General features: G+C 41.5%; 4 protein-coding genes and 1 long non-coding RNA gene across 7 annotated transcripts; 3 read left to right on the top strand and 2 right to left on the bottom strand.

Moving 5' to 3' along the window:
• Positions 1 to 25,507: 25,507 nt before the first annotated feature.
• On the bottom strand, positions 25,508 to 43,356 carry LOC129186769 (uncharacterized). The gene is made up of 4 exons (XR_008572293.1): positions 43,180 to 43,356; positions 42,123 to 42,199; positions 29,713 to 29,851; positions 25,508 to 25,968 (listed from the first exon to the last, which is right to left on the bottom strand). It is a non-coding gene; the product is annotated as an uncharacterized LOC129186769 (long non-coding RNA).
• Positions 37,832 to 54,506, top strand: calcoco1a (calcium binding and coiled-coil domain 1a). The gene is made up of 15 exons (XM_054785350.1): positions 37,832 to 37,999; positions 38,821 to 38,982; positions 39,052 to 39,154; positions 44,111 to 44,310; positions 44,394 to 44,606; positions 45,274 to 45,422; positions 45,930 to 45,999; positions 46,079 to 46,234; positions 46,391 to 46,645; positions 46,738 to 46,863; positions 47,559 to 47,654; positions 48,477 to 48,564; positions 48,712 to 48,977; positions 49,157 to 49,251; positions 52,394 to 54,506. Exons 2-15 carry the CDS (start codon positions 38,851 to 38,853, stop codon positions 52,419 to 52,421), a joined length of 1,977 nt encoding a protein of 658 aa, XP_054641325.1. The 5' UTR covers positions 37,832 to 37,999; positions 38,821 to 38,850; the 3' UTR covers positions 52,422 to 54,506.
• An 8,961-nt stretch (positions 54,507 to 63,467) lies between these two features.
• Positions 63,468 to 116,593, bottom strand: rarga (retinoic acid receptor gamma a). 3 transcript variants are annotated; one of them, XM_054776185.1, is made up of 11 exons: positions 116,548 to 116,593; positions 116,332 to 116,422; positions 109,135 to 109,208; positions 97,179 to 97,547; positions 69,645 to 69,793; positions 69,241 to 69,382; positions 67,834 to 67,997; positions 67,307 to 67,483; positions 66,871 to 67,075; positions 66,569 to 66,727; positions 63,468 to 65,976 (listed from the first exon to the last, which is right to left on the bottom strand). In XM_054776185.1, the coding sequence occupies exons 4-11, from the start codon at positions 97,345 to 97,347 to the stop codon at positions 65,606 to 65,608; spliced, it is 1,536 nt and encodes a 511-aa protein (XP_054632160.1). In that variant the 5' UTR covers positions 97,348 to 97,547; positions 109,135 to 109,208; positions 116,332 to 116,422; positions 116,548 to 116,593; the 3' UTR covers positions 63,468 to 65,605. The 3 variants fall into 3 exon arrangements, with proteins under 3 accessions (XP_054632160.1, XP_054632171.1, XP_054632181.1); XM_054776196.1 differs by lacking the exons at positions 109,135 to 109,208; positions 116,548 to 116,593 and having other exon boundaries at positions 116,332 to 116,416; XM_054776206.1 differs by lacking the exons at positions 97,179 to 97,547; positions 109,135 to 109,208; positions 116,332 to 116,422; positions 116,548 to 116,593 and adding an exon at positions 83,084 to 83,820.
• Positions 116,594 to 124,545: 7,952 nt separating this feature from the next.
• nr1d4a (nuclear receptor subfamily 1, group D, member 4a) lies at positions 124,546 to 139,099 on the top strand. Its single transcript, XM_054796773.1, has 8 exons — positions 124,546 to 125,013; positions 133,691 to 134,002; positions 134,421 to 134,509; positions 134,587 to 134,731; positions 136,571 to 137,100; positions 137,188 to 137,373; positions 137,456 to 137,666; positions 137,748 to 139,099. Exons 1-8 carry the CDS (start codon positions 124,995 to 124,997, stop codon positions 137,942 to 137,944), a joined length of 1,689 nt encoding a protein of 562 aa, XP_054652748.1. The 5' UTR covers positions 124,546 to 124,994; the 3' UTR covers positions 137,945 to 139,099.
• A 2,855-nt stretch (positions 139,100 to 141,954) lies between these two features.
• mfsd5 (major facilitator superfamily domain containing 5) lies at positions 141,955 to 144,152 on the top strand. Its single transcript, XM_054783405.1, has 2 exons — positions 141,955 to 142,087; positions 142,351 to 144,152. The coding sequence occupies exon 2, from the start codon at positions 142,432 to 142,434 to the stop codon at positions 143,875 to 143,877; it is 1,446 nt and encodes a 481-aa protein (XP_054639380.1). The 5' UTR covers positions 141,955 to 142,087; positions 142,351 to 142,431; the 3' UTR covers positions 143,878 to 144,152.
• Positions 144,153 to 144,179: the final 27 nt, after the last annotated feature.

The following is a 144,179-nucleotide window of genomic DNA, read 5'->3' as shown; positions in this document are numbered from 1 at the left end:
AATTAATGAGCTCACATTCATGAAAAGAAAATATTCAGACAGTCGATGTCAATTGCACACAGTACAAAACATTACAGCAAATGAAATCTGCGGTGTGAATTATCTACTGTAAAGACCACCCTGGTGGCGTTCTGATGAGTGTTCCCACTACAGCAGCAGAAAGTGACCATGCTGATTTACACGATTATTTTGCCTGCCAGCAGGGATGAACCCCGGAGGTTCCTGCCTGCAACCAAGCTGGCAATTTCACATATACTGCACAAGGCAACTGGAGAAGAATTCTTCTTCTAGCTTTGGAACTTTGCTAAAATGTCAGGCTTTGTCTCACTCCTGCTGCTGGCACGTTACACAGATTAGTCTGTTTTATGTCCTTAAAGTATCACCGAAGCTGTTGCAGTGTCCCTTGAAGTGTGTATTAATGCAAAGTATGCTGCTTTTACCACGAAGACGGCATCATATCCCAGCTGCCAAAAAACAAAATTCCTATGAAAATTGGATAATAGCATACAGTACAAGCAAAGGAGGCTGAGGAAAATTAGAAAAAGAAGGCCTAATGTGTTTGAACATAAAAAATAACTCAGGCCAGGGTAGCAAACGTATGCCAATCATTCCCAAACCTGCAAAATGAGCCACAACTGACTGTAGTGCTTTTCTCACAAAAAAAAGTAAACTTTAGTGTGAAAATAAATTTTTTATGTTAAAAAAAAAAATGTCATTGTTTTTGGGGTGAATTTTATGAATAACCATTTTCAAATGAAAGCACCTTACTGGGGAAAAATACAGTCTATTAGCACAGCAAATGACACTATGATGGTGGAGTGTATAGCAGCAAGACTAACCATGACAGCGAGTTGCCACCGGGTTATTGCACATAAAACTCAAAGAAACACTCATGGTGCTGGCAAAATAAGAACTAAATGTAGTGCTTAATTTTTCATCAGACATCCGAGTAAATTCTCATGGGAACATGTTGCAGAGCAAGAAATCCTCCTTATATCAGATACACCCTTGGGCACGTCTATTTGATGGGGGGTCGCTCAGCTAACTCCCACAGAATACTAAAGCCCTGTCCATACGGGAATGCTCCTGAGATTTTTTTTTTTGGCGGGTAGGAAAAAATGTGCGCCTACAATATGCCGGATTACTAAATAGTTGGCATTCAGACGGGAACGGATCACTGAGTGAAAACGATGTAATAAACAAGGCACACCTGTGTGTGGTGCTGTGAACAGACATGCAGACGAAACCACGTGACACACCAAACCATAGAAAAAGAAAACGCATGCGCGTAAGTTTGTCATCTTCCGCTTTCCCAGGCTCATCTACACTTACGAGAAACTGAATTAATTCTATGAGTCGTTATGGAGTATAAGACCACAAAATATCAGGACAATATTGACTGGGGCCGCCATTTTCAGATTTTCCCACTTCGGAAGCTGTTTTGAAAAAAATACCATTTCAGGGCACCCAGAACACCGTTTCCATGTGAGGCTGAAACAATAAAATACTTCAAAATAAAATAAAATACATTTTGACCTGAAAATGTTTCAGAGTGGATAGCCCCGAATTCAACGTTTGACGTCAACATATACTAGTCTGTAGGTAGGCGGCTTAATGGAAGCTTGTATAGTGGATAGGTCATGGGTCATTCTCGGAGAGTTCTTTATCAGCATGTGCGGCTTGTTCAAGTTACGTGTGGTATTTGTTTTTGTAGTTCCAGTTTGTAATATACAGAACATCTTGTGATCGAACCTGGACACAACTCATTGATGTTACCTGGGTCATTGAGTGTTTTGGGTCTTTCAAGCATCAGACCCTCTCGCCCAGGCTACCCCGCTGGGTTTGATCAAATACAGTGAAAGCTACACAATGAAACAACTCACTGAGCTGGTTGAATTCTAATTTCGTGCACTTTCAAATTCCATGACTTGGATTCCGAATGATATAACATTTCAGCCGTATTGGACTTTGTGGGCAAGAAGGTCAAATGCAAGTTCAGAGACCAAGGAAATCACATGGCAAATAATTGGCAATGATGTCATGCACCTATACGGCATCCAATCAGTTTACACTGATGTCATCTCTATGCTGCTCACAGCCACTAGAGGACATATTTGCATAGATTTAATTCATTTGTCAAGATGGAGCAGGACCAGTGCAGTTTGGCCGCAAAATGTTTTGTAAAAGCTCAAAATTAGGATTAAAAAATGGTGTATGTGCTTCAATACAGCCACTCTATATCTTATACTGAAGTAGAAGGCTTAAAGGTTTAGGCGCGTAGTTCTGTTTAAGGGACGTGTATTCAACATGAGATGTGGAAAAATGGCTTACCGGACGTGACAAGCCTCATGGGAAAGAAACTGTCACCGAGCACAAGATATGGGTGTGCTGGGAGCTGGCATCCAAATGAGGTAATAGTACTGTGCCAGTCTGAGCTGCCAAGTCCAGAATTAATGCCATTAAAGGACAACATGGAAAGCACAATTTGTTTTGGGAGCATACTCAAGAAGGAAGATCGAGTCATTGATCAGTTTCCATTTACCACTGCACAATATTGCCTAGACGGGGCACCAAGAGAACTGAGAAGTACAGCCAATTTTCTAATGAATGGTGACCAAGGAACAGTTATCTTCTGGTAGATGACATCATGAATGACATCAGAAGGTAGTCATCTAACCTGGGTATTTTGTGTTGTTACAATAGCAGCAGCAAATATGCATTGTGAAGTCGCAGCTTTATTGATGTTTCATACACTCCTGATTAAAATTTTAAGACCAGTTGAAAAATTGCAAGAATGTACATTTTGCACTGTTGGATCTTAAAGGTATAGTTCAGATTTTTTGAAATGAAGTTGTATGACCATAGTCCATAGTCCGTCAAGTGCTTGTTCTTCAAATGCCGTATGAAATTTTATGCATGTTTTCCAGCGTGCAAAATGTATATCTCTCTCACAAATGGAAGGTAAGTTCCACACAGCAGACATGTTTGTTTTGGGTTTGGCACGCCTGCTTATTGTGAAAGAAAGTGGGCGGGGGACGATCGCTACAGGCTGTAGGCTGCAATAGTCTGAGCCGGAGGCGATCAGTTTGTGTGATCGGCGTTGAAAGGCTTTTATCGGCATATGCTGATCACATGCTTTTTCACGGAAATCGGCTGATATTGATCGGTGGCCCATCGCTCGGAGCATTCCTAGTCTGAAGCATTCATATGCACCGCTAACATTTCGTGATGGTTTTGACATTGACAGGTACATGTTTTGGTAAAATGTTTAAATAAGTGAAATAACAAAAGGCAAAAGATTTGTTTAGCCTCACTGAGTGCTAAGAAGATGACACTCGATAATGACAATTTCTTTGGTAGTATCCGGTACAATTTATAACCTGAGGACTGTTGATGCCTATTAGTCATGGTAGCGGCTGCAGTTCTTGTTTACAACCTAACACATGCCATTTCCTGTCCCCTGCTATTAAGATACACCATGCAAGTGACTTTTGTCAGGCAGATGTCAGCCTGACCACAGTTTAAAGTTGTGGAGATTATGAGGATGTATGGTAACACAAAAGCAGAGGAGCAGCAGCAGTCACAGCCCTTTGACTAGGCCTATAAATGCTATAAACGTATTCAATGCAGCATTCAATATACACAATGAAAGGATGACTTAGAACCACTTGGGTACATTTACATAGACAGCAAGATTCAAATATTACCCAATTAAAGCAATGGTATTTCAATTACCTTTATTTGGGCCGCACGCGGGCTAATGGTTAACATGTTGGCCTCACAGTCAGGAGATCAAGGGTTTGAATCTCCATTTGGGCATCTCTGTGTGGAGTTTGCACGTTCGCCCCGTGACTGCGTGGGTTTTCTCCGGGTACTATGGCTTCCTCCCACATACCAAAAATATGCATGTTAGGTGAATTGGAGACTCGGAATTGCCCAGCTATGATTGTGAGTGTGAGTGTGAATGGCTGTCCATATGTGATTGACTGGTGACTAGTCCAGGGTCTACCCCACCTCTCGCCCAAAGTCAAATGGGATAGGCTCTAGCTCACTCGTATAGAAAATGGAAGGATGGAATTTTCGGTCATTGTATGTCAAAGCATAAAACAGAATTGTGAGTCATACATAAAACTGGTACATTAAAAGAGGACAGTGTACAGTAATAGCATCCTTTAACTAGTGATAAATAATGGATAAGTAAAAGATAAACAATAAAATGAATGGTAAAAATTTTAAACTCTTCTCTGAAAAAAGTACAGTGAATAAGTGGTAGAAAATAAATATACTAACTAAAACCTAATTGGAATAACATATAGCATTTACACTTAACTGGAATATGATTAACTTGAAAACAGTGAAAGAGTTCATGAGGGAAAATATGTCTGTGGGTGTAATCCCATCCTGAGGTTATATGTAATACATAGTGCACCGCAACTTTAAATACCTTGTCATGTTTTTAGTCAGTAGTGTCATATACATACAGTATGTCACAAAAGTGTGTACAGCCCTCAGAATTCTGCAAATATTTCATTCCATCTTTTCATGGGACAACACTAAAGAAACGACACTTTGATACAATGTAAAGTGGTCAGTGTACAGCTTGGATAACAGTATAAAGTTACTGTTCCTTCAAAATAACTCAAAACAGTCATTAATGCCTGGCAAAATGAATGAAGTGAATAAACCCTTATTGGCTCAGTGTGTTAAATTTGGTGTTATCGCTTTCACACTGCCATACTGGTCACTCGAAGTTCAACATGGCACTTCATGGCAAGGACCTCTGTGAGAATGTGAAAAACACATTATTGCTCTAAATAAGGATGTTCTAGGCTATAAGAGGATTGCCAATGCACTGAAACTAAGCTGCAGCACTGTGGCCAATACCATACAATGCAGCCTTTTAGAGCTCAGATAATACTCTGCATTAGCACTCCGCACTCGGCGAAAATTGGTCAGCATGATTGTCGTCCAAGAAAGAAGCCTCTTCCAAAGATGATGCACAGAAAGCTTGTAAACAGCTGAACAGTTTGCTAAAGGCAATCAGACAAAAAGGCAGATGACTGGAACCATGTTCTGTGGTCTGATGAGACCAAGAGAAACTTATTTAGTTCAGATAGTGTCAAGCATGTGTGGCGGAAACCAGGTGAGGAGTACAAAGACAAGTGTGTGATGTCTACAGTTAGGCATGGTGGAGGGAGTGTCATCGTATTGGGCTGCATGAGTGCTGCCAGCACTGGGGAGCACAGTTCATCTAGGGAAACATGAATGGCAAAATGTACTGTGACATACTGAAAAAGAGCATGATGCTTTGGAAAGTGAGCCGTGGGGCAGTATTCAAACATAAGGACACCAAACAACTCCAGGATGACCACTGCTTGCTCAAGAAGCCGAGGGTAAAGATGGACCTAACATCCGTGGGGAATCCTCAAACGGAAGGTGCGAGCCAGTAGTATCCACTCTTCCTTCTGTCCCGTTGCAGTGGCTTGAGGCGTTGTGACGCTGAGATGAATGAGGCATTGTGTTACTCCGCCAGATAGTTTTTCGTGTTAGCTGCTACAATAACAATATCGCTGTAGCTTGGTTACTATACAGGTCAGTTATGTAAATGGAACACAGTTGGTCGAGGAAAAGGCTTCTTGAGACGTCATCTGTACTTCTGTGTAGAAGGTGTCGGACGTTGGCATTTTTTTAAAATGTTTTTTTGTGAGGGCTTTAGCATCAAAATAGGTACCTCCCATGGCATGCATTGTTAGCTGGCTTATACTAACTGGGGAAATAAATGTGTTCATGTTTCAAATAAGGATTGTGAATGATGACAACTCCAAAAATTAAGAGTGTTTTTCCTTTTCTTCTGCAATTGAGCTACTGTAATCATGGAATTTACCTTGTGGATCAATAAAGTCTGTCTAAGTCCAAGTGTAAGTTTTCGAGCATGAAGCGCATTTTTAAGGTCATGCCACAGCATCTCATTAGGATTCAGGTCAGGACTTTGACTAGGTCACCCCAAGGTCTTCATTTCTTCAGTCATTCAGAGGTGGTGTGTTTTGGATCATTGTCCTGCTGCAGAACCCAAGTTCGTTTTAGCTTGAGGTCACAAACAGATGGCCAGACATTCTCCTTCAGGATTTTTTGGGAGACATTTTTTGGTTCCATTTATCACAGCAGGTCTTCCAGGTCCTGAAGCAACAAAACAGCCCCAGACCATCACACTACCACCACCATATTTTACTGTTGGCATGATGTTCCTTTACTGAAATGTGCCGTTTCTTTTACGCCAGATGTAATGGGACACACACATTCAACTTTTGTCTAAGAGTAAACAGGTACCCTTAATAATAAAAAGTTTCATTTAAAAATTTTTATTTTGTGTTCACTTTTGTCATTGACCAATATTTAAATTTGTTTGATGATCTGAAACGTTTAAGTGTGACAAACACGCACAAAATAAGAAATCAAGAAGGGGGGAAAACACTTTTTCACACCTCTGTATGTGACACAGTAGACATGTAGGATCTGCCGCATGCCTATCGCTTTTTGTGAATGGCTTTGAAAGGCGTTTACCGGCATACGCCGATCACATTTTTTTACGGAAATCGGTCGATATTGATCGGTGGCCAGCATCTCTACTGTATTTAGAGGTGAAAACAACATGAAAACCAGACCCCTGTCTGGATTTCATCTAGAGACAAAAGGCAATTGTGAATCTCAGAGAAGCTGGAAAATCAATCAGAAACATTGCACAAGCATCGGTCACAGCCAGTGCAACCGTTGCAAATGTCCTGAAGAAGAAAGAAACCACTGTTGTACCAAGTAACTGATGAACAGGTAGACCAAGGAAAACATCAGCAGTTGATGACAGAAACATTGTGAGAGCTGTAAAGAAAGACCCTAAAACAGCTGTCAGTGACATTAGCAACAACCTGCAGAGGACAGGAGTGAAGGTATCACTATCTACTGCTTATATAAGACTTCTTGAACAAAAGTAAAATCGTACACCTGCAGATTCAAAGCACTCATTTTCAAGACGAATAGGAAGGCCAGGCTGGAATATGTCAAAAAGTACCTTTGTGTTTTGCCATGAGTTATTTGATGGTTTTGCGCAGGATCTTAGCTGTTCCCAGTATTGCGCTCTTCTGGACGGAGATGTCAGATGCTCCTGGTATCTGCTGGAGCCATCCACCCAGCTTGGGGTTATTGCAACTATTGCCCTGTCACTACTGGCATGACTATTGCCTTCACACCATGTATTTTCTCCGGCTCTTCAGTCAGCCATTTTTTTATTTCTGCAGCTTTTCGTGTTCATTTTAACGGATGTTGCTGTCAGTCTGGACTTCTACGTCTGTCACCACCGCTGTCTTCTGATGTTTACCCACCACCACTATGTCAGGCTGGTTAGCCATCACCACTTTGTCAGTCTGGATCTGGAAGTCCCACAGGATCTTCGCCGGTTGATCTCAACCACCTTTGGCGGTGTCTGCCATCTTGCTTCTGGGACCTCCAGTTCATATTTGGCACAGATCTTCCGGTGCACTATTCCTGCTACCTGGTTATGCCGCTCCATGTATGCCCTTCCCTGGCAGCGTCTGACACTCTGCTGTGATGTGCTGCACTGTCTCTGGGGTTCTTTGCACAGCCTGCGCAGGCACGTACACTCACACATACACACACGACAAACCTTCAGAGATTCTTTACAAACGTCTTCAATTATACGTATATATTTCTGAAGTTGTTAGTTGTAGGTGAAATGAAAATTCCATGGTTGTAATTGCTATATTATTGAGGTATAGCTATAATAAAATGAATCATTGATAATGTTTGGTCTTTTCTTCATTGATGATTTAATCTTGGATATTGGGGGTGAAAAAAGGACACAAAAACCTGACAGGAATATCATGATTTTATTGATTGACCTCTGATATGAACTGCAATTGCATTCCGTGATGTCAGCGATGTGCTGTTTGTAAAATACGCACACAATTTTTGCTACACAAATAACATTAACAAAGTACAAAAACTCTTGAAATCCAATAATTATCTTTCCTGCCACAACATGTATTAATTAGGATGGGATGCACCTTAAATGCCTTCTGTTTTGCTTCTAACGTGGGTTGTAAATCTCTTCGTGATAGACGATTTGATATGCAATCTAAACGATATATTTTAAAAACAGAATGGTTCGATACAATTCAATCCAGTGTGCAAACTATACGATTCACTTCAATACAATTCTACCGTTAATATGTGTTGATGTAAACACTAATCTTTAATTCTAAAACAAAGAAGCCAATTCCATAAACGTTGCATTCTTACATTATTATTATTTTCTAATGTGTAAAAGAGCACATCATATCCTCAAGCATGCTGTAAGGCACTAGCAAAAATAAAGTCAAAAGACAAACAGAATGACATGTCAAATGTATTTATATTTAGACAAGAACCAGTGGTGAATAAACATCTTTATGTTTGATGGGACCAATAAAATATATAAATAAAAAAAGTCTTAGCTTTCAGTCCAATCAATAAAAATAAATAAATTAATAGCACAAGCCCCTCAAATAATTACACATTTCTTCAAAAGTAGCAAAAATGTGTCTAAGCAAAGATAAGTAAATAGCTCTATTTTCCACTGGGGTGCAATGAAAATGCTGTGTTAGCTTGGAAAAGTAAACAATCCCATACTCAATAAATCATAACAATCGTAAGTGTGCAACATTTCAACCTGAGCATAGTGTAACCTACTCCAGGTACGTAAGGAAGGTGCAACATTTAAAAGTAAACAAATTACAAACCAAAAAATGTAAGCAGCGGCCCTAGAAAAACAGGCACCATAATCATCTCTATTGCCCTCATTGGTCAAGATTTGTTGCACTTCCATTGGACATCAGAGCTGGTCCGCATAGCTTACAAATTGCACATCTTTTGCTGAGTTTTCTGTCCTTGTAAAATCCAAAGACATTCCAAACTGTAGATTTTTGTTTTGCTGATGTGTTAAAAATGTTTTGCGGTGACTAGCGCCGCGCTGCAAATATTTACTATTAACTATTCTTGTCTCCAGTCATGGTAAGTTACGGCGCATGCGTGTTTTGATGGCAGCCGAGGCTTGTGCGTTGTTTAAGAGACGTACTGTCAACCGATTGCTTGTCTAGTGATACCTGGTGCATTTCTCCACAATGGACTAATCTAAGGATTTATGGCTGATTCTTTCAGAATTCAGGAGGCTTCTACAGACGCAGTCATATCTCTCGCTTGTCTAACCGGATATCCATTCAATTCGATTTATTGTTGACAACCCTACTTCTAACACACATCAGCTGCAAAGTAAGAAGCTAGGCTATAGCTATGTATTAAAGGGATAGTTCAGATATTTTGACATGAAGTTGAGACATCCCCATCAGCAGTGTACTACCTCAACAGTGACTCCCCCCCCCCACTTCGTCCAGTGGACGGACTTCTGGTCAGTTTTCAGTGCTGAGGAGAGTAGTTCTGTCTAGTTGGTGGGGGTCACTTAATTAAAGAGTTTTGTTTCTCAAAACAATATGCGTTCAAAAGAGGAAAACATTTGCATCACAAAACAGTTTTCCACAAAAAAGTCAGACCTCACAATCACTGTGTTATTTTCTCACCCTGTGTATCACTGCGGGCTGCCGCCTGCCTACTTATGTTTCATATTGTTTACATGCACGGATGATGACGATGATGATGATGTGACATGAGAGAGTTAAAGTGGGAGCTAGAGTGGTATTGTCACAAAAGAAAATATCTACAAAAATGATGCAGACTTGTAATTATCTGGGCTGTAACAACAAAAACGTGTTTGAAATGCTCTATATGTATATTCCATCATTGTCCTGTAACGGGCAACTTTGGCTTCTTGCCATATCGGCTACTAAGTGGGAACCAAAGTGGCCAGGGTGGAACAACTTCATGTGTGTAGTGCACACTTCAGCAGGACGTTTATGTTCCTACAGGCCCAGTACAAAGGAAGAAACATGCTTTGAAGAGTCCTGCTGTTCCAGCACCCCGGGTAAGAACTAGCTATACTAGCTAAGTAGTTGCCGCCTACCATCTTCTGTATTACCAGTAAAGATGCAACATACTGTAAATTAAGTGTATTCCTGTTCATATATTGTAGGTATCCCTTTGGGTTTGTGCTAAAAGGAATGTCGCCAACACTTGTTTCATAGTCAGACATGTTTACTTTCACTATCACAGCAGTAAACACTGTGGTGATGAAAAGGTGTGCGCAACAGCTGTTGGCAGAACGCAGCGATACAAAGGGAGAGAAAATAACGTTGACTCTAAGGTCTGACATTTTAGTGGAAAAAAGTTTTGTGATGCAAATGTGTTACTCTTTTGAACGCATATAGTTTTTCATGAACTTAACATTGTATGGTTATCTTGTTTTTTTTTTAGGGCTGTCAAAAATAACGCGTCAACAGTGGTAACTAATTTATTTCTTTAATTACGTTACATTTTTATGTGTAATTAACGCATGTGCACCAGAGCAAGCACGACTCTCTGTTGTGATGGCAGACGGATCCGTCTTCAGAAGCACAGTTAGGCACATAACTCAATGAAACACAATGGAGCGTTCTCACACAGTCTGAAACTCTTTTCTAACTTCATTCTGACCTGAACACATCAACAGCAGTACAATTCCAACACCATATACTGTATGTATCTCCAACTCACACGTCTGTTGACCGTTCATCCCGGGAACCACACTTCCTCATTGTCATTACAAGAATGCGAGATGCATTCAGGGACACTCCGAACATCACAAAAACGGCTGTATAATGTGTGTGCGTGTGTGTGAGAGTGTGTAAACAATCAGGAAGTTAAAGAAAAACATGAAGTGGATATTCTTATCACTCACTTTGTAACTCTTAATTCGGATGTACAATTTGCTACGTTTAAGTATGCTGGAAAATACACTGAAAACAAATAAATGTACCTTACATTATATGATGTCTTTGAACGCAACCCCTCATTACTCATAATAACACGGTTTAAAGTGGGATTCAAATGTTCTGCTACTATCAAAGAGATTGGCATAAGACAAATAGATTTGTAAATTTGTGTTTGGTTTGGTTTAGTTTATTTGAACATGAAGGTTACAATGGAATACATCTCATGAATCATCCTTTCACAGTTCCACATGTCCAAAAGGAGTAGGAAGAAGCAAAGCTTATTTAATCCTACCCCCCATCCATTCTACATCTTGTACAGTACATATTATTCACTTCCTTCATTCCATGTAATGTTTTTATATATTAATCAGAATAATACATACAGTAATAAATAACAGTAAGAAGACAAAATATATATGTAAATATATATACTGCTCAACAAAATGAAAGGAACACTTCGAAAACACATCAGATCTAAACTGGGGGAAAAATGATCTTGAATATCTTTCCTGATAATAAGTGGGTGATGTATTAGTAACAAAATGATGCCACATAATTTGATAGAAATGAAAATGATCACCCTATAGAGGGAGGAAATGAAAGACACCCCAAAAATGAAAGTGAAAAATGATGCAGCACACTGGTCCATTTAGCTAAAATGTCATTGTAGCAACTCAAAATGATTCTCAGTAGTTTGTGTGGCCCCCACGTGCTTGTACGCATGCCTGACAACGTCGGTGCATGCTCCTAATGAGACTACGGATGGTGTCCTCGGGGATCTCCTCCCAGATCTGGACCAGGACATCAATGAGCTCCTGGACAGTCTGAGGAGCAACCTGGAGGTGCCAGATGGACCTAAACATAATGTCCCAGAGGTGTTCTATTGGGTTTAGGTCAGGCGAACGTCGTGGCCAGTCAATGGTATCAATTCCTTCATCCTCCAGGAAGTACCTGCATACACTATACACATGAGGTTGGGCATTGTTGTGGACCAGGAGGAACCCAGGTCCCACTGCACCAGCGTAGGTTCTGACAATGGGTCCAAGGATTTCATCCCCATACCTAATAGCAGTCAGGGTGCCATTATCTAACCTGTAGAGGTCTGTGCGTCCTTCCAGGGATATGCCTCCCCAGACCATCACTGACCTACCACCAAACCGGTTATGCTGAATGATGTTGCAGGCAGCATAACGTACTCCACGACATCTCCAGACCCTTTTCACGTCTGTTGCATGTGCTCAGGTTGAACTTGCTCTCATCAGTGAAGAGCACAGGGCACCAGTGGTGTAGTTGCCAATTCTGGTGGTCTATGGCAAATGCCAATCGAGCTCTACGGTGCTGGGCAGTGAGCACAGGGCCCACTACAGGACGTCGGGCCCTCAGGCCACCCTCATGGAGCCTGTTTCTGATTGTTTGGTCAGAAACATTCACACCAGTGGCCTGCTGGAGGTCATTTTGTAGGGCTCTGACAGTGCTCATCCTGTTCCTCCTTGCACAAAGGAGCAGATACCGATCCTGCTGAGGGTTGAAGGACCTTCTACAGCCCTGTCCAGCTCTCCTGGAGTAACTACCTGTCTCCTGGAATCTCCTCCATGCGTCCAGGTACCGCAGCGATGCCCTGGTCCAGATCTGGGAGATCCCCCAGGACACCATCCGTAGTCTCATTAGGAGCATGCCCCGACGTTGTCAGGCATGCGTACAAGCACGTGGGGGCCACACAAACTACTGAGAATCATTTTGAGTTGCTACAATGACATTTTGGCAGAATGGACCAGTTTAGCCAGTTTTAGCTTGATTGACATATTCAGTTCATTTGGCGCTGTTAATACATACAAATGTATATCATCCTGTCCTGTCTTTTATCTTTCTCTTCATTCAATACAGTAAAAATGGGCATATTTCAGACATAGTTGATAATGGTGATTAATCGTGATTAATTAATTTTAAAGCTGTGATTAATCTGATTTTAAAAATGTAATCATTTGACAGCCCTAGATTTTATATGATGTGGCAGTGATTGAACACTGCAAATAAATAAGCAATGTTTCAAGACCTGTCCACATTGAAACGTGTCCTAGGATTTTTTTTTTTTTTTTGCTGGGTTGAAAAAAATGTGCGTCCACACTGAGCCGGATTAGTAAACAGTTGCATCCAGACGGGAACGGGTCACTGGTGTACTACATAAGGCACATCTACTTGTGGCGCTGTAAACAGACACAAAGACATAACCACGTCATGCCAAAACTGTAGAAGAAAGAACAAATACACATAAAGTCTGTCATCTCCCGCTTTCCAAGGCTCGTCTAGACTTATAACGGAGTGGAATTACTTCTGCGAGTCATTTTGGAGTATATGACAAAAAATAAGAGAATCGGAGAGTTTGCTGGGGTGACTCATGCCAGTCAAGTATTCAGATATTTTGTTGGCTTGTCACTTCTGGTCACGTAACGGCGTCGGACCGGTGATGTCATCATTTTCAGAAAGTAGCGGTAATTGTTGGACTAATAATATGCTATAGTCAACCACGAAATAGCGATTTATTAATTTTGAAAAACCGGGATGGAGTGAAGCCATGAAATTCGAACTGCAATGTGGCAAGGGACGAATGTACACACAGATGGTCATTGGTTTATGGCGTTCTGTGTTTTGCAGTTTTGTAGTAATGTACGCTCTCCCATAAATTAATTACTTAATTTGGTCGGTAAACATCTGACTCGCACTAGAATTAGTTACAGTGCGGCGCGGAAGAACACATTGTGTGGCTCGCGTGCAGCCATATTACTATCAACAGTGGTAATAACCATAATTAAGGATAAAGATTGTATTGTGAGGTCTACCTGGGCGTTGGAGGATAACGAGGAGGTGGCCGATTAACAATCTCTTCATTACAAAAGCAAAACAGGCTAGTGTCGGCAAACTCAACTCTATTCCTCCTCCCGCAGACACAAACACACGCACACGCACAGCCAGGACACATGCCACGGTTCAAAGACGCTCGGAAATCACAAAACACACAGCTGCCACGTGCCACCTCGCTGATCCTCTGAAAGCAACAGTAATAACTAGTGTTGTGGTCTTAATATTGACATGGAAAGGTTGCTATGCTTTGTCTTTTATTTTTTATTACTTTAATTTTATTCTTGTATTCGGTGTTTTATTACTATATTTAATGTCCATGTGTTCTGTGTACAATAAGGGACTCAGAGGTTAATTTAGGTACACTGTAATTTTGGTGTAAGATCTGACTTACACCAAAACTCAACTTACATCACAGTCTAGGAATCCACCTGGATTATTATTATTAGTCTTATTTTACTTGTAAAAGTGTCATACAATCTGTTGTACGTGCTGGAGTTCCTTTTTTAGGACTACTTTTAAACACAGATGCATACTAAGTGTTATAGCAGGGTATAATTGACTGACTCAAAAAACAGTATTTAATTTTACAGGACACCCAGAATGTACATAAAACACCCAGAATGTACATAAATAAAGGATGTGGGATTAGGGCTGTCGAATGATTAAAATTTATAAACAAATATGCCCATTTTTACTGTATTTTATTAAAAGAAAGCCAGATGACAAGACACTATTATATATATATATATATATACAGTATATGTAGATATGAATTAACAATTCCAAATGAACTAAAAATGTAAATTAAGCTACAATATACCACACGTCTGAAAATCTAAAGACACCACTTAAGTTAAATTCAGTTTTGAGTGCATATCTCGGGATTTCCGAGCACACTTAAATGCTGATAAGAATGTCTCTTATTGTTCTTTTTTGTCTTTCTGTTTATTTAGACCACACATGCATGTATAATAAAGATGCTGTGATGTTCAGAGTGTCCGTGAAAGCACCTTGAGAATGAGGAAGTGTTGTTCCCAGCACAAACAGAGACGCGTTTGCGAGTTAGAGATAAATACAGCATGGTGTTGGAATTGTAGTTCTGTTGATGTGTTCAGGTCAGAATGAAGTTCTAAAAGAGCGTCAGACTTTGTGTGACGCTACACTTGCCTCTGTCTGTTGTCATAACAGCAAGGTGTGGCTTGCTATGATGCGCATGTGTTAATTTAACATAATTAATGAAATAAGTTAAAGTGTTTTTCGACAGCCCTATGTGAAATTTACAATACAAACTCTGAACTATAAAACACTGAACATCAAGAGTACGTGAGTATCGCTCTTTCCAGACAACCTGTTTTGCAGAAACACCAAACACAGCAAAACGTGCAAATGGTAAAAATCACCAAAATGTCAGACAAAATATCACTATTCTGCAGAATTTTGTTGTTGAAAGTTTGCTTCGCTGTCCCCCTCATCACACTGGCTCACACTGCTCTGTGAACAGACCCCCACCCACTCTGCTTTTTATAAAAGCCACGTCACCCTGCAGCTGCTGTGAGGCAGTCCTGACCGATGATTACCGTTACAACCCATATATCGCTGGAAAGCGCAGAGTGTCTAGCTTCAGAAACCACTGGAATTATTTCAATAGTTCACAACTTACAATACTTTAAAAGTACAATTGCACATCCTATTGCCTGTGACAGCCTCTGCATCTAAGGTTTCAAAAATATAATTTGGAAACGTACAGCGGATCAAATTAAGCTCAATGGGCTGCACATGGCCATATATGGCCCGCGGGCTGTAGTTTGCCCATGTCTGCTCTCAGGTGCTCTGACTTGCTTTAAAAACTATTTTTCACAAAGGGAATAGTGGAAATAGAAACAATACATACACACATGGTAAAACTGTCACTAGGATGAAATTATTGACCATACTGGCAATTTTAAAATAACATAAAACTTTCATTCAAGTGTAAAATGAATTTAACTGGTTTAGCATGAAATGATCCAGAACAAAAAACAACAAACATAACTTGGATGACACACACCAGACGTGTTTAGAAAAGGTCAATGACATCACACTTTAACATCCTTAATGGTCATACAAGTGTAAATAACTAACCGCCTTATAATAAAAGTTAAATTGTTCACTTTAACAGTGATGACGCATGATAGAGGAAGATTACTGCATCACATTAAGAATAAAGGTAGCATAGTTCGCAGTGTTCATTCCATTCTTGTTATTAATGTCAACTTATTGTTGCGTTAGCCCTATTGTACTGAGCAGCCAGGACAGATGCATGTACTATTTGGTTGCTGTACTTTACCGCTATGATTCAATACATTCCATTTTTAGTCTGATGGTCATAATCACTCTTTCCATACTCTACTACACAAAAGCACATAATGGCAAAAAAAAGCAAAGCACTTAACTTAGGCCCTGTCCACACGGGGACGTTCTTGGTATTTTGTTTTTGGCGGGTTGAAAAGAAGTCGCGTCCACACTGTGCCGGATTAGTATATAGTTGCATCCATACGGGAACGCATCACTGAGTGAAAACAATGTAAATCACAAGGCACACCTACGTGTAGCGCTGTGAACACGCACGCAGACGGAACACTCCAAACCATAGAAGAGGAAAGAACGGATGTGCATAAATCCGTTGTATTTTGCTTACGAGAAGTGGAATAATCTCTGCGAGTCATTATGGAGTACAAGACAACAAAATAGGCAAGCACAGTCCACATACACAAACACAAACAATACCAACAGATTAAAAGGGTAATTCTTGCAGAAGGACATTTTGTGTGTCTTAAAAAAATGCTGTGTAAACTTATTTGGGACAACTGTTTGACTGGGCGTCTATAGAGATTGATCATCCGCGTAAAACACACATTAGAAAGTTCCTAGTTCTTGTACTCCAGCCTTTGAAACTTCCACAGTGTAGAATGTGACGTCTCAGTCCATTTTATGGCTGTAGAGCATACATGTTTTTTTTATGTCATCGTATGCACACGCACAAGGACACAAGTATTCAAAGAGAATATGCAGGCTAGCCATGCACACTCCTAGATGTGGTCAACTGCTGCACACAAAGAGTAATACTGTATGTCTAGGGATGTGGACAGTCACAGCATAATGTGGGATTCTAAATAAAGCGAGCAAACTGCAATTAAAAAAGCAAGGTGTTCAAAACTGTATGGAGTGTGTAAAAATGCAAAGTTTTGTTTTACAGTATAGGTTTCATATCTTCTCTGTGTTAAATGAGTCATCAACATTTTTTTTTGATCGTTTTTAAAATATTCTGCAGAACTACATAGATATGTGCTAAAAACATGACAATGAGATGCAATGTTGCAGGAAGCAAAGGCAAATTAAGCCTAGTCAAACGAGCCATACCTGTTTTCTCAGAAAGATCAATAATCTGACTTACTAGAGGACTGGTGGGAGTTACTAATCACAGTGAAGTCATTAAGTAACATCTGTCACAATTTTTGACACACATGCAATTTTTTATAGCAAAATGATGCTTCAAAATAAAAATCAGTTACATAATAATCAATAATTAATTTGCTGCCGCCTTATGGTACACCTCATTAACATTCAATTGCTGTGAACAATCACCAAAGTGATTTCAAGCTAGTCTAAGGACAGCAATGTGGATTTTTCCCACCTTGTTCTGTTTGAGCTAAAATGAGGTTTTCTGTAGACAGGAATGCACACAAACTTTACTTATTCCTGTGCAAATTTCAAATGTGTGCAAGACCATGACTTGGAACTTGAAATGTTCGTAAACTAAACATCCCCGACAAAAACTAATTTTCACAACTGTTTCCTCAAGCTACCACTGGAAACAACCCGGTTCACGTTGCACAGGAAATGTGAGAGCCGCACGGCTGAAGTGATCTTTTGTAATGTTATTTGGAGGACAATAAAAGCTCTGTAAAAAGGCATTCAGAGTGAGCCATGGTCTGGAGTTATTTATCAATCACAAATTATTGTATACGTCTCAAACAACGTGCTGGATAGTTGATAAAATGTGAGGATTTTACTTCAGTGGGCATTATTACAAACTAACGCATGGAGGTGTTTTTTCCAAATAGGTGGTAGGACATTTGTGTGGACGGTGAGTTAACAAGAAAATTTAATTTATCAATGGTGTTCATCTATATTATGGGAGTTTACATTGCATTTAAAAGACAAGCTTGACAAAAATCTGTATTTTTGAGAGTGGCGATGGTAAACAAACGTTAGGCAAACGCTAATAAAACTAAAGCAATCAAATGTTCCATTTATGTAAAAAGTAAATGCCAACACCAGTGCTGGCTGTGGCATGCTGTACTAAACTATGGGTATGTTTCAACAACGGTCCTATTAGTAAAATTGGAAAACATTTACTTTTTGTTATTGAAAAGTTTCTGGTACTGGACTGATGTTGAATATCCCAAACTAATCTAAAATAAATCAAATAATAAACTAGAACTATCCTTTTACTTTGACAGGTCTGTCTCCTGCCCTCAGTACACCTTGGCATAGTGTACAACAAACAGCAGCTATGAAGACATGCGGTCTGAACTAGGAGGAGGTGACTCGATCGATCTGATCAATACTAGCGTGGTAGGATCCATATTTTTCAGTTCTCTTCCATGTTTATTTTCACAAATCTGTGTTTTTGTAGTTTTGTTCATAGCTTCTGCACATTGTTGATGTTTTATTTATACTTTATATTGTTTACAATAAGTAAAAAAATAAGGAGGGCTTTGGGGGGAGGGCAAAGGGTCTGAATGAAAGCCAACAGTATTGTTGATGGTTATTTTGCTAGTTGATAGTTATTTTGCACTTGGCTTTATTTTGTTCAAATAATTGTATGTGATGAAAGGTAATAAGGGAAATGTTTTATTATTTTGTAGATAGTGTTACATTGTCTTATACTGTATTAGTATAAGTTAAACTCTTCACAAATAGTTACATATTTATATTTTTGCTGAAAATATTTGTGATGTTGTATTTTCGTTTTTTAAGCGATGAAGTCACAAAATCATTCTAGGATCTTGAAAACTTTCAAGTAAAAAAGTATCAATGTCAGTATTGGTATTGGCAATACTGGCCTTGTATTTACTTATCAGATTCATACCAAAATTTGCAGTATCGCCCAATCTGAGTCTAAATGGAATTATATTCCAGGTTTCGGGTCACATGATGTGGAGCCCTGCTCTTGGCTACTACTTCAGGTACATAATTAGGCGTATGGGTAAAATGAATTGCAAGAAGAAAAAATGGAAATGTGTGAAAGCATGAAGTACTTTTCAATTATATTTAAATGATTACAAATTGTGACAGCACACTGGTAATTGAGTGAAACTAGTTAAAAGCCACAATAATTTCTTTTTCAGTGGCAGTAGCTCTTCCTCTGCTTGTGTAAAGAATTTGGATTCTTCCTGTTCCTCTTGAATGCATTTTCCTCCCTTTGTTTTCCTGACTTGTGACGCCCTTCAGAGACAGAAACGGCTGTCTAAATTTCAGTTTAAAGCAGAAAGATTTACAAACTCTCAGACCAACAACATTTCCAATGAATCAATCTGCAAGTTGCTTGAATCAGACGGGCATGATGTTTCACATGGCTCTCAAAATGTAGCAGATTGATTTCCATAAAACTTTGCTGTGTTGCCCAGGCGATGCGTCCACATGTAATCCAATGGAACTATGACTATGTTGAGCTGTACAACCATGAGGCTGACATTTATAGTATTTGAGCAAAATGTCTCCACATTTATCACATCAATTGCAATTACATTTAGTTTAGACTTTTATATTTCCTTCACAATGGATAAAACTGATGTTTCAATGACAATTTAGTGGCATCACTATCGAGAATGTATGTATTCAATTTGGAAAAAATGACACAACAAAACAAGAAAAGCACTCAGTCAAGCGTAGACCTCCACCAAAGTAGAACAGTTATTGAAAACAAAAAAAGACAATCGTGAAGCGACGTTTGTCTGCCTACACTGAGGAGAGGCACTTACAGCAAATAGTAATGTGGACTCTGGGAAGAATGAGGCAGCAGTAAGACATCACATTAAACTAAGTTCATAATTACTACATTTTTGGAAAACATACTTTAAACTGCATAGAAAATATAGGATTTTGGTGGCAACCTTTCCCTAATAAATGTGACAATGGGACCTGCAATGTTTGACAAGTTTGCCCTACATTAAAAACAGCACTTCACACTGAATTAGATAAGAGTTCATGTGTGTCCTATATGGGGTGCTACATATTGTGTAATATATAACTTACTAGTAAGTTCTCTCAGCGGTTGTCTGGATACTTGTCCTCTGCTTGGACTATGATGTTCTTGCTTCTCTAAAAGTGTCCAGATCAAGTGGAAGTTTCTTTTTTAGAAAAAAAAAAATGTATACATCACTGCAGTTTTAATTTGTGAGGTTAATGGAAGACTTAAGTTCATCCTTCAGTGGGAGATCATATTATTGTTGCATTGTAAAAGATTTAGATTTCCTTTCTACACCTTTCTGTAGCCAATAATTTGGCAATTTAGCTATGACAGTGTGACTGTGGAATGTGAATGTCGGCATTTAGTTGAGCAAACCTCTGTGTCAAAGAATTCTCGGCATGACTGCACACTTTGTAAGTTATAAGCCTTTTTATTACGCTATCGTATGGTGGAAATGTTACTTTTAGATCAGTGAATTTTTCCTTGTACAACATTCTGCAGCAGCTTTCATTACGTTGTTGATATTTTGCTTTTTTTTTTTTTTTACTTAACATGTAAAATGGTTGAAAACATTTTGCCAGTGTTGGAACTACATTTGTGTAAAGAGTAAAAGTACTAAGCATGTAAATTCTGTTCTTTGGTCAAATAAGTATAACAAACAGAAAGAAACCTTTTGTCTGAAAGTTTCAGGACTGTACCGTTTGTTTTTATTTCTGTAATGTGGCATTGTATAATGTACTCACATTTAAGATTTGACTTTTTTGCGGTGGTCAGAGGTGCTTGAAATAATTTCATAACATTAAGAAACACACGGGACATTAAAACACACGATTAACCATATTGATGACATGAAACCCCGCAATTTTAAGTAGTCAACACAGTCATATAGGTGCAATAAGATTTATAGGAGAAGGCAAGGCACTTTAAAAAAATATGTTTAACCTCTGTCAAAGAAAACAATGAAACAGGCAGAATATACATACATAGTAATAGTGGATACATTTCATGAGGACAACAACTGGACGTTGGTACAAAAATTATTCCTTGAAACAATTTAGATAGAGCCTTTAAATAAATTCAAGCTCTACCATGTGTCTAAGAGTCTATGCTACTACACCAACTGCACACACACACACACACAAAACACTAAACACATTGCAGTGGGCAAAAGCTGCAGTGGGGACAGGCAAAATGAATGATTAATTTCTCTGGGTCATCTAGTTTATAGTAAGGTTAAAACAGATTAAACGTGAGTACAATAAATCCACAACATATCTCAGTTTAAAATAAGATAAGCATATAATAAGCATATAAAGTCTCGATTTTTCAAAATTAAATTGATAAAACGACCACCCTCGGGTCATTGAGAAGTGATGTGAAATATTTGCACAACTGACAAAACAGTTTGATTCATTAATCTGTTAAATGTTTAGTATCAAATGCATACATTTGCCTTACATGTAACGGAATAATTGGAAACATTGAGAAATATTTCACTTGCGAGTACGCTGGATGATGAGCACTTCAATATTCAATAAGAAAGTAACTGAAGCTAGACTGCTGCACATTTATTGCGGTGACCAGCAGAGATGACATCATTGGGATTTTATTACCTCCGCCAAGGATGTAGTAAAATCCGAGGTTACGTTTTCATTACCATTTGTTTGTTGTTTGTAACCTTTGTTCTCCACCTCTGACTGATATCAAAACATAGTTGTGTCTTCACTGCATGCTTAGGAAAACTTTTTCAATTGAGAAAAACACTTTTCACCAGAGCTAATCCATCCATACGACTGTTACAATTAAACATAAAACAAATACATTACTGTTTGTAATAAACCTTATTATTAGCTATAATCAGCTACTTTCTCAGACAAATCTGTCAACGTATGTGAGTGAGAGGAGCCTCAGCTACAAATGGTAGCTTTAGTTTCAAAAACCGACCAGTTTACAAAGTGCTGACAGGCTCTTATAATGATGCTAATGAACCCTGATCCAAGTTTTGTAGAAATCAACAGGGAGTTTGAACCTTCACTCTGCTCAGTCCGCCCACTTCTAATTAGTCATGCAACATCTAGGAGTGTATTTTTGGTGGACAGCTACGAGAGGAAACCTTCGATAAGACTGATCGGTTGATGTGCAAATAACAAAAAGTTGGCTACACGTGCATGTGTTTGCAATTCTATTAGCCGTGACTAAAACTATCGATACCACACTTGTGCTATATATAAAATAAATATAAAAACATATATTTTGCTATATTTTTCATTGAGGCCGAGCGTTTCAGTTTTATCACGTTGTGTTACTAGAACTCAAATACCAATAAATATTTGAAAAAAATCTTAACAGCCAATGACTGTCAGTTTTTGCATAAAAAAGTGAATCCAATCCCTTGTTTTAACTTTAATAGGAGAGCCGCTGTTTGTTTGCACTAAAATTTGGCAAGGGTCCTTCAAGCTGTCTAAAACTGAAAATGTCGCAAATCAAAATTACATCCTTGTGGTGCATCAGTTCTGCCGCCGCTTTTAGACGGTGAAGTAGTAACTCTCATTTCAGACAGTCTTTAATCCACATTTTGGTAGTTTTCCTGTTTTCCTTTAACTTCAGTGGGTTTTCCATGTCTACGTAAGCACACACCCATATCTGGAGTGGTAATGTGCTCCGTGAATAATTACTCAAGTATATCCATACATCATTGTCATAAAGGACTTGCAAAAGGAAAATAAAAATGTTTTAATATTTTTTATTGACCACAACACCATTTGCTGGTTGGTTGTGTATTGCCCAGCTTTGTGGACATATTTGGATAGATGGGTGGAGCTCAGAAAGAGAAAAAGCTCCACTGCTCATCATCCAATTGTGACTCAGTGAAGGTAAAGGGCTGCAACATGGCTGCATATAGCGTTCAAAAATGCTTCCACTATAAATATTCTGTGCACACTTCCTCTAAGCAGAAAGACTGCGCCACACAAACAGACCATGTTTTCATAGTTGCATTTGCAGTGGTAACTTTGTTATACCACTGCAACCATTTCAGAGCTACATGGAAACCATTAAGTACTCTCTAATCAAACAACCAGAGAGCTATTGCAATCATTTATTTCCAGGCAGAGTAGTTTACAATACCTGTACACTATCATCACAACTGCACCCACATATACTATGCTACAGATTATATGTGCTGGATTTAAATGAAACCTGAAAGTAATGATCATTTTCTTCTGTTGTTTATGCGCTATAATGCAGATTCCGCTTGTCCATCTCGTTTCTTGTCACGTCAGGCTGAGCTGAGGTACAGACATCTGGGCATTTATTGTGCTGGCAAACAATGGCTGCTGGCTGGAGCTTAGCATACTTTAGAACAACAAACAGGGGTTTGCTCAAATGGACAGATTTGCCAGCTCTAATTTTAGCTGAATTCTAAATCCAGCCAAAACATCCAGGCTGCTCTGAGTTGGGCCAGTGTATGATAGATGTGTTGTGCATAGATAATTTATTGTAATAGATTAGTTTGACATCTATTCCTGCCGTAAGCAAAATATTGAAAATGCACCACTTTGGAATTCAAAGGAGTTGTGTGTTTAATAGACAGTCCAGTGATTTATTGTGGATGTTAACCCATATATTTGCATCCCCTTGTCACTCACATTTTTCATTTTCTATGTTATTTGTTTTATCAACATTCTAAGGGTGACCTAACAGCTTGTTGAAAACTAAAAAAAAGTTTGTGGTATTTTGTCCATTAAAATGACATTTCATTCATAGAACAATGAAACGCACCACCTTTCTGCAACCTAAAAACACAGACAACACAATAAATGTATCAGGCTTTGACTAATTTGTAAATACATGTGTATGCTAGTTGAACGCTGAAGGGCAAAATCTCAGCTCCCTGGCATTTCACCAAATCACTTACATTGCATTCATTGCATTTCATTACATTCTAATTCCTGTACCACAAGGGAAATATCCGCGACAATCACGATAACTCAGTTTTGAGGCAATTCTTTTTCTTTGGTGCATGATTGAGTGGTCCGAAGAAACAAAGGCTTAAGGGCAAGCAATAAATCAATGAAGACCTTGTTTCCCCAGAGCTATTCAGCCACTTGGGGTGTAAAATGCTCAAAGGCAATGAGCACTTGAAAGTCTGGAGCTGTGGATGGATTCTGCCCAGCAATTATCCTGTCTGCATGCCTCCACAACACCACATACCAGATATGTTTGGGCCTCTTCTGCGACAGTCACAGTTATGGACAGACAGATGCTAATGGCACTTTTCAGAGCTGCAGATACACAGGGCCTCTGGCCATCACTCCTAAACACATGCCACACAGCCTGCACCACCCACACCACACAGACATGTTATTGATGACCACTGTCGGCTCTCCTCCTCGCTTGAGCTGGGGTGGCCGCCACGGGCAACAAAGCAGTAAAAACAACTTGTCAAGGTAACGCAACTTGCTCATCAGCAGTTCCCGTCAGTTGTCTTGTTACTCAAGACAGATATTCCATAAAGGTGTGTGCGTCCGCTGCCTCGATTTCTCGTTACCTACAGTTGAGTGGGGTCATCCAACACTTTGTGTTGACTTTTTGGGACTCTGACCAGTAAGAAGCAGGCTGACCAGCACCTGTCAGGAGGATTGATGTGTCCAGCTGGTAAGCAAGAGGTGGGTTAAGAGACATGGGAGCAGGGGCAGCGCATATTAAATCTGATGGACAAGACGAGAGGGGTTTGGGCCCCAGTTGAAGACCTGAAGGCGATCAAGAGATGAGGTAAGATGGACGGGTGGATGATTGCGAGAGAAGGTGACAAAAGCGGCTCTACCTTGGATATCTTCAAGGTGATTCAATATTACATAAACATTTCCAGGGGTTTACTACTGCAGAAAGGGATTGAGAGCTTAGGCAGAGCGAGAATTTCAAGGTGGAGAAGCTCTTTGCAGATGTCCAAATACACAGTAAATCACCGCAAAGACCTCAGGGCGCTCAAATGCTTTTTGACTGAATCTGTCTCCCAGCCAAGAGGCTCCAGAATGACTAAAACATTAACAGGAGTCTTCAGGGTAGCGGCATCCGTCCACCCATCCCCCACCAGCACCTACACAATCCCAAGGCTGTGCACACGAGGCCAAACCAAAATGGCCTCCTTTCAGTTGTTGTCCAAATGCGGCACAAATGTTTGAACCCAAGAGAATGCTTGAGTAGACCATAGGCTTGTGCACAAACTATTTAGCTGTGTGTCATAAGGTTGACCCTGGCATTTGAGTGGAGAGGTTTGTGTGTCGAGTTACAGGTGTTCTTTTTAACGCAGTCGCTCAAAAAAAAAAAAAAAAAAGTTTATGACATCTTCTATGGAGGGCTGAGGAAACAGAAACTTGGCTTGAAAAACACAATTTAAATGAAATTTGTGATAAGACAATACAAACAGTGGCATGCTTTACAACCATACTTGTATAATGAACATTGAAGAGAAAAAAATACAAAACTTTAAATTACACCATCAACAAATATACTTGAAGAATCAAAACATAAAGACAATATTACATTTCATTTTCTATATGAAAATATATAAATTAGCACTAAAGTAAAATACTAAATAATTTTTGAAAAAATGAAGCCACAGCCATAACTCAGCTTATAGAAGTCAGAGTTTTGTTGATTTAAAAAATGTTAAAGCATCAAATGAATATTCAGTAAGACGTTGCACCGTGCTGCACCGTCAAATGTGCTGTAAGAAATATCTATTTCTTATTACTCATAAATATCTTAGTAAGAAATTCATAACATGCTTTAAGTTTCACAGGAATAAATTACAATTCTACATTTAAAATTCATTGAACTGTAACTGGTGATGTAAATTTGGAGTGTGTTTTTGCATGCTGAACATTGTTTTATGGCCTTTTTACCCCTTATTTGCCAAAAGAAGACCATCTCCTCTCCATCCCTCACTTTGCCTCCTCTGACCTGTAAATGGAAAATAACACATGACTGAATGCTTGTGTGGTGAACATACAGTCGGGAAACCAGTAAATTATTATAATTAAAGGAGCCTTACAGAACTACCCAACACTTAAAATTATTCAGATATTTTTTTTTTATTTGCATTTTAACAGAATTATTTAAAATAATAGAAATGTACTGCATTCGTTGACAATTTCTAATAGGAGGAAAAAAGTGACATCTGCAGAGGTCTATGACGCGTTGCTGCCTCCATGCGTGTGCTCGACTGCCCCCTGGCATATGCACCTATTATTGCACCAACATGTCAACACAGATGACCACTCCCTTATCAAGCGAATACTAGCCTATACAAAAAAAGGCACCGTTGGCCTTAAACATTTATCATATTATTCCCATCATTTTCGTCATTACATCGTACAAATCTAGCTATGGGAATGCAAGAAAATAAAGTTTTGGACAAACAAATGACCTTTAGATACCAGTGTTTATAGATTTGCACAGTTTAGAATCTGCAACAATAAGCTGTGTAAATGCCCCTATAGGTTTTTCACTATTTTTCGGTTAAAAAAACAACCATTGAAAAACACAAAAAAAAGTCATAGAGATCAGAAACTGGCAATCTATACTATATATGCCCTCTTTTACATTTTTTTTAAATTTTCTATATATATATACCTTTTTACATTTCAGACTCTCTTTATACTGCTTATTATAATTGCACCGAGAAGAAAAATTTAATTTCGGTGCTCTGTGTGTCTCAGATACATGGTGAATTGACAAAGCCTTCTAATCTCTTGAATTTGAAGCTCTTGAATCCCTTGAAATATCCCCACATATCAGCTAGTCGTCTAGGTTGCTGTACAAAATGTCTTTTACTTTATGTTAACTTGTACTTAAACATATCACACACACCGAACAACATTATTATTTCCCATTATGATAACCAATGTAAGCGCTGTATCCAATCTGTTAGTCAGATAAGTATTCCCTATATTGTTGTGATTGTAGTTTGCAAACTGCACTCCTTACTGACTGACACTTGTTACCTTATTAAGCTGCAAGACAAGGTAAAAATATTACACATACACTACTTTATGATGCGGTACACCAATGCAAATCACAGCCGCAATAATAAACGTACATGCATACCTCTGACAACATCAACTGAGAATGATTATTTTTGTAAATGCAGAGTTTTATGGTTCATGTGTTGGATTTCATTAAATTGTGCAAGCAGTTATACTGTAATGATGTGGCCAGAATGTATGCAAAAGAAGTACAGTATTTAAAACAGTTTGTATAGACTTTGGGGTAACGGGAGGCACCAATAAAATAAAACAAATAACGCAAAGAAGATCATGGCAGGCTTTACATAACTTGAAAGGTAAAAAACTTTAAGCACAGCTGTGCAGTATATCGGTGTGTCAGGATATTTCACATAAAGCTTGCATGTTCACAGCTCCACTCGCTGTAACATGGTAAGGTTAGATGTGCTATTAAACTACCCTCTGTCACAAGCACATGCTATGTGACTTCACTGCAGAGTAGCTCTAAAATTGACACAGTGGAAATGGATACTGCATTACAGTACCACAATCAAACTAAAGGTGGCAGCACAGCCCCTGACAAGACTTCACTATGTGAAGTACAGGATGCCAGAGACCAACTCAAAAACCACCCCAGACCAAGTATTCCTACTAGAGGTGCTCCGCAGCTTCGTTAATGAGGCCAGTCTCGCATGTGCCAAGCTATTGATGGCTTTATAAACTCACTAGAACCATTGACACTCAATAGTCAATCAATGACTTCTCCATTTGAAGTGAGAAATACAGCAGTGGCTGTTTTCACAGCTCAAAACAAAGTTTTGTGCTCACTAACACCTGATAAGTGGACATAGAGACACATTTCTACAGGCCTGCTGTAGGACGATGTGCATTCATTTGCCAAATGATGCCACTAAACCTTGGCACTGAGGTGAAACAACACAAAGGATTAAAATTTAATTTAAAAAGGACTAGATTAAATGGTGGAACTACCAATTAGAATGAAGGCATTTTTCAGTTTAATAGGGGAGTCAGTATGACGCAACTATAACACAATAATGAACATACTGTTAAATTAATATGTCTACGACAGTGTCAATCAAAACTGACCATTATTGTATTTGCAAAGGCAGCTGTTTCCATACATATTTTGCATTGGATCACATTACATTGTGGTGGTGTACTCAATAAAGCAACAAGTAAGTATTTTGGTGTTTATGAAGGAATGCACAGGTTATTTTAAAAAGACATGATACTAAAAATAGATATTATAGGCATTTGAGGAGCAAAATTATAACATTGGCACAAGGATACCTGATAAAAGTCAGAAATAATGCATGCTCTGATATTTTTCCCAAGAACATTTTCTGCAATTAGAGTGAGACATGTCAATCCTGAGCTTTGCTCCTCCCAATGACAGGAGATAAATCCCACATAGGCTACAAAAAGCAGATCAATATAGAAAGCATGTAAACAAACCATGGTGGAAATGAAGTTGAGCTGGCTAGGAGGAGGAGTGAGTGTGCTTCAAATAAAGCACATGGCCAGGAATGAAAGGGAAAGGGGGGGGCAGAAATGAGGAGCAGCAGGAATGCAAATGAGGAGATGTAAGATGCACGGCCATGAAGGAGTGAAAAGGTGAAAAGGAGGAAGCTGAGGAGCATGCAACAGAGATGGGGGACAGCAAGAAATGGAGGGAGAGGAAACCGGTTGTGTATAAGTGATTTATGCTAGTTGTATAATTTTCTACAAAACTGGAACCCCCCCCCCCCCCCCCAAAAAAAAAAAAAAAACACCCCGCACACCCTGCTCCTACTCTTCCCCAATAGCTCTCCTTTTCCACCTCCATATTGCACCCTCCCACCAGGGTGTGCTCCTCCACTGTGACACCAAGAACAGTCCCTGGCCACTCTGGCAAGTGATTAAGATTCTGCCGTGATGTGACTGCAGCACTTCGCAAATGGAAGACTGGATATAATTTCCCTAAAATGCTGTTTTTTATCACCTATTTCCCCTTCATCAGCTTGCCGCACACGATTGATAGCTGATGGCACCTCTGACAACTTAACGATTTTATGGTTAGATTTATGGGCTATCTGCTCCTCTCCTTTTACAGCTGAAACTCTGTAAAAATGCTTATTTCTCGGATAAGGAGAGGGAGGGTGCGCGTCTATGTGTATGGAATGGTATCATACCCCGCAAAATGAGTGGATGAGAGAGATGTGCCCCTACACTGCATTGCAGCCAAGAAGAGGCTTTCTATGACTTCATAGCTATTTGAAAGCCTAAATTACGTCTGCATAGCACCATATATTCAATAACACTGCCTAGATAGTGGAACACCAAAGTATCATCAACTCTCACGCTGGATCGCAAAGCATTAAGCATCCTCTACTATATTGCAAACCATTCCGGATATCACATAATAATTTGTGGAATGTTTTTTTTATAACTTTGAAGCAAATTAGTGAAATGCAATAATATTGTAAGATTTTTTTTCTTTTCAGAGCCCATTAACAGTATAAGCACACTATATATCTAAAAGTGTGATTAATGCACCGTACACTATTGTAGATACATCATGGTAGACCATCTTGTTTCTCAAGCTCATTACAGGAGTAGTGTCAGTTCTAATGAGTAATTGTACACACAGTAAGTTAGTTTTGTGTGTGGTGGTGGTGGGGGGTGTTATCACTGGACTTACTTGGCTGCAGTAGAAGTGAAGGCACCCCAGGAACGCCTACCAACCAGGACAGATTTACAGCCAAGTACAGGCTCCCAGTTAGCCTTCTCCTCTTCTCCACTGATGAGCTTGGCAGATCACAGACGAACATCCCAGGGGACTAAAGTGTGACAGGAAAGTGGGGGAGAGGTGGAGGGAAGGAGAGAGAAAAAGAGGGAGAGAAAACCAGTCTGATGAGATCAGTGAATCAAAGACAGCCAGGAGGACACACCCTGGAATGGGGTAATACCACACGTTTTAATGGGGAGCGTCCATAATTCATTACAGTTACCAAGGATACAAGGAGCACCTTCGGCGGGAGGCTGCAGAAATCATCTCCACTACAGGTTGTTCGATTCAGGCCATGCCCGGTGGGTGGGGAGAAGCGGATTAATATTAAAACCTACAGTGAACTTGACCTCTGTAGTAAAGACCAATACTTGATTGAATCTAACCAGCATATTTTACATCTGCGTGCTTCCAAATCAATTTAGATTTTCAGATTTTTATAGTCGTTTTGTGATGTATTGGCTAATGATTAATTCACTACATTGGAAATCCATAGATTTTAGCAAGCTCAGGTTGAACTTCTTTCTGGGGTTTCTTTCATCTAGGCAGAGGTGAGCAAACTATTGGGATCAAGGGCCACATTTAATTATAGCAGAGGGACAGCACCTTCATGAAACTGAAAAATTAGCTTAATGCCTATGTAATATGTTAAATGTATGTAGTTGAACATATTAAAGGAAAACTGCACTGTTTTTGGAATTTTGCCCATCATCCACAATCCTCATGTAAAACACATATTTCTTTCCCTTTTCTGTGCGTTCTAACCAGAGAAAACGAGCTAGCAGCCAGCTAACACTGCACGTCATGGGAGGCACCTATTGAAGCCCTCTAAAAAACCTCTATCGTTTTATGCTGTGATCATGCATTCACAGGTACATTGATGATAATATGTAATACTTACAGTATCTTGCCGTATTTTGATTATTTAAAACATTACCAGAACTTCTTTCCTGGGCGCATTAATTTCACACAGCCCACTGATGGGAACTAACGCTACTTCCATTAACAACAGTAGCATTGAGTGAGTGTGAGTGCTATTAGTAATCATGGCAGACTTTGTGAGAGGCGCCGACTACGACGGCGACTACCATTGGACAAATGAGGAACCAGAACCTTATCTGTTTGAGCCTGAATATACAGAGTATTAGCTAGAGGTTTTAGAAGCTGAGCAGACAAGAAACCAAAGTGAAACATCGCAGCAGACGAGGGGTGAGAGGGTCAGAACCGGCATGACTTAGTAAATGTGGAGCTTGCCAAACCATGCCGACAGAAATTGACTGTTTCTGCTGCACTAGTGGCATACAGCGTTACCATCGATGGAAAGGCTTTGTGTATATGGCGAGGAGGACACTGGTCCAAGACATTGCATGACAATAAATGGTAATGCTAATAGTTTAATTTCCTTTGAACATGAATACAAGTTACAATGGAATACATCACATAGTTCAATTTGCAGTTCCACTGTCCAAAAGGAGTAGGAAAAAACAAAGTTTATTTAATCCTACCCCTCGTCCATTTTACACCAAATGCAGTACATTTATTCACTTCCTGTATTCCAATGTAGTCTTTACTATTTAATACATAAGAAAATTATACAATGGAAAATGATAAGGTAATGTAGCAATGTAGTAACATAATTGTCAAGGTTTTTCCTCAATCATAATAAATAATAATCACATAATTAGTATAATAGTAAATAAATAATAATCAGTTGAAATAGACATAACTGAACTTAGTTGCAATAATATGTAATAGGCGAGTACTGACAATGAACTCACAAGAATGAAGAGTGAGGAGTGTTTGTAAATTGATGTTTTGTCTCCGATTTTTTAAAATTGGAACTACTTTAGCTATTTTCATTTTGTTTGGAAATTTACCAGTCTGGAATAATAAGTTACTGATGTACGTCAGCGGTTCTACTATCTTGTTAATGACCTTATCAAAGGAAGAATTGTTAGCACTAACAAACCGTGCAGTGACAGGAACTTTTTTCCACCTACCCAAAATAAACTGGAAAAGACGCCTCAGACCAGCTGAACCAGACGGACAACTGTGCATCAAGTAAGTCACCATGATATTGACTGTGATACATGGAGAACGTAGTGATTGATATCACAGCTATATACACAGTCCATCTAGCCGTGTACGAACAAAACATGTAATGTGGGCTAATACTTTAGAGATAATTCAGTTGTCTATTCGTAGTTCATATGCTTGTTCTTGTTTCGCAGTCAGTACTTTTCAGCTTATTGTCACAATCTTCTACAATACACGTGCGTGGCATAATTTATAATCTAGCGTTAACTTTTCAAAACTAACAACGCAGTAGCAGCACCAGCACCTCTTGGGAGTGGCTGGTTGTGAGTGACATCTCAGCATCACTCACAACGCCTATAGCGAGGTGTTACACAGCCAGAAATATAATTCTTCTGTAGCTTGGTTAATATACAGGTCAGTTATGCAAATGGCACACTGTTGGTGTTTTTTGAGGGGTTTTTTTTAGGGCTTTAAAGTCCTGACGTGCATTGTTAGCTGGCTCATGATAACTTGTTTTCCCTCATTAGAACACACAGAAAAGGGAAAGAAATATGTGTTCATGTTTCACATAAGGATTGTGGATGATTGACAAAATTCCAAAAAAGTGCAGTTTTCCTTTAAAGAATCAATTGCACGGAATAACAGCAAAATGAACACAATTAACTTTAATGTACAATAAAATCAAATGCCTGACGGGACAGATTAAACAACACAATGGGACGCAAGTGGCCTATGGGCCACACTTTGCCGACCACCGTTCTTGGCCGCAAAAGATAATATGTGGTTGCTCAGGCATGCAAGAACAAGAACAATAAACAACAACCTTAACCTTAAAAGGAGTCATTGGCTCAACCTCTAATTTTATATGATGACACCATGTCAGAGCAGGCTAATTATCACCAACACGTCTTCTTTTAGATCGCATGCAGACATACATGTCACCAGTAAACTTCAGATACAATATCAACATTTTAGTTGGATATCTTCTACACTGCAAACACAGGATAACTGTACTACTATATTACTATATAATATATAATTACTATATAATATAATAATTGTTTCCCCATGGTACTCACTAGAATGCCAAATTACTGTGATTATTCTCTGTAATAGTTGTTGGATTCCCTATCTGGGGTTTTATTGGGGTACAGTGAATCATAGTTTGACTGTGGTTTTGAGAAGCAGACACAACGTTTCTTTTTTCCCCCTTTTTTTCTTTTAAGAGAGAACACATAGATTTGAAATTTTTGGGAGGTATTTCTGCTTTATATGGATGTTTACTGATTTCTGAGCTGCACATTTTCCAAGTAAGGCCAGATTATGCACTAGAGACCCAATAAGGCTTGAATGAGGTTATTACAAACTTAAAAAGCTTGTAGAATGTACCATAAGACTTCAGGACACTGAGCTTAATGATCACATTTCTTAGCACAGATCCAGCCCATTGGCATCATGCTGTAAAATCTGGGCAGATGTGGAATACTGATATCGTCATCTAAAGCTAAATGAATAATAGAATGTTTTTAATCAGTTGTGTCTTCTTAAGGCCACAAACTGGTTTAACTTTGAAAAATCATATTTAGTAGCAGTCACAAATATGTACTGTATAAGCAGCCCAGTAAATCAATTTAAACGTTTGATTTAAACACACATTTACAATAGCAACAGTGTGTACACGTGAGGAGGCACGTTCGTACGTCTCATCCTTCTCGCAGGCTCATCTTTAGGATGTTTCTGATTAGTGTGAATATTAATGCCACCGGAAAGTTGGGATGCAAGTACAAAAATGTAAAAAAGGAATTTGGAAGAGCTTTTTAAAGGGGGCCATTTAATCAGAATCATTATTTTTTTGCGGTTCTCTGAAGGCTCGTAACTGGCGGTCTATGAAGAGAGACATGCCGCAGTGGGGCTTAATTTAAAGCCAGAAAGGTCACTGCACTAAGAAAGGTCCTCTGCTCAGCCAAAAATATAAAACGGGGAGAAAAGACAAGCAGTTGGGGTAGGAGTGAGAGGGGGCTGAGAAAGAGGGCAGTAAGAAGAGAGATGAGAGCATGTCGATCAAGAGGGGGGCCCAGGCGGGAGAGAACATGTTCAAATAATTTGGAAAGACGGCGTTGGATGGATGGGAATGCGTGACGAAGAAGAGGAAAAGTGAGCCTGGATAATGAAGCAAATTGCAAATGAATTGGAACAGGCATAGGATCAAACAGATGCATGAGGTTTTTTGTTTACTCTAATGGTGTTTTTGCAAGTAATTTGTTATAATGGCCTACAATTTTAGAGAAAATACTGCATCCATCCAGTCTGTTCAACAATCTGTGTTGGCACAAACACAAGTTCCCCGAGCCTTTTGCTGAGTTGGGCGCTGCGTGCTCAGTACTGGACCAATGTTGTAATGGTCAGATGGGAGATTTGCTATGCCATATGCAACTCAGCACAATATCGCTATGACCCAATCAGTCTGTTTACAAGCACTGATGAGATTTGGCTGTCATGTGTCACGTGTTGGACTTGGCCTTGTTAACAATTGTAAACTGTTGGACTGTCTCCCCCCCACCAACTGCATTCTACCAACTAACATCCATGTCTTCAATCACTTGTTTATCTATCTATCAGTTCACTTTAGATGTCCACTGGGTTTTTGACTGCACAACATTACATAAAAACTCACAGGAGCCTCATGGCAGCGGCATGACAGCCTCTGATGTAAAGCCTCATGCTTTGCACAGATAAGGCGGGTTCAATTTTAATGTTGCTAGCACGCCGAGACGCACCAGGCTCACTTGTAAAACAGAATGCCCCAATCGCTTGTAAACGCGCCAACCCAGGAGGAGGAAAGGGATGGGGGTTGGGCCGGCTGAGGTGGGGCTGCATTAAAAAGGAGAAGAGGAATTCCATTTGCCCAACTCCCGCAATGCGTTCGGTGGATCAATTTCGTCTCTCAAATCCCCAATCCATTCCTCATCTCGTTTAAAAACTAATACCCAATTCCAATCACAAGTGCAGTAAAGCATATCTTGTAAAAGGTCATTGTATGACCTCTGAGTTCTCTTAACTAGCTTCTGGTTGCCCCACTTTCATTTGAAATACAGCAAAGCCTGGATTAAAATCTGCACTGACAATGGCACAAATAGAGGCACCCAAATTCATATGGAATCATCCATCCATCCATCCATTTTCTATGTCGCTTGTCCTCACTAGGGTCGTGGGGGTATGCTGGAGCCTATCCCAGCTGACTTCAGGCAAGAGGCAGAGTAGAGTCGCAAGTCATTTGGAATCATTTGGCATTTATTCTTATGTGAAGGGTCACGTCACAGAGTTGTCTCTACTGAGGAAATGGTAACAGGAATTCAACCAAAGCAGGGAATTTTGGGATAAGTATATGTGTGGTGGCCACAGGCAGAATGCCGGCATATATGTGGTGCATCCCCCGTGCACCCAGGCAAGGGAACTGATCAGATGGACGATCAAACACTAATCATTCCCTCACGGCCCATACCGAGTAAAGCTGTCATTAATTTTGCGGAATTACATCAAATCTGAGACATTCTTTATGTGGCCCACGGCCTGTAGACAGTTATACGACAGGGACTGCTGCGCTAAGCAGATGGGGCAGCTTGGCCGTGCATACTAAATACCTACGTCCCCCATTTCTCCATTTCCTCCCTCCCTCCACTGGTAGCTACTTGGAGGCACACTGCTGCTTCTCCTCGTCTTTGTTTTCTACTGCCTCTCCTTGAATATATGATCACACTGGTCTGACCTATTATGTCATTCAACTCACACCAATGGCCAATATTGAACAAAAAATTCTCAGCATTGTGTAAATGGCCTGATTGGGCGGGTGGGAGTGAACTAACGTGGGGTTGCTACAAAACAGTAATCAAGACAAAACAGTTCAATAGGATGAGGGAAAAGATTGCTGACTGATATAAATGTTAATGTTTTTCTCTTGGATGTTGACAAGTCTAATGGTTACACACAACAGAAGGTCATAATCTCATTTGAGGTTTCCTTGGCAACTGATTACAGCTGGAGGCAATGTGCAGTTTATGGCTAGTGACACATACCTGCGATTCCCTTTGAATGAGACATGTGGTAAGCTATATTCAGAATGACCACCTCAGGTAATGAAACTGCAGTAGCACTCAAGGGCAACGCCATTTTCTTATATTGAGAGGAATTCCAGGCCAGGTTGGAAATAAATACAATAAAAATAAGAAAATAAAATTAACAGACAAGAGGAATTAAATCGGTGCTGAATAGTGTTGCCACTGATAAACAGCATTTACACTTTTGTGCCAAAACTGTTTTTTTGTCCACCTAATGCTTAAAAGTGTGTGTGTGTGTGTGTGTGTGTTTACGACAGTCAAAGGAGGCATAACAGCAAGCTGCCAGAACAAGAGCACGCCGTTCTATGGACAATCAGTCTACAAATTACGATGAAGCCTCAACAATTCAATGACCACTCACACTTTCTTATCATTTAAAAGTCAAGGCAATTCTCCTGAACAGAAAACAGCATTACAGCTACAACATAGTAAAAATCAAGCAAACACACAAATACAATAAAGGAAGGCAACAACAGAGTCGGCTCATCATTGCAGTTGAAACTATTTAATTATCTCACTGCACAGAGTGGTACCACTAGCTCACATGGAGTCTGCACACTATTAATCCACTTAAAGACAATTTATGGGGACTAAACATCGACTGTCCATAGACATAAAATTACTTGAAGCATCCTTACAGCGTCTTGAGCAGACTAAATTAGTCAAACTGGGCTTACTAATTGAGGAGGAGTAAAAGTAGGCCTACTATGTGACTGGATTGACTGCTAGTTGAGCAGAGATAAATAAGCAGGCTATAAAATGGATGAGAACCAATAACTATGATTATAAATTACCAACATTATTTAAGATGAGGTTACTGATGCAGTGTTACATTAATTCTAAATGTAATTTCTCCTCATATGCGCTTGGTTTAAGCATTTCATGGTCCCAGGAACATCAGGATGGCTATGTTGGGATGTACAATATATTTAAACCCTCTGAAATATTTGTAAAGGAAATTACATTTAGGAGGAGGTTATGCAATTGAAAATATTGGTTGAGACAAAGTGCAGACAAAAAAAATGTAAAAATAATGCAGTCACCTATTAAGTTAATAACAGCTCTTTTCCTTTGCATTACTTTCACAGTACCTTGTTTTGGAGATACTGTAGGATACCCAATATCATACTGGTCAGATGGCTGGATATTTCCAAGCAGACATTAGAAATAAGAATTATTTTAATTAACCTAGTTCAGTCTCAGTTAAGCAACCTTTTATAAACACCTATAGTTTTAGACCTCACTTAAAACAGGCGAATTAATTGTTTTAAGTTTTTTATCTGTATGTAGAGGCCTCATTCATAAAGTATTGAGTTTTCAGAATGGTATACTGCCATCTGCTGTGCAGCTGCGGTATCGTTAAATGAAAGTGCTCTCGTGGGTCAAAGCTGTTAACCATCTTGTCAAGGCTGCTTAACAGGAAGATCAGATTACTGGTCATTGTAAACATGTTCTTTAAGAAAAATGTACGACTTAAATGATATTGATATTATCATAATATATATCACATCGTAATACTTTGAGCATAGTCTCCACACAATTGTTGACAGCAATATTTATTTCAAGATTTTGAAAAATTGGCACGGTTTGGAAAGCGAGAGGCTACTCTAAACTACCTAACCGTGCGTGGCCCAACCCGTCGATGTGATTATGGTTTAACTACATACACGAATAACGTTATTAAGTTGCCTGCTTAGCGTTTCAATACCTCACACTAAAACTAAGTTGACTTCCTACAGCAAAACAAGGCAAGGCGCTAACAAGCATCATATTACACTCCGCGAGACCACCACTTCTTAGCAGCGAGTATGGGCCTTGTAGTTCCAAGAGCAGATTGTAAACGTCCATCACCGGGATAATGAACTACATTTCCCACAATCACACAGCGGAAGAAACTTGTCACGCTTGTGCTGGGTTTTGTTTTTGTTTCTGGGGGTCGTGGGGCAACCCTGAGTAGCAGGACTTGACTGTCAGTGTTTCGTAATTTATTCTTGTAATTGGTGTACCAGATAAAGCGGTCCAGACTGACAAGTGAAGGCGGTTTAAAGGTGAGGACGATGTCCAGAGACGGAAGAGACAATAATTGCGCAGATGTGCTTGTGTCCAAAATGTTCGTTATTGTTACGCACGCACATTGACTAACAAAGTGGCGATGCTCGTCAAACAATTTGAAAAATAGCTAACGCTGGTCTTTGCGTCTGTGATATTTGAACTGGTATGGCGGTACTTTAAATGTTGTCCACATGAGCTAATGTTGTTGGGCCTCAACCTTGGTAATGTGAACCGACGTAGCTACTGTACGTACATCTGTCACCATCTAGAGCATGTTGAGCAGTATTCATTTTTTTTTTCTTCAGCTGCCGAATTTGTTATAATGTATAACGCCATTATACTAAGTGAATTGTTTTAAGATGAAATAAGTCATGGTCAAAATAGGCCCTAGTGTTGTCATATTGAGTGCAGATTGTATTATTGGGAGAAAGTAGCATGCAACACACAAAAACAACGTTTTTCTGTCAGGAACGTATGTTTGAAGCAGCGTGGGTGAATAATTCCTGAAGTGCACATGGACAGCGTGCCCCAAACCTTTTGTACCACTTGCACATGTGGTGGTGTACAATGGCGAAAGAGTCTGAAATAGCCCTGGTGACAAATATGTCATATGTCATGTAGCTGAAATACCCTGCTGTCACTGAGGTTTTAGTTGTGCTCCCAATGGAAGATATCTTCTTACACTGACTAAACGCACACATGCCTTCAGCTGTCACCTCTTGCCTTTTTAGAGCTCATTAACTGATTGTCAGTTTAGATTTTTTGTAACCTAAAAAAATGCACTGTACTACATTGTAAACCCTTTCCCTTCCTATAGGTACAAAGTAGTGCCTTTGTTTTTGTTGCCATGGAAACATCTGAGAAGGTGGAGTTTAGAAACGTGGGCTGCACTTACTTCCCTCAAAGCAGAGTGGATTGTCACTACACACTAAGCTCACTACACAACTGGGCCAGTAATGACTGGATAGGACTCTTTAAGGTACTGTTCACACATTCAGGGTATATGTGCAACATTACTTTGTGAGCATTATTGTTTTTTTGTCAACAGGTGGGATGGTCGTCAGTGAAGGACTACCACACGTTTGTTTGGGCACTAGCCCCGGCTGACGATGAGGAGGGCACAGAGGCCAACTGCTGTGTTCAGTTCCATGGTACTTGTGCTTCCTCTATTGAAAATCCCATAATTAGATGATCTTTACAAGTACAGAATGATTTGAAAAACAAAGCTTCTGCCAAGTGATAATTAGGTGGCTGCTCAAGATGAGAGCTACATTAAAAGTGTTACTGTACTACTACAATAAAATATACATTCACCAGACACCTCATTTGATCCATAAGCACAATCGAAACCTTTGAGAGCTGCACCAACAATTACATTCTGCCTTACAAAGACAATATTCACTTATGGTTGATACTGTTGTACTAATATATACTCTTAAAACAATACTTGTTACAGTGGCATAGATGCCGTGCCGTTTTACACTGCAAACAATATTACTTGCATTTTTCCCTGACAGTTTCATTCTAGCATCATCTTTGTAAATGCTGATTTTCACACCAACAGGCATTTTCTAATTTCAGGTTTCATTTTGTTGAAAAATAGTCCAATTTGTCATATTTACTGTTGAGAACAAATTGGACAATTTTCACATTGGAGGTGATTGTGTTTCTTACTGACTTCCATTATGAGCACTATTTTTCACCCATTGTAATTGGACAATAGAAACATTAATTTTGTAATTTCAGGGTTTAATTTTGTTTAAAATTTGTCCAATTTGTCATATTTACTGTTTGGCCAATTTTCACATTGTTGTTAATTGTTTCCTACCGGACTTTGTGATTGTGGTGAGTTCCGGTGGGGGGCGGGGCCTAATGACTTAATTGTCCGTGATGACCATGATGGTCATGAAACGTTCGCAAAAAGTCACCATCACCATGAAAAGCAAAGCAAATATGTTTAGAAGTACAAGCAACCTGCTCTGCTGTCGCTACTTGATGTGGTCTTTTTTTGCAGTTGGGAGGGAGGAGTGAGAGAGGAGCTTGCAGCTCCAAGTGTGCTCAGTGATGATAGAAAGTGAGTCTTACATGCTTTGCAGAGTCTGCATTAGCCTAGAGTTGTTGGTAGTTGCTTTTTTGAAAAGGAGTATCTATAGTTCTCAGATTACTCGCTAAATAGAGTATGGTGATAATGACTTTTTACAAATGTTTCATGACCATCTGGGTGGTCAGGGACCATTACGTCATCAAGCCCCGCCCCTCACCGCAATCCACCACAATCACAAAATCCGATAGGAAACACCTATCCCCTACAATGTGAAACTTGTCCAATACAGTAAATATGACAAATTGGACTATTTTTCAACAAAATGAAACCTTGAAATTAGAAAATGCATGTTAACTTTGTCTAATTACAATGCATTGAAAACTGGTGCATATAACAATAAATAAAGCATCAAAATCAATTGTAATACTAATCTTATGTATAGTTAAGCCTTATATTTCACATAGAGCCCCAGCCCACTAACATTTATCCATCCATCTTCTATGCCGCTTATCCTCGGGTATGCTGGAGCCTATCCCAGCTGACTTCGGGCGAGAGGCGCGGTATACCCTGGACTGATCGCCAGCCAATCGCAACCCACTAACATTTATTATATGGAAAATAACTCATTGTGTATGTATTTTTCTGAGCAAAAACAGTGACATCATTAAATCAAATGGGCATTTAGAGGGTTAAAATAATAAAAATCTTTACGGGTTTGGTATTTTTGATTAGTATTAGTAGTTTTTGGGAGTAGATTTTTTTTTTTTAGATTTGATTTTTCATGAAAAAAAACATTTTCGGAAAAATCATGCCATATGGAGTAACACAACCAAAAAAACCAAAAAACAAGCACAAATTTACCTGCTAGAACAAAAAAGTGCTTTGGGACCCGAGAGGGTTTTACTGCCATTCTCCATTTCCATCTACTTTTGAGTGTTTGTAGTACTACATGACATCACTTGTGGTTGCTCCATTTTAAATAGCATGCATATACTGTACTTCGACCTTTACATCTACACTATGTTTTAATTATCTCACATCTCAAACTTAGACAACAGGGACTTAAGTACACTGACATGGGGCAGTCATATTTACCATGGTACATTTTTTTTAAGTATTTAATGAATTGAACCTTTAAACAAAGCCTGTCATATGAAACATGTAGTATGCTGACTGACAAAAGTACAACAGCAAAGGCTCACTTTCATTGTTTGTTTTTAGTTTCCTACGCATTCACATTAAATGTAGTAAATTAAATCCCTCATCAGGGTGTAAAGATAATTTTGCCACTGGAATAATACACAGTGGAACTTTGGCTAGTGTCATTAATTCCATAATGTTCGACTCAACTTGATTCAGTCTGGCTGTGATGTCATCGCCACGCTTTGTACTGGATTTATACTGAGTGTTGGAGCACATCGAGTCTTAATGTTAAAGCAATGGGCGGTTATTTCCCGGTATGAAATTTGCTCTAATTTCTTTAATACTTGCGGTGGAGAAGTGAATGAGGTATCAAATTAAAGTTCAAGTCATGTTTTATCAGATGGAATTAATCACAGACTTGATTGAATTCAACCTGTTAATTCATTCATTGTTAATTCAACCTGAAGTGTTGGTTGCACTTTATTCAAATAAAGTATGTATGCATTTGCCATTAATTGTTGTTTACTTGGTTGTTTATATTCATAATTAATTTATACCTGATTCCCTTGCAAAAACAACCGAATCTAGGAAACTTCACCTGTACTGTCCAGTATCCAGGTATTTATTTCACAGTCAAACTGGTTAAATTTTTGGCTAAAAGTTACTGAGTCGTTTCAGATTGTGTTATTGTAAATGAACGTCCTTGAATCGTATCGGCAACATTATTTCAAACGAATCGTTACACATCTACCATTAATGGTGCAACCCCATGTTGTGGTGCAGTGAATTACAATACAGCTCATAAAAAAACTTTGGCGCATGATTTCCTCTCAGCTTTGCCATCCCCCTTCCTTTGGTGCATGTTTTTTTTTCTTGAAAGGGGTTCCAGTGAATTAAACTACCCTGTGTCCTAGAATGATAATTGTACTTACTTTACAGTTTGGATGGAGTCACTGTTGCAGGCCGGACTGGTTGCATTAGGACAGAAATACAAAAAAGTGATGCAGATCTGTAAAAGATGTAACAAAAATGAGGTGGTCCAGGTAGCTTTGTACATTTTAATATGACATGTGACTATAAATTGTGATTACGTAGAGAAAAAAAATAAGATGGCTTCCATGCATGTACGTTTTTTAAATATGTAAAATCAAGTCCGTGATTAACTGTCTGATAAAGCATGACTTGAAATTTAATTTGATACCTCATTCACTTTTCTATCCCAAATATTAAAGAAGTTAGAGCAAATGTTATACCAGAAAATAGTGCCTTTGGTCCCGATTGCTTTAACGTTGAGTCAAGACATAAGCTGTGATCGACCCACAGACCTTGGAAAGTACAACCGTACTACAAAATATATAATAACTTAGGCTGTGAAAATGTGTTTTAAACGTCAAGAGTAGCCTTTTAAATTTTTTTGATCATAAAAACGTCCAGGGAGGAAAATAAGAGTCATATTTTTCATGTTTGCCTCGCACTGCAGTACAGCAACATGCTGTGTATTTGTTTTCACCCCACACTAACCACAATACCTAGCTATCATCGATGACAGAAGTATAATAAAATGATCATTTGTAATTAACAATATTTAAGACAAAACACTAACATGAGAGTCAAAGATAACATTAACTTCTTGTAGTTGTTTAGCTTGCTAATAAAACATTCGACGTAATTTACATCGAGTGTGTTTTAGCAGGAGCTAACGTTAGCGTTAGTCAGTCAGCTTTGGCTAGCTTTTAGCTAGCACGTCTGTTTCTAATTCAGCCTTGCAAAGCTGGCGGAGCTAGTTGCTAGCTGAGCCTTAACTCTTATCTTACACGGTTATTTCACACATTTAACCATGGTAAAGCAAGCTCATTAGTAACAACGATAACACAAAAACAGGACAAGAAAGGCGGTGGTAATGTTTGTACGTAAGATTAATCTGAAAAGGAGTTGCAAGTTCGAGTGCAATAGAGCAGCGACCAAGAGACGCCATGACATTTGGCTCACCTGCGTTGTCGGCTTGGGTGCTGCCTCCGGTGGTCAAAACCAGAACTGGCGCCAATATTGCCCTATATATATAGTAGCTTATTTTTTTTAGTTTTTTTTTTTTTTAGTTTTTTTTTTTTAAAGTCACGAATAATGTACTTGAGTCTTATGTTATTTTAAAACCCAACACGCGTCATATCAGACTAGGTTTTTAGTGGTTTGCCATTTCAGCCTGGCAAAACATTGTCACGTGACCCGATTGTACAACAACAGTAGCATTGGCATCTCCCGTACGTTTTCACAACAATACTTTTTTAAATCCTTGCATGACGATCAAGTTTTACATTTTAAAAAATAGGTGGGTGTCAATCAAAACAAAGTTTTATCTTTGTAAATATTAATTTTTAGCAAAGATGGAAGGAAACGGATTGCATGTACTAGTGTCATTGTAATTGAGTGTTTTGCATGTATGTTTACTTTTAAAGTTGAGTAAAATAAAGTAAAGTAAAATTGTACTTGTACTTTTTACTTGCATGTTATATTTAAAGTGTTGCACTTTTCTACATTTTGCATTTATTACATTTTAAATATTATCCATTACTGAGTAGAAAAATATAAATAAAAGCAAAAAAAATCAATCTGGAAACAGTAGTGAATGATGGGTGTTATTAAGGAGTTGCTTTATTAAGGAGCACCTGTTTTGCAAATATGCTCTTTAAAGTATGATCAAATCATTACTCATCATTCATCAATCAAATGATTTTACTTTAGTAGATTTTTAGACCTGTACCTTTACTCACACTTCAGTAAAAGTTCAGCAAAGTAACTACTTCAATAAATTGTTTTAATTCTCTTTTCACCTTAGATTTTTAGGTACTGCTCTTAAAATGAATAAAGATTAAGCAAATTATTTTTATAATTAATGTTTTTTCTTTCCTCATCTCCTACATAGCTTCCTACCTTCCTAAGCCCAGTGCCCAAGAGTATGAATTTGTGTACATCAACACCAAAGGGGAAATTTGCTCTCGCAGCTCTAAATTCACATTCTGCGCACCAAAGCCTCTGGAGGATCTGGTGACCCTTGAGGAGGAGCCACATGAGGAGGAAGGCACAGATATGTTGCTTGTCATACCCAGGGCTGAATTGTTGCAGGTAACAATGACGGTTACATCGCTGAATAGCTTGACTTATAACAGTAAGGTTTTTGAGTCACAATTTATTTTGTGTCTCTTCAGAGCCGACTGCAGGAATGCCTGCAGGAGCGAACTGAGCTGCTGCAGATTCAGGAGGCGACAAGCAGGCAAAAGGAGAAAGAGAGGGCAGATTTCAACAGGGCACAGGAGGCCTGGGGCAGATTACGCAAAGACCTTGAGAACGACATCAGCAGGCTGCAGGAAGAGCTGAAGAGAAGCCAGGAGAGCATTGAGGAGATGGAGAGGAAGCAGGAGGTTCAGTACATTGCAGTACAGATATATAGAAAATAAACACTTATATGTACCCACATTAACTAAAAAGCTACCATTTAATGTAAAAATAGCAGTTTTTGTTTATAGTGTTGATGTACAGTGGTCTGCGATTGGCTGGCGACCAGTCCAGGGTGTACCCCGCCTCTCGCCCAAAGTCAGCTGGGATAGGCACCAGCATACCCCCGCGACCCTAATGAGGATAAAAGCAGCATAGAAAATGGATGGATGGATATACAGTGGTGTGAAGAAGTGTTTGCCCCCTTCCTGATGTCTTATTTTTTTGCGTGTTTGTCACACTTAAATTTTTCACATCATCAAACAAATTTAAATATTAGCCATTAGTGGGCCAAAACTCCTCCACAGCGCTCTAAGAGACTCACTGCAAGTTATTGCAAATGCTTGATTGCAGTTGTTGCTGCTGAGGGTGGCCCAACTGGTTATTAGGTTTAGGGGGTAATCACTTTTTGACACAGAGCCATGCAGGTTTAGATTTATTTTCTCCCTTAATAATAACAACTTTCATTTAAAAACTGCATTTTGTGTTCAGTTGTGTTGTCATTGACTAATATTTAAAATTTGTTTGATAATCTGAAACATTTAAGCGTGACAACCATGCAAAATGTCCCGCTAATGTTGCCGGTTCTCTTAGGAGGAAATGGCTTTGGGAAAATGTCTTACACAAGAGAAAAGTGCTTTATTGGAAGAGAAAGAGGCCAACCAAGTGCGAATTAGAGAGCTGGAGGAGGACATGAAAACTCTGATGCACAGAGCTGTGGAACGAGAGACAGAGCTGGAAAGGTTCGTCATGATTCTTCCTTTTCACTCTATTGGTTTTTTTTTTTCTTCACAAGAGTATCTTAAAGGGACTGTATCTTGGCTGTATTTTTCTGAATTACAAATTCAACTGAATAACAACTATCAGGCACTTGAATTTGTCCTGAATAAGATGACTCGTGTTCATGGCTGTCACTCGTGGCTGTCTCGTAGACACGTACATGTCCGTAGCGCATGCACACACAAAAAAGCAGTCTCTGAAAAGTGATCAATAATTTGCAATCATTCTGTTGTTATGATAGACATTTAATGGTAGTTAACATTAGTAGCAAAACTTTGCCAAATTGCTATCTTTAGCTGACAACAAACAACTAATACACGTGTGTGTGTCTTACGTGGGGTGTGTTTTACATGCTTGGAGCAGGAAGAGGATGAGATATAATGCTTGCAGCACATTTGAAAGTTAGCGCCTTCTAAGCAGCCGCGTAATGGTTGCAAACAGTCCCTTTAAGTTCTTTTAAATTTGTGCAGGATGAAGGAAAGAGCAAGAAAGGCCACAGCTCTGCAGAAAGAAGAGGAGAGTGACAGAAAGATACTGCAGGTGCCTATTTGCGCCATATAAAGACTGCTCACTTTTTCTATATATTTCTTACTATTTGTATCTGTGTCGTCTTTATTAGACCATGTTGGAACAGACTGAGAGCGACCTCCGAAGTTTGTCCAAGGAGTTCCAGGGCCTGAGGAACTCACTGGCCCAAAGAGACACCTGTGTGCTGCAGCTCCAGAACACCATCAACACCCTGACGCAGAAACTCACCACAGCCCACAGAAAAGAGGTCTGTGTAGAAATGAAAGTGGGGGCATTTGAAAGCATATAGAAAGAAAATAATTAATCAGTGGAAGACTAGTGTTTTAGTTGTGAGATGTATGTTTGTAGCAAATCTCTTTTGTATATCAAATTGGTAACTAAAGCAAGTGGTCTTTGTTGTCAGGCATTGAACGAGGCAACGCTCAAGGAGATGAAGAGCCTGCAGGAGCGTCTGGACGTGAGTGAGCGTACCATGGACGGCCTGAAGAACGATCTAAGCACCACTGTAGCCCAGAGAGATCGTGGGCAGGCCGAACTACATCAGGCCCGCCTTCAGGCCGCCCAACTTACCCTCCAGCTTGCAGATTCCAGTTTGGCACTGAGAGAGAGCAGAGCACAGTGGGCTCAGGAGAGGCAAAGTCTGCAGGGCATCACCATGGTACAGTGGGTGGACTCACTTTTGAAGATAATTTACATTGTAGTCACAGTTGTGTTGTTCGGTGTCACGTTTGCTGTGCGTCGCCTTGGCAGAAGGACCACGAGCATCTAGAGAAACTTACTGTCGAGATGCAGACGATGGAGGAGAGGCTGCAGGAGGAGAAGATGGAGAGAGTGAAGTTGGAAGTAGAGCTTGGGAGAGAAAAGGATTGTAACCGGGTGAGAAAGACCAATAAGTGATCATGTTGTCAATCGACCCTATTAACAAGAACACTCAGCACTCAACATTTGTCACCTGTGAAATTGATGAGTGAACAGCTTCCACAAGCTTAATCAGCAAGAGGTGAATAATTCCTTTTGGATCCAAGAAAAACAATTATAGTAATTCATAAATGCAAGATATAAGAATCTGAATTTTAATTATTGTCAATCTCCCATTAACCTAACATGTTTTTCATTTTGGGAGGAAACTAAAGTGGCTGGAGAAAACATACAAACTCCACACAGAGGTATTGGAGACACATTCAATCTTAGAGCCACCTGGCTGTGAGGCAAACATGCTAACCGCACCTCAACTGATGAATTTAATTTTGTTAACCGTCTGACCCTGCATACAGATAACAAAATGCCATTCAAATCAGATCACATTCAAAACAGATGTTTGGAGCCATTATTAAAGATAGGATTTTGGGGGGGAAGTCATTTTTTATGGGAACCTCATTGGAAAATACATACCCATCGTTAAAAAATGTAGGTCGATGGATGAAAAACCTCAGAGGTGGCACAAACAAATAAACCCATGCAATTGAGGCATTTGTACGAGGTAATGAATATGCAGGAGTTCACTTAGGCAGAACAAATATAGTGCTGAGAAACAAGTCTGACCTGCCCCGTTTTTATTATTACACCGGCAGATCCAGCTGAGTGAAACCTACAGGGAGCTCCAGGAGCTGAAGACCAGCTTGAGGGTTGCCCAGAAAGAGAAGGAGCACCTGCTTTCCGAGAAAAAAGTAACAAGTAGTCCAGTTGCCACAGTTGTTGAATATCGTTAATGCACCGTTTATGTTCTCTTTGTAATCAGCTGATAAGCTCCAGAGGCTACTTAACGGCTTGTATGGATTAACAAATAAATAGCAGTTGTTTTGCCTCTTCTTGAGACTAGTACTCCCATTAAACTGCTACTTCATTCAACTACAGTCATTATCAGTCTTAAATTTGGTCCAGGTAATAGTTCGTATCACTCTCAGGCTCCAAATAGCGACATTATTGCTATTAATCAACTATTCAGTTACTGAAGTGGAGCAATAACATACACAATCATACTGTTCTTGCAAATGTCCCAGTTGTTGGGCATCTTTGGTCCGTTGTTGTCTTTTTAGCTGTTATTGTGCAATATAAAACGTTTATGGAGTAATATAAATCAGTGTTTTTCAGGGCAGTCACTACTGCTGTTAAAGCGCCTGCACAGATTTGTTGTTGCCTAAGCGCTATCGCACTGGCCAACCGCTTGCACGGTGTCCATGGCCAATGTTTTTAAAATGAGTGTCCAGTTTATATAAACACTCATCATGTGCTACAATGGCAGTCAGTCTGTGGCGTATCATAAATCCCTCAAATAGAATAATGTTTGATGTATAGTAGTAGTTGTGAAGTGCGTGTTTACATAATAGCAAATGTGGCGTATGGGCATACTGAGTATGGTGTGTGTGTGTGTATGTGTGTCCACTTTATGTGGCAGACATATGGGGGTTATGAGAGCGCAAGCTACTGAAGCTGTGATTATGGAAGTCCCACCCCGCCGTGTGCAATGATGGCTGTATTTCCCACCGCAGGAGTTGATGGAGTACATCTGTCAGTTGGAGCAGAAGACTGAAACAGCAGCCAGTGCCAAGTGGAGCGCTTCCCCCACTGCTCCCACAGGTGAATGGAGCCACATTAATCTGCTCAACACCCTGCAGATGGGAACAGTAAAACTGTTAACTTTCATTCAACGACAACACTAAATAGCTTTCACCATGGCCTGCGTGTGGCTTGACTTGAGCAGTGCTTTGTGCTTGTGTCGTCTAGCCTGTACTAGACCTGATGACGCCTATTCGGACATGTCAGATGTGTCTGAGGATGACGACCCAGAGGCCCTGCAGCCTCTTCGTCCAACGAGACCTCTGGGAAACTACAGCCTGTGTGAGCAAGGACCGCCAAGCCTCTTTCTCCTCACTACTACTCCGTCATCTACCCGGGAGATGGAAAGGAGCACGGTGGTTATCAGCCAGCCGGCCCCTCTCTCCTCACCACGGCAGCCTGGGACCGACACGCTGGCACACAGCTCTGATTCAGTGAGACTTGATAGCTGAACCGTTTATTATATGTGACACTGGAAATGCCGTATACGGCCACACCTGCTAAATACACTGGTTTAACACGGCCAGGATCATTTGATATAGACAATCTTCAGGAGAAATTAGACTGCTGCTCTATAGGTCATCTCCATAATTAAACCTATTTATGTGTGTAGGAGGAAGAAACTGATTCACTTCAATGTGGAAGAAGGCACAGCTCTGGAGAGGAAATGGCACTTTTGCTTCCTGATCACGCAGACACAGTGCTAAGGTACAACTTATAACATACACACGCATCATATCAATAATATGTTGCAGCACAATGCATTAAAATGCCAAAACGTTGTTGGGTTGGGTTTTTTTGGTGGGTTGAAAAGAAATTGCGTCCACACAGTGTTCGATCAGTAAATATTCACATCCACACGTGAACGTTTTCAGGTCAGATCATGAGATGAAAATAGGTGAAAATAATGTAATACATAAAGTATACATACATGTGGCGCCGTAAACAGACACACTGACAGAACGACGTGACACAGTATACTGTAGAAGAAAGAATGCATGCGCACAAGTCTGTTGTCTAAAACAAGAATACACGTGTAATTGTGTATGCGTCTCTATTCCACATGTATTTGTTATTGATTATTTGTTATTAGATATAAAAGCACAGCAGCAGTGATATCAGTTCAAATATGAAGCCTTACCTTTTTGGTAGTGGTCTGAGGCATTGTGAGTGTGACGCTGATGTGCTGCAGGAGAGTGTGTGGTGAAGCTAGTAGCTAGCCAGTGTGTTCTGGCTAAGGTTATGTTGACATTGCAGGTCAATTCCGATTTTTTTGCTCATATGTGACGGTATCTGATTTTTTTCATGTCAGTGTGAACGACACAATTCAGATTTTTTCAAATAGTCATAAAACGATCAAAAACAGTCTCTTTGTTTTTACTTGGCTTTGGCAGTCAAAGTAAAATATCCACATTGATCAAAAAGTAAACATCCATATTGACCGACCACCCCCTTATATCTGCATGAAATTGTTTGGTTCTTCTTTAGTGCACAGACTGGTTAGGACCTAGAGATGAGGTGACCACAGCTGCCCAGTGGGGCCCAATGTGATTTTTTTCTCATGTGGCCCAGAATTCCTGGCCGTGCCCCTGTACACAAAACATACAACATACAAACATACAAAATACAATCATGAAAAGATTAAATACAAGAATTAAATGACACAGTATCAACAAAGAGAGAAGAAATCCTTATTTTTTCTCTGTGGTTGGCTTGCACACTGGAAGGGGCGTTGCAAGGGAGGGAGAGACAGGCTTATTGGGGGAGGAAACCTCAATAATGAGACCACTACGCTGCGGCTTACACCAAGCATGCGGCCAATGCATTTCATCATTTTTGAGCATTTTGTGTCGAATTTCACTTGACTTTTCATTTTCCTTTTTGTCACTCACAGCCATCAGAACTGTCTGCCTCATGCTTGGGAAACAAAGTTAAAGAGTTAATGAAAAATAACAAAAGTGACCCCGTCTTTCCTCAGTGTTTCAACATGCAACTATGTATTCTTCCGCTGTGTTTTTTTCCACGGCGTGCATGTAACTAGTTCTCTTTTTCTTTTTGTACTGTATTAATCATTTATGGGAGTGTGTCGCAACCACAAAACGTCACAAGACGAGGACTGGCTGGTTATAAAGTAAATATCCACCATAGAACAATCCAGAACCTGTCTCATAGGAATATATAGAAAACACATGAAAAAATATCACCAAATTAACCAATTAAGGGACAAAAAAGTCCTACAGATTGAAAGCAATGGCTTTGTTTATCAGCATGTATACATCAGTAAATGAATCAGAGCAGAGTGAGTGTAAAAAGATGAGGCTGAGGCTCAAAATACGATTGTGGAACCTATAATGTATCTAAAGTCTAGGTCACAACCGGTCGTACGAGATCCTACGGCCGGTCTATGTGCAAAAAATGCAAGAAACGCACGGAGGGTGCACATGTGACGTGCTGATTTTCGAGCCATAGACTGGGCACAGACTGGCCGCAGAGGTTCTTTGTCATGTCAAACTAATTCTAGAGACACTTAAAATTTTTTCAGGTTGCATTACAAACTTTTCGTACGTCTCTGCGCGTCATCCGTACGGCCAACGTGTGTGTTTCGTACGTTTTTCTGGTGACAGGTTTGGGCAAAATGGACATTTTTTCGTACGTCACACTTGTGGACTCCGTGGACTACCAAGAACAAAAAAAAAAAAACGCAGCGATTTGGGGAAGGCCAAAAATCGCACGGCCAAAAAAAAACGTACATCGGTTGTGACGTAGAATTAAAGAGAACAACATTGGTCTAGAAATAGTAATAATAAATAATAATAAATAAAATAATAATAAGTCTATATGTGTATTATGTGTACGTACTATAGGGTATAACAGGGTATAACATCCTTCACAATAGGCATTTAACATGTACCTTAATGTCTCCGATAATAGTGCAGTGATATCTGAAATTTTCAACACAACTTTTGAGCTTTTTTAATGTTCATAACAAGTAATAATCTCTCACCAGTCTTCACACAGTTGTCTTTGGAAGTATTTGTTGTGGTAACTTATACAACTGTTTAGATGTCAGCCTAGAAAATATACAGTTTACTGCCTTAGCTAGAGAAGCCTCAAGGTCATCCTGCATCGTCGCCAGCGAAGGTGAGAGCAACAAACGGAGCACAGTTGAGGATTTAAAGTGGGAGAATTTAGATTTGCATTATTGACGCCATATTAAAATGAACATTTCTTTTGAACAAGCCTACAAATACGCCGGCTGTCACGGTGTCTGATTTAAACATGAGCAATGCATCACACTTTATGAGCCCGCCACTTGATTTGTGTGTACAACCTTACTCTGCGAAGTAATTAGTGAACCCAACCAGCGGGGAGACGCAGCCGAGTAAAAAGTAACATATTTCTCATTGATATATAGTGAAGCAGAAGAATAAAGAATCCCAAAATGGTGGAATTAAGTGCCTCCACTAAATTGTACCTTACACATCTGGCCTCACAGAAAAAAATGACTTCTACAATGAATTCTGAGCTCACTAATGCACACAGACAAAACGCCAGCAATTATTTATGGTGACAGGGTGAGTATGGCCGGAAGATGAAAGTTTTGAATATGTGCTCGTAAAAGAAGTTGAAGCAGGGGGAGGGACGCGATGGGAGGACAAGGGGACAGCTAAGTTGACAGCAGGCCGTAGCAATGATTTACCTGCGGGGGTGTAGCGCCGTCACGGGCCAATTTTCAGCATCATTAAAGCCCTCGCTCTCCTTTCTCAGACACTCCCTCTGTCTAACCTTTTGCAACCATACTGTGCGTTTCTCTCACTTTTGCACTCTCTGTGCTTTCTCCCCCTCCCAGTGATCTGGCTGACACATCACTATGGTAACCGGCAGAGTGGATGTCCCGCACGTGAGATGATGGGATCCTTTTTCTTAGCGTGCTTCTACTTTTTCCCCACAGACTACATGTTGATATGCAATGTTCTTCTCCCCTTCTGAACTGTTGCTCTTTTGTTGTTCCTAGTAACAAAAAAGTCAACTCCATGTTTATGACAGACATAAGACGTTGGTCCAGTTGGACAGAGCGGGCGTTTAGGTTTGGGTTCACTGTCTGTAGCCGAATGATTCGTGTTGAATCATTGCGACGTCGAGAGCTTTACGGCGGATGTTATGTCGTTTTTATGACATTTGTGATTAGGAGTCGTGACAGGCACCATAATTATGATGTTTTGTGCAGGGCCGGGCCCCACTGAAAATCATGGCGAAGCTCCCTTGCAAGCATTAAATTCTCCCCATCTCAGCTTTGAATGCGATTCACGACAACATAAAGCATTGATACAGCGCCGTGCGAGAATTATTATTTTGCAGTAAGGCAGTGCTGTGATGTTATATTGCTCCTCCATTTACTTCTGGACTAAGATTTGAAATGCACTTTCCTCGACACGTTAGCAGTTGATGAGCGCGCAGTAAAAATTTAGAGATGCCGAAGCGCTCTCAGATGTTTTTTGCAATAGAACGCTTGTTGAGCAGATTGAAACGGACAGAAACTTTATATATTCATATTATTATTCTAACTTACATGCGTCTTAGTTTTCATTTTAGTTCAGATAGATTTTGACTACGAACATTTATTTGGGGCTCACAGGAATATTTTTCATACATATTTCGCCCCTCCGTTCACATTCACACCGCTCTAAATTTGTGCCTAAATAATTAAAGCGTTATATTATGAAAGAAAATCATCTTTATACGTAGGTGCTGACATTCATGACATGCTGTCAGTGTGATCCCTAAGGCTTGGGGCAAGATACCGCCTGGTTAAGAAATGCTGCCTACCTAACTTTTCATGAATACTGTATTCACTTTGTACATTTTGTATTTCTAATTAACTCCAGTTGGGCTGCATTTAAGCTCCATTCAGGTCAACTAAGACGGCTAAGAAACTTTTATGCATATGAGTTTGCTGAATTTGCACCCTGTTTTTACTAGAGAAGAGATTTTATGATGAAAACAATGAATTGGAATGGGCGGAATAGCGGATTCAATGATTGTTGAGAATTCAGTCAATTGTGTGGAATTGATTGTTGATTAATTGTCATAAAGTAGTTGAGCCAAAATTGAGTGCACTACTTTGCTGCCACCAACAGAGGCGCTGCTAAGTAGTGACAATGATTTTGCTTTGTAAAGCAGTACAGCATGACGACAGCTAAGGGAAGTCATGACTCCTCCAGGCAGCATTCATCTGCTTAATACGACTATGGCGTTCAAAACATGCAGAGAGAGATTTGCTCGTCCACTTGAAAATGGCTTTAAAAACAACAACTGCAATTAAACGATTTAATGATTTGAATTGAATTATTTTTGCCTGCAGTTGACCAAGGAATTATTGTCAAATGCCCATCCTGAATATGGCTACTTCATCTTTTCATCACAATATCTTAATCATTGCATATTGTGTGTCGTGTTTATGCATATACTGTGTCATTTGTTTTTCTTTAACTTTGGTAAGATTTTCTATTTACAGCATTTTATTTTAATGAAAGGGAAGACTCCTGGTTTATTGAGATGAAGCTGGAAGGGAAAATGGATTAATGCTGTGCAAAAGAAATGGATTTTAATGTTTAATCAGCTTCTGTGGGATTATTGAATTTGTCATAACTGGGGAGTTTGATCAGGTTTAATAGGCCAATCTCTCATTTTCAGTGTGTTTTTCTGGTGTTCACCCTTCACGTTGGAAATGGTTTTTAGAAGTACACTACATTTACCCTCTCTAGTCCTTGTTTGTGGTTGTAATACGACTTTTGAGGTCATTTTCCTCCGTCACATGCAATAAAGCTGCAGTTAGTTATGGTTTGTTTTTGAATGTTCTGTGTGTGATGTTTATCCCTGCGCCGTGTATTTTCTTTCTATCGGCCATGTAACAGGTTTTGGGCTGCGGTTCTTGTATAATAAAATGGTTTATGTATCCATTATTGGGTGTAATGTGTCTTATTCTGGCCAAAGATCATGGCAATATTTGGATCGTGGCCTGACATTTCACCGGCAATTAACTGTGCCATTTCTTTTGTCACTGCCACATTCCCGTCTGGATCATTGCCTGCATTCAAGGCGGGGGGGTTCTCCCTGGCTCGTCACCACCTCCTCCTGAGGGCCGACCTCCCCCTCATCATCATCTTCATCCTCGCGCCTCGCTGCTCCCCATGATGGCCACCTCCTTTTTTTTCTCTCACTTTTGAATTCCTCTTTAAGCCAACTCCCTCCGTCTTGAGTGTGGGGTGACGATAGCTAATTATAAAATCAATGATGCCGGGCTGCCTAGTTTACAGCCACCTCTAAAACCTTAACTGGGAAATCACTGTGGGATTGATGACTCCCTCACTCTTTATCTCTTTTAATTAGAAATGTAAAAGATATGAAAGAGCCAGAGGCCAGAACACATCTCCCGAGTTTTTTATGATCCCGCCTCCCCCTGCCCAAATCACCTCTTCCTTCTACCTGGGCCTTGTTTATTTCCTCTGCCTTCATTTTCCTCCCTGCTGGCACACCCTCCATCCTCACTCTCCTCATCCTCCGTCCGCTTCTCCATCACTTGTTCCATTACCCTTTCTTTAAGATGCCTCACACAGGCACACACACACACAGGGAAGGTGTTAAATTTATGGTCTTTGCACTTGCGAACGTTCCTCACCTTCCCCTCACCTCTCTCCTCTTTTCCCTTGACTGAGCTGCAACCCTCCGTGGATTCGGATGTGTAACAAATGAGGAGCACGTCCTTTCTGTCTGCTCTGACCCAAGCAGAAGCTGTAAAATGATGTCGCGCCGCACGTTATGACCCCCGCTGCCACATATGACTCATACATCTCTCTCGCTTGTACACAGCGTCAGGTCGCCTCACTTCTTTATCGCATCAAGCTGTGGTCACACGCTGACTTTATCAGGATCAACGGTCAAAGCCTTCCTCCTGCAGTACTTGGGTTCAATGAGCTTTATCAGCCAATCACTTGACCGATGCTGCTGGTGTTTGCTTTTGTTCTGCTACCAACACAGCATGAAGAGCCTCGATTTAAACGCACAAACCTCCAAAGTGGAACGCCACAAAAGTCATGCCATTTGGAGCTGACCCAGAATCAATCCACACAAAGCTGGAGCCTATCCCAGCTGATCAAATTATACACTGTGCTGGTCAATCGCATATAGACAAACAACCAGCATTCAACAACATTCACACAGCCCATGCTGGCTGCATGGAAGTGAACTACAATACTACATTATCAGTCCATTTTCTAGAAAAAATAGGCCTTAAAAAAACATTATACATTAAGAAAATGCTATGAGACTTAAGCTCAGTGTGCATCTGAAGGACTGCCACCACAAGGGTATTGCATTTTGCTTATTTATGCTAAGTGATAGCAGAGAGGAAATGTAATGACAACCATAAATCAGAAATCTTATTTTCTGCAACATACTGTTGAAAAGGGTCTGGCTGCTCAGTACAATGTGAGGAATAGATTAATGAAAAATTAACAAATTAACTTTACTCAACTGCTCTCTGACCAGAGAGCTGTCCTATCTGGTCTGACTGGTGTGTGTCCCGCCTAGTCTTTGATCATGAACTGATGAAGACTGCTCGGACACAAATAAACACATCTCATTTGACACTTTTTCCTCGTCAAAGAAAGAGGTTAAAACAGTCAGATAAACAAATAAACGTGGTAGGTGTATGTACAACAACAGTACCTTAATTCATTTATTGACAGGAAGCAAGATGATCAAAACGGAAACACGGTCATTGTCGGCAAATGGGTATATCACACATCAGAAAAGTGCACATAAAACAGGCGCGACATGGCGTGAAGAACACCCAACTTGCCAAAACCCTCAGTTAGCAGCCTAATTTGCGATACTAAATCCACAGTCGAGATATAAAATAAAGTTGGCGTAACAGCCTTACCCATTTGAAATGATACGCCATGTTGCTTGTCGCGTGATATGTAAGAAGCTGCTGATTATGAGCCAATAAGTCCGTCGATGCTGAAGATCGTCTCAGCGCTCGCCTAAACTCTTTTGGATTGTGCAACTGCAGCAGGTGATTTTATTAATGCGTAATAAGTACAGTCGTCCCTTGCCACATCGTGCTTCGAATTTTGCGGGTTCGCTCTACTACGGTTTTTCAAAATACAGCCATCCCTCGCTACACCGAGGTTCGAACATCACGCCCTCACTCTTTTGTGGTTTTTCACATAGTAATTAACTCATTCAATACCAAACACGTATTTATACGTTTTTATAATCCCGCACGTCCGATCCCAACAACGTGTTTATACGTCCTTTACGTTTTTTGCGCGAGAGGCAAAAAGAGGTGATGATGCAACCCTCCACTAATGCCTTTCATTTCAGAGCACTTTTAAGCCACAAAAACAGCCACGAGGTGACAGACGTGCATTTGATAAGAGCTCGGATCATGTTAATGGACAAATCACACATGACAGGAAGGAGGAAGCGAGAGAGCATGGAGGAGTGTAGCGAGCAGAAGGTTACGCGTTGTAGGGAAATTTCAACTCATGTACACGCACACACGTGCACACACATAGTTCCAAATGTGAAAATTGTAAATTGTTCATGGTGTTATATTTGTAAAGATTTTTTTTTAAGTGTGAAACAACCCCTTTTCAGTGTTGTTTACGTTGGTATAGTTCAGTGATTATCAGTTATTTTCTGTCATGCCCCACTGGGGGACAGAAAATGTTTATTTGTGTCAAAGTGAAAGTTATGCTTGAAATGTCTCTTTTCACAAAAAGTAGTTTTTCTCCCTTTTCTGGTTGGGAACTGATATTTTCCTGGAATGTACCAATGTTCTACTGCTGATTACTAAAGAACGGAAAAAGGTAGAAACAAACTTTTTTTCTGAAGAAAGACAGGAGTCTCATCTTTCTTTTGGTAGACCCAAGTTTACATAGCCATAGAACACAATATTCTGTGTGCCTTGAAAAATCAGTCAAAATTGGCTAAAATGGCCGATACTGAAGGTGTTGTCTTTTGAAAAATGGCTGGGATTGAATGAGTTAATAAATGAACGCTGTTTCGTGGTTGAATACGGCTGATTAGTAAAAAAAATATATATACATTAAAACAAATTGTACGTATTCTTGGCCTAAATTAAGCAGTTTCAAGCATAAAAATGGCAAAATGAACTAACTAAATGAACTAAAATGTAAATACAATGCAGAAGAAGCCTTGTGAATGAATGAATGACGAAGTGAATGTGGTATCTTACATTGGCCACTAGGTGTCGGGGTTCGGTGAGACAAGGACCAGACATGATTGCCAGAAAATGCAGGTTTAAATTATCAGGCACAATAGTAATAACATAATAATCATAATAATAATATGAGCTACTGCTGGGGCCACGACCCACGACAAGCTAAGATTCAACTCTGGACCTTCGACGTCGCTTCCTGTCCGCCACACATCTGTCCCCCTGCCACTAATGTCCGCTGGGGAATACGTTTACTGTGACACGTACACACGAGCAGGAGTTTTATTTACATCTTAAATGGCTTATTTACTGTTATTGTCAACTTATATGTTATATGTCAACTACATTGGGTAATACGAGTGGAAAGTCATTTAAAGCCGTCATAGTGGCTTTAAATGGCTCATGAGACAATAGCCACGGCAGGAAGTACGCTGTCCAGAAAAAAAAAAACAACACAGAACTGGTGAGTCTGTGTTATCTTATGTCTAATATGTCTTACTTTCTCTGATTATGTCTCCTACATTGGGTAATACAAATGTAAAGGTGACTATATGGGTGTTATTTCATGCCTAGAGGGCTCAAATTTTTTAAAAAACACATTTAGAAGATTGTAAACAGGTTTTCAATGTCATAACTACGAAAAGATTCCATTTATTAATATTGCATCCTACTTCACAGAAATTCACTTATTGCGGTCGAATATGGAACCAATTAAACGCGATAAATGAGGGCATACTTGTTGTATATTAAATAATAAATCAACAGTGTTTCTTATATATGTTTCTTATACACTCTAATCTTATGACCAGTTGAAAAATTGCTAGAATTTGCATTATGCACATTTGGATCTTAATGAGGATTTAAGTAGAGCTACAATATGCAAAAGCAAGAAGGGGGAGAGAGACAAAAAACATTTGGAACTTGTAATTTAAACAAACAAAAACAAAACTGAAATAGGTTGTTTATCAGCTGATCAAAAGTTTAAGACCACAAGCTATAAAAGCCAAAATCGGCTCAAAATGTTCATTTTCTGTCAGACATTCACACTGTCATACCCTCCTGATGGCTAAAGCTAAGAAGCTTTCTCTTTTTGAACGTGGTCGGATCGTCGAGCTGCATAAGCGAGGCCTCTTGCAGCGTGCCATTGCTGCTGAGGTTGGGTGCAGTAAGACACTCATTCTACATTTTTGGAAAGATCCTGAGCATTATGGAACAAAAAAGTCAGTGGTAGACCCAAAAAAATCATACCTGCGCTGAGCCAAAGGATCCGATTGACTGTCCATCAAGACACAGGGCGGTCTTCGACCCAAATTAAGGCCCTTACTGGTGAAGACTGCAGCGCAATAACCATCAGACGGCATCTGCGGGAAAAGGGTTTAAAAAACTAAAAACGAATTCAAAGACCTCGTCTCCTTCAACGCCACAAAACTGCCCGTTTAGACTTTGCCAGGGAGCATCAAACATGGGACATTGAAAGGTGGAAAAAAGTTTTATTCTCTGATGAGAAAAAATTTAACCTTGACGGTCCAGATGGCTTCCAACATTACTGGCATGACAAGGAGATCCCACCTGAGATGTTTTCCACCCGGCACAGTGGAGGGTAGAAAAGTGCTGTTTCATTCAGTGGAACACTGGAACGTCAGGTGGTGCAGGGTTGTCAATACGTGCAGATGTTGCAGCGGGCATCCCTCATGACTGAGGGCCCTCGTCTGTGTGGTAACAGCTGGGTTCTTCAACAGGACAACGCTGCAGTTCACAATGCTCGCTTGACCAAGGACGTCTTCAGGGAGAATAACATCACTCTTTTGGACCATCCTTCATGTTCCCCTCATTTAAATCCCATAGAGAACATTTGGGGATGGATGGCAAGGGAAGTTTATAAAAATGGCCATCAGTTCCAGACAGTTGATGCCCTTCGTGAAGCCATCTTCACCACTTTTAGCAATGTTCCCACTAGCCTCCTGGAAACACTCGCATCAAGCATGCCCAAAGCTATTTTTTAATTGATTAACAAGAATGGTGGAACTACTCATTACTGAGTCCTACTGAGAACTTTTTTTGTTCTGGTTTGGAGAGTTTTTTATTTTTTGAGCGATGGTCTTAAACTTTTGATCAGCTGATTTCAGTTTAATTGTTGTTTTCAAAAAATAATTTTTTCAAAGTGTTTTTTGTCTCACTCCCCCTTCTTTCATTTGCATATTGTAGCTCTACTTAAAATCTCATTGAGATCCAAATGTGCAAAATGCAAATTCTAGCAATTTTTCAACTGGTCTTAAGATTTTGATTTTGATGCATATTATTTTAATCTAACGTATTTTTAGCCTAAATTGCCCATTTTCAAGTCTAAAAATGGCTAAATAAACTAAAATACAAATATAAAGCATTCAAAAAACACACTGAAAGACACGTTTTGATATGTAGTATTTTACACTGGTCCCTAGGTTTCAGTAATGTTGCATTATGTTCCATTGCTGTGACAATATCCATTGCAGGAAGTAAAAGAACGGAAAGGAACTCTCCCAGTGCTAACATGTGACTCTATATTATGTCTTATTTTCTGTTATTATGTCTACTATATTAGATAATATGAGCGTAAAGGTGGCTAGGGGTTTTATTTAATGTCTGCAAGGGTCTAATAAAGTTACAAACCGTATTCAGAAGGTCGTAAACAGGTTTTCTATGCTCTAACTACGAAAATACTCTGTTTATAAATGAGAACTCCTACTTCACGGATATTCATTTGTTACGGTTGCGTCTGGAACCAATTAACCACGAAGAAACGAGGGATTACTTTACGGGTCTTCTTTTTACAGTTCCACACAGTTATTTATCTGCTTGCTAATTCCCACAAGATCTCATGGGATTAAAACGTGACAAGATTTCTCGTTCAGAAATAAAATGTCTTGTGGGCACTAGGCCTTGGATAATAATAAATGAATTAATTAATCACACAATAAATTAAAATGCACAATAAATTAAATGTGAGAGTGAATGGTTGTTTGTCTATTTGTGCCCTGCGATTGGCTGGCGACCAGTCCAGGGTGTGCCCCGCCTCTCGTCCGAAGTCAGCTGGGATAGGCTCGAGCATACCCGTGACCCTAGTGCGGATAAGCGGCATAGAAAATAGATGGATGGATTTGTACTTCATGCATGTGCCTCCGTACTCACTAGCCCATGACCTACTTCACTGGATGCTCTTACAAAAGTGAATAATTTTGCCCTTCACAATCACACTCTCATCCTTTTTCCTCTTCTACCTCACATAATCAAGTATGACTGATCTGTGTCTGTGTGTGTGTGTGTGTGTGTGTGTGTGTGTGTGTGCGTACAGACATTTTGCCTGGCTGTTTTAGAGCTTCCCCCCTCCTACTCCTTGTAGTTACCATGGCAACCCCCTTGCAGAGGCTCAGTATATGAGGCCATTTGATTGTTCCTTGTAAAATAGTGTATAATGTATGGGCCTTATTTTAATTTGAGTCTGGCATTATTGATCTGTCTTTAATGATAGTTAATTAAAGCAATCATATAATTGATAGAATCTCGTCTCTGTTTATCACCCTGCTTCGGCTCTGCCTATCTATTAATAAAATCAAGGTGAGGCGTTTGTATCTGAATGGCACACAGGGAGGGTTAAAAAAGTAAAGAGAAAAAAAAGCGATGTTTACTATGAGTAGCTGTGCCGCTCCTTTGAGAATTTATGAGAATATCAAAATAAACGGATCTGATCAGCTGAGGTATGCGTTGTAAACTTTGTGCTCCACGTGTAAATCTTGATTATTGACGTGACATTTACAGGGGCCATCACAAAGGGTTCTTTTATTCATTTGCTTGTTTCCGATGTGCTCTAGACAAACATTTAAAAGGCTCTATTGTGACAAACGTGCTAATGTTTAACTTTTAAGGCCCTGATGTCCTATAATTTGTCACAGATCGGGTGTCAGATCTCTGATGACTCTGCTATCTTATCTCATAAAAACAAACAAGATGCCGTCTTCTACAAGACTGAATATCACTTGGGCATCTCGCGGCTCCAAAATCAATAAATTTGGGACATTTCCAGGCTCCAGTGTTGACTGTTCACATTTACACTTTACTTCTTGGACTATATACAGTATCTCATACATGCACGTATCAAGCCTTTGATTTGCACATTTGACCTTTATCAAAAGTGTTGCCTGTGCTGTGTTGGTGGTGCACACCTATTCCAGGAGCGATTGCACGTTGTCCTTAAATTCAAGTCATAAATCACCTGAGATGGATTTAGCTGGCAACTAGCAGAGCACTCCATCTTTGAGAAAAAAAACTATAGCCAAGCCAAACGTGAGTAAACCTGTGATGAAACCTTATTAATGCTACCAGCTGCCTTCGACCAAGTGCACCGTGAACAAATCTTAAGAGCAGACCTTTATCTGATGTCCTTGTTCACCAGGAACTGGTGATTTATGAGCCGCTGCACCCACTTCTCCCCATGACCTTAGCACCCTGCTCTCATTCTCCAGCTCACAGACACATGGCTGCCAAGTCATGGTGCATGAGCTCCCTCTAGTGGCGCAAATTGCTCACGGCCCGCTGAATGCTGCATATTGTCAATACTGTACTGTGGTGCAGTGCTCCTCAACTCGTATGACTGCAGGACGAAGGACTCACTACCGCCCCGTAATGACAGACAGCGACCCAAAGTGAGGACATTTCTCAAATCAAATCTCTCAAGTATTTCATATTTAATCAAAATACGTTGCCGTTTGAATTTGAGGAGGTGCAAAAATACAACCAAAACCTAATGGTTCACAATAAAGACCTAAGTTGAGTTCCATTCTGGAACTTACTTTGAAGCCCTGTAAAACTGAACCTACGGAAAAGCATGTCAAGTATAACTTACATAAGATATAAAATAATTTCTCTTTCACATTCTACATTTAAAAAAATCAATTTAAACAAATGCGCTAGCTCGATGCTAATTTACATCGAAAATCCCATAGAGTACAGTGATTATCATTAGCGATTTTACATGCCAGTTTTGAACACCCCCAAATATAACAATTAAATGGACAACTTAGATTCACATTCCACTTAAACTGCTGATATACAGTATAGTATAATAAGAATAACATACAAACAGGTTAATTAGGTTAGGTTAGGTTAATTGGCCACTCGAAATTGTCTATAGGTATGAATGTGAGCGTGAATGATCGTTTGTCTATATGTGCCATGCGATTGGCTGGCGACCAGTCGCCCGAAGTCAGCTGGGATAGGCTCCAGCATACCCCCGCGACCCTAATTAGAATAGAAAATGGATGGATGGATGGATACTTACAAACACTGTGTGAGGTTCAGCAAGACAGAGGTTTGGCACAGCAGTAGACTGCTCACAAACATTTTGGTCTTCTTTTATGACAGAAGGTTTCAAATAGCACGACAGAGCCTTGTCCTCACCTTTAGAGTATTAATAGACAACAACCCACTGCATTAAAAAAAATCCCCTTCAGATTATCTTTTTTTTTTTTTTGGCAAAGACCCGCAACCCACTCACCAACCGAGAGTCACTGCTGAGGACAGACACATAGATAGATACATAGCTAGATGGATATAACATTGCAGCTAGCATCAGATAGATATGGCAAAGAAATGATCAATTGCATTTACAATGTCCATTTATTTGAAGAAAATACAAGACGATTGTCCATGAATCTCACAAAAGTAGTTTATTGTGCCTCTTACTGTTTATATGGCTTTTCTTTGTATAACAAGAGTTGACATAAACAATGGGTACACAACACATTGGCCATGTTGAAAAACTAGAATGATCATCTCATCATGTTCTGCCTGCATCAGATACATTACATTAACATGGTAACAGCCCAGCAGAGAGAGTCATCACACAATGACACTTTAGTGTGTGACAGCACCGTAACAGCGGACATTCATCCTATGGCTGAAAAACTCACACTCACACACAAGTTGAGTCCAAAATTATTCATACACCGGGGCCACATTCTATGTGAAAAGTGAAAGTGAAATTTATTTGTTATTTAGCTAGAATATCTTTGAACACTGCAATAATTTGGCACTTTGTGTTTTTTTCCAGCTAAAAGATACACATTCACCAAATAAAAATGCACCTAAAATGTGGCCAAGATATGAATAACAGCAAACTGTGCATGCACACGCGCACATTCACCCAAATGAAAATGAGGAGACCTGCCCACATTAACGTTATGGGCCCTCTCGTCGCTACAGAATGTTCATATTGCTTGAAAGAGAAGAGGAAAATGAAAAATTCTCTATATCAGCTGCTTTTCCCCCCACCGCTGGTTGCCAAATGAGACATTTTGGCAACATAGAAATATAGAAATGATACATAAGAACACATATTCCTACACATTTAAGAGAGGTGAGGATATACACAAGAGGAAATGAGGCTATAATGATGGCTTCTGAGGCTGAGAATGCAGCACGAATGCCAGCCTGATAGGATGACACCGCCATGCACCCCAATCTGGGATAAAGTCACGCTGGCATCCATGCCACTCGCTCCCATTTCTATGTCACCTTCTATGTACACGCAGAGGGGTTGAGCTAATTAAAACAGGGGTCAAGAAGAATACACACATAAATATTGCCTGTTTTCTAGCATGCCTGCAAGCAGCTAGTGTTTGGTCCTCACCGAAAAAGCCCTGAGTCTTAGTCCAAAATATCTTCCGTAAGAATTTCCTGCTTTCCACTTGCATACTTGATTGCTGCAGATTTTGTGTGTGTGATGTGTTTTGACATCATCTGAAAACGCTACAAGCTTGATTGTATTGCCGGTTGAACATGCCAATGTGTTTTCCTTGTACAAAAGTGCTACATGTACGATCAAGTGTAAATCTGCTACAGCTGAAGGAGGAGTGTGTGTGTGTGTGTGTGTGTGTGTTTGTGTGTGTGTGTGTGTGTGTGTGTGTGCATGTATGTTTATGGATGATGGCTGGAGTACCTGCCAGTAGTCAAACTTTTCCTAACTTTGGCACAAGGTTGAATTCAAAGAGAACGAAGCCAATTCCCTGATAAGAGAGACATGATTATTCACTGCAACAGTCCTCAAGGTTTGATTATAACTGACGTCCACAGTGAGTGCCGCTCTTCCAAAAAAAAAATTTTTAAAAAGCCCAGGCAAAGCACTTTCAACTGTTACGGAAGACCCAGCTTGCATTCTGCTTTCCCTCTGAATATCCTCTCAGGAAAGCTCTTCAAAATAAACAAGGAGTCATATATAACAAATAGAGACATAACTATAATGATACATATATATATGTATACATGTATATATACATACATATATATACATTGAGAAAGGAAGGAAAACAAGTCAACAGCAATAACCACAAAAACAAAGATTAACATAATGTGATTTGGTTTTGCCTTGTACTCATGTTTTGCTTTTAAGAAATGTGCTTTTTGTGATTAATCAGAACCCGACTACTAAGTTGTGATGGTTCTGCTTTGTCCTGTCCAGTTAAGAAAAACAAGAGTGAAGACAAAGAGACATGAGGGGGGTCACTTTTTTTGTCACGTTAACATCCCCCTCGGCCTTGCCAGGAGTTTGTGTGTTTTTTTACTGTCGTCTCTCCTTAGCTTTATCTATCTGGAGTTCACTTGTCATAGAGCATGTGGGCCACAGTTTAATGGTTGTGAACTCATAAGGCTCCACTACTGAGATAAAGGTGGGAGGGGAGCGCAGGTGGGTGAGAAGGCCAGCTTTTTATTGAGGTGGGAGATGGAGTGAGGTTATCTACACGTGTGTGTCATCAATCAGTGCATGTGTATGAAATGGGCTGCTCACTGAGCCCTCCCAACAAGGCCTTTCCTGGCACTGTCAATGGCATCCAGAACCCCCCACGGCTCCCCGTCACTGTCCGAGCCCCTGTCTCGCTCTTCATCGCCCGCATCATCGTCGTCATCGTCCTCTTCCTCCTCCTCGGGCGACGGCTCGCTGCCGTTCTCTGTGACCCAGCTGTCGTCCTCGTCTTCCGCCTCTTGCTTCAGCACGAGGGCGGGGGCGGGAGGTGGCTGCAGGGGCGGAAGGGGTGGCGGGCTGTCGTTGCGCTCCGTTTGGTCTTCGAAGGCTTCCGGGTTCTCAAGCATCTCCCTGATCAGGGGAGGCATCGGGCCTGGGATTTCCATCTTCAGAGTGATGGCTCTCTCCGCACCTACATACACATCATATTGTGGCATTAGAGCACCACACTGATTACATTCCCTTGGGGAAAATTAATCAGTCAATCAATGACTTTTTAAATCATATTGTATTTAATTGTATTTATGATGTATAGATCATATACTGTATATAAAATATATACATACTGTATAGATGTATGTGGTATGGTATTTCATAGTACATTTCCAGTAGATGTTACAGTGCACTCCCTTGTACTCCAACAACCAATTACACACACGATACATCATTTTTCATGATCAATGAATCGCCTTTTCCCACCATCTGAGTAAATAGTGTGATATCATAGCAGCTTAACCTGCCAATGAATTCAACAAAGAAGAATGCCATGGAGGATAGAGAAGCCATTTCATGATGGATGGTCATCAATTTGTCCTCTAGGTGTCACCATTGCCTATTGAGATCGGAATCTTTTTGCTAGTGTTGCTGGGGGAAACTTTTGTGTTTGTTTTGGTAAAATGTTGCAGTATGGACAGTGATTTGAGCCTCTAGAACAATTGTGCAACGTATGGAACAGACCTGTGATACTTTGTGTTAAACAGTGGATGAATACAAATTCTCCTTACCTTTGGTGCTGATGCCTCTGAGGTCCGTGATCTTCATGAGCATGCGGGGGAACATGTGGGGCTTGTTGGGGCGGCGACGACGGGCATAAATCTTTAAAGCCTCCAGCAGAGGCTCTTGCAGCTTATCCACTTTCTGGGGCTCCTCTAGATCCATACGATCTAATGAAGAATGAGGAAATCACTCATTCATCTCCTTTTCTTGTTAATAAATTAAAGTTAAGAAAACAAATCTAACATTTTTACAAACTAAGGCCACTTTCCCCTTGAAATGATACGGCCAATGACAAATCATGCTGCAGTACCTCCACAGATGAGGCAGATGGCGCTGAGGAGACCAGTTTCGGTGTCATCCATCTCCAGGGGTAAAAGCTGGCCGGCAAAGGCAAACACCAAGTCTGTTAGGGGTCCAAAACCAGCGTTGTGCATCTGTGTCCGGTTCAGAGTTAAGCCATCTGAGAAGGTCATTGTGTCCTGTTCTGGAGTGTATCGCGTGCAGATCCTAAGCATCTGTATGGGAAAAGGAAGATGAAACATTTTCAGTTATTATTTTAAACTTAATAATGTGTCATTCTATTAATAGCCAAATGCTTTTATATACCCAGTACAAAGCAAGGTCACTATAATTTAGGCAAACTACTAACTCTGTCCACCAAGTGCCGGTATTGTGCCGCTTCAGAACGAGCTCGTTTGATGGGTCACTTATGAAATAAAAAGAGTAAAAGAAAGCTGTTTATTTACCAGAATGTCCAGGCAGGCAGACTTAAGAAGTGTGATCTGGTCAGCAATGGTGAGGGTGGTGAAACCCGGCAGCCGCTTGGCAAATTCCACTATCTTGATGATGCATTTGGTAGAGAGCTCACTGAATTTGTCCCATAGGCCCAGATCAAGCTGGACACGGTGGTCGGAGCTGGAGTTCTGACAAAACAACACACAAATGCAAAAGCACAGACGGATCAGTGTGCTGCTTGCGGAGGCGGCGTGCAACCCTGTTTGCATCGAGCGTGTTTCCGAGCCTTCACAAGACATTTACATTTTACATCCATCAAGAAAGAAGAAATCCATTTACATGTTGCATCAATCACTGGGAGGCCACACAGATGGCTAAATGGGGAACTGAATTAGTCAAGCTACCACTTTGTTGGGAAAGATACGGTGAATTTATGTATTTAAATGCTTTACTTTTGAACTGTCAATGACGTTCTGATGTGCTGAATGTCACCGCACACACTTCAAGTAAAATGAGTGTGTGTGTATGATTGACTTACTGTGGTGTATTTGCCCAGCTGGCAAAGTGAAGGGAAGGTCTCCTGGTGAGCTTTGCTGACTTTATTGACCAGCTCCTCCAGTTCTCCACTTAGCTCATAGCTCTCTGGAAGCACCACCTCCTCTTTCACATCCTTCTTCTTTTTGTTTCTGTCGTTGCGTACCGCTGCGCGAAGAAAAACAAGAAAAGAAAATACGGTCAGCTCAGAGAATGTTAATGTGACAACACTCATCCTCTGTGCTGTTTACCAGCATCAAGGTTATTGTGTCTGCTAGTGCAAAACAAAACTCACTAACTGAGGTTGCCCTTAACAGTAATAACATATTTCCTTTAGCACAGCTTGGACGCCGGCTATCTCCTCCTAATCGCCGCTCTCTTCCTTGTCCATCTCTCTATCAAGTTGACTGGTGCGCACAGTCAACTCTCTCCCTCCACTCCCTCCTCCCATACTTTCCTTCCTCTCAGGATATCCACTAATAGCAGAGGCACAATGTGATCCCGGTCTTAACGTACATCCCACACAAAACATTACACCCACATGCATGTCCCTGGGGTTGTGCGCGGGGCCACAAACTGCCACTTGCACCTGGATGTCCACACACAAAGTCGGAATAAGCAAGTGATCAGGTAATTCTGCCGATATGACAACAACTCCAAATTTTTCTGCATTCGTTTAGCTGAATGACTAAAAGCAGCGTCTGTATTGACGAGACCTTAATATTGATAAACTGAAGGCAAAATGTAGCGCACTACTTGGCAGAGGCACTGTTCATTTAGTCTCAACTAGGGGTGCAACGATTCCTCGAAGAATTTTCTGCCTCAAGGAATCGCTTACGTCACCAACGTGCGTACGTCAACCACGCAGAGGACGGAGAAGGAAGCGGATGTTTGACGACGCAGGAAGACGGAAAACGCTAGAGAAAGCGACAAGGCAACGAAAGAGAAGGAAAACAAAATGTAAAAAACAGACAGAAAATGTGGATGAAGAGCAAGTTGAGCACCGTGGCAGTCCACACAGTGTGAATTTAAGAAATAAAACGGTTGATTATTAATAATTAATTAATATTTATAATTCCTCTCTAACCAAGTAAAGTGTTTTTTTCAATTACTTCATTAATCGAAAAAAATTTCAGTGAAATACTCAATTACTAAAATATTCGATAGCTGCAGTCCTAGTCTCAACTACTTTGCCGCCGAAAGAAGACCAACATGATGTCAGCTATGGCTAATGAACGAGTGTACATCGCCTTTGGCCAACATTATTCTGCTCAACACAACACTCACATTGTAACAGAGGTTCAAACATTCAGAAAGAGATTTGCCCAACTCACAAAAAAAAGATATTTTGAAAATACCATTCTGGTAAGGATATAAGTGGATATGCATGCATTGGAGTCATAGCGCTCACCTTCCTTGGACATGCCAACCTCAAAGCACTTCTGCAGCCTGCAGTACTGGCAGCGGTTGCGCGTGACCTTGTTAATCTGACAGTTCTTGTCTCGGTGGCAGGTGTACACCATGTTCTTCTGGATACTGCGACGGAAGAAACCCTGGAGCATCAGGAAGAACCGAGACAAAAGGGGAGAAGGGCAGGAGAGACGTTCTCTGTTATAGCTAAGTCATCAAATTAAGTATGTGACATTTAATTGTTTCTCTGCTTCCTTTTTCCTTTGAGACAGTCACCTCTATTTTTAAACTGTGCAGTCCCATGATCTTTTCTTTTCTTTGTGTTTTAATTTCCTTAGGTAATGGAAGTCATGAAAGCAATTTGCCAAATGCTAGAGTTGTGTTACTACCACAGGATCTTCTCACCTTGCAGCCCTCGCAGGAACTGACCCCATAGTGATACCCTGAGGACTTGTCCTGGCACACAAAGCAGGGCTTGTAGACCCGAGGTGGGGGAGGTGGAGATGGAGAACTGGGCACCATCTCTTCCGAGCTGGTGCTCTGGGTCTCCACCGCTAAAGAGGGGGAGGGGAAAAAGAGAAGAAGATGAGCACATGAGCATGCGATATGTCACGAATCATTGTCCTACAGCTATGGTGCACGCATAGGAATACATGAAGCATGTTGACTGTTTAAAATTACTTTCAAGGATGAAATGACAGCCGCTGACATTTATTTTTTTTCTCAAATGATTTGCTGTAATCTGGGAAGCCATAACAGGACAGAACAAAACAAAACAGTCATTCCCTCCTCACATAGTTTTCATCAAGCATATGTAGGAAGGCGGAGGGGGAGGTATTTAGGAAATTTCTTTGGACCGATATGAGCAAAAAAACCCAAACAATATAGTTGTCTCTCGTATATCACAGTTAATTAACCCAACTGTGATAAGTGACTTTAAAAAAGTAGGATTTAATATTAATAAATGCAATATTTTCGCAGTTAGAGTATAGAAAACCTGTTTTTGACCTTCCAAATACCGTTTTTACCATTATGAGAGCCCTGTAGAAATGAAATATCATCCCTATAGCCACCTTTACACTCCTATTATTCTTTGTTTACGCCACATTGTGCAACTCTAATGGTTGCTAATGGCTATGGAATCATTGCAGGGACACAAGAGACGGCTGCAGCTTTAAACATAGCAAGCTACGCTAACTAGTTAGCCTCCAATTTATTTATTTTAAACTTAAGAAAGGTTTTCAGACGAAATGGGGAAGAAGGGCAAAGTAAAAAGCCAAAAACGTACCACTTCCACACGGAATCGGAAGATAACTTTTTTTTCACAATGTCATGTCGGACATACCATGGCTGACTGCATGCAGTGTTAAGGTAATGTAATGACGAAACACCAATCGTTTATTTATTAATACATTTTTTAAAAACGCGATAGACTGAGGGAGCGATGTACTGGATTATATTGGCACTCCCGACACAAGCAGTCAATTTCAGACTCCGCCCCAGCACGTCGATCCAGCAGCGATCGGATCGAGCCCATGTGATCACAACAACAGTGTTTGCTAGCGTGCTAACAAAGTAGCAAGGAGCAGGAGTAATGTCAGCTGTGTAGCAGTAAAAAGACGCTGCAGCTGAGTGCACAGTGATGACACAGAACTGGGGAAGTTTAATCCGACAAACCTCATTGAGCGGAATCACATGAAAACTCCCACGGGAGGCCAAAAAGTCATTAGGTATAACAGACAGACAGACAGTGGTGAGTAATGTCGGGTTTAAACGCTTAATTGATCACCTCGCTATATTATGCCGAACTGCCACTACATTGTGGATAAAACGATACCCTTTCATGCAAGAAGTAAATGGGTGAGTTTTTCTCACACCTACTGTTGCTGACTATCGTTCTTTGTTCGAGTAACATCACTTGATCAAGCCTTGTCATCAAGCCTTTTCTAACATTATGTTTTCTAAATTATGTTTGATTCGTGCTTTTCCAACATTACACACTACAAAATAAATAATAAAAGTATGTATGGTCCACGCTGATATCGGCTCAATATCTGTATCGGCCATTATTCAAGGCTGCAATATCGGCATCGCATCGGAAGTGAAAAAGTTGTATCGGGACACCCCTACTTTCCCGAGGATGGATTGTTGACAAAACAGTTTTACTGTGGTTGTCAGTGATTGACAGCTCCTCTGATAAGGCCAGGTGACAGCGAGTCAAAACTGGCTGCTCATCATTCCACAGACTGACATGGTGTCATGAGAACATCTACCACACACACTCACATACTGTATACACACACTATAGTCAAAGTGTATACATGCACAACTCCCCTACTATTTGTGTAACTCAATTATGACATCAACAGTGTAACCCGAAGTCATGTATTAGCAATGCTACATTAAACCTCACTGTATACTAAGTGAAACTGATGCAGGCCTAACATGCATGCAAATACATGCGAACACACATAGCACCAGGCCCTCTTCACACAGGCACCTCTTTCAACTTTACCCATTAGTCACCCTTAAACTTCAACCCCCCTTCAACTTGGTATCCCACCACCCCCTGACACACAAACCCTATTTTTCCTCTTGTTTCCTGGCCCTAAATTCCTCGGCGCAGCCCTGCCAGGTTTTAGTAGAGGCCTTGGCTCGTAAGGCAGCCTATAAAGGCGGTCCCATAGCTGGGCTGGAGGCCCCAGTCAGGCTGGCCTTCACTTTATTGGGACTCGGTCACCTTGGGCAGCTATTCACACCACCAGCTGTAGCTCCCAACCCATAAAAAAAGCCAATCATAAAATAAAAAAACAGGGAGGCTCTAAAATTCTAACTTTTACTGCACCCACCTCCCCCCAGTGCCCTCAATGGAAAGCACAGAGGGCTAGCCTAAACTTAACCTACAACCCGCCCCCCTTCCCCTCTCTCACACCGAGGACTGAAGTGAAAACCACCAGCTTGGCTTTTTACAAGGGAAGGGTGACTTCAAAAAGAAGAAAAAGGGCATAAATGGAGGAATTTGATCGGAAAGAGAAAGGGGCAGAGGGGGCAAAGGGGGAGTGGAGGACACTGTGAAGGAAGGTCTTGTTCAAGACCAAACTGACCATTAGTAGCACTTCTGTGGCGGCCAGCTCCTAGCTCATTGATGACTCTAACAGAAATTTTTCATCTTGTCGGCTGCTGCTCAAACATCTGTTATTCATATCAATTTGACTCCTCAATTTTGACTTTTAGAATCCACTTTTAATTTCTTCCTCAAAGCCATGCTTTTCTGCTGGTAAAGATGTTTTCATTTATTTTTTTCTTACAGCCACCTCAAAGCCAAATGTTGAAATGAAAATACAACCTGAAGTTTGTGGTAGCAGTCCTCATATCTTCTTGGTCGGCATGTAAGGAAGAAGTGGGGTCAGCGGGAGAGCAGCAACCCTTTTAAAGTGCCACGAAACTCTGTGTTTATGCAATAATAACAGCAGCAAATGAGACTAGTGGGAATGTAAAGGGACGAACCATATGTGCGTTATGTGTCAAACGCTGGTTGACATCACTGAATTGGAGAAAGAAAGTGTGCCAAAGAGAGGCGATCCCACAAAGAAGTTTTGGACAGAGACTAGTTCGAAGGTAGTTCCTCCAGAGTTCATGGCTCTTGGACCTGCTTTTCTGACTTCATTCAGTCCGCTCCAGCCAACTCACTCGCAACCATTAGGCCCAGGGCGCCACAGGAAGAAGACCCATTCACGCAGCTGCCGTGAGCCCCTTTCCCCTCGTTCTCCTCAACTCAGCTCCTCACTGTTTAGAAAACAAAGCCCTGTGAAATAAGAGGCCCTCCTTATCAGCGCTCCGATGCCTGGGGCACCATTAGCATGACAATCTGCCGGCGGAGCCGATGATGAACGGATGAGATGAGAAGAGTGGGATAGGTGGGTGGCTGCTCTTGTGTCGAGGGGCAGGGGGCATGATAGATGCAAGACGGAGGGATACTTGACTTATCAGTAGCCACTGTTGGTTTCCTGCCAGGTATCACTTTACTAATCCTTTCTCTCATTGCTCTGTACACAAGCGGCCCAGCTGCAGTGACCAGGCCTAATGGTACATACACAACCTGATACTAGTCAGTGGCTTCAAACAGCAGTATGCCAACACTAGGAACAAACACAAACAAGCTACATTGCACTTCAGTGCTTGAGAGTGGGTGGAAATGAGTAGAATCATTAGCCTCATTAGGAGGGAATATTAACTGCACATGACAGGAATAGCAGTCAAGCTGAAGGTGACCTCACAAAGGTCAATTATTTTAAATTCTGGGTCATGTCAGCTGGGCCACTTTAGCTTCAACAGATATATCAGCAGTGGGCAGGAAGAGGAGCGTGTGGAGTTTCTGGTAACACTGAAGGCGCCTGTTGTTCACTCGACTGGAAATGGGAGTGTGCTCATGTATGTGCGCAAAGGCGTGACTATGCGGCTCGTGCTCGGTGTTGCAACAGCCTGCTTTTAACTGAGCAGCATATGACAGTCTGGCAGCATAACAAGTATTCTTTCGCAATAGAACTGTAGATTTTGTCTACGTGACTTGACTTGTGGGATTTAATCTTTGATGCGATGCTGCTCCCCAAGTGCAGACTTGGCACGCGGGAGCGGATGTACAGCGTGAGAACCTTGTCACATATAGTGTGCGAGTGGTTGGCACGGTCCTATTCCAAGGTGTTCCTCTCTGTAGTTAACGCGAGCACACGGCACGCTCACAGCAGCCTCCTATTTGATTTGTAAAGGGCGGCCTGTTCCTTACAGTCCACTGTTCCCCATTAAAATACCCTGTGTGTGAGGGGCTCATTATGTTTGTGTTTTTGCAGTCCATGTGACTGCGAGCGTGGGCATGCAGGTTCTTTGTCTCCATCTTTACCTTCATTAAACAGCCTGCAAAGCTTGCGTGTTCCTGACGCAATCAGAGTCCGCAATAAAAGTTTGTGCGAGACTCGTACGTAGGCGGTGCAGGAGAGAGGGGCACACAGTAGGCCTCTCTGTGCAATGAGGGGTGTGTTACTAGTCAGATAGAAGTGGCAGAAGGGGAGCAGATTGAGGAGAAGGAGGATGAACAGTTGGAGGACTTGCTGGCACCTTGGTGTGCGCCCTTGGCTCTCTACCTCAATGCACACATGTCGAGTGGAGCAGCAGAGCTCCACCAAGATTTGGGGCTTTTAAAAAAAAGAGGAAAAGAAAGTACCACACCCTTCTCACAGTGCCACTTTCCTCTTTGTCTCTCAACCCACGTCTTCCTGCTATCCCTCTGAGGCCTCTGCTGCAAGGTCTCTTACACACACACACACACACAACACACTCATTTCCTTCCCCTTTTTCGGTACCAGTTTTTCCTGAGGATCTCCGTCACCGCTTTTGTAGCCACTTCTGCTACACCCTTTTACTTTTCCCACAGCTCAAATGATTCCTCCGCTCTGCTCGAGCTCTGCCGCACACAGTTGAGTCACCTGCAAGCTTTCATGTGAGAAGCCTATCAAGAGTGCATTGTATGAGTTACACAAGGCCCGGGCCCCACACAAAAGCACACACAATGTAACCTGGCCACAATTGAGAAAGAAATGGTTTATACTGTGCTGGAGTCAAAAGCCAGGGGGGAGGAATGTGTGTGTTGACACTTTCATTAAAGGTGCTGAGCCGTAGACAAGGTTTTCAACAGCTGTCAGAAACATCATTATCTGGGACACAGTAAATGTCTTTGTTGTTGTTTTTTTTTAATATGGTGTACGACAGTAAAATGTTGTCTCCCAGTGTGTGGTTAGTGGGCGCCCTCCTGACCAGGGGGTGGCTGAGCGATAAAAACACACTCCGAGTAGTTGTAGGAACCCACGCACATACACACACACACACACGCACACATATATATGAACATGCACATGCACACACTCATTCAGGAATTTACACCAATCTGTCAGAATCAGCAGAAAGTCATGAAACAGAGCGAGACTGGCATGTGGCCGCATAATGCAGACATATAATCTGAGAACAGATAGTAGAACATTTTAGTGTTTGCTCACAGGTGCCACTGTGGCTGCAGAGGAAATCTTGGGACTTTTGAGTTCGACACGGCATACAAATACGCACCCCCCCTTAAAGGTGCAGAGCAGAGCAGCAAAGGCAGCAGGTGGGATAAGCCTGTATCCTCGGGGCACATTTTAAAAACTGGAATTACCCTTGCAGTCTGCTAGTGCTCTCAAAACACCCTTTCTTCTTTACAGCACCTCATAAAGAGCCTTTTGATATTTTCTTGATGGACTCAGCCAAGCCGACATTTGGCAACAAGCATCCCCTTTTCCTGCTACACACAGCCCTGTCAAAAACACACACAAGTTGGCTTCAAACACCAAACTGCCTGTCCCCAATGAACTCAATAAAAAGGTTTCCTTCAAATGTCCTTGTATAGAACCTGAGGAAGAGATCTAAAAAAAAGGAAGTGGGAAGAGAGAATTTAAAGGAAATGTAAGTGAAATCAAAGGATTTTTGATGCCGGACTTTCACGGCAAATGCAGGAAAAAGAAAACAGTCAAGTGCAGTTCTGTGGAAAATATGTGGCCCCTCATCCCTGTGGTGAGCTCCAGCTGACTGTTCATCTGCCCACCAGAAGAAAGCAAAGCACAGCTCTCTTTCTGTGACTGCAGAGTGAATCCAAACCTGGCAATGTGGCTCAGCCTTGGGCCATTGATCATGTCAAGAACACAGGAACAAGTGATGGGCAGGCAAGGAAGCAGACTGAGGGCAAAGGAAGCAGACGAGCTAGACAAGGAGAGAAGACAGTCATCGAGGGAAGCCCACAGCCTTTGATCCTCGGGTTGTTTCTTGTCCTCCCAGACTTCCTCTCACCATCTGTAGCCCTGGCTCTCACCTGTCTGTCTCTGCCAAGGTCTGCAGCACTTATTCAATTGCTATTGCTTCCTCTCCACAACAATAGAAACCTACAAAAGTAGAAGTAGCCCGGCTGTGGCTGCAGCCTCGCTCTGCCAGAGGAAGTGAAGGGATAGGAGGTTAATGTAAACAACAACAGTAGTACTCCACTCCCACCCATTAGGGAAGCACTGCACACCAAAATGTGACAGGACAAGCTCGCCCGTGAGAAGTCGAACAGGTCATTTCCATTGCAGAGACTAGGAAGACCCCTTGCTTTTGTCCATAAATCTTTTTAAAAGCATACACTTACTGGACAAGAGCAGAGAGCAGAGAGACATATTCTTAATCAATGAATGAAGTCGGCTAGAACAGTTCCCTCGTCTTAATCTTACCAAGACACTGCAGACAAATTCATGCTTTTGTGGTTTGGGGAAGTCCTTTTTCTGTTCCAGCAAGGTCCATGCTTGGATATACTTGGTGTGGAAAGACTTGAGAATCCAGATCTCAGCCTTAGCAGACACCTTTGGAATGAACTAGAACAGCCATTGTGATCTTCTTGTCTCGCAAAATGATTTCCACAGACAAATTTAATTCCCACAGATAAACACCCAGAAAGTAGGTGTTACCCTGCAAAACTGCTTATTTTCTTCCACCGGGCCAAATGTCCCAATACTTGTGCAGCTATTTATCTGTCTACTTCATTCTACTTTGAACAAAAGACATTAAAGGCAACATTTTCCGTCAAACCAACCTCAAGAGAAAGAATGACGATCAGGAAACGATTGCGGCTTTCCAGCATCTCAATGATTTGCCTTCCGTGTCACTGTGGTGACTTCTGAAACTAAAACTGCAAAAAAACGGGCACAAGCCCACCTCACACGTGCCCATACACATATCACCGACTCATTCGTGAGTTCATCTGAAACACTGCTACTATTTCCGTTTTTCACTTTTGCCTGGTAGCAAATTGATTCCCCTACTCTGGGTCAGAAATGACTGGCGCAATGTCCTTTTTTCCTATTCTGTTGCAAGTGAACAATGTCCCATTTTTCCATGTGTAGAATAAGTCACAGAAAAACAATAATTTTGTGTCTCCAAAAATGAATAGGCAATCGCATGCAATCAAAGGTGCAAATATCTAGAAAGGTACTACACACTCAGGGTAGCCTGTCCATAAGAGTGTATCTTGCAGTCAGCCGCATTCTTGAAGTAAGCATAAATCATCCCCAGCAGCGCCTCACTGCTTTGCTGGATGGCTTCCTGTCTGTCAGTATAGCTGGCTGCTTCTCTCAGGGTTTTTTGGCAAACATGCTCAAACTTTGGAGCAAGAGTTGACACATCCTGTCCTACAGACAGCGCGACTACAGTAAAGATATGGTGTCAGTTGCCAGAGAGGCGCGCCTACCTGATCGTGAATATGTCAAATGTGTAGAGTGAGAATGCATGTCTTGTGTTAGACATGTATTCTTGGGCTCCACTCAATAGTGTGTGTTTAAAAGGAGTCAGGAACCTGGTTAATGTCAGGTTCTGCTGAGAGATTAAGAAAGATGTTGGGCAGCCACAGTGGCTGCAGGGGAAACCTGATTAAGTGAGCTTACACATGCACATGTGCAAAAAGAAAGCGGCACTGGCAAAGTAAGCGGTGGAACGAAAGGAAATATAATCACTGTGGCAGGGAAAACCTTGTTTCCAAAATAAATAAATAAAAATCTGACTATAACAGAACCAGAGACTAAAATAAACAAGGTCGTTTCCACATCTGTGCATGAGGCTATTTGCAGAGTTCACAGTGAGGCAAAAAATGTGTGGTCCTGGTTCAAAGACATGACAGTAGGTTGGACAGAAATCTGATGACTGAGCAGCTGTACTTAGTTTCCAAGGTGTGAACATGTTCCCTTGTTTCCCGCTTTGACCAGAAACTACACAAAAAGGGGCCTCCAAGAGCATGGATGTCCAAAACCCGGACTTGGGGCCATTTGTCGGCTTCAGCTGTTTTTTGTTATTTGCATGGGGCAGACTCGGATACTAATAAAATTACAAAAAAAAAAGACAAACGGGGCCAGACTAAAATGAAAACATAAATGTTGAACAACAACTAATACTATTTAGCCAAAAATATTTGCTTCCAAGCTAAGATGTATTAGATGTTTTTTCTTTAAACTTAACTGCTTCGCATATGTTGGCCGACAACGGGTTGATTTTAGTGTGTTTAATAAACAAAACGTGAGGAATATCACATTTTATATATCACATGTGGACCTCTGTAAAAAAAAAAAAATCCCTGCCTTAGAGTGTTTGTTGTGTCTGTGCCCTATAAAAGGCCACCTCAGAGCACAATAATAGCTTGCACACACCTGTGATTGTATGCATACAAAGGTGTACATGTAAACAAATGAACCAATGCAAAGGTACTTGTGGCAGTTGCACATGGGCAGAATTTGACCGAATCCTTCCACCAAATCCTCCACCACCCTCCATCCTTGAACCTGGACAATAGTTATACAACTTCAGCCGCCCACCACTGCCTGCCAGAAAACTGCTGCACGAACACAGGCCATTCGCACAGGGAGAACGGTTAGGCTTGTCTGGCTTTGGAGGCCCGTGTTAGCCTCGTCTTCTCATAACAGTCAGCCCCTAGCAACGCTGGAGCCAAGCTGTCAGTCAATAACACGGTGATAACAGTTCTGCTCTCTTTACACATGGCTCCGAGGTGACACGCGCATGCTCCTATATACACTGTACACACATCTACCTCGCTAAGTTGAGGGCTCGCCGTTAGCGATAAACACACAAATGCAGGCAGACACTCACACACACACACACACACACACACACACACACACAAAGGCTGCCAATTGCCCACGCCTATGAGCGAGGGATTCAGTTCTCAGTAAACAGCAACAATAGCAGCAGCCAGATACGAAGTGTGCAAACTATGACGAAAAGTCCACATTTTACACTCTGCTGATATGCAGCCTGTTGGAGCCGTTGACTTACAATTTGTCAGCTTCTGCTTAGATTTCAGCTTAACTAGATTCCGCCTAGTTCAAATCTACGTTGGGCATCTCTGTGTGGAGTTTGCATGTTCTCCCCATGAGTTCGTGGGTTTTCTCTGGGTACTCTGGTTTCCTCCCACATTCCAAAAACATGCATATTAGGTTAGGAGACTCTAAATTGTCCATAGGTATGAATGTGAGTGTGAATGGTGCCCTTCGACTGACTGGCAACCAGTCCAGGGTGTACCCCGCCTCTCGCCCGAAGTCAGCTGGGATAAGATTCAGCAAACCCCTGTGACCCTAATGAGGATAAGCTGCATAGAAAATGGATGGATGGATGGATGGATGGATGTATTCCGCCTAATGTATGGATGTAAGCAAACACTATGTGTGAAATGCTTCTAAAAGATTTTAATAAGATGGACATCAACGAAAGACGTGACATATTCAACCTCCAGCCCGGGCTGATGAGTTTTATTTACAGCCGTGTGACTGACTCTGCTGAGGGGGCTATAAACTGCCATTAGGGCCACGCCGGATTCCAACACGGGCCTGTGGAATCCAGCCTGGCACACTGACTGTCTCTGGATTAGACACAGCAGTTTGGGTGCCCAAACACCAGCCCAAACAGGCACATAAACACTGCGTTCGTTGACATATAGAAAACTGCATATAGAATCCACACACGCAAGCACGCAAACACCGCCTGTCATTTGTCCATAAACAGAGGCGCACATGAAAAGGGGGGCTTGAGGAGGAAGCTGCAAGCAACTGGAAAGATTGAATCTGTTTATTTATAGGCAGTGTTGTTTATTAATGGTCTGTTGGTGGGATGCCGCAACACAAGCATCATAAACTCGAAAGCAAATAAGCACTTACTGGCCACATTAGGTTCCCTCATTTAGGTACATGAGTACACACCAGTATGGTGCAGTGTTTAATACAATTGATACAAAAATGTTTATATACTGTAGCTCTTATTAGATATGCAGCAGTACCTAATGAAGTGGCCAGTGCCATATATTAATGTTAATCTACTGTAATATGACATGTTTGCTAAGAAATACTGTAGTTATTTTTCATACAAGGCATTCTGAAATGAGCTCCTCTGGCTTGGTGTGCTTTGCCGAGTGTCAAATTACACAATCATTACGGATAAGGGGTTTGGAACATGTCAAAGTAAACGATACTGAAATTGTGGGAATGTGCTTTGTTGTGGCATAATTGTTTACAGAGACAAGTCAGGGTTACTTTCTAATATCCATTGCAAACCAGTGACCTTGCACCAGCTGACTACTTAACCCTTTTAACTTTAGCACATTCATTTGACATTATCTTGAAAGGATCAACAGGCTTTATGTACATAGCAGCACAGCCATGTCCTCATTAGAACTGCAAGCTTTGTAGCACAAGTCTCCTCCATTCTCTCTACACACCCACTCAGCAACAGCGCCACAAGAAAGATAGCACTATCTATCCTGCGTCCTGGGCCCCCTCGGGCATTCTAATCTTTTAATTGAATCTTTTGTAATTAGAATGAAACAACTACGGACTTCCATCAGGGGGAACATGATCGGGGCCAGAATGTGCCAGCGGTCAGAGGAAGCTCCTCCATTCCCATTTTAACAGCACGTGAAGGGAGAAACAAAGAGGTATGTGTTTGTGTGATGGCACACATGTTGATGGATGCGTTATCTTCTCGCTCGCCTGCGAGCATCGTGGTCTAGACCCAAATAAATGTTGCAGAAAATTGGAGCTATAGGAGTGCGTTTTGGTGTGAGAGAAACACACTTCCCCTTCTTGTGACCCTGGAGAACTGCTAAGCGTAATTGCCTCATTCTTCTAAGTAAATGAACATTGACAGAGAGGGGATTGGTCTGCTCGGGCTGCCTCAAATGGCTTCCTTGGCAGTTGACTAATTCAGTTCTCATTGACGTATGACTAAATCAGTGTCCATTATCTTTATATGTAAGGCAGCTCAGATGTAGTAGCAGCCCCGTGGCATAAGGCACTTAAGGGCATTACACCATCCAAGCCGTTTGAAAGGGTCCCATTTGCAGCCGGCTGACAAGGCTGCCACACATGGAGCAAATCTGACATTGGTCAGGCTGTAGCCTCTGACTAACCTCTGACATTGAGGTTTCCCTCTGGCGAACAAAAAACAGGAAAACTGACCACAAACTTAAATTCTCCGATTGTTCCTGGACTGACAGCCAACAGTAGTGACACTTAGCACCGTGACAATGGACTCACTTTGGGGGAGATGTAGGGAGAATATATGTTTTTAAATAAAGGTCACATGTGCAAAGTGAGAAAACTAATGTTTGATGGCAGGTGAAGTGACAAACGATGTGGTTATTTTGGTGTGTGGTATCACAAGCCAGCCTGCAGCTGGACCGGCCTAATGAGAAATCAGCCTCAAACATCAATTCATCAGCTTCATTGATGAGGACAATGAGGGGCAACTGCTTGGGCAAAGAGAGGCATTAATGGCTCCTCATGTGAGGATAGGACGGCCTTGTTTACAAAGGTTATTGGGTTGAGAGCTTGAAACAGTACACCACAGCAGCCTCCACTACTCTCTGCTCTGTTCTGACTCCACTCCCTTACCCTCGGGGCAGCTTCTCAGGACTTTTTTTTTTAGCTCTTTGATTTTTCTGGAACAAAGAAGTAAAGAAAAATGTAGTTCTGGAATTCAGGGGTCTAATTTTTTAACAGTGACCATCTGTGCGAATCGGTTTAAAGACAGAGGGAGGAAGGGAGAGAGGGGCTAGGGTTATAGATGCCTGATTGATTAAATAAACAAATTTCATCTTGTTATCATCAGGACTCCCTTCACTAAGCAGAGCAGGCCTCGCTGGCTGGAGTCCCCCCTGGCCTCGGCCTCCACTGACAGGGCATCTGTCTTCATTAAAGCTGAGCCAGTGTGCATGACAGCCACTGAAACGCTGGTGTCTTCACGATTAATGAAGACAGATGACCCAATGCCCCCCGTCAAGCCAACAACCTCAGGCCGTGAAAAGGAACAAAAAGCAGGAGAATGGACAAACAGAAAAAATAGAAAAATGATCAGCGGCCAATTCTCTAGAAAAACGGGATCCGTGTTTACCCAACTGCCCTGTCTGCCAATGTTTGTTTCCACTGTCATATCTCTGTTCTCGCTTCCTTCACACTTCTTCCACCATATCATACACAAAGACACACACTCCTTTTCAAATCTTGCATGGTCTCTGACACAGCAAGAGTGGCCCCCTGGAAATACATAGAGGAGGGCCCCATTTTTTTCTGAGACGATGAGCGCGAGAGCGAGAGCGTAAAAAAATCTCACTGGTGTTTCTCACCGTGCGAACTCCGCATTTCTGATTTATTCATCCATTTGCCCATTAAATAATTCATCTGCTTATTAATTCATGGGTTCGTGTTGGGCTCGAGAAGAATATCATTATCCATCTAGTATCCAAAAACGTAAACAAACCTTCGACCTTTCAACGCCGCAGTGGGCTACGTTCAACTTTTATCATCTGTAATATTGAGCAGGCTCCATTTGTCATTAACATTTCATGAGAAGCACATCAGAAACCTTCTTTCTTGTGTCGAACCCACATTATGAACACACACACACGCACACACACACACACACAAACAGAGAGCATATCATATCATAGCAGAGAGTTTCTCTCAGATGGCTGAGCAGCTCAAAGCAGCTGTGGGCTGAGGGGTGTGGGAAGAGGAGGAGAGGAGACTGTCTGTCCCAGTCTCTTCCTGTGCTGCTCTGTAGCCCCTGACAGCAGCCCCTTGGCCGAGCCCTGAGGGGTAAACAAGCCAGCTATGAAAGAGAGCGAACTGGGGAGCAAGTGTGTGTGTGTGTGTGTGTGTGTGTTAGGCAGAGAGAGAAAGAGAGAGAGGGAGAAAAATGGTTGTGTCATGTGAGAAACCAGACAGGATGCCACTTACACTGAATGCTGGCAGTGCCCGTCCAAGCGAAGGGGTCCAGCCCTGCGAAGAAGGGGCTTGCCTTCCGCAGCATGCATGCACCACGGCTGGTGACATCATAGAGCTGACGGGGGCCCATTCCCAACGCCTCCATGCAGTCGAACATGGTACCCCCCCCCCACCCCTCTGGAAAAATCTTTGTACAAGCCCTCAGTCTTGGCTGCCCTGCTCTCCCCTGCTGCTCACGTCAGAGGCTGCAACAAACTGCAGCAACACCTCGCCGCCTGTAAATGCCGCCTTCCTTCTCCAAGCTTATCTCGGGCTGTCACTCTATTGCCCGAGTTTTACTCTTTCCCTCTCAGCAGGAATGCAGATCTGGTCCCTGCCTGCCTGAGTGGAGCTGGGCTGAGCTAAGCTGTGCTGACCGTGACTCTGTCGTCTCCCCCTGCCTTTGGGTGTGCTGCTCCCTGTCTGCTGTAACAGACCTAAATAACAACCTCTCACAGCTCTCCCTGAGACCCAGACACGGTGGAGTGAACCAACTGCTTCGGCATGACGCTCACAGAGGGGGGAGGAGAGAGCGCTAGAATGCCAGAGAGGGAGGGGATGAGAGGAGATGGGAGGGGAGGAGGATTGGGGGCCGGGCCAGCAGAGCTTGCACAGGAGAAGCGCTGATCTGGTTAGAGGACAAAACTTTATTCCCATTCTACTCCTGTCATTTTGTGCCAGCCTCTTTTGTCTTTCATATTGCAAGCCGCAAAATACAAACAAACAGATCTCACCCCTCTCTTCCCACTGTGGTCTACTCAGAACTGGTCCCTGTCCGTCTTTTCATCGCACCTCCCCCAGTTGCCCCTGCAGTAACTATGAGCCCCCTCTCCTCCCTCTTCTGAGCCCCCGTCTCTAATCATAACCATATTAAACTCCAGCCACTAGCACAGTGTGTACGTGAGTGTGTGAGAAAAAGAGAGACAGGGGGAGACGGAACATTGTGGTTGAACCCAGAAACCAGATGCCAGGGTAAATCCCTCCCTCCTTTCAGTTTGTCCAAGGGAACAGAGGATGGACAGCTCTTTCTCTCTGTCCCTCTGGAAGTGTTTTAACAGTGATGAATGAGTGTTGCCTTGCTCAATCCCTGCAGTGCATTTACACAGACAAATACCGCTGGTACACAAACACACCATGTGCTGGACACACTTCTCACAGGTTCACTTGACGTTGCTCCTAGACGCACATGTGATGGATTAATTAATGTGAACAACCCTTTTTGTTCAACACTTGAGGTTTGTAGCACAATATATTTCTTGCAATTTCAATCGCTTCATCAATTTAGCTAAAACAATTACACTTAAAGACAACACAGCCATGCCCTTGGTGGGATAATTCATCAAAAGCAAATCAATAGGCGGTCCGCTGACCATAAATAAGGCCCTTCCTAACTGTTGCTCATCAGACAGATAGACTCTGCCGGGGCTAAAGCAGACAGCCTTATTATACAATGGGAGATATATGATAATACAATGGATTCAGTTTGTGCTCCTCACATTCATCTCCCCCGTCAGATCGGTACAAGTGGTACAGCCCAGCAGGCAAAAAAGACACAATTTCCTGTCAATCTGTGCTGCTGGCTGAGGCTCTCCATAAACACAGAGTGCATTCTCTTCCACCCACCCTCTCCCTCCCTTTTCCTCCACCTCTGTCTCACACTTCGCTCTTTTTCCTGTCTCGTGAAAGAAACACACTTTAATATATTTATTCATTTCAATGAAACCGCTTATTGACTTTAAAATTTCCGTTTATATTGACAGTGCTAGTCCATTGCCACAAACTGACAGCATCAACGGGACTCACACATTTGCACACACACGCATGCACACATACACACACCGGGTCACATGTCTAACAAGCTTCTTTGTTGCAACAAACAGTAAACAACATCAGTAGTTTTTATATGGTTCCTCATACAACTGTCAGGTCATAAAAAGGAAGCTTTCCAACAGAAACAATAGGACACTGAGGCTAGAAGACAAACACTTATATGTTAAAGATAGCTCTGCAAGACAGTTTCTTGTATCAAAAAAATTATATATATATATATATATCTTCCTTTGTTTCTTTCTGCGCTTTCGCCGCCTCAACAACAGGTCCTGCATGTTCTGGATGAGTTTCAGATTAAATAATCACAACCACGAGTCACATTTTTATGATCCACATGCTCTGCTCTCACACTCATCTTTCATCCCCTTCCTGCCTTTTCTTTTTTTCTAGCAGCTCGTTTCACAGCATCCTGGAAAATGGGGCTAACTAATTCCCTGGTGCCCACGTGTTCAGTGTAATATCAGCATTTGTTTGCCGGGACTGCTTTTCAGACTGATGAGCTGCAATGCAACCGGTTTAAAATACAATCTGTGGGCCAAAGCTTGATAGTCTCGTTTTGGGAGATTAACGAGCCATAGTCTTCTCTTCTGGTTTAAACATTTGACTGTGTTTGAGAGCAGAATACAAACCCCTAAACTCAGGTTGTCCACTTATGGGCCCACAGCACGGAGAGTTGATAGTCTGCCAGCGTTTGAGGGGGTTTTGTGAAGTGAGTTTAGATCTAATTTACACATACTCACACATTCTGCTGCTGACCTAGGCCGGTCCCTGCCTCGCCTCCCTCCTCCCCTTCCTTCCCCGGCCAGAGAGAGTGAACTCAAGAAGAAACCCCCACTGGGCCACTAACTTTCCCCCCCAAAAAAACTTATCTTGCCCTGGTTCCTCACTTTCTGGTTCACAAGTCTCTCTATAGCTCTCTGTTGCCCCCCCAACCCGCGTGCGTGCATACCCCCGCCATTTCAACAAGTTCCCCATAGCCACTTTTTCCTGACTGCATGATTTGTTTTGGTTGACAAAGTTCTCCTCTTTTGTTTCTGGTTTGGAGACTGTTTCATTTTCAGGCCTGGCCGCCAACTCATTCTGTGTGACGTCGCTGTGCGCGCAGGGAAAATGCCAACTTTAGTTGACAGTGCCTTTTGTGATATGATTTCATAACAATCACGTGTCACCTCTTCTGCTATACAGCAAACACGGAATCCAGCCGGACCCAATGCCCTTATAGTATATACCTGTATTGGAGCCCAAGAAAATCAGGCTTTACTACTGTCTGGCGCTCTGATGCCGATTACAGATAAGACGTATACAACACATTGTTGCCACTTCCTCTGTATACAGTCATTGAGGTTCCAGCCAAGCAGTCAATAACACAGCGGTGTGTGAGGCCTTCAAAGATGGCTTCTTTTTACAGCACAGCACAGAACATTTGAAAGAGGAGGAATGCCCAGCTTTTCTACTACTGAAGTGAGCATGTGTGCAGTGTGTGGACATGCAGAAACAGATTGGCGGTGATGATAGAGACACTGAACACCAGTCCGCAGCAGCCAGATTCAAGTTACACACATAGATTCCAAACACATTCTACAGAAAGTAACTCTTCTTGCGCAATCCAAGCGTTCTTCCTTGTCACATCCATCAACGAGCAGCCGGTTTTACACATGTTCAGGTTTGACATGTCATTCTTTTGAGCCATTTACCTCTCTCACAATATATCTTGAGGAGATATCCGATGTGTCAGCAAACAGGGAAATGGGCACAAAGATGCAAGAGTTATGACGAAATATCAGCGGTTCACCTCTGTTCACAAGCTGCCCACAACCAAAAAAGACTTAACACAGAGCTACTTTTCACAACATTATCAGCGCTGGACATCTTTCAACATCTTTTTCTCTCCCTGTGGCTCCGCTGTCATGACATTTTGCTACTCGTGTTATGTGGTACGACCAAAAAAAGAAAAAACAACTACTTTCATAGCTTGGTCCAGAAAAAACACTCCTGTCTTTTTCACATAGGACCGACTTGCACCTCAGTGCCCGCCCACGCTTTCGGAGAACCCACCCCTCCCAGTTTAAATAGTAGCATCTCTATCTACGTAAGTCATCTTGTCAAGGCTGGAGCACAATTTGTAGCCTCTGCTTTAGCAGCAACCTTAGCCGACTTTCCTCTCTCCAAAGCAGGAATAAGCGCCCTAAAAGTTTCTGTAAGTTTCCAGAACTTAGGGCGATTGGCTCCAACTTGAAAAAAGGGATAACAAGAGGAAATCCAAGGGGAAGGCTATGGAGAGAGGGAGAGGAGAGTGAAGCGAGCAAGGGAACTTGAGAGTGCATAAGCCACCAGGGTTTAGGTGGATATCATTGGAGAAGCAGATCTAGCACGGACTATCCATTTCACAAAAACCTCCTGGGTGCTTAAATTGTCAGGAAAACAAAGAGGTTCTTTCTGTCCAATCCTGCTTTATTTGGTGAATCATGGGCAGCACTGGTTAAAACCAGAAAAGAGCAACGTGAGGGGAATTTCTTTCCAAATAGGAGCCTCAGTGAGCTGTCATCTTGCGACTGGTGGCGGCCTGGAGAGATGAAAGCTGGGATGTCAGACGATGCCGAATTGTTTATGAAAGGCGAGGAGGCGGCGGCGTCATTGATAGATCAAGGACGATCAGCGCTACAGAAGCTGTCACCAACACAAGAGCACACAAATGGACCAGGGCTAGCATGGCTAATTTGCTGTGTAGATCATGGCTGCCAAAGCAGCGATGATAGGAGGCAGATGGCTCTTTTATTTCTTATGAAGTTTTGGCCCTTGTAACTTTTAAATGGGGTTCAATTAGCAGAAAGTCGGCATCCAACATGACTTGCAGTGCTCAAGCAGCTGACAAGTGAAGGTTATATTTAGTTGAATATTTTTTCAGACATTTTTCATATATCTCCACTAAAAAAAACTCGTTTTTTGTTATTAATTCATTCCAAAAGGTTAGAAGAAAACTAGAACGTATGAGCAGTGGAAATGTTTCCCATAGGAACTAATGGAATCCATTCCTTATAACCCACAATATTACGAAAAAATACATGTTTTAGTTTACATGCATAAAACAATATGAAATAATTATGAATGACAGCTGGATGGAACTTATTGCTGATGCAGACTTCTCATATTGTACGTCCTGGCGAGATTGAATTCAATAGTGTTTCCCACCTTCTTTATCAAAGTGTTGGCACTCGCAAGCTTTCTTAGGCCCCCCGGCAGGTTATTTAGGGGCTATCCACACAGAAGCGTTTTGAGGTCAAAACGGCAAAGAATTTTTTCATTTCAGCCTCTCATCCACACGTAAACGGCATTCTGGGTGGGACAATCGGAAAACGGCGGCTTATCATTTTCATAAAGACAACCCAACCACTGTTTTTCAGAAACAATGACGTCACCAATCCGTCGCCACCCTGTCACGTGACCAGAAGTGAGCTTTGACAACAAGCCAACATAATATCTGAATATTCCGACGGACATGACTCACCGCAGTCGACATTCTCATGACATTTTGTTGTCTTGTTTTTCAAAATGATTTGTAAACGTAATTCCACTTTGTCGTAAATGAAAATGAACCTTGGAAACGGGAAGACGACGGACTTTCTTCTCTCTTCTTCGGCTGCCGATCCACTGTATTTTGAAGATCGGATAATATCTGCTTCCGCAGATTGGTCCAATCCGGTTGCCGTCTAACGTTTGTAACTCTGGGCCACACTTCAACACGGTAGGTGTGGTAATGCATCTCAAAGCTGGTTGCCACTCGACCCGCAAGAAGAAGACAACGCAACACCACCATGCAGACATGTCTGCGGTGTACCGTGGTGAAATTAGTTTCATGTTGGACGTTGGATTTTCGGCTCCGTAGCTACAGCGGTAGTTCCCCCTCACTGTGCCCGGACTGCTGTGTCATTGTGCAGGGAGCTCGCACAGCAAGTTCTGCTCTAACCGCTGGTTGTTTATACAATGGACCGTCAATAAATTACTATTGTGTTGAAGAGAGTTTTTTAAAAATATATATTCTAAATCACACCACAAATTGATCTATAACCATGTCAAATCATTAGTCCTGCCCTAGAAGTATTTTGCACGTAATTTTTTTCCAATTTTATCTTTTATTGGATGGATTTTTATTGGATGAGGGACCTGACTCACAGAGGTTTGTTACAAAAGCCAAACAATATTGTTGGTCATGCTGTGTAATAAAAAAGTAAATTCAGCAATACTTTGGTTGCATTATGTTTAATGCTTTGATGAGCTATTTTCATAACCATACTCAATTGCACAAATTCCTGTTTGTAACAAAAGCTTATTATTAAAAAAAAATTGGATCGGATCGGCAAATCTATAAAAAAAAAATCGGATCTGATCGGAAGCCAAAAAATGTGGATCGGGACATCCCTAGTTTGGTGTGTCACGTGGTTCCGTCTGTGTGTCTGTTTACAGCGCCACATGTAGGTGTACTTTGTGTATTACATCGTTTTCACCCAGTGGTCCGTTCCCGTCTGGATGCAACTATTTACTAATCCGGCAAATTGGATGCAAATTTTTTTCAGCCTGCCAAAAAAAAAAAATCCTAGGAACATTCCTGCGTGAACAGGGCCTTAGTTAGCAGTCGCAATCAATCAAGAAGTCACAGACAGTGAGTAATCAACGTGTAGGGTGTTTTTGTTTGTGCACTCAATTTCATGGAATGATACAGTACAGGATTAGGGATTAGGGTTGGAATTAAGGGGTTAGGGTTAGCAAAGTGCAATACTGTCAAAAACCCAGTGTACAAAAAACGAGGTGCGCTTTTGGTGAAAACGTTTGACAAAAAACTAATCTTGCAAAAACTAGAAAAAATATATATATACAAGAAGTAGGGCTGTCAAAGTTAACGCTTTAACGTTAATTTCCTTTAACGACGCGATGAACATGCGCACATCATGTTTGACCCTCGGCCCACACCGGTGTGGCAGTTGATGTGGAGCCACAAGCGGGAACAAATATTGGGCAGAAATGGAGACAGAAAAGAGAAAAAAAGGGTATTTCGAATGTTAAGTTTAGCTTCAAAGCTCTGGCAGATGGCTCTCTCCACAAGGCCAAAGTTATCTTTATCTACTGTAGCTGTGAGTTGAGTTGTCACGGACTACGTCAAGTCTCAAATGCCAGAGAGAAGGTACTGCATATTTTTTATTGTCATTTATACAGTGATACCTTGGTATACAAGTGTCCCTACTAACGAGTGTTTTTTAGATGCGAGTCGGCTGATTTTTTGTTTTGAACTGCGATTTGGGTTACGAGTTGCTAGGTACCATAGCCGAGGAAGGTGCAATGTAAGCGGACACGTGCTCTGAGCAGCCGCGAGGGGAGCTATGGATGTCAGGAGAACCAGTGTATAGAGCGGGGGGAGCCACCTGCCATAGCTGGGCGAGGTGCTTTGTTGGCGGACAGGTTTAAAATGAACGAAGCAAGTACACAAGTAAAAGGAGGGGAAAGGCATCAAAGTTGCCACAGAACACAGAAAGTCATGTCTTATTTACATATTGTATTCTAAACACTATTCCACCACAGCATTCAAAGCATTATATAAAACATACTTTCACAGCGATATGTTGCCAGTGGAGGACGGGGCGCGACAGCGACGCGCCCAACTACACAAGGCTCCAAAGACTCCTTTATGCTCATTAAGAAGCCAATTTAAAACAATAATTGAAATTGTCTTTTACACTTAACATTACGTGTTTGAAGCCGACCAATCTTCAGGTTTCAGCAATGGGCACATTTTCCATTTTGTCATGAAATAATAGTTTAAGAAGCAGACATGTAGACAACACTGATTTCTGTAGTGGAGTTCATGACACGAAGCAAAGTCATCAAACAAAACACTTTTTTTCTACATACAGTAATTAGCTGCACAAGTGCACTTACTTTACCAGCATAGAGTGTGTACTTTCATGACAGTAAATAAAATGTCTGTAAACTAAATGCAAAAATCCTTACATTTATTGATGCAAAACAACATTGGCCAATCTTGCCCAGTATTTCAGAAAAGGCTGTAGCTCGGCTAACTTTTGTAATGGGATGTCATCCTGTGCACATATTACTACAAACTCCTCAACAAACTGTAATAACCGTGTTTGTGGTTAAGTAAGACATAGTCACAAATGCAATTGCGTTATTAATGTAAGATATTTTTTTAGAACACTCTTATTTTGTTTACACAATTACACAGAATGTGGCGAAGAGCGCTCTTATTTTGAAGCCAGGAAGTTTGTCGTGTGTGTTGAGAATGTGATTCCGTAAGGCCCTACATATGTGCCGACCACTGTTGTAATAAACTGCATTATAATCCAGGAGATGGACAGAAATCTCAAATATTTTCCTGAAGTTGCTGTGGAATTTTTACAGATCATGCCTCAGGCTGAGGTCATTGTACTTGCCCTCCAATAAAGCTCATAAATCAATAAATGCCACTATGACAGACAGCAATAGTCTGGGATGGACTGATGTAAAATGATGTGTGTCCCGGAGCAGTGTACTCTGAAAAAGCGAAGTGACAACACAGTTTGTGGGAAGCTTGCAGGACAAGCACAGAGGAGCTATGGGTCATCCTGGCTTGTAAGCCGAGCTTACAAGATAGTGAGGGCTAGTGAAGTTGAGCTCATTGTCTTGTGGGTGCGCAGCTCAATGTCTGCTCCCAAATATACGTGCTCACATAAGCAAAAAATATGCACAAATCAAAACTCATGTTCTTGACAGCTACCTCAGGCAAGGCTGAAACACAGCACTTCAATCTTTATTCAAATAAATAAAGCACTACAATGTGCTGTTTGTGCTGTGCTGCCCCCCTACCCTATCTGAGAAGTCTTCGCTCTGATACTTGACGTCTTTTCCTGCTGTCCTTTGCCTTATATTTCAATATCCACTTTTACATTTGGTCTCAAACCACATTTCCCACAAAAATAGCGCCTTTAAATACCCGAGCGCTAAGAGCCAAGATCTCAGTATGTTTGTTTGAGAACGCGAGGAGTGTTTTTAATTATCAGTCAAATTTTTGTCCTTTTCACAGCCCTTGTGACTCAGAGATTGTGTAGGCGCAAATATGCATTCGTGCCTGAACGCGGATGTGTACATTCACGCCTGGCAGCAGTGTGTTCATGCCAATGCATCTGCGTGGGCGCGTGCTCCAAAAACCCATATGCAATATACAGTGGCGTGAAAGAGTGTTTGCTCCCTTCCTGATGTGCGGCATGGCTCAGGTGGTAGAGTGGTCGTCTCCCAACCTGAAGGTTGTGGGTTCCATCCTCTGTCCTCCCGTGATCATGTCCAAATACCATGGGCAAAATACTGAACCCCCAGTTGCTCCTGACGCTGTCATCAGTAGGTAAATCAGTATCAAAGTGCTTTGCGCTATACAAGTGATTTATGTTTTCAACTGAACACAAAAAGCAGTTTTTAAATTAAACATTTTATTATTAAGGGACAAAAAATTAAAACCTACAAGAACATCATACCAACAGTAAAATATAGTGGTGGTAGTGTGATGCTCTGGGGCTGTTTTGCTGCTTCAGGACTTGGAAGACTTGCTGTGATAAATGAAACCATTAATTCTTCTGCCTACCAAAAAATCCTGAAGGAGAATGTCCAGCCATCTGTTCGTGACCTCGGGCTAAAACCAACTCGGGTTCTGCAGCAGGACAGTAATCCAAAACACACCAGCAAGTCCACCTCTGAATGGCTGAAGAAAAACAAAATGAATACTTTGGAGTGGCCTAGTCAAAGTCCTGACCTGAATCCTATTGAGATGCTGTGGCATGACCTTAAAAGGGTGGTTCATGCTGGAAACCCTCCAATGTGGCTGAATTACAACAATTTTGCAAAGGTGAGTGGGCCACAATTCCTCCACAGCTGTAAGAGACTCATTAGAAGTTATCACAAATGCTTGATTGCAGTTGTTGCTGCTAAGGGTGGCCCAACCAGTTATTAGGTTTAGGGGGTAACCACTTTTTCACACAGGGCCATGTAGGTTTGGATTTGGTTTTTTTAATAGTAAAATGTTTAGTTAAAAAAAATGCATTTTGCGTTCAGTTGTATTGTCATTGACTAATATTTACATTTGTTTGTTGATCTGAAACAGTTCCTCCTGTCTCCACATGAGGCACAACTGAGCAGTTTCATGCATCTTTACTACAAGTTTCAACAAGCCATTCATTCCATTCTATTAATACAATGCTTTTCATTTCATCCCACTGTATTCTACTCCTCCCAGCACATTTTCAGGACACTGGACATAAAACCTGTTAATAGTGAATTGGAGACCTCAAAATTCAGTCTTGGCCATGTGGGCTGAAGGAAATGACCGAACAGCTATTCAAAACATCCCTGTGGCTGGCTCGTAGGCCAAGGCTCCGGCCCTGATAGGCGAAAGCTTAGAGAGGTGTTTCACTGGCTCAGTGGTGATGTTATCTCATAGTAAGTGGCCTTAATGGGCTTCCAACTGTTTGTTTGAAGGACTCCCATAACGACAGGGATGAACTGATACTGGCCTCCGCTGCAGCACACAAGGAAAAGACTCTCTCATGGATGAACAAACTCTTTTCCTGGCTATTAAGCACTTTTTGATGAATGAAGTCTGCCTTACTCCAGCTGCATTTAAACATGACACCAAGCTATCTGAGAAGTTGTTGCTTGTGTGGATCAATGGAAAACAGCTAGCAGGAGACACTGTTTCAGAGGCGAGGCATCAAAGAAAACACCTGCAAGGAGTGAGTCTGTTGATGAATTTAAGGCAAGCAGATGCTGGTTTGAAAATTTAACAGAACAGGCATACACAGCGTCGTTAGGCATGGCGAGGCTGCATGTGCGGACCAACATGCCTCCAAACTCCTCCATCCCTCCTCTTTCTGGTTTTTGTTTGGCAAGGGTGTCCACTACAGGTAAAATGATGTTAAACGTTACTTTCTCCATTTCATATGTCATGTTTGTGGAACTGTTTTTTAATGTAAAACTGTGCATGTTAGAAAGTCATTAACAGAGCTCTCATTAACAGATTTTTGTACAACATGAGTGCAGTAACAGTTAAAAAAAAGGGATTGCCCTCCAAGCAAAAGCTCCTCCCCTTCTCTTTCTGCAAAACGCCACTCCAAGCCTCTTCTCTCTGGTTATTGTTTGCAAAACGAGATAAATAAATGTAAAGGTGATGTTGAATTTTCAGTTGTCCATTTGTTTGAAATTATTTTTGCATAATTTTATGCATGTAAAACTAGAATTATTGTCTATAAATTGTGTTTTGTGTTTAAAGTTTTGTGTGCCTGGAACGGATTAATTGGATTTACATTATTTTCTATGGGAAAACTTGCATTGGATAGAGTCCGTTTTGGTCTGAGACGGACCTTCTGGAACAGATTAATGACACTAACTAAGGCACCACTGTATTTCCAAAGACCGACTGGTGCCAAAGAAGTGCAGTGGTGGGAGGTGCTCCAACCTGTTGGCACAGCACTCAACAATAGTTGTTGTCACCCGGGCAATTATACACAGAGCTATGAAGCTAGGCAAGAATGCAGTCCTATTTGCTGCACACACAGAAGTATCTTCAGCTCTACTCCCTTTATGTGGAAGGTATTTTCACAGTCTGGCCCACAGACGCTCCTGACAACAATGAGCAGGCTTGTTAAGGCGACTCCTGGTGAAGAAGCAGAAAGAAAAGAAAAACAGGGCCTGGGAAATGTCCAACCCAAAGCCTTTTGTTCTCCGCACTGACGTTTAAGAGAGTGGCGAATGACACTACTCTTAGCAAAGTGACTTATAACATTCCTTGCTACAGGTTACAACTTTATGTTTTGACATGTACACTTAGCTCCATCTTCCAGTGACTCAAAACTGCTTTTAAAAAAACAAAGGTTTGTGTATCACAGAAAAAAATATTGACTAATTATTTGTTATTTTTCAGTTTCTCTCTTGAAAAATGACGTATATTTCTAACGGGATAATTTTAAATATTTGTCAATCGATCATTTCATTGTTGGTCAGATCCTCAACAGTCCTCAACTTAATGCAGGTATACTTTTATGGCTTTATTCTAAAAAATATATATATTATTTCCTCATAAAATTATGACTTTATTCTCATAAAATTGCAACTTCATTGTCAAGATTATGACTTTATTCTGGTAATTCTATTTATTTATTCTTGTAGTTTTTTCTATTTAGTGTGGTCCTAAAATTACATAAGAAATAAAGATCTTTTGTCATCTTACTGGTAACCTTAATTTATTCATTCTAATTTACTGAAAATGACCTTCCATCTACAGTACAGCAATTGTTTTTGTTGAGATTTTACCTGATAATTTTGATATTCTTGCTCTTTATTTTTGTTCTTTATTTTAGCACAGCAACACATACAGTACATCTCATCCAAAGGGACTGTTTGCAACTGGCTCAAGATGTGTTTCATAAATTCAAAGCTCATTTAATTATGTCAGTCTCTTGCAACTAAGCCAAAAATGATGTCAAAATGTAGTAAACAAAGTAAAAGGCCAATTCTACACTTGTTTACAAATATAATGTCAGCCAAGAATGGTTTCGTCCTTTCTGTACGTAAAAGCTGACGTGAAGCTAATTGTCACAATGATCCCGACTTAAACTTTGACCCCAGCCTTGTTTAAGCTTTGCTAGAGAGCTTAGTCCAAATAACTGTGCTCCTTGTGAGTGTGGCTATGTCAGCACAAGCAGTCACGTATGAAACCTCCAGAGCAAGTGGTTGCTTGTGCTTTGATACTTGTTTTTGTCTGTTGCCACTGTGAAAAACCAAAAAGGCTTCCATCTGTCAGTATACTGGGATTTCAATCTACGTCGAGGGGGAGGTTGGCTTTAGTTTTTGGATGAAAGACGTGCTGTGTGAGTCCAGGGGAGAGAGTGGGAAGGAAGGGTGTCTCTGCTAAGTGTGTATCTGCATGTTTTCCTAGCAGGGTGTGTTCTTGGATTCCACCACACTAGGACATCACCCCCAGGTGCTCTCTCTCTGACTCTCTCTTTCTCCTTCTCTCTTGTTCAAGTTCTGTGAAAATACCTTGAGGATTAGGTGGGCAGCGTCTGCGAGGAGGGGGGTGAGGTAGTGATTGACGGCTGAAAGACTGGAGAGGTGCTCAGGCATGCTGTGGTTGAGGAGGAGGGGGAGTGAGTATGCATACATGAACGGGATGGGGTGCGGGGGGTGCTCAGCTGTTGCCACTCACACCCAATATAGACCATCCACTCTACCACCACCTGCTACGGTAACCAGATACGATTCCAATTAATACACCTTTACCTAAAAAAAAACTGTCCTCACTTTTCTGTTGTTTTTTTTCTAAAAGCAATCCTGAATTGCAAGTAATGCTGTAGATGTTGCAAATGACATACTTCAAAGATGATTAAAAAACTAACTAGTATTACTTCAGTGCATATGTGAGCTGCTTCATGTCAGGAAAACGCTCTAGATTGCCAACAATCTCCTCTTTGTGCTCTATGTCCCATACATCAACCCAGCCTGGCACTTCAGGCTGCAACAACGGCGCCTCCTGTGGTCATGTATGGAATGACAACGCAGAAGCACACAACAGGAATGTGTGGATGAGAGAAGCACACAGCAGAAGTGTGCGGTTCTGATTTGAATTCACCTTTTAAAAAAGGACACACAGAGGGATCATCTTCGTCAGAGGCGTCCATTATCTCTCAACATTTGTTGCATATTCTTGAATATTTGTTGGTTCTCGGGGCAATCATCGACTCACACTGGAAGAATGTTGTTTTGTCCCTAATTGCAGACTTGTGGTTTTCCCGCCTGAAAAACCCTGCAAGGTTCAAACGCACACACTTGTACGCAAACACAGATGCAGAACTTGTGGCCACAACCACACCATATACAAGCCTCTATATGCTAACCACAGGGGAAGTGTAATCAGTGTATTGATGAAAGTGGACTTTTTCCTCATGGTTTCTTTGTGGGATACTTTTTACATCTCTCATTCTATATCACAAGCTGACCCTCAACTTTTCCATTTCTACTAAATTACATATAATGAACTGCAATTTAACTAACCATATTTTCTTCTTTCCAGTGGATGTCCAAATTGTTAAAAGTAAGGTGGCCAAATGAATGTGGGCCATATAATACTGCATGTCGTCAGGTCTAGAGTGGAAAATGAAACACAAGAGGGAGGAAAAGTTCAACACATACAGTAATGAAAAGAACTTACAGAGTGCAGCCATCTCTTTGGGCAGGTCAGCACCAAATCTCCCAAAAAGGCTACTGTTCGCCAGCAGGTCAAAGGGGGAGTGGCTTCTCATGGAGTTGAAGGCAAAGGGGTAGACAGCAGGTGGGAAAGGGGTCATGTGACCCACCTGCTGTTCCCTGTTGGTAGCCATGGCGACGAATCACCAACAGGCCCGCTGGCCAAAGGGAACGCACTCGTGAGTTACCCCTGGAAATCCCCGCTCAAGTTGAATTGCGTATCCTCTTGAAGGCTCTCAGGATGTAGGAGAAGAGATGAGTAAGGATGGAGGCCTCGCTCGTTTAGTGGGAGAACAACAATCTCCTCTTGAGTGGAAACATCCAGTTCACGTTTCTGGGGAAAAAGAGAGAGAGACACAGACTTGTTATTGCTTATTTCACCAAATAAAACACAAGGATTAATCCTTTTGATTGGCATGAACATGATACACAAGGGGTTTATGTTGGGACCACAAACATGTTTAACCTCACATCAACTCAAAGACCCTTGATCCATCCTCACTCTGGGATGGGGAAAAGTTGATCTTCTTTGACAGTGCAAGAAAACTGTGCAAACTTCATACTAACAGGTATGAGAAAAAATAGGAGGACAGTGGGAACCAAAAACAGATAGATATGCGAGCCGGAGGAAAATCTAGAAAACTTGGACTGGGTTAGGAGAAATAAAGATAAGGGAGAAGTTTGCAAAAAAAAAAAGTTATAACACAGAATAGCAAAAGGTTGGGGGGGGTGTGCTCTTGTTCCTTCAGTTTTGAAGAGCTTCCAGACTTCTGCTACTGATTCCAGGCTATGCCATATGACTTAAATCACCAGAACTCTGCTATAAAGAGCTCCTCTGTTCCTGCTGCCAGCCTAGCACAGCAGCCTGCCTCCCTCTCCCTCTGACGCTTTCCCCGTGGACCAGAGGCCCAGACACGGGGTCCACAGCACGAGAGGGGGGGGGCGCGCAGAAAATGAGATCCACTGATTGCTGCTGTCATTTCCAACAATCTTCTGTTGAGATATGGCCCTCATCCCACAGAGTCATTTTGGCTCAAAACTCCTGCAACTCGCTTGTCACTTTGACGCCACACAGTAGGCTCAGACAAGCGAACCTCAATTATGGACAAGGAAGCAGTTATGCTGCACTGCTGATTGTTAATACAGGAGGGCAAAAGAACTAGTAAAGCCTCCCATTTTCTTTTTCATGTTTTTGCAGACCGCTCCCCTAGTGTGATTTTATGAGTGGGTGGTGTGATGAGCTTGTTTTTATAAATGTGGCTTTGAAAAAGAGCAGAGCCAAGGAATTTGGTACTGCTGCGGCTTGTGAATTTGAAGGAATGGACAGAAGGGGAGAATTATGGTGATGAATTCGGTGTAAACAACCTAAATGAAGTCGGGGTGGTGTCTGAGATCTAAAGCTGAACTGGTGAACTGCTTGTAGAACGAAGCACAAAAAAGAATCAGTAAAAGAGTACAGTGACAAAGTCTGCGCACTGGGGGGCACTGTGAAGCGGCGCCGTGCCCTGATTAGAAAAAAGTCCAACATACACACATGTGTACAGCGCAGAAATACTGTACATACACATGCAATCAAGCCCTTGGAAAGAAAAAAGTACACGTGTATGAACAGACACACACACGCACACACCTCTCACCCTTGCGTCTTTTCCAGGGGTCTGGCTCCATCCCCGCAGCTCTCTCTGGCTCTCTCTCTTTCAACAGAGCCAGTTAATTACACCCTACTGCTGCAGGCAGCTTCAAACCACCACTAATTTAGAGTTCCATTACAGTAAACTGTTCCACATGTGCATCCAGGGCCCAGGCAGGCTCGGGTGACCACGTTTCAGGAAGGAGCAGCCCTCGATAGGCACCAACCCCCATCCTGCCAACACAGCCATACTGCCATCTTTCTTTTCCATTCCTTCATTTCTTTCTTACCCTCCCTATAATCATTCGCCTATAGTCAATCCACACCCTTGTCTCTATCCATGTGAACAGCTTGTGCTGAGACCCCGTGGGTCAGTGGGTCCACACACTGGCAAACAAACAAAAAGATGACAGAAGACTTTGCAGTGGGCCTAAAGGGACAAAATGCATTGCGAATGATGGAGAATCAAAAGTGTGTGCATGATGTGTTTGGCCCATTTGGGTAACTGTCTCATGCTCTCTTGAAAGGCAGAAAAATCTGTCTGAGCGCTGAGAGAAGAGAGAAGGATAGAGGCTTTTGTATTCTCACAGGAGTAAACAAGAGTGTATTGATCCATCTATTCATCCAGTATTGCAGCCATGAATACAAAAGAGTTCTAAGCTACTGAAGATACTCAGAGAATGCAAACTTAGCACAATTAACCACATAGAAGGAAAGGACCTCATAAAGAAAGCACTAAGGAGTAAAGAGACGCAGCCTTTTAAAATAGAACACAGTAAATTTTACTCTCCTCCCCAAACACAATAATGAATTAATAAAAAAAAAAAGATGGCGCCAGTGTTTTTTAATGAGCCACATCAGTCCAGAAGCTTTTTAAAGAGCCATTTATGTTTTATGTCGGGTCCTGTGGTAGGCTCACTACGCCAGTCCGTCTGGAGCTATAAGGGGGATGAGGGGAATTTGGAGTGACCTCATCCACTGTTAGCCACGGCCAAATGGGCATAGAGGCCCTCCCCACTTCCCCTGAGCCTGGGGGGCACACAGGAGGCAGCAGGCGACCACGCCGGCGAGGAGGAGCAGCAACGCCGGCTATGGAAGGGTTCCAGGCTACTGCGGGGACTTTCCATCCCTGGCGCACTGCTGCAAAGTGTTCGACCTCACAGTGTGCAGTTCACTGTGCTATGGCAGCCACGCTGATTATACTTGAGATTATATACAAAGCTTATCAAGACCAAACACTGCATGTAGCAAATGAATCAAGCCAGTAATTTAGAGATGGCGCAACAAGACGAGGCACGCTTAGACAGAACAAGATTCTCTTGATGTCCTGAAGAAATATGGTTGCAACAAAAAGTCAAGAGAATGGAGAATTAAGCAGGAGTAAAAAAAGAACATGACCAAACAACAAAGCTTGATAGTAGTAGAGCATGGCTCACTTTGTGCGAGATGTATCCAAGGGTGCAGATGTTGGTAAACATATCTGGCTGTTAATAGAAATTACACCAAGCTCGGTTAACCAGTGATTGACGGGTGACTAGTGCAGGATGTACCTCACCTGTCACCCAAAGTCAGCTGGTATAGACCCTGAATAGGACTGGGGTGGAAAATGAATGAATGAAGCTGTGTTGTAAATTTGTTGAAAGTTGCAGTGGATAAAGTTTTGACCCAATTGTGTAGATGGCAGTAATCAGCATTAAAAAGCAATCATTTACAACTGCCAATTTGATGAGAAAAAAACAGGGATTATCCATCCATACAGCTTCTATGCTGCTTATCCTCACTAGTGTCGCGGGTATGCTGGAGCCTATCCCAGCTGACTTCGGGCGAGAGGTGGGGTACACCCTGGACTGGACGCCAGCCAATGGCAGGGCACATATAGACAAACAACCATTCACACTCACATTCATACCTATGGACAATTTAGAGTCGCCAATTAACCTAACATGCATGTTTTTGGAATGTGGGGAGAACATGCAGACTCCACACAAAGATGCGAGCCCAGATCTTCCTGATCTCCTGACTGTGTGGCCAACATGCTAACCACTAGGCCACCGTGCGGCCCACCAGGGATTTCAAATTAAAAAAAAAAACTTAGCATTTCTGAACAGCGTATCTTGATCCACACCAGAGTTTAATGGTTCCTTCCTAACACAAACAAACTCCTTTGCAAACAAGGAAATAACAGTTATTGTGCCCATAGTGTTACATCGAAGCCAATCAGGACCAGGAGATGTGAAATGACAACAAGTTGAGGAAAGAAGTTGTCTGTGAAAACTTGGGGTGGGCATTTGACTTTTTTTTGTTAATGCTGCACTTGAGGCAATAAGGAATGTTCGTTTACCAAAAATAAAATATCTAACACTGTTCAAACTGTTATTGTTGCACTTGCATGTTCCTAAAAAGAAACACTGTAAACCAAACAGGTGTCCAAAGTGCGGTGCCGGGGCCATTTTCGGCCCACAGCTTGTTTTTAATTGGATTTTATTAGCTTATTCTATAAATAAAATGTGTTATTATTATTTAGGGATGCTCTGATCAGGGTTTTATGCTGCAGATTCTGATACCGATCATCCATGAGTGAGATCGACCGATACCAATACCGATCACATGGATTAACTGTATATTTTTCAATTTATTTATAAAGAAAGGTATTGGCCAGGGCCGCCATTAGACAATTCCAAGGCACCCTGGCGAATAAGTAATTACTGTATTAAAAACTAAAATATTGGGCAGACAGTTTTTTTTGCCTTTAACAAACCTGAATTTAATTTGATGCATGTTTTGGAGTAATATGAATCCATGGGAAATAAATTGTTCAATAATTTCTTTTTTAGTTCAAGATAACAAAATTACCAAAATAAAATAACACAAATAAATATCTTTATTAAATAGAAATCTATCCTGCTTAACTTAAAACTGAATAAATTCAGTGTCTAGATTGCAGGGGTCTCCAACTCTCATCACTGTTGGAGCTGTCAACTATTTGTGTTTTATTTATGACTGGCAGCATTTAAATTGTACACTACATTATTTACCAAGCAGATCTCCACTCAAACAGTGTGGCCATCGTCTTTATGCTATTTTGTGCTCATTTGTCATTATACTGTATAAAGGCATGAAGTATGAATTCAACAGTTGTTTTGAGGACAAAACAACTGCATAGCATAATGACAACAAGAGAGCAAAATTGTTCAGTACTAGGAGTTTGTTAGTACGTACACCATGAACATGATATTCACTTCCCTGTGGGACAAAAACGGTCTCCGAACTAACTGCATTGCTTGTTTGTTTTAAAAACAAAATGTCAATGTGGTAAAAAGTCACTTTTGGATAAGCATTTGAAGTCTGAAGACGAGAAGCTAGGCGGATAACTCGAGCTAGCAAGCTAGCTGCCGCCAGTGACAACTAGGCAAAGCGTGTAAACAAAGATGCAAGAAAAGTTGAACAGCAATAGGTTTGACAAGAGAGTGATCAAACACGCTGGCATCGATTGGCATAGCCTGTGTCAAGCTGTCAAACTGAAACCATTGAGATTGAGATACGAGGCAAAGTTTGTCCCTTGTCGGCTCAATAAGGGTGTTGGCAAGCCTACGTGAAACAGCACACACGTATGCAGTATATTGACCTACATTGGACTGGTTTTGGCATATTTAATGCATATGTAATGTATCAAAGTGGCCCCCCACATCCTGTACATTTTCTGTATGCTATATTTTTATTGTCATTTTTTATTTGGGAATTGTATGTCCAAAAGGAGTAGGAAGAAGCAAAGCTTATTTAATCCTACCCCCCATCCATTTCACATCAATTGCAATACATTTGTTCACTTCCTGTATTCCAATGTAGTCTTTACCAGTTGATACATGGGAAAATGATACAATGGAAAATGATAAGGTAATGTAGCAATGTAGTAATATAACTGTCAAGGTTTTTCTTCAATCATAATAAATTATAATCACATAATAAAAAAAGTAAATAAATAATAATCAGTTTACAGTAAATAGACATAACTAGACTTAGGGCCACACGGTTAGCATGTTGGCCACACAGTCAGGAGATCGGGAAGACCTGGGTTTGAATCTCTGTTGGGCATCTCTGTGTGGAGTTTGCAGGTTCTCCCCATGTGTGGGTACTCCGGTTTCCTCCCACATTCCAAAAACATGCATGTTAGGTTAATTGGAGACTCTAAATTGTCCATAGGTATGAATGTGAGTGCGAATGGTTGTTTGTCTATATGTGTGTGAGAAGGTGTACCCTGCCTCTCGCCCAAAGTCAGCTGGGATAGGCTCCAGCATACCCCAGCGACCTTAGAAAGTAGATGTATGACTTAACTTAGCTGTAATAATAGGTGATTACTGACAATGAACTCACAAGAATGAAGAGTAAGGAGTGTTGTAGTGATTGACATTTTGTACACAGTGGTTCAAGACTCTTCTTCCTTGTATTTTGTCATATGACATCAGTCAGCTGGCATTAAACCCTCTCCTGGTTCGCTTTGTGCAGTGGCGGCAGCATAAAAAAGTGGAGAACAGATGTCGGCAGCCACACACGGATAATGCAACTTGCATCTTCGTTATTCCAATTACGGATAAAATAACTAAGCGGTAAGTTGCTTATATCTATAACAAAAGTTATCCGTTCACTTGTAGCGGCTGCATATGTAGCAAAAAAAGTCAACTGTTTCATGGCTGCGCTTCGTGTCATGAACTCTACTACAGAAATGTGTGTTTTCTCCAAGTTTGTTTGTTAAACTACTATTTCACAATGAATTGGAAAATGTGCCCATTGCTGAAAGCTTTTTAATATGTTGCCTTGACTACGGCCACATTGTCTTTTGCATAATCCTTTTAATCTCTCGTATACAGTACCTGTAATGTTGTATAGCAAATGATAACATGATGAACGCTACGTAGTTATTTTCACTAACATATTACTCAGGTTATGTACACAACGATTGAGGAATTATGTGTAATTATCTTTATTGCCATATTGATTTGAATTGTGAATTACGGAACGATATCAACTATTTTGATGACCTGTAAACTTTTAAACTGTGAATGTGAAATACTAATCATGAGTATTCAGTATAGTAGTTGCAAAGTTTACCAGTTAGATTTTATATATGCTATGTGTTTTATTGTAATAGTTAGATCATTTTGATTGCGTGCACCCCTGATATACATGTACGATGTACATAAATACTAATATTTATCAATAAAATTTATACTAGGAGGTAGATCTTTGGGACAAAGTAGCCCACAGGCTGAAAAAGTGTGAGCCCCCCTGTGCTATACAGATACATGTAGACATGTAGATTATTTATATATTGACCACAATTAATTTGAAATAAAATATCTATCAAGTATCATAACAACGTTTCATCACACTTTATTTTGTAAAAATGCACTGGAATCACCTGTGCCCTGTTGGCACTTGACAGATAAGGAGTGGAACAAAAGGCTGAGAGAAAGGCATTTAAAGTTAATTAATGCATTTGTTGTTCAAGCCTGGGAAAACAATCCTAATGTTGACATTATTACTGACAGTAAATTTAAATATTTAAAAGGAAATAAGACACAGCGGCGGCAGTCCGCCTCTCAGGCAGCCCACCACCACAGCTTTAAAAAAATCCTAGGGGAAACCCTGATAGTCACAAGCTGAAACCCTGTTGAGACAAGTTTCTTCTGGTGTATATTAACAGGAATATGTCAGCAATATGTTTTGTACTCTACTCACTGAAAATACATCACTGTACTTCTAATGTGCAATTTTGGAAGGAGTTACAGTGGTATATTTATGTCTCAGTGGATATTTGATGTTGACGTAAAATTTTTGTGACTCTCCCCTTCCTGCCCTGACCGAGTGGAGGATACTTATTGGTTTTCATTTCTCTGCCAGCAAGCATGACTGACTTCACAGGTTTTCTTTGAATAGCCTAACCTCTATAAAAGTCTACAATGTGCTATTTTTAAAGTTTTTTTCTGATAACAATGTGTGTCAAAAGCTTTACTGGAACAGTTGACTTCACAGCCTCCACATATTAAAAAAGTACCATGTATCCTGGCAAGAAAACGTTAGTAGACTCTTATGTTTTGAGTTTTTTCAAATTTATTTCAGACTTGCCCACTCCTGCTCATATTTCAACAAAAGGCTAAGCATTTCTTCCAGGCACAGTCTTCTAATTGTCAACTTCAGAAGGTGATTTATGTTCAGTAACTTTGTAAAAGAAGTGACTAGAAGCAGAAGGGGTTATGTTTAAGATCTGGGTCACAGGTAAAGTCATATTGCTACATGGGTGAAACAATGATTTTTATCACTCAACCTGAGATGACAGTGGGCTATTCCGTCTACTGCTGGTGCAAAAAGAAGATTCAGACATGTCAACGACTGCACTAAAGGAAGAAACAGAAGTTGCATGAGCACTATGTGATCTTGTTGCTGGTGTCTGCGACATTTTGTCTGCGGAAACTGTATCCGAAACACATTATGACTTAATGTGGAGCTGACAGATCCACGTCTTTCAGCAAGTGTCTGGCTAATGGCTCTGAGAGAGACACTTGGTGACAGACGCCTCGGTGTGTCCAAACACACCTGCATTCCATCACCTCAAACTTGTTTGACATCTGCCTGCTCTTGGCATTGCACAAACACGTATTTGCTTTTGTGCAACAATGCAAAGTAGCGCTTCAGCCTAATTATTTGACATTTAAAAAGCAGGCTGTTCTTCAGGAGAATTATTCAAGAGAATTATATATCATTATGCTGTATGCATTACTTACAAGATTCTATGCTTTTTTTGTTTAAACATAGCGTCACAAAACAGGCTATGCTGAGTGGAGAAGATTATGGAAAGAGTTTCAACTCAGTGAGACATAAAACACTTTCTAAAAAGATGAAGTCATTCTAACAATTTTCTGTTTCCATGATGTGGTAGAGCACTTTGGCGTACTAAACATACACCACAACAGGAAAAGACAGATGATGGAATAACATTTTTAGACATAAATACAGCCAGAGAAACAGAAAAAAGTGTGAAGGCCTCTCCTTTTTCAACTACCGAGAGAGTGAATATGAATGTGTTTGTATTCCTCATCTCAGAAAACAACTCTTTCTCTGTATAAAGATGACTTCCACGCCTGATTGTAGCCCCAGGAGCTGCAGCAACACAAAGTGAGCAAACACCACCAAACACACACAAAACACACACCAACTTGGTGCCAAAAGACATCCTAATAAATGCTCAGAGTCGAACTGTACTTGGAAATAGATACAAACACAACGCCACACTTGTAAAAATACACACTTGGAATGGCGTGCAAATTGTTTCCTTGTTAATTATAGTGCAGCGGCGGAAAGATCTAGCCCCCTCTAAAAAAAACACCTGTCTATCCCCTCCCAACTACTGGGCCTTAATTGCTATAGATTTCAGAAGACAACAGGAAGCAACTGTCTCATGCAAAAAGTTTTTTTTTTCCAGAGATGAATAAAATTAAAATCAAATTAATTTGTAGTTCACTCAGACACTGATCCTCCATTGCTTGGCTCGTCTGCTCGACTTGAGCAGTGTGGATTCAATCGCCACTCAGTGACGGTGTGAATGCGAGTGTAAATGGTTGTCTGTCTCTATATTGACAGGTGACCAATTCAGGGTGTAGGCCGCCGGCTGCAGCACCCTGCGACGCTGAGGATAAGTGGTAGAATATGGATGGACGGTTGGATGGATGCAGTGCCATCTTTGTTTTTGCACAAAGCCCAAAGCACTAAATAATCCATCCATCCATTTTCTACACCGCTTGTCACGGGTATGTTGGCAGTACCCGGAGAGAACCGATGCGCTCACAAAGCGACCATGCTAACTCCACACAGAGATGGTCCAATGAAAATGCGTACCCATGATCTCCTTACAGTGAGCCCAACATGCTAACCACTAGACAATTGTGCAGCCCCAGCACTAAATAATGTATGATTTTACAATCATATGACAGGAAAAAAATCACTAATATTGCTTTCTTTTTCAAGGCAACCTCTCAGGGATTTCACTATGAATTCCATCCCATAGTGCAAGTACATAGTATCCTAACTGGGTGTGTGTATATGTTCAATATAACAGAGTGCAGAAACTGGAAATCCCCTGAAATAATGCATTTAAACAAAGTGGCTTGCCGCTGAAAACATTCACAATTAAAAGTATATCATCCTTGAAGACACATCCCAACTTGGAGCACACATTACAAAGGACAAAACAAATATCGTAATTTACAGACTATAGAGCACACCGGTAATGAAGCAGTACCCACTAAATTTAAAGAGAAAAGAAGATTTGTACATATACAGTATAGGCCGCACTGATCCACAGGTGTCCACGGTGTAATATGGGATATTTAGTACACGGAAAGATGTTACACAGAAAGGTTTTTTAAACTATAATTAAATAAATGCTTTTTTCCCCAACAGTGCCGAACAAACAGTAGCCCACCAGAAAAGTCATTCATCGCTGTCCTCCTCCTCTTCTTGGGAAATAAGAAGAGGAGTGTTGGAACCGAGCAGCCCCACAATTCCCTCAGCACACACGCCGCCGGTCTCTCTCCTTCTTACATTGTCGCTACCAGCGCCACACCCGCTCCGAGGCAAATCAGTCCCCAGAGTCCGTGCTGTCCCGCCCAGCAGTCCAGCCCCACAAAACTGTGCGACAGTGGACCTCCCAACACCACTCTACGCTGCCAAGATCCACCGGCAGATCGATCGCCTTCAACCTGAAAGACGCATCACATGCACCTTCTCCACACATTCTCCATGATGAGCAGTGATGTGAGAATCAATACTGAAATATCGATACCTCCGATACCAGATCTTTGGGTTCTAAAATCGATTATCAAATCAAAAATGTTGATACTTTCATACTTCAGTCATTTGAGGTAATGTATATCATTAACAGGAACACAGTGGAAAGTAACTAAGTCCTTGTCTAAATGCTATGCAGTTGTTTAAAATAAATGAATAAATTACTCTGATGTCTTATATTGTTTATTTTATGAGTTATGCAATGATTTGAAATGCTCTACTTTTTAAAATGTACATGATTGAATTTTACTCAGTATTGAATCGGGGGAAAAAAATCTGTGATATCGCACATCACTAATGATGACAGCGCACACACAAAGCACAAAATGACTGCTCCGAAGCGCACGAGACGTCGCGAGACCAGAACGCGACGACAAATTAGCCACATCACTGTATAAGCCGCAGGTTTCAAAGTGTGAGAAAAAAGTTGCGGCTTATACACAGGAAATGTTGGTAGTAATAGAAACCCTGGCCTGATGATAACCCTTACGTTGATGATGACCTCCGTTCTTCTTCCTCTCCAGAGGTCACCTCCTCTGAGTCAAACTGATGTGCTTCAACACACTTCTTCACTTAGCCATGATGTTACTTTTTCTATCAAGCTATCCCTCACTCTGTCAGGTCCACCAGGGGAGATGGCAGGTGCAGTGCTTCCGAGCCTCCACTGCAATGAAGTAACACTACACTGAAGCTACAAAGGCACGTGAAGCAAGTAAAAACATGCAGTGACATCAGGCGCCAAATCGCTCTGATATGCACGGCTCTAACAAGTGGAACCTGTTAACCAAGGCAGTGTGCCAGAATCAAGTGATACAATTCACTGACTGACAACAAACTGTGGGAACACAATGAATAAACCTTCCTGTGACTTAGAACAGAGCTGCACACACACACACACACACACACACACACACACACACACACACACACACACACACGTAACTCACTCTACAGGAATCAGCCAGTTCTGCTAAAAAGGTGGAAAATAATGCCGGTCTATTCCAACTTTCCAACACATTGGTTATAGTAAAAAAGGTCAAGGACTGGTGACTCCTCTGGTGAATACACATCAAACACATGCAGGCGTATACACACTGACACACACACACACATATGCTAATAATAAAGAGCTCCACAGGCGCTGGGTAACAGTCACTAATAAGCCCATGTGTGCAGGAAGAAACATACAGCCACACTCACGTCTTCATGTAAAATGCTTGCGTCCATAAAGTCTAATGAAAGAAACGTGTGTGTTCGCATGTTTAAGTGTTTACTCAGAGATGAAGTTAGATTTAGGCAAGTATGAAAGTATCTCTGTCTTCAATTAAAGAGCCACTCCTGACAAATACAACCTCTCAGTGCTAACAAAGGGAGGCTGAGGGGAAATAAAAACAAACACTGGCTGAAGTCTTCAGGCTTTTTCAAAAGTTTTTGCGCATGAACTACTCACCAACTCTGGCGCCAACGAAGCAGCCGGATAGATGAATGACTTTGTATGGAAACTGTCCGATGAGGAGCGCTAGCCTGGAAAAAAAGGGAGACAAGATGTGTGCACGTTCATCAGAGTCCTTCTGACAGCATCAGCAGGGCAGCAGCCAACCTCTCACTTGCTCTCTCTCTCTCTCTCTCTCTCTCTCTCTACCTCCCTCGCTTAGCGCTCTCCTCCTCCTCCTCTTACTGCTTCTTAAAATCACTCTTTCACTCCATAAACACACTCACTCTTTCACTCGCTGGGAAATAATTATACTTTCTGATTCATAAAGCTGTGCCCTGTCACGTGACCCAACACTTCAAATATACAGCACATTTTTTCACAAGCCACAAAATGCCTGCAGGGAAAACAAGCGCCCATAGAGCTTAAGTTTCTGTTTTTAATTCTCTCTCACTTCTTTGTCTCTTTGGTGGATTCTTTTTCCATCCCTTCGTCTGCTTGGCTACTGACTGGTTTACCTCAGGGGTGTATTTAGTCATTTGGGGGCCAAGGCAAACCCACTTATTGAGGCCCTCCACATCCTTGTACTACACAAACAAAACTTTTTATTTATTTATTTAAATTTCATTTTTTACAAAAGGTGAATGTGTAATTTAGGCCACTTTTCTCCCCCTTTTGAAATCTGTTACAGTTATCCGTCAGCTTAAGTTGCTGCTTACATTCCCATGTTAATCCCCCCCACCCCCCACGCCCACCCCACCCACACACACCCCAAAAAACTATTTTACAATTAATGTTTATCATCTACTAACTAGTGTGAATATGAGGAAATTGTCCTATTTCCTGAGCTAGATAAAGTCATTACCTAAAAAGTGAATCATCTCAACGATTTTACTGTAATTGATAAGAACATGAAGCAACATGGAATGTGGTTTAGCGCTTTAATACTTACATCTTTATGATAAAAATCGCCACTCTCAGCTTCATCCCTAAAACTACTGCATTTTCCTCGGTTGTGCTGCTGTCAAGCGCATCTGGCTGTCTACCTTTGGTAGTTTTGATTAAAAAAACTGTTTCCTCTCGCGTTCTCTTCTTCTCCGCTTCACTGAGGTAACTCCGCATCAGTTTTCTCCAAACCAACAAGTTTGTTTTGCTGCCGTTTTCCGGAGTTTTTTGGTTTTCCTACAAATTATTTATGCAAATTAGATTGTGACTGGTGAATTTGTAGCTTGAAGAGGATGTTAGAACATCCTGAGCACCACATGTCATCTGCTTTGTCATATTCTGATCTTAGCCAGATGGGTGTTTACGCAGCATTTCTATGTATGCATAGCTAATTGTCATGGCACGTTTCGCCTCTACCTGCTCTGCACAAGTAAATGTTCAGTTTGGCTGTGAGACAATGTTCCCATGGTGCTTAATAAATCACTACTGTCATCACCATACTAGTGCAGATGGGACTCAATATCAGAGAAAGACTGGGGACACTACTGGAACTGAATGCAGACGTAAAACTGAAAACATTCTGCTCTTACTGAGGATAAATTAAAGCCAGAATTTGGCTTTCAAAGCATTTTTCAGGATATACAACATCTGTCCACATCCTGCCAAACATTGTGCATTTGGAAATATTTTGTCAAGCTCAAGATGGCTTTTGCGAAACTAAATGGCTTCAGTTGCTCAAGCGAAATGGTGGCATGTCGGTTTTAAGGGGAAGTTCTGTATGAGATGGCAGAGTGCAGCAGCGACAGCTTTGGGTGTGCCCCTGAGCGTGCCCCTCTCACCATATGAGATCATATGTTTTAGATCTGTTTATGTGTTTGTGGTTCTGGGCGTGTGCCCTGCTTTTCTGAATGTAATGTTTCTCAAGCGGTTTTGGTTATAAGGAGCACCTCAGAGCTATGAAAAGTAGGCACACCTTAACTGGCACTTTTACTCAGCTCAGGTCCACTTTACACAACGCTGCAAGGCTACTGTTTTAAAAACTAATTTCATTATTCTCTCAACTGTCAAGCAAAGATGGAAACTTCGCCACAGCTCACAGTGTACAACGACTTGAGCCTAAGACAGCTTATGTTTGTTTTGCATTAACGTTAAGAAAATGCCTGGCCAGTTGAACGTCATTGTCTCTTTTCCATTATTATATTTAACATTAAGGCTCTGGATGACCACAGGGATGCAGCCACAATGGAGAGCACAGTGTGCACTCCCACCAGAGGTGCTAAATGTAACGTCTATTGTAGCAAAACAGAACGTTGGATCACCACAAACTTCTTTAGGCATTTTAAAGGCCCTCTGATTGGTCAGTCACTTGGCTCGAAAACCTGACTGCCTCAGCAACAACTATGTAACCTAGCGTCTAGCTTTGCAGCCAAATCATGCTAACCTGTTGACAAAGCTGCAACTGGCTTTGCAGTTGAGTCGACTGGCTCTAGTCCTGGTCTAACCGTAAGACATATTATTCTGAAATATTCCGGACCTTGCCTTATTGGGGTCATTGAGATTGGCTTGAACTGGCTGAGTTGTGCCATGCTAAATTGCTGCCAACAAGTCTCAAAAGTGTTGTCAAAGGTATAGCTGAGTGACATGACGTCACACCATCACAAGCCAATCAGCACAGACCTGCATACATGCGGGACGGACGGAAGGCCTGAAGTTTAGCTTCACTCCAGTAAGTCTTGTAGTGATGCTTTGTATAACAATATCTCATTGGTTTAGTTTTACAGCCCCATTGCTTTACCACAGATTGAAGTCCTTCATTTCCATTTGGAACCCCTACACTCTAAAAGCATTGATAGGAAAACAATAATGTCTGGCTTTATTGTGACAATGTATCGGACATCAAATATTGATACATGAATCTGGAACTGTTGTTGTTATATCGAAAACGTGCTGCCCTGTGCCTTGTGACTGCTCAAAAAAGTACAGGTACATAAAAAATACTCAATTAAAAATGTTAATGTAATTCATTACTTTCCACCTCTGACTGCTACTAGCTCAGAATGCCCACGGTCTGTATTTATTTCCAAGTTTCACCTTTGGATTGTGAACATGTGGACTGTGAACATGTGTCTTAATAAGGCGTCCGCTGACGTTGTGCAAGCTCAACACAACGAAAGCTCAGGAGGCACTTTTTATTCGCACATAGCTTTGTGTCACCATCACACCCCACAAGAGCCCAAAGACAAAACATCACACTTCCAGCTTCACAATAAAAACACTGTGCGTTACATCCTGTCAGACAGCATCTAACAAAATAAGGGTCTCAGAAAAATAGCTTCAATTCGAAAGCGGTTATGTGAGGAGAAAGTATGGTATCTTCCTTTAATGATGTTTTTTTCATGACTTTTGTTGAGAACAAATGTTTAAACTAAATATGGCACTTTTTCTACAACTTTATTGCATATTGCAGTATTTGTCTTACTTTGCACAAACAGTGCTTATTTGTGAACTGTATCCAGTCGCATCACAGTAAAAAAAGCATACTAGGTTCACTCATTACAAGAGATTCATTACACAAGATATCAGTACCAGAATCGGCTGATATCGGTATTGGTAATGAAGTGCTGGACAATATTATACTGTATATCTGACGTCAGTTCTAAAAACCTATGCAACAACTCTTGGAAATACAACAATACAGTACTGTACTTGTATTACAACTCACTGCAATTCCAATAAGTAAGTACTACAGCAATCTTATTTTAAAATCATCTTAACATCTTATGCATGCATCGCCTGACCTGAAACCTCATCTAATATGATGCCTCCTCAGGCATGTTGTCCCACAATTACCTCACATTCTCGCAGATTTAAGCAGATCATTCACCTATTCACCCATTATTTCCGCTAAAACATAATGTATACATCACTTGGCTTTCATTTGCAAATCCTAGGAAGTGGCCTGATGAAGTAAAAGATTGGACCTTTAAATACAGCGGCACACACATACACTAATGTGTGCGTCTCAGATGCTGGTTCTTTCATACATTTTTAATGTAGATATGCTCATACAAAATGAGGGTAAATGAATGGCAAAGCAGTGAGAGGTGCTGTTGCTTTTTTGCAGAGAGCTTATATTCAGGAAGCGCCCATCTTAGCCAATCTCCAAAAGGCACCTCTGCTGATCCTTATCTCGTTTACATTTGATTTAAGTGTTGCTTATGAGGCCACTGAAGCTAAAAGAAATCCCTTAACTGTTTATATATCAGTGCTAAATCAGCAATTGCATAACACGAAACAAGAAGGTAAATAGCGCTACGGGACTATGACTAACTGCATTAGTCGTTAGACTGATGTGACTCGCCCAGGCTGTACATGTGCAACTGAATGTGCAGTGGAGTGCATGAGGATAGTGTCAGTGTGCAGGGTGCTGTGCTCCTTATTAAATTGTGACAGAGAGCTAGAAACCCTTACAGCACGCACTCAGATGTGCATTAGTGTCTGCTGCATGGATGAGTGTGTGCAGGCAGTAGCAGTGAGAGGGTCAGAGGTTACTAGTGTTTGTGTTTCAGTGTCAGTGAAGTGTGCTCGAGGCAGAGATTTATGATCATTGTGTCTGGGAGGCTGTAGAATGGGGGATAATGAAGACAGATCAGGGTGCTATCTCTCTCTCTGGGCACCACTGGAAACATGGCCTATTGGCCCCTCCATTCGCGTATCATTAACTTCAACCAGTGACATCATAACACACCACTCTGACATCAGTCCTAACAGGGCACACTCTGGCCAAAAATTGAATGCAATGGATGCCATTACTTTTACGTGAATTCATCTGGGAAACATGGGCATTGTTAGGCGCGAAGCTCTCATGCAGCTCCACGCCATGTGTTTATGAAGGAATGAAATATTCATAAGAGCCAGTCGTGTGTTTCCACTTAAGATTCAACATATTTGCATTCACGGAGCAATGCAGCAGAGGCCTGGGGCTTGCTGGCAAAGAAAAATGAGCAAAGGCAAAAGAGGAAAGAGCAAAGAGTGGTGACAGAGGGAGCAAGAAAGGGAGGAAGTGAGGTCAGCTGGTTTTACAGAAGAAGACAAAAGGGCTCCAAAGATGATAGCTGGTACAGTGGGCATGGGAGAAAGAGGTGCGAAATTGCGCAAGTGGGATTGATAGAGGCACAGAGGAAGGAGGGGGCTGATGGGATTGGCGGTGGGAAGGAGAGAAGGCGAGCATGGACCGGGTGGGTGCCTGTGGCGGCAGGTTTTAATCAGTAATAGGATGCCTGCATTGAGATCACTATTTCTCCACATTCAGATTAATGTTATGTCATGTTTGGTAGCGCACTCAGACAGGCAAGGGGACACAAAGGCGAGTGCACTTTGTTCAACTCTCATGAGCACACACACACACAAACACACACAAATATACACTTGTAAAACACTTTCTTGGTTGCAGACTTAAACACACATCCTAAGAAATGAAGGTGCTCATTCATCCTGCCTGGCAAACTGTGTTCATTTATAGTCCAAGTGCCTTGAAGTACACAGTGGAATACTCACAAAAATGACTTACTCATGGCAAAGGAGAAATGTGTTGTGCGTTACGGGCACAGGTTCTTGCCACAATGTACTCTTCTAGCAAAAACAAATGAGCACAAAGCTTGGAAGCAAGTGCTTCTTTTACTACACTGGCAAAAAAAGGAGTGTGCATAATTTCGGGGTGCATGGAGAGGTTGCGGACACAGCTACTAGTGTGTGTGCCAACAAATGAGCGCTCTCGCCTGTTCCCCAACATGTGTGTCCAATGAAAGGTGAACGTCTCTCCTGTCTATACTTTCCTCAAAATCAGCCATGATGTCACCATGAACCCATCTTGAACCCACCTCTGTCAAAAAGCACTCCCTTTCCCTCAGCCTCATTTTCTGTTCCACCTCTCCCTCCTTCCTTCACGCTCTGCTCCTGCCTCGCAAATTCTTCACTGAGCTCCCATTCTTTTCCTTTCCTCCTTCTTCATATTTCCGTATTTTCAGCGTTTCCCCTCTCCATGTCTGTCCGTGTCTCGCTTCCCTCTCGCTCCTCTTTCACAAGGGCGCATGCATATTTTTGGCAAGCGTGGTTAATTCCATCACCAAAAAAAGTCTGGTCGTCGCCAAAAATACCAGAATATTCTGATTACCATAAACTTTGTTTAAGCTGTGGTTTGACGAAAAAAAACGCTCAGAGTGCATGAAGGGGAGCCAAACAAAATAAAAGCAGCAAAAGTAGGGAATAAAGGAAGAATACAAACGTAAGAAGAAGGGGAAAGAGGGGTGGTGGGGGCAGTGAGAAGGCAGCCAGCGAGCCACATATGGAAGTGATTCTGTAATTACTGCAAATCTGTGAGCTCAAAGGGAAAGGTCTTCTTTTCCATGCCTCTTTCCCTGTGCATAAAACTGCCCTTGTGAGAAAGCTGGGCACTGAACACTGCTGCAGCAAAAAAAAGTGCATTTACTTTTGGCATGTGTGGTTGGTATATAAACATGTAGTATTTTCTATGTTGGCCTGCTTTTATTCACATTTCTGCAGTTGATCACGGAGGCTAATTCTTTGCTGGGAGGCTCAACATCAGCGGTGCCCAAAATGCGGCCTGCTGGAGAAAATTAAACCCCAAAAAATCCCAGCAAAAATGTTACAAGTCTAACAAAACGACACTACGGAAATAGAAGAAACGGAAATGTTAATACTAATAACTAATAACACAAAGCTTTGTCTTTAAATATATACAGCCTTTTTATAACATTTAAAAAAAAAACATTAAAATATGAAGGTGGCCCCGCATCCTTTGATTTGTGAGTATGTTGCCCTCAGTGCTGCTCTACATTCTTCATGAACTCAATCAGCCGCCCTGCTAGCTAATCTAAAACAAACTGGAATAAATTGAAGTCTCTCATCTGTCATGACTCACATAAAGGCCACATTCAACTAGTGTGAAGGAGGGGCGCTGAGGGCTGGCAGGCAAGCAGACAGACATAAGGACGGTGATGAAGACAGCCTTTGGAGCCCGGGGCGAGCCAGTGCTTTGCAGGTGTGTTGGCAGCTACTTCTTCCCCCAAAACACTTGGTGCAGCCTGTCATTATCCTGTGCCCTGCCAGAACGTGTTCTGGTGATGAGTGCGCGGCTCTGACACATTTATAAGACGGTAAACACACACCCAGCTTGCAGCGTCGTCACGTACTCCTTCGTGACACGCTTAATTAATGAGGCAATCATTTATGTGGCGTATGCAAGCCTACCTTTTTCCCCGCCTGCAGCTGTGTGTCGGTTTCAACATTCCCCACAAGTTTCAGACTCCAACCAGTGACTGACAGGAGACAGCAGACTTGACTGTGAAGGAGACAAAAACAAAGTCACGGACAATCTTCGGACGAATAACCCCTTCATCAGCTTGTAAAGATCACACCATTTGTCCTTAACGCCTCATATATCATTTGAGTCATTTGTTAGATTACCCTCGTTTGTTGCCAGTCGGTCACCGAGTCAAGAGCAGCTTCAGGGGCGTCGATGAGAGACACCGAGGGGGCACATTCCCGGCCCGGTGGCTCCCCCTAGCGATGAGAGGGAATACTGCTGCAGCTGGACAGCCTTGTGATGAAAGTTAGAAATCACATTGACACTGTATGTAAAAATCTATGCATTTAGTCTCCCTTCTGTGTATACACATCGAGATGTAATGTAGCAAATATTCTGTAGTCATTGTAATCAATGAATTGCAGTGTTGTCCTGTTGAAATACCCAGTCAATACCACACAGATTCAGTCATGAGGGATACCCCCCTGCAACACCCTCAATCATGATGCCGCAACCTCCATTGTGCCGTGTGGAAAACAGCTCAGACAGCCAAATGGATCCTTCAGCTCAGGGCCAGTGACATTTTTTTGGGTCTACCACTTTAATTTGATTCCATATCCTTCAGGATCCTTCAAGAAATTTAAAATGACTATCTTACTGCGTCCAATCTCAGCAGCAATGACACGCTGCGAGAGGCCTTGCTTATGCAGCTCAACAATCCGACCGCATTGAAAGAGAGAAAGCCTTTTTGTTTTTGCCATCAAGAGATCATGACAGTTTTAACACCTGACAGAAAATGACATTGAATCCACCGTTTTGCCAAGATTTTGGCTTTTAAAGGCTGTGGTTATAAACCTTTGATCATCTGATGAACAGCCTATTTCACTGTAATGGTTGTTTGCAATAAAGTGCTTACTCAAGATGTTTTGTCTCACTCCCATTTCTTCTTTTTGTATTTTGAAGCTCTACTTAGAACCTCCCTAAAATCCAACCGTGCAAAATGTAACATCTTGCAATTTTTTAAATGGTTAAAAGGAATAGTGCACTTTTTTTTATTTTTTTTATTTTGCCCATCATCCACAATCCTTATGTGAGACATTAACACATGTCTTTCTCTTTTCTGTGCATTCTAAAGACATAAAAACAGATAAAAAAAAAAGAGGCAGCTAAGAATGCACATAATGGGACGCACCAATTCTGCCTATAAAGCCTTCTGCTAAAATGCGCCATTTACATAATGTGACCAGCATATTACCCAAGCTAAAGCGACATTGTTATTATTACTGTTATTAACATTGTTACGCCAAAGAACTACAGTGACGCCCCGCCACACCACACCGGCTAGCGACTAGCCGGTTAGCTAATAGCCGGATAGCTACTAGATTCACCACATACTCGCTCGCAGCACGTCAGCGCCTCACAATGCCTCAGGCCACTACCAAAAAGTAGCGTTACATATCGGAGCTGCCACCGCTGATGTTGTGTTTTTGTTTTTGAGTTTGGAAAAGTTAACGCTACGTGTAGCGTTCGTTTCTATGTTGCTATGTGAAATCAATGTGCCCAGGAAGGAAGTTCCAGTAATGCTTAAAATGACCAAAATACGGCAATACTGTAAGTATTACATGTTATCATGAATGTGCCAGTTACTACATGGTTACAAAACGTTGTTGGAGGTTTTCGAAGGTGTTTTAATAGCGGGCTTTGTAGGCGGAATTGGTATGTCCCATGACGTGCATTAATTACATAAGCAGCACATACAATTGTACTTGTTTGTACAAAAAGGGAATGCTCGTAGAAGAAGCCCTTTTCTCTGTTGCTTGTTTTTTATGTTTTACCTTTGCTGTAGGTTGTTGCTCAGTCTGTTTGGTCATTTTTTAGAATTACAGCTTTTTTTATGCACAGTACCTCCATTTTCAGGGGCTCAAAGGCATTCATTTAAACAGCTGACTCACAAAAAGTCATTTGGTTACTGTGGAGTAATTTTCACCTGTTCAATTCAGGATAAGTGAAGAAGATAAAGACTATATGAATTGTTGAGTCTGCATTTTGCTCCCATTAAGATTTACAAACAACACAATTATACAAGAGAGATGGCAAAAAATAGGTGTGGTTGGTGCATCACGGTCAAAATTGACAATGGAATTAAGATACCCATTATATTGATTCTGCCAAATTCAATAATATAAAGCAAACCATTTATTCATTGATTATCATCAATAAGTTATTGCTGACCGATAATTATCGGGCCGAATTATGATGTGATACTGATAAATCTGATAGCATTAAAATAGCTCTGATAAACAGTAATAAAAAAAAAAAAAAACCTCTCCAATATGGCGTGGCGAGAATACCCACGTGGGCTACGGTGGACAAATCAAACGCTCATTTTCTGTGACGTACTGCACTTGCTAACGGCCTGTCGTCACTTCCCCCTTCCACTCGAGCTAACTTGTAAACAATCATGGCATGTCGGCGTGTGCACTTCTCGCCAGCATCGCAACGACGGTGTTTTGAATGCCTGCCAGGACGCCAGCGCTGCCGAAGAACTGGCTACAATGCTAGCCACACTAGATAACCAGCCCTTTACCATCGTTGGGGATACAGGCTTTTGTTGACTAGTAAACCACTTTGAGCTACGGGTTGTACTTTCGAGCCGCCGATATTTTTCGGATGTATGTTTCCCAGCAAAATGCCATACTCCTGCATACATTGATAGAAATAAGGACAGCTTCCCTACTGATTTATGGACTTGGGATGTTAGCCCTGTTAGCTTGACAACGCAGCGGCTGGATAAGGACTTCACACTGTATTGTTTTGTTTGTTTGAAAAAAATAAACGTCCATTTCTAGAAACAGAATTGTTCTCGATTTTTGTTAGTCATATTTTCTTTAATAGTAGTGATGTCATATTTGGATGGGACAAATCTACAGGTACAGTTTTTGTCTAATTCACCTTGGAGTCTTACTTCCAGGTGTGCATAAAATAAAGTTAAAACTAAATAAAAAAAAATAATCATAGTTTTCCCAATTCACTATATTTCTATAGCACATTTTATAAACACTTTCCAAAGTGCTGCACAGACAGTAAAAATATAAATTACTACAGTAAAAACTAATAAGTCAAATGAAAATGAAGACATTTAAAACATTATAATATTTAACACAATAAAATAAATAAATACAAAAGTAGGTAAAAATACAAACTGTGATAAATAAAACTAATTCAAATTAAAAAGAAAATAAAATAATCTCTGGCTTTTAACTCTTAAAATGAGACATACAGCATTCAGTTGTGGGGGCCGTTTTTACATGAGGGGGGGAGAATGTTCCACAGCTTGGGGCCGACTACAGAAAAGGCCCGGTCTCCCCTGGTCTCAAGGACCTCAGTGTGTGCGCTCGAGTGTAAATTTGGATGAGGTCCGAGACCTATTGAGGGGCCAGCCCATTTCAACGCCTTAAAAACAAACAATAAAATCTTAAAATTAATTCTAAAACGAACAGGCAGCCAGTGAACTGGGGCTAGAATTGTGCTCTTTCTGGTTCCTGTTAAAAGCCGTGCCGCAGAGTTCTGGACTAACTGTAAGCGAGAAAGTAAATTAGGCAGTCATCTGCATAAAATGATAGGAGATTCCATGTTTTCTGAATATTGCACTAAGTGGGACCATGTATAGAGTAAACAGGACATCCCCAAGAATTAATCCCTGGGGGACTCCACCTCGTCCACTGCCCCCCTTGACTGTGTAGTCCCCAAGTCCCACAGGAAGGCATCTCCAGGACAGGTAAGACCAAAACCACTCAAGGGCAGTCCCCATGACACCCACAGAGTCTTCCAAGCGAAATAAAAAAAAATAGTATGTTCCACTGTGTCGAAAGCAGCAGTCAGATCCAAAAGCACTCAAATGGTTGAACCACCAGAATCAGTCATTGAAAATAGATCATTAAAAACCTGCTATGGAAGGCCCTGTAACCTGACTGAAAGGTGTCTAAAATCCCATTTTCATCTGAAAAAGGCTGTATCTGTGCAAGAACGTTTTTTCTAAAATCTTTTAGACAAGTGGTAGTTTTGAAATAGGCAGATAATTACATAAAATTGAAGGATCAAGACCCGTTTTTCTAAGCAAAGGTTCAACAGCAGCCTTCTTACAAAAGGATGGGACAACACCAGAGGACAGGCTGCTGTTGATATTACAAACATAGGGGCCAATAGTTGCCCACACCTCCCTAAAAAAGCGAGGGGGGAGTGGGTCAATAGGAGAGGAAGAAGGCTTAAGTCTAAAATTAAAAGAATGGGGTGATATATTATATATTATATAATATATATTATACTGTATATATATATTATTATATATACAGTATAGACGCAACCTTATCATTAAAAAAGTGCAAGAAAAAACATGACAACAGGGTTAAAACCAGTGTAACATTCATTCAACTTCAGGCCTATCCAGCTGACACTGGGTGAGAGGTGTGGTACACCCTGGACTGGTCAATCACAGGACATGTATAGACAAACAACCATTCACACTCACATTCACACCTATAGACAATTTAGAGTCAACTATTAGCCTAACATGCACATTTTTTTAAACTTGATGGCAATGTGGCTGCTAATGGAACATGCTCACTGGCGTTTATTGATGATTTGACTTTTGACAGAAGTAAGAAAATGAATTGTGAAGTGGATAGGTCTACACTCTGCTCACAGTCAGGCATATAACTGCAAAGCTGATCATCAGAATTTAATCTGCCCCGTGAAGCGCATAATGACCCTAAACATACTGCGAAAGCAACTCAAGACTTTTTGAAAGAAAAGAAATAAAATATTATTCAATGGCCAAGTTAGTGGCCTCATTTCAACCTAATAGAACATTCTCTTAATTTACTGAAGACAAAAGTGAAGGCTATAAGACCTACAAACAAGCATCAATGAAAGTAGATGCAGTGAACGCCTGCATGGAGCCTGCATGGAGCAATGCCGATTGATTATTATATCAAAATTACTGTACCAGAAGTGGTCTCTTTCCAGCCTGGATTCTTGTTGATGGTCGTGTAGCCCATTACAGTCTTCTTTGGGCCTACAATCTTGTCCTTGAGGCCTTTTGTCAGCTCTTAGGTCTTGCCCATGTTGGTGGACAGGTTTGAATGGAGGAGACTGTTGAGATTAAGTGTACTTTCCTAAAAGGGACAGGAGTAATTTGTGTGTTTTATGGGCACATAACCAGTCTGAGGGTCAGGATGCTTGCTGGTGGGTAGGGGAGCGAATACCCTACTCACAAAAAGTTAGGGATATTCTGCTTTCAGGTGAAATTTCAGGGTGAATTTAAAATGCACTACAACCTTTGAGTGAACTTAAAGGGATTTTTTGACACAATGTTGTATGACATTCCCGTCAGCAGTGTAGCGCATCAGCAGTGACTTACCGCCCACTTGGTCTTGTGAGTCGATTTCTGGTTTTCGGATTTTGGTGAGGAGGAACGTACTATAATTCCGGTTAGTTGGCGGGGCCACTTAAGTAAAGAGTTTGGCTTCTCAAAACAATATGCGTTCAAAAGTGTAATACATTTGCATCACAAAAATGCCTCCTCGAAAAAATTAGACCTCACAATCGTTCAGCTTTACTTTCTCTCCTATTGTATGACTTGGTAGTGTCACCTGTCCATTGTTGTGTATGTGTTGCACAGTGTTTACATGCGCAGTGATACAACGGAGAGAAAGTAACACCGATGAGTCAATGTTAATGCACTACACTGCTGATGAGGATGTCATACAACAGTGGTTGTCAAAGCGTCTGTGTAGGCTCTCAGTCGTACAGGAGTTGTCCATCGAGGGAAAGGCTTCTTGAGATGTCATCTGTACTTCTGTGAAGAAGGTGTCGGACGTTTCGCTTCTCATCCGAAGAGCTTCGTCAGCGAACTAACAAGTGTTGGTAGCCTAGGCCTTAAATACAGTAAGAGTGGGCGGAATTGGTGTGCCAATGCCCTCCTCCTATTGGTTCCTTACACTAAGACTGGGAGGAGTTGTGGTCTAAAACAGAGCAATGTGGTCTATTCCATCCACTGTAAAGATGAGGAATGCAAAGAGCACTACTTTGGGGAAACTAAGCAAATGCTCCAAAAAAGGCTTTATCAACATCGCAGGGACAATTCTAGTGGGCCTCAATCAGCAGTACATCTACACCTTAAAGCAACCAATCACTCTTTTGAGGACAGCGTGGTAAAGATGTTGGCCAAAGAAAACAGATGGTTTGAAAGAGGAGTAAAGGAAGCTATTTTTGTCAAACAACAGAACCCATCATTGAATCGGAATGGTGGTTTGAGGTTTAATGTGGACCCTGTGTTCAGCAGGTTACTGAGACCAAAACCCACAGCTCTTAGTTTTGCAAATGAGGTGGAGCCAGGGCCGAGCCAGAACAATAGATGCTAACGAGCCAGCATCAGAGTCGTTCATACCCAACTACAGGGAGCTACACTTCCCTTTGATCTGAGGTGCTAATAGTAGGAGAGGATTAGACCACAACTCCTCCCAGTCTTAGTGTAAGGAACCAATAGGAGGAGGGCATTGGCACACCAATTCCGCCCACTCTTACTGTATTTAAGGCCTAGGCTACCAGCACTTATTAGTTTGCTGACGAAGCTCTTCGGATGAGAAGCGAAACGGCCGACACCTTCTTCACAGAAGTACAGATGACGTCTCAAGAAGCCTTTCCTTCAGTGGTTGTCAAACTTTTTACAGTCACGTACCCCTTCAGACATTTGACCTGAAGCCTTGTACCCCCTACTCCTGCACTCTTAAAAAACATAAACATATTTTTATCTTATTTAACTTTAAATATCGAACATAATAATTGGTTAATTAATTTGATAGTATATCCGGGTCAAAAATTGACTAAAACGCCATGCGGGGATTGGAACAATATAAACTGTAAATATAAAAGAAATCTTTAAGATTAAACACTCTCAATGCACAAAATGAACAACTACATGCTCCTTTCTGCTCTGTTCTCCTAGGTGCTAATTGTTTTTCATTTTTATTCACGTACCCCCTACCACAATTGGCGTACCCCACTTTGAGAGCTGAGGTCAGACAACTTCATGTCAAAAAATCTATCCCTTTTTTAGCTACTTTATGTGGCCGGCTCAAAATTATTATTTTTTTAAAAACAGAAAATACAAGACCACCAAACGGCTAGCATATGTTACCAATAGTAATTTAAGAGAACAAATTTAACACATAAATGATTTGTCACAATTAGAAGTTAATCTTTGCAAAAAAATTGCAGTTCGAGCCAAATAAGATGACTGGCATTCAGGCTGTCAACCATCAATCCTGCACAAAAAATGTGCATTCCCGTCGTGCGTGCATGTCACAAAGGCAATCTTCTAGAATGAAAAAATTAAAAAACTGATACTTTGGTGGTTGCTATATTCTTGTTGAACCGGTGAATGAAATCATATGCTTTTCCAAGCACTGCTTTTATAATATGACATGATCTTTTTGTTGTATGACTGTGTATTATAGTGGGTCGTGACTTACATGGTCGGACCAGGAAGAGGGCGGGATATAATGCTTGCAGCTCCTTTGAACGTGAGTGGTGTACTTATTTCTCTCAATTAAATGCCAATTAATTTATAACCTTTGTTTAATGTTTTGTTGTTTTTTTTTACATTGTGTCTCCCTAAGTAATTTAAGTGCTGGACTATCTTTGTAAGGATGTTTATTTACAAAATCAGCAGGGCATCAAACTGATATTAGAGATGGATAGATGGATAGGACATCAGTGGGTGCACCTAGTACCCATGGCACTTGCCCAGCGTTTGGCATGCCGTCGTGTTTACCACCAACTCGCAGCCGGCATCGCTTCTTAGAAGAAGCAAGCAGTCACGGTGAGCCAAGCCCATTGTCCACGTGCTTCATCCTACAGGCGCCTCTGCCCTGAGCAGCACAAGCTGTATGTTTTGCATAAAATGTGTATCAGTAGGGCAGCGCTCAGGCCGGCACATGGAGAGCGCACATGTTGCGCGGCTTTACTGAACACACAGCACGGTCGAATAAGCACTTCAAACTCCCCTCAGCCTCACATCCCCGCCAATGAAAAGGCACCAAAAAGGGAGGGGTGAGTTGGGGGGGGGACGAGGGAAAGAGAGCGAGAGGACTCGGCGAGGTACAAAGACTGAGCCACATTCCACACAAACACAAGTTGGTGGCGCTCACATTTTCTACTCACCTGCAAACGTGATGAATGTGGGTGTTTGTATCAGTGGGTGTGTGTGTCACGCATGACACACGCGGATGTGCTGAGTCTACTTTCTTGGAAGGCATGCGTAGAAGGCTTTAATCCTCACTAGCAGAGACGCGGGAAGCGGAGCGCAGCAAGTATCCAGGTTACCTCCGAGAAGAAGCGCTCCAAGTCCACACTGAGGCAGAGACACCAGTCTGCACACAGTTAACAGGGAGGGGACACTTTAAGCCAGTTCCATCACCTTCATTGTTTTGCTCCATGGAGCAGGTGTTTTGGCTTTGACAAATCTTGAAAAGATCTGTTTCAGTCTGATTTGAGTTCAAAGTTTATCTTCAAGTTTTCTTTCAAGCCACTAAGATCTTCAGGAGAAATGGACAACAGCCCTGGTGGTAAGAAGATTTTTCATCCTTTTTATCCAATTGAGTAAGATTGCTATAAACTGTGATATGGAAAATATTTAGCATTTCATTTTGGTGTGACTCAATTAGCATATGTATTTTAATTAGGGATGCTCGGATCGATCGGCCACCGATCAATATCAGCCGATTTCTGTGAAAAAGCACGTGATCGGCATATGCCAATAAATGCCTTTTACCGATCACAAAAGCCGTTCGCCTCTGGCTCGTACTATTGCAGCATGCGGACTGTAGCGAGCGTCCCCCGCCCACATTCCTTCGCAATGCGCAGGCGTGCCAAACCCAAAGCAAACATGTCTGCCGGTTGGAACTTACCTGCTATTTGTGAGAGTGATATAAATTTTAAACCCTGCAAAACATACCACTAAAAATAACTCGTCGGGGTAGCACGTTATAAAGCCTTAATTTACTACGGCAATTGAAGAACAAACACATGGTGACTTTTCGAGCCTCACGATGTGATTATCAGTCAATCGGCAGTTTATGTAGCCAAGGCTGGACAACACTCGTCTGTATGTGCATGACAATCAGAAATCTAAAGCAAATAACTCGAAATATAACTGAATTCATCGAACTAGATGACCAGCCTCTCTCAGCGGTGGAAGACACCGGGTTTGCCGACTGCTCTCTCACTTAAGTCCTGCTAGAACGTACTCTCACATCCAAACTCTCTTTAAAGAAGGCGTCTCATCCTCTGTAAGTTTCACGAGTGATACATGTTGTCTTGAAAAAGTAAGTCAAATATATTTTTGTCTAAATGAAGGTGATTTTATAGTTCCATTTTTCATATCATATAGCCGATAGCAGGAGGGCAACCAGGTATTGCGAGCCCCTTGAAAAAAACCACATTGGGCACCTCCCCTTTTTATTTTTTAATAATTACCTGTGATCAGTGTCGGTATCGGCCGATTTCACTCATGGATGATCGTTATCGGAATCGGCATCATAAAACCCTGATTGGAGCATCCCAAATTTTAATATTACAATATAATGACTTGTACTTATAACAATGACGCATGTGTAGCTTGTTTTTTATCAGAAGCCTAGAAATGCAAACAACATCACCTTTGCACGCAAGACTGCTAACTTGAAGTATTTGTTGCTTTACAAAGTTTCAAGGTGAATCAAATGCTAAGATCTCCATAAATGCATACTTAAATGTCAGTGCATGGATCGCATCACTGTGCGGTGATGCTGTCCACTTCCTGCTGAGCTCCATGAAAACAAACTCACGTGCAGCTGGGAAGCTGTCACTGTTGTCGCTGTTGTTGCTGCTCTTATCGCGACCTGTCGTTGCCGCTCACATGCAATGGTGCATTATCAACACAGTGAAACTTTGGCATAGAAGGGTGTGTTTTGTTTCCTAGATTAAGGCCAACCTAAAAGTTAAACGGTGTGGGACATTAGCCAGCTCTTTGTCGAGGTCAACCAAAGTGCACATGTCCTACGCTTCCTCTTCTTTCCTACTTAGCAGTGAATCATTAATAGCATGGCACAGTCACGTTCCTGCGCAGGTGATGTCCACACCTTGCACTTGCATTGGCATGCCATTACAATCTGAAGGTAATATTGGACTTACAGCAAAACACACTCAGCGTGTCATGGCTCTCTTGTTAACAGTGACAAAATAGGCTGGTGTTTTCACATTGGAAAGACAGTAAAGAATGTAGTATTAGAAGAAGTGAGTTTGATTAAGCAAGTAACTCATGCTCTATCTGGTATTTCTGACTTTAGGTATTACAACAAAAAGCAGAAAAGCTGACAAAAAATTTAACTTTTGTGAGAGTTGACCTGCATTTGCTGCAACTGCAGTAAATGCGCAAGGCTTTAAATGTATGTGAACTGCACTCAAAAGACTCGACATCAGGTTTGCTAATTATAAAGGCAAGTCAAAGAACTCAACAATCTCACAATTTCCGGACAAGCATTGGCATATGCCCACCACTTCAGTCACACTGCGCCAGACTGATAACCTTAAAATACAAGGCAAGGCAAGGCAAGTTTATTTATAGAGCAGAATTCATACACAAGGTAATTCAAAGTGCTTTACAGAAAAGAAGGGTACAATCACTTCATTAAAATAATTCCATAAAAACATGAAGTCATTACATAAAGTTCCATAAATCATTCCATAAAACAAAAAAGATTAAGAATGAAGAGTGCAAATCAAATACTTTCAGTTGTCACATGCACAGTTTAATAGAAGTGTTTTCAGTTTGGATTTGAACATTGACAAAGTTGACGATTGTCGCACATCTTCTGGAAGATTGTTCCAGATTTTGGCAGCATCAAACTGAAACGCAGCCTCATGATGTTTAGTTCTGACTCTGGGAACCCGCAGGATGAACACAAGATGGTTTATGTGGCTCTAACATGTCAGAGATGTACTTTGGCGCAAGACCATGAAAAGACTTGTACACAAGCAGAGCTGTTTTAAAGTCTATTCTCTGAGCGACAGGAAGTCAGTGCAGAGACCTGAGTACTGGACTGATATGGTCATATTTCCTGGTTCTAGTCAGGACTCGAGCAGCAGCATTCTGGATGTACTGCAGCTGTACCATATAATAACAATGGTTGATTAACACCGTCACAGGGGGATCAGTTATACAATAGGTTTATTGTGGTTGTACAACAGAACAGAATCTATACTTAAGAGTTGTGCCTAATATTTCATGTAAATGTCATGTAGTTGACAGAGGTGAGGTATTGCAAACAGCTCTCAGTAGTGCAGTGCAGTTCTACACCACTGTAATCTACAACCACAATACCATTAAATTATTTTATTAGTTGAGTTAATTAAACTAATGTAAAATGTATTTAACTAAGTATGTATTTAACCATTTTCATTCTCTGACTAGAAATGCAGTCATAATGCTGTGATCTGTTGGAGTTGGTATTATCTGCCAAGATTACAGCCTCCAGGGCAAGGGTGTCCACAGTTTTTGGGCTGCATACATACAAACTGAAGAATGACAAGGCTACCTTTATATTCTTAACCTTTTGTTCATCAAACATGCTAAAGCTAATCCAATACACTGTAGGTCATGATATGCAAAGTAGCTAAATAAAATATGTAAAGAAAAAAACAGCCTGCAGTACAGCTTTGTGTTATCGGTGCTAAAAAAAAAAAAAAAAACAACATCCCAGGCCAGTGAGGATAAAGTAACTGAAAATTGGGACTGAAATTATGACAGCAGCTAGTCCTATAAAACAAATATTTAATTGCTTCCAGGCATAGTAATGCCCCAAGCCACTTGTGTCTGTTGTTCCGTCATTTTGGATTAAAGTTAACTTTCACAGTGGCATTGAAGACGTTGCCATTGCCCATCCATTTACTTGTGAAAGACTGGGTTTTCCATGCTGGACAGTCAAAACACCAATCAGCATCAAGACACTACAGTAATTCCCAACTGACCACCAGTCCTCAGAGGTTTGACAGAAACAAGCCAGAAGGTGGGCTCAAATAGATTGGGGCCCACTGCTATAGATGACAAAGAAAATAGTAATTAGTACTTGTGTCACAATACAACTTCTTCCTCAGCATTTTGTCTAATGTACATGGTGAGAATAAAAAAAGATGTGGCGTTTGCTGTGATGACTGCTGCAATAGATATGTCAATAAACAGGGGTCCTAGACGCGCTGCATCCAAAGTGCATCCATCTAGGTGACACACAGTTAGACCACCCGGAAGACAGCATGCTGCTCTGTTTAATTTGCCTCTGTAATCATTGCACACAAAGCTCTTCCTCCTGACTGGAGAGAAGTTTGGAAAACGCCTGCAAAAAAACAAAAAACAAAAACACAACACTCACGTGGCCTCCCTCGCAGAGCCTCGTGCGGCGCGTGAGTTACATGACCCCGCCCCCCGCCGCTTCCGCTCTCTCACAGGCGCTTCAGTGTCGTTACTGCCTGCGGGAGATGGTGACGGAGTTTGGTCAGTGGGTCAGCGATTCCATGCATTAAGTGTTTTTTTTCATTCGTCACGTTTCTCCGCCTCATGCGCCTTTTGCGTGAGTGGAAAGTGTCAGCCACTAAGCCCCGCCCCCGCGTGCAGTGGAGGCTGAGTCGATGTTGTCTCTGCAGCATCTGTCCCCGTGTCATCGTTTCGGGGCAAATATCCGATTAGGGCGTGTTTGCTGCTGGAACGTGACTGTGTTTTGAAAGCGAACGGATCTCATCCTGAGCCGTTTGGACACAGATATCAGATTAAAAACACCGTGCAGGCTCAAGGGAATGTTTTAAATGCACGTGCACTTAAAAGGAAGGAGGTTGCTGTCTTTTTAACCGAGGTGACCACACATTGCCTGAAAGATAGGTACATAACAAGTGGGCTATGATTTACAGTAACATCGTTGGACTTTTAATTGGCTGTTTTGTACCACTTCAAGGGACAAAAAAATATGCTCCAAAGCCATAAATCAGTGATGGTACAATGGTCTACTTTTTTGCAGAGTGTAGGATAACAAAAAGCATGCATGCATGCTTACTAAGACAATTTTTACACACACACAAAAAAAAGAATCAATTTAAAGGGACCGTATGCAGCGTGTTCCTTCTATGGAGGACACCAAACATTTGTAATTACTTGCTAGCATTATAGCCAGCCTCTTCCTGTTTTGAGTACGCCAATGTAACACGTGCATGTCCACTAGTTATGTTTGTTGTCAGCTAATGATAGCAATTTAGCAAAGTTTCGCGACTAACGTTAGCTATTGTTGAATGTATAGCCTATCATAAAAACAACAATGCAAATTGCCGATCGCTTCTCTGAGACAGCTTTTGTGTGTGTATACGTGCCATGCATGTACATGAATACCAACCGCTGTGAGTGACAGCCATGAACGCCAGTTATTTTATTTGTGCGAACAAAATTTTTGCAGTTTAATTTGTAATTGTGAAAAATATAGACATTTTTTTCACTCTGTTACATTTTTTTTCAATTTGGAGTGAGTTGCATATACTCCCTTTACCCCATCGCAGTAGTGATACTTTTTTTTTCTGCAACTTAGTCATCCAGTATGGGTGGCCTGTATGTTAATTTTTCCTGACAGGTGCGTCTGGTATACTCTTCCTGTTCTAGTTGTATTGCTGTTGTTTTATTTGTAAAGCCACCGAACACTGTACGTTTTAAGAGGGGAAAGACTAAGAGGAAAGAGAGAATAGAAGATAGAGGATAGCAATGGTGTAGGCATCTTCGCCTTTGTCAGTCAGGGGAATCGAACCTACACCCATTAATAAGCCTTGTGTTACTGCACAAGTATTCTATACTATGCAACATACTGGCGACTGAGAAGACATAAGCATTAACAGTTAGTTTTAGTATAAGGCTCTATAAACAAACTAGCAGGATAGTTACAAAATCATTAGGTTTTTAAATGTGAACAAGTCCACAGCACATTCTGGTTGGAATATTACACTCAAAACCTATATCACTCCCTCAATAATCTAATTTAGCCCCACCAGCGCCCCTTATAATTGCATGAGTCAGAAGTTGTGTGGTGCAGCATCAGTTTGGAGAGATGCTTGAGGCAGGTTCCTGTGATATTGACCTACTTACACTCAGTTTCAGTTTGTGTCTACTGCAAAAACCAAAGTAGCTCTTACAAATCGCTAGCTGTAGCGCACAGTAACCATTTCTATTTTCCTGCATCATTTTTATTGTAACACCTCTCTTGGAAACCAGTATGTCATGGTTATCCTTGATGGATGCCACCTGAACAATAGCCAAAAGTAGGAGATAAAGTGGAAAGGAGACAAGTGAATGTATCCGTAAAGTTCTTCCCTGCTCACGTTTCTGTGCCTGACTCCAGTCACAGGCAGATTAGTGTGTGCACGGGTAAGCTCAGGATTGGCATTGAAGTCTGATTGTCTCTTCAATTAATGCTGTCTAGAGTGACCTAAATTCTAAAGTGTCTTGTGCCGGGTGACAGTGTGCTATAGTCAATCCAATTCAGCTTGCTTGGGAAGTCTCTAAGGATGAGGGGAAACTGTCATATAAATGAATAGATGGCCTGCAGGCATACTAATGCACTGAACTTAATGGTTGACTTAAGCACAGTTTATGGTATACCTTTGGGGTAACTGTGGCTCAGGTGGTAGAGCAGGTCGTGCAGAGGTTGTCGGTTCGATCCTCACTCCCTCCACCCAGTCACTGTCGTTGTGTCTCTAGGGCATGACACTTCACCCACCTTGCTCCTGCAGCCAAACCAGCTCCAAATTGTAACGCTCCGCGTACCACTGGACCAAGCAAGGGAGCCCATGTTGAATGGGCAGCACATGGTCTCCATACAATTGTCTCTCGAGACACAAGGATGCCTATTACTACTATGGTAGCCTTGGGCCAATTCTTCTATCAATAAGTTTACAAGGAGAGACAATAAAAATATTTTTAAAATAAAAAAAGAGGATTTCATGCTATTTGAACTAAGCGTATACCTCGTACATTAAATAGTTGTACTGTGATGTTACCTGACGATGGCAATCATTATAAGCATTTCTTGAATGTCTTTGTGCCAAATATTTTTTGTAGATTGGTTGACAACAAGATATCAGCAAAAAATAGACAACCACAGGGAGCTTTGAATGTTTACACCATCTATATTGACAGTATCACTTGCCAGTTTGGGATTGTTAATTCACAGTGTTTACAGCGCAGTGGCTCTCAGGTTCATACATTTACTGCACATGTGAGCCTTCAGGTGGACATGCAATGTGTTAAGGCAAGGTGTGGGAGGAGGGCAGGGCCTGGGATGGCTGTATGTAAGCTGTGGAAAAGGTGAGGTTCAGGCCTGCACTCTGTTGAGTCTGTGGCTCTGGCTGGCATGAGTCAACAAATCCAGCAACACGTGCTGGCTGAGAGATTATCTCAACGTTTCAGCTCAACAAATACTGTGTGCATCAGGAAGGCAAGCACATGTACTGCAACACAGGCAGGCAGATGCATGCATTTGCATCATTTCCACATACACTGATATCATACCAGGGGCGCCACCAGGAATTTTGCGTCCTTTAAGAAAAATCACATTGGGCTGCCCCCGGGTAGCTGTTGTCACCACATCTCTATTTTTTGGGTCATTGGAATTAACTTCCACCTAACTTCCCCCACCCCATATGGTGCCCCTGTGTCATGACGGCTTGCAGAATCTAATGCCACCCAAGTTGTCATGTATTAATGTAACAGTATGTCTATGATGCAGTGCAGGACAAATTACAATCATCACTAATAAACATACTGTACCCTCTACAGTGTGACTCAAACGTGAGCATTATTACCTATGCAAAATGTATTTTACTCTTGTATTAGATCTTAATAGATTGTTATATGTGATCATGTAGGAATTCTGAACTGCAGAAAGTATTCAGTGGGGAATCATGCAGTATCATATCATGTATCCCTGTCCCAAAATGTGCGTGTTCATTACTTTTATTAGTAAGAATAGTTAACATTAACAACTTCACCCTTTTGTGCAATCCACACTGCCAGGCCTCTCCTATGCGAACACGTGACTCTATGAAGTGTTGGTGGCGCATGAGCAGCAGTGGGATGGAGTTTTGTTAAAAGCACTGACTTCGGTTTTGTTGCACATCGCAACAAGGGATTGCAGATTTGTTTCGGGCTGAAACCGTGTCAGGAGCGCACGCATGTGAGGCGGCGGTCAGGTGTCGTGCAGCTCTCCCGAGTTGGGCACGGTGCCACGGGAGAGCGAGCGCGGCTATTATTGGCGCGGAGGAGGCAGCGGAGCCCGCAGACACGTGAGGCCGTGTCTCAGCTCATCCACAACGCACGACTAGAAGTGAAGAGAGGAGGGAGGGGTATGTGCGGAGGAAAGAGAAAGCTCGGATGCAAGCACAGCCGAACGGCGATAACGTCCCACATTCTGCGAGTACACGCACGGTCCATGTAGGCATTGTGCACAAACATGAGACAGGACGCTTCCATGATAATAACAAACCTGGTGCTTTCAGTGGATGCTTTGCCTTGCTCTGTTGCCCTGTCACCAGCTGTGTTTTAGGCGCGCACTTTTTTTGTCATTTTGAGAGCCCCATTACGCTTATTACACTCAGGATGAGGCAACGACGCTGCAGCTTCTCACGGAGTTTTTCTCTCCTGTCCTCTGGGCTTGTGCAACATTACACCACGCTACATCACAGATTAAAGAGGGCATGAACAAGTTCTACATTTTCAGAAACAAGGCTATACGTTCCCTGAAGGTGCTAAGAACAAATGCATCCACTGGTGCTAATAGCAAGGTCTCACTTAAACTGTTCATAACGTTTCTAAAGCCAGAGAGATGCAGGTGTGGCCTCAAGCCATGGGCAGTAGGGGTTGGGGGTGGGTGGTTTGGTGTACAGCACAATTCCAAGGGCCCCTGGGGGGCACTGTGTTTTTTATAGACTCCAGCATACTCTTTTGACCCTAGTGAGGACAAGCAGAATGAAAATGAATTAATGAACTACAATTATTGTATATGTCCATCAATTCATACATTTTCCATAATGCTTTTCCTGTTCAGAAGCCAGAAGCTGACCTAGGGCGAAAGGCAGACCCGGTGCCTTCAGAAAATACCAATAAGCACGAAGTGTTTTGAGGTTGTCTTGAAAACCTTGAATGACGTTGTGATCTGACCTCTCTGCCTTTTCCCTTGTCAGCAGGTGGAGGAGTCATCCTATATGCAGGCTCCTCTGGAAGCGCCAGCCCCAGCCCAGGCAGCCCCTCAAGTGGGTACCAGACACAGTCACCTTCCTCCCACTCGCAGCCATCATCGCCAGAGGAGGTTACCTTCACAGAAATTGGAGCACTGAAACAGAAGGCAGCAGGGTCCCCCTCTCCAACTTCTAAACTGGTGTTCCAGTTCCCGGAGGTCTATAGTAGCCCTCCTCCTGCAGTAGCGACTCCCCAGCAAACCTATGCACATCCAATTGCTGGAAAAAGACCATGTGGCTTCCCAGGAACTTTCACAAGTATGTATTTTCTCACCATCCTCAACAATAACAGTATCTTAACATATACTGTATATCAAAATTTAAGTTTGCACTCATCCAGTGGGGCACCAACCAGCAACTTCAATAAACAGAATTTCTTGACTTTTTTCTCATGGGTATGCCTCATGTTTAAATGGTGCCTTGATGCCAGGCAAAATTAGGGGTCCTGCAAAGCTGCCCAACAAAGTGGCATATGCCAATCACGCCCATTAGGAAATCAAATAGACAATAGAAATGATTCCTAAAAAATGCATTATGAGGATTATAGGACGAGTTTGCTCATACACATTAATTTACTCCCTACTCTTTATTATGTGTAAAATGCATACAAGACTGCTGCCCATCCCTCTAATACACACCACTGCACCCTGTGACTGTCTTTCTGCTCTTTCCTCAGAAAATGGCGGGATGGTGCTGCTCTGTAAGGTTTGTGGGGACATTGCATCTGGTTTCCACTATGGAGTTCATGCATGTGAAGGATGCAAGGCAAGCTCCTTCAAACTGAAGTCTTAAAATTTCTGGGGTTTTTTTCAGCTTTTCACATGTTTTTATCATGCTTTCAGGGATTTTTCCGCCGCAGCATCCAGCAAAACATCAACTACAAGATGTGTGTGAAGAACGAGAGCTGTCTCATCATGCGCATGAACCGCAACCGGTGCCAGCACTGTCGATTCAAGAAGTGCCTGTCTGTTGGCATGTCGAGAGATGGTGAGACATCTTGACACAGTTTAATGCAAGAGGCCTCTGTGAAGAGCTGCCACAGTGCCCTGATTAGGCAAAGCAGCAGGGAAATGGGCAGTCAGGTTGCAGTGAGGAGCTGATATGTGGGGCTGAGTGAAAACTGGTATGTGGATGGTCTTTGAAGTTATGATACCATGAGTTCAATCATTATCTGCACTTCAGCACCTGCTAAGGCACTGCCAATAAGTACCATCTGGCTTTTTGTCGCTCTTAAGTTTCTAAATGTCTTTCTATGACCCTCAGCAGTTTGCTCCAACAACACTCTTGGTTGGATGCTCTGGTTTTGCACACGCTCCCCCCACCTCCATGTATCCACCGTGTTCCCTCTGCTCTTTTCCAGTTCCCCCTCAGACAAAGATTTATGAGTAGAGGAGCCTTAAAGTCCCTGAAGCTATCTATCATCTGGGAAATTGCTGCAAACACAGGAATTATTTGAGGAAATTGGAACAGGGTCAACTTGATTACCTTGTGTATGCCTGTACAACGTCACGGGGGATAGAGAAACAATTAAGATGCACAAAACTGCCAGAAGTGTGACAGGATTTTATCAAGAATAAACCTCACATCTTTTTGATTGCTCTGGACTAATTGATCATGTATCCCTGCAAAAAAAACAACAAAAAAAAACAACTTGGCTGACCCAGAAAACCACAAAATTGGGCTTATAATGTAGTCATACATTGTGACCTAGTTGGTGCAGTTTGCCAGCTTCTTCTCTGCAGGGTTTCTGTTTATCTACACCCCCAGCCCGATCTAATAAAGAGGTTACCGTTATTTCTGCATGTGCCTGACACTTCTGGTGCGTGGAAACAACTGGGTGGCAACCCATTGACAGTAAAAACAGTTAGGCTGACCCGTTTAAGATGGCATTTCTTTTAAGTGTTAAGGACCGCAACCTAAAAACCCACTTTTACTCCATTTCAACGATTACAAAAACAGGAAAACCACATGCAACTGCCTGAATATATAGTACACCCTGATTTAACAGCACACAGGCAGGCATCAAGCCTAGCAACATAGGCAAATATAAGTACAGTATTTGCATAAAGTCACATCTCTTCTCTGAAACAGCATACTGTATTTCCAAATTACAGCATACCACAATGGAAAGGTTTTGTGTTTTTGCTTTTATGCTGGCTCTATCTTGCAGGCAATTAGACAATTGGTGTGTATTTAGTAATCTAGCAACAGTCCAGTAAATCATTTTACCCATATGATTTCTGTGCAAAACCTGTTCAGGCACGTCCAGCATACTGTGTGTTTTTTCATAAGTTTTGACATTCCAAAACTTTTCAGTTGCCTCATCTAACCCCACCTTGCAGCCACACACGCACATACACACACAAGCCCTCCTACTTTCCATGTACCCCCTCTCCCATGTCAAATCTTCCTCTTCATGCTACTCTGGCTGTCGCTTCAAGCCCACCTCCCTCATCCTTCTGCCGCTCACAAGCTCGGTACCAGTGACATCACGCTCACGTTGCCCCACTGCCCTACTTACAAGAGAGGGAAAGGAGGGAGACAGTGGTTGATGAAGGAGACGATGAGGCAGATGGTAGCACGGGGTCTATAAATAGCATCTCCAGCTGATAGTTACTGTGGGAAAAGGGAAGAGGAGAAGGGAGTTTGCATCTTACAACATACATGATCCTCGTGCTACAACAGTTCAGCTGGTTCATGAAATATTCACTGCTTCTGTAGCCAATATAACATTTTTAATAGAGATATGTGTCCATGTTGATATATATGTCAAACCTAAACAATGGGGGTAAAGTTGTTGATCTATCTTGCGTGTGTTTTCTGCAGCTGTGCGTTTTGGCCGCATACCTAAAAGAGAGAAGCAGCGGCTTCTGGATGAGATGCAGAGCTACATGAACAGCTTAAATGAGTCAGCTGCTATGGACATGGACTCATCCTCTGTGAAAGATACACCCCGCAGCGACGAAGATGGCAGCTCAAAAGAGGCCATCGGGGCCATCTCCAGAGCCTACCATGACATCTTCAGTGGGAGTAGCCAGGAGAGGACAGCCAAGAGGGCTAAAATCACCACCAGCAATAACAACAACAGCAGCACTTCTCAAAATGGCACTTTCTCGCAGATTGCAGCAACACCACATTTTGGACAGAGTTACCAGTCTTGCCCAGTTGATGACAACCAGGTTATGTTCCATAACATGGACAACAATCGCTACACTTACTTAGTGTCAGCAAATCAGAATCATCAGTCAAATAGTGCAACCCCTCAAAGAGGCCCTGCCAATTATTTTTGCAAAGCAGGAAATGCCACAAGTCAGACTTCCTGCCCTTGGAAGTTAGCTCCGGGAGCAAAAGTGCTGGTAAGTGCAGGAAGAAACCTGAAATACTGTCATGTATTTCATCTGGCTGAAAACTCATGCATTTGTATGTTGTTTCTGTCATCCCAGGCCTGTCCTCTTAATGCATGCCCTGTATCTGGGGAAGAGCGCACGAGTCAGGAGATTTGGGAGTCCTTTTCTCAGTGTTTCACCCCTGCCGTCAAGGAGGTGGTAGAATTCGCCAAGGGCATCCCAGGATTTCAGGAGCTTAGCCAGCAGGACCAGGTCATGCTGCTTAAATCGGGCACCTTCCAGGTAACACATATATGACATCTTCTGTTGAACCATTGCAAAATATAAGACTTGCTGAAAAAAAAAAAAAATCTTGTGTTCTTAGGTTCTGATGGTGAGGTTCTGCACCTTGTTCAATGCTGCCGAGCATACAGTGACCTTCCTGAATGGCCAAACATACCCCCTGTCCACCCTGCAGGCTTTGGGCATGGGCTCCCTACTAGATGCAATGTTTGACTTCAGTGAGAAGTTGGGCTCCATGGGGCTTGAGCCTGATGAAATGGCCCTGTTCATGGCTGTGGTGCTGGTCTCTGCAGGTGGGAAAAGCTCATCAAGGGACATGGATGAATGATGATGAAAGAATGATTTAGTGAACCAGCGTCCTCTGCTCTCCTCAGATCGTTCTGGCATCTCAGACGTGCACGCCGTTGAGCAGCTACAGGAGGGTCTAATCCGTGCCCTGCGATCACTGATCACTCGCCGCCGTCCTGATGACACCTGTCTATTCCCCAAACTCCTCCTGCGACTGCCAGATCTCCGTACTCTCAACAATCTACACTCCGAAAAACTTTTGGCCTTTCATATTGACCCTTGACTAAGCCACTCAAGCAAGGAAAAACACATCACACGCATTTACATACACACATACACACGTTACCTTCCAAGCATGGGACTTCCTTTGTAGGAGAGGATGAAAGAATGGTGCGATCTACGGAGAGGTTTTTTTTTTTTTTTAAGAAAAAGAAATAGCAATGATCCTTTGGATCCACCATTCTATAGTGTCTACTTCTCTATTGGGACAAATAAACATGTGTAAACCCCAACACCTCTTGAGAGATACCATTCCAGTGACAATATAAATCATTGTGTTGATATGACTGTGTTCAACAAAACCATTTGTGCACTCACTCTTTATATCCAGCGTGTACTTAAGAGTAACAGCCATTTCACCTCTGTTTATAAATACTCATAACCTATCAACAGACCATCAAATATTGTAGATCCAAACATTTTTTTTATCTTAAGGACCATTCATGTTGAAGAGACATGAGTTTGTTTGTTTTTAAGAGAAAGGGAATGTCTTTACAAAATCGAAAATATCGTCAGTATATCACTGTTTCACCATCTGCATTAATACTAAAATGAGACCATTCATTTATTGAGTCACCTGTACACAATAATTCTAAAACCTCACCAGCCATTTCAAATAAGTTCACAAATACATTGTATCTGCATCACTATATCACATCTAGATTGATGAAAAGGCTCCATGCATGTTAGGTTTTGTAGTTCTTTTATTTTTCTTTCTGTAAATATGATGTCTATCTTAAAGCGACTGAACAGATATGATGGATGGTAAATTGGTTTCGGGTTAGGTTGCTTTGCACGGGAGAACACGTAGTAGGGATTCTAGATGGACCTTTGAGACACTGCCTGCTGCACTGACGTGATGTAACCAACCAGCATAATCCCTGGAATCACCAGCACTCACTCCACATGCACTTGGCTCCTTTCCCCCAATGTTTGTCATACAAACTAAAGAGATATTACACTGTAGGGTGGGAGATCTTATTTGATTGGTTGTCTCACTGATTGCTTGATTGAATATGGCTGATTGAGCACTTGTATATTTTGTACATTTTTGCTCTTTAATAGAAATGATATAAAGTTCAGATTGTGTATTAACATGCCTGTGTTGTTTTTGAAACAAATATTTTCATTAAAAGTATGATGCACAAGGAAATGATCTATGTCAAGGGTGTCCACACTTTTTCTAGTGAGGGCCACATTCTGAAAAATGAAAGGATGCAAGAGCCACTTTGATATTTTGTAGTGTAATATTAGTATGAATTTCGCTTTTCCCCCCATTTTTGGTGTTTTTTTAATTTTTATTTTCCAGCTTTCTTCTTAAATAATCTTTGTACATTTTCTAGTAGTATGGTGACTCTATTTCCATAATATTTTGACTTTATTTCCATAATATTATAACTAACCAACTTAATTAAAAAAAAATATGACTTTTTCATTTTGTTTAAATTTTTTATTTAATATTGCAACTCTGTGCGACTAAAATGACATTATTCTTGCTCATATTTTTACAAGTTTATGCTAGTAAAATAGCAACTTTTTTCTGGTTAGAATATCTTTTTTTTTCTCTTAATATTTTGATTTTATTCTCGTAAAATTATGGCTGGTTTTTCTATTTCTGCTGTAGTTTTTTTTTTAAATTTTATTTTCCAATTTCAACTTTCTTCTTGTAAATGTTCTTCTCGTAATTACAACTTTATCCCCATGATATTTATTTTACCGTATCCATAATATTATAACTTTTTCTCCAACCTCATTTTTCCAAAATTACAACTTTATTTATTGTTTTGTTTCTTCTAATATTACTGTAAAAAAATGAAGGTGTTGTTGTTTTTTTTTTTTTCCCCTACTTTAAAAAATATTTTATATTTAATATTCTTTAATATTGCAACTATGTGCTACTTTTTTTTTTCTCTCGACTGGGAAAGACGCGCATGGCAGGAGCTCTGTTGAAGATACTGGAAACTTGAACCATTTTGGTGCTTTCCCGACTACACTTCATGAACACAAGATCAGCACAGCTTGCTGAATCCCCCAACTTTAACTTGGATAGGCGAGAGGTACAGATTCTTTGAAATAAACTACCTACAAGCATCAATACCTGCTAGCAAGTCAGGCTAAATGGCTAACTGCTGAAGGTCAAAACGGTTGCCTAGCAACAATGCCAAACACAAAGCAAAATTATACTGGCTCTCGATCCACGGACTTAAAATCACATTTAAAAAAAACAACTCCAGGATTCAAAAATTGTCTCAAGAAGAACACACAAGGGCGGCCGCTCTTGGTTGTTACAAACAACGTGGAGGTTAAGACCAGATAACATTTAACAACGCCACTTAGCTAAACAAAATGCCCAATTCAAGTGTCACTCTTTGGATGAATCCAAACACATTTTTCATGGACTTTGGACAGTCCAAATGCAGAGCGTACATCAGGCCAAATGTGGGTGCCTGAGGTGGGTTTTGGTCTTGCATGACAATATCTACCACAATAATGATAGCAGTCAATGGATCAAGATGGAGAGTCTTGGGAGCGCTAGGTTCATCTGCGTTGATGACAGTCAGTAGCCCAAAAGATACTTGTGCCCAGGCCTCGTTAGTGTTGGAATCCTGCAAAAAGTCAGACAACAAGACATTACTAAAGTGTAATGGGGCTTTCTTAACACAAGGAAATGACAGTAAAACTGTTTTAATATTAAAGCATTTTTTTAAATAAATGAAATGACTTACCTACCTACTTCCTGATGAAATGTATATATAAAAATGTATACTGAATCAATTAATTCATCAAAATTGGCATTAACTGGGGTTTACAACTCATTTTGAGTAATATTTTTTTAGGATATTATCAAGATAATATATCCTCAAAAGTGTCAAAGACAATACTTACAGCATTTACTGTTCTGTCACTCACTGTTATTTAGCTAGTTGTTAAAGACATATACCGTAATTTCTGGTATATAGGACGCTACTTTTTTCTTAAACTTTGAACCCTGCGGATTATACAGCGGTACGGCTAATTTATGTTCTTCCTGATTTCTTGTTTTTTTTGCAGGTTTGTCACACTTAAATATTTCAGATCATCAAACAAATTTAAATATTAGTCAATGACAACACAACTGAACACAAAATGCAATTTGTATTATTAAGGCAGAAAAAATCCAAAGCTACATGGCCCTGTGTGAAAAGGTGATTGCCTCCTAAACCTAATAACTGGCTGGGCCACCCTTAGCAGCAACAACTGCAATCATCTTTGCAGAATTGTTGTAATTCAGCCACACTGGAGGGTTTTCAAGCATGAAGCAACTTTTTAAGGTCATGCCACAGCATCTCAATAGGATTCAGGTCAGTCTTCATTTTGTTTTCCTTCAGCCATTCAGAGGTGTACTTGCTGGTGTGTTTTGGATGATTCCCCCGCAGCAGAACCCAAGTTGGTTTCAGCTTGAGGTCACCAAACAGATGGCCAGACATTCTCCTTCAGCAGAATTCATGGTTCCATTTATCACAGCAAGTCTTCCAGGTCCTGAAGCAGCAAAACAGCTCCAGACCACTTCAACTTGAAGCAACTGTTTGTTTTACTTTTTCATGCCCAGTGTCAATTCAACTGTAAAAGGTGAATATATAAAATATATTCTAGTAGAGGTATAAACTCCTTTACAATGTAAATATTTTTGTTTTATTTAACAATGTCTCTCATTGAAACAGTACCGTTGTCCACTGGAAAGGACATTGCATAAAAATGGGGGCACATTGTCTTCAGCCAATTAATGCCGAAAATTAGCATTTTACTCAATTTCAGGAAGATATAGCGTTGTAATGCATGAAAGGTTCTCAAACAAAACAATTCGGAAAAACTTGTCAAATTAACTTTAACGTAACTTTGAAATTTGTTTATATAGCAAAGTCCCTTTCCTGTTTGTATATTTAGTTGTTTAGTTTAAAAAATATATAATTTCTTTCGCCTTCCCTATGACATCTAAAGTAAACAAAGTAGGACTAGGACTGCCACCTCGTGGCAAAGTAAGAGACCCGGAAGTGAACGTCTTCTTAAAAAGACAGTCCTTTGTAAACTGGATACACGAACAGTTTGTCATGATTAATGGCATCAGCTCGTCGTTCGTGTTACAATAATGGAACAGTCTCCCACCTCGGTAAGAAACATTTCGACACCATATTGACGGAAACTAATGCTTACAACGGAGTCTCATTCTCCCAAGATTTATCATGGTAGCAAGTTAGCTTGGATGCTAGCGTCCATTTATCTACAAACACAATACAAGTAACGTCGAGCTAATTTATGTAAACGCCTTTTTAAAATAGTAGTGGCATGTTAATGTTTAATAGTGATCTTAACTGTAGACAGAAATGCCCGAAAAGCAACTTAACCATATTTCCTCATATTTCTTCACAACAGATGCTGAGGATTAGAAGGGAAGGAATGGTAAACGTCCAGAGAGCCCAAGTTTGAACTCAAGTGGGTGCAGTTTATCACACCATGTTGGTGACGGCATACCTTGCCATAATCCTGCTGCTTTTCCTGTGTGTTGGCCTTGAGCTCACAGCCCGTCGTCTCACCCCTCCTCAGCCGGCTCAGACGGCTGCAGCCAACCCAGCCTTCTTGCGCTTCCAGAGCGTCTTCCTCCGGGCCTACCTCCTGGCTCTCTGGGCGGATTGGCTCCAGGGTCCTTACCTGTATAAACTTTACCGCCACTACAGCTTTCTGGAGTCCCAGATAGCCATAATTTATGTGTGTGGCTTGGCCTCCTGTGTGCTGTTTGCTCCTTTTTCAGGCTGGCTCCCCCAAGCCTTGGGCCGCAGACATACTTGTCTGCTCTTTTGCCTATGTTACTCTGCTTGCTGCCTCACCAAGCTATCCAGGGACTATTTCGTTTTGATTGTAGGTCGCATTCTAGGAGGACTGTCCACATCCCTGCTCTCCACCACATTTGAGGCCTGGTATGTCCACCGGCATGTCAGCGTTCACGATTTTCCCAAGGAGTGGATTCCCAGCACCTTCAACAAAGCTGCCACATGGAACCATGGGCTCGCTGTGGGAGCTGGCCTGACTGCTAACTTGCTAGCTGAGTGGCTCCACTTGGGGCCGGTGGCTCCTTTTCTCCTGGCTGTGCCCTGTTTGGTGTGCTGTGCCTGGGTGGTGTTAACAGACTGGGGCAAGGAAGAGGCAGAAGGACATGAAAGTGACAAACAGACGCTTCTCCTTGGCGCTCCAAATGGGGGTTTGACTCGTATGACAGCAAAGGCCCGGTTCTCACGCAGCTGCAATGATGGACTTCGTTGCTTGCTCTCAGACAAGAGAGTCATGCTCTTAGGTGGCGTGCAGGCTCTATTTGAAAGTGTCCTCTACATCTTTGTTTTCCTTTGGACACCAGTACTGGACCCTCACGGTCCTCCTTTGGGGATAGTGTTTTCCTGCCTAATGGCTGCCAGTATGGCTGGCTCCTTAATGTACCGCCTAGCCACCTCTTCACACTATCGTCTGCAGCCTGGCCATGTACTCTGTTTGGCTGTTTTGATGGCTTTCTTCTCTTTATACATGCTAACCTTTTCCACCGCGCCAGGACAGCCAAGACCTCACGAATCCTTCCTCGCCTTCCTGTTCCTGGAACTGGCATGTGGACTTTACTTCCCCGCAGTCAGCTTTCTCCAGAGCAGGGTGATTCCTGAGGAGAAGCGGGCTGGAGTGCTGGCCTGGTTCCGCCTACCTCTGCACCTGCTGGCCTGTCTGGGTCTGCTGGCGCTTCACGGTGAGGTGTCAGGGACAGGCGGAGGGGAGGGCGGCAGCGGTACCAGACACATGTTTGGAGGCTGTGCAGTCATGATGCTGGTGGCTTTGATGGCTGTCGTCAGTTTGTTCACACTAGGCAGGAAAGACTCGGACCTCAGACTGGAGGGAGCCAGGGGAGAGGGCGAGATGTACTGAACAAGCATATCAGGTTTTCCTACATGTTTTTATCATTTCTTTGTGACCGAGAATAGTAGAAATCTGCAAACAAAAGGACATATTTTAAAGTAAAATCTAATTAGATTTTTGTTTTTCCATGGTACTGCTTGCTTTGTTTGTTTTTTTTTGTCTTTTTTTGCTGGTGCTTTTTTCTGTCAATCAAATTGCCAATGCAATTTGCCCAAAGGTTCTGGTTAATGCAATTTGTTTTTACAGGGTATATGTATTGATGTTAATAAAAGCTGTATGCTGTATGTCACAATATGTTTTTCCTCTATGAA

Source organism: Dunckerocampus dactyliophorus, chromosome 1 (genome assembly GCF_027744805.1).
Source record: "Dunckerocampus dactyliophorus isolate RoL2022-P2 chromosome 1, RoL_Ddac_1.1, whole genome shotgun sequence".
NCBI classification, from domain to species: domain Eukaryota; kingdom Metazoa; phylum Chordata; class Actinopteri; order Syngnathiformes; family Syngnathidae; genus Dunckerocampus; species Dunckerocampus dactyliophorus.
This window is presented reverse-complemented; position numbering and strand designations above follow the sequence as displayed.

Coding starts and splice junctions, on each gene's coding strand:
- calcoco1a (XM_054785350.1), top strand. CDS start 38,851: ATGGAAACATCTGAGAAGGTGGAGTTTAGAAACGTGGGCTGCACTTAC. Junction 46,235..46,390: donor CCACAGCCCACAGAAAAGAG/GTCTGTGTAGAA, acceptor CTTTGTTGTCAG/GCATTGAACGAGGCAACGCT. Junction 48,565..48,711: donor TTCCCCCACTGCTCCCACAG/GTGAATGGAGCC, acceptor TGTGTCGTCTAG/CCTGTACTAGACCTGATGAC.
- rarga (XM_054776185.1), bottom strand. CDS start 97,347: ATGGCTACCAACAGGGAACAGCAGGTGGGTCACATGACCCCTTTCCCA. Junction 69,794..97,178: donor CAAAGAGATGGCTGCACTCT/GTAAGTTCTTTT, acceptor CCCCCTCTTTAG/CGGTGGAGACCCAGAGCACC. Junction 67,998..69,240: donor GGTTGGCATGTCCAAGGAAG/GTGAGCGCTATG, acceptor TTCTTCGCGCAG/CGGTACGCAACGACAGAAAC.
- nr1d4a (XM_054796773.1), top strand. Junction 134,510..134,586: donor ATGCATGTGAAGGATGCAAG/GCAAGCTCCTTC, acceptor TCATGCTTTCAG/GGATTTTTCCGCCGCAGCAT. Junction 134,732..136,570: donor TGTTGGCATGTCGAGAGATG/GTGAGACATCTT, acceptor TGTTTTCTGCAG/CTGTGCGTTTTGGCCGCATA.
- mfsd5 (XM_054783405.1), top strand. CDS start 142,432: ATGTTGGTGACGGCATACCTTGCCATAATCCTGCTGCTTTTCCTGTGT.